This window comes from Agelaius tricolor, unplaced genomic scaffold (genome assembly GCF_023055355.1).
Source record: "Agelaius tricolor isolate 1412-34295 unplaced genomic scaffold, bAgeTri1.0.p SCAF_11, whole genome shotgun sequence".
NCBI classification, from domain to species: Eukaryota; Metazoa; Chordata; class Aves; order Passeriformes; family Icteridae; genus Agelaius; species Agelaius tricolor.
In genome coordinates this window covers 6,491,778-6,635,221 of record NW_027269271.1, presented here as the reverse complement: position 1 = coordinate 6,635,221, position 143,444 = coordinate 6,491,778, and the positions used below count along the sequence as shown (strand labels likewise).

Here is a 143,444-nt window from a genome sequence, read left to right as displayed (position 1 = left end):
ATTATTTTTAAATAATTACTAATAGTCAACTAGACCTATGTGCATAAAAATATTCGCTCTACAAATGATTGCAATGAAAGGGAAATTAATTGGTAGTTGCTGGTTATAGAAGCACCAAAAAAGCCAAGTTTTTTCTCTTCTCTAACAGGGTAAAAGTGAGTAGAAATAGGTTTGACCTGTAACAGCACCTGCTTGAGGAGCTGAGGCTATTTCAGATGTACTGTGATAAAAGCAGACAACCCAGATTTCTGGTGGGTTTGGAAAGTAAAAGTCATGAAAAGGTAACTTTCCTCCTCCCATGCTTCCAGTCCTGAAAGGAAGGTGAATATCTGGTCCTGGAGGTGCAAAAACCCGTGCTGCTTTTGTAGAGGAGGACTGGCAGTGCAATGGTCGCATTCCAGAGTTAAATTTCTTTCCATACTGTGCTTCATAAAGATGTAAATGCTCCTTTGCTTTGGCTGGTTCATATTCTCTAACTTTGCCTTCAAGCTCCCTGTTTCAAACTGAAGAGGGAACCCAAAGATCATTCATTTGTTTACTAGCTTCCTTCCCCAGCCATTGTAGTGTCAGAAATGGGGAGCTGTTGATGGTTGAAATCCATATTTGGCTGTTAATTTTTGAGCCAAACTCTTCATTAATGTGTTTAATGAGTGGTCACTTGATGTGTGGGTGTATTTGAGTGTGCTCCATGCTCAGTTTGGAGGTTAAAATCCTACTTGCCAGAGATCACAGCCAAAAAAACTCTAAAAACCCACAATAATTCAACATATCATAGAATTCAGACTAGTTTGAGATGGAAAGAATCTAAAAACTCATCCAAGTGCCACCCCTGCCATGGGCAGGGACACCTTCCACTATCCCAGGTTGCTCCAAGCCCCGTCCAGCCTGGCCTTGGGCACTGCCAGGGATCCAGGGGCAGCCACAGCTTCTCTGGGCACCCTGTGCCAGGGCCTGCCCACCCTCACAGGAACAATTCCTTCCCAATATCCCATCCAACCCTGCCTTCTGGAAATGGGAAGTAATTTCCCTTTGTCCTGTTACTAAGGTCTCCCTGGACTCCTCTTCTCCAGCCTGGACACCCCCAGTTCTCCAGCCTGGTTTCAGAGCAGAGGGGCTCCAGCCCTCAGATCACATCTTGATTTTGAAAAGTTCTCAATCTAGTTTAAATCTGAATGTTACCAGGAGGGCAGCAGCGCAAACACCACACCATAGCATAATTTCTCTTTCAAAGTTCAGCCTCAGTGAAGGTTTTTAAAGACCTTTCTTAGAAAGGGATCTTCTTATTGGAAAAGATTTGCATGAACTGTTGCAGCTCCCAACAATTAGACAGTGGTTTTCCCCTTCTCCTTGACAACACATCATCCAAGGTAGATCCATGCCCCCACCATGGTATTTACAGCAAACTTCCAGGAATTTGGGGTTACACTCGAGGATTGTGACATCAGTATCTTACACGAGGTTCTGCGGTGACAGTCATATGCACGAATTTTTCTCCTTGTGAAAAGTGCTTGCAAATTAGGGGAAAAAGGGTGGAACTTCATGTTCCCAGCAAGGGCTGTTCCTGTGCTGCCCATACAAGGGGACGAGCAGTTTGGAGATTCCCGTTCCCAGTGGGAGAGGAAGGGGATCAGCTCATCTCATCTTGGTAACTTCCACCGAGCCAGTGCCAAAGGCTTCATGTTGATTGATGCACAAAAAGCACCACTTCAGCTGCATCAGCCTTCAGGGGACAATTCTCTGAAGCATGGAAAATTTCCAGGATGCATCCAGGGTCTCAGCACAGCAGCTCCTGCTGTAGCCAGCTGGGCCATAGGGTCATTGCCTGTCCAGCTCAGCCATTCCAGAGGTGTCTAGCAGGCTTGTCCTTGGGACATGCTTTCCCTCGGTGATCTCTCAAACAGAAGGTAAAGGAGATTTTTCTGGGAAGTCTCACCCACCTAATAGCCTTTGTAACATGTCTTGGTGTTCACTTTTCCAGGAAATATGTGATAATTTCAACTTTAAGGGTCCTGTAGGAGGTTGATCAGAGGATTTGTGTCAAAAACAGCTCTCCAGGTGATTCTCCCAATGTCCCATGTTATTCTGCAGCTTTTTCGGCCAGGATCCATCTAGGATGTCCTCCTGGAGGCCTCTCTGTTTGTTAGACCTGGATGCTGTGACATGGACCATATGTAAGATTCACAGTCTTGGAATAACAGAATATCCTGAGAGGCAAAGGACCCCAAAGGATCATGGATCCAGCTCTTAGCCCCGCCCAGACACCCCAACAATCCCAGCCTGTGCATCCCTGGGAGCTTTGTCCAAACCCTCCTGGGGCTCTGGCAGCCTCGGGGCCGTGCCCATTCCCTGGGGAGCCTGGGCAGTGCCAGCACCCTCTGGGGAAGAACCTTTCCCTGAGCTCCAGCCTGACCCTGCCCTGGAACAGCTCCAGCCATTCCCTGGGTCCTGTCCCCGTCCCAGTGAGGAGTTGTAGCCCCCAGTGAGCCCCCTGTTTCCTCTCTCCAGGCTGGTTGGTGTTGGTGTCAGTGCTGTTCCCTCTGCCTCACCATGGTGCTCCCTGCCCAGCCAAGCCTGACAGCCCCCACACTCCTGACCCCTCTCCCCACACAGCAGGTTAAAGGGTGAATGAAAACAGCTGCTTTCTCTCCTCAGTGGGAGTCAGGAAAGCTTGGAACACCCCGGCAGCCCAGGAAGTGGCCCTGTGGGTGTGCAGGCACAGAGCAGTGCTTGGCGGATCAGTGATTGTGCCCTGGCAGTGTGTGCAAGGCTCAGGCATCTTGCATCAGCCCCTTGGCTGGCTAAAAAACCCTCTCCAGGAAACTCAGGGCTTCCCCTTTTTCCTGGTCACTGCTCTCATGCAGCCAGTCTGTCCAGGAACTGTTTATATTTCCCTGAATAATAAAAATACTACCTTTAACTCCTGTTTGAAGGGAGCAAGGATGATGAATGGAGCTTCTGCTCTTTTTCTAAAATCCCACTAAAATTTGCATCAGCTGAGTGGTTTGGGGAAGCTTTCCCTTGCCTGTCCCACAGTCCCAGACACAGGAAATGGGCAGATATTTGCTGTTGCTTCCCATAACCTGCTGGAGTAAGAGAATATGTTAACTCTGTGCAATGGCAAATGGTATATAACACAGTGGGAGGGCTGGGGGACTTCAAACCCTCTTAGTCATCTAGCAATTTCCTTTCAGAGGGCTGGTTGGCTCCTTTATATCCAGATTCAGAGTAGGGGATATTTAAAAGCTGGCCCTAACTTGCATTAGGAAACAGAGAAGATTTTCATAATAAAACCAGCCTATTTTATTCTTTCTATATCAAGTATTAGAAAAATTTAAGTGACACAGCCTTGGTCAAACATTAATGTATTTGTCAAGCACCAGCAAACAGGTACAAAAACTGCTCAAAAGATCCAAATCACTTGCATTTCCCTACACTGACTGAGCCAGAGGAAATGGTTTATTGCACTTTTACTGGTGTGTAGAACTTGCTGTGCAAGTTCAACACTTGATATGAATAACTTGATTGAAATGCAGATATTAGGGAAGGAGAGCCTTTAATGCCTCTAGGAACAACCTTATCCACTGACCTTACTAAGTCATATGAAGAGAGAGATTTGGAGTTTATGAAATCCTTCCATCTTATCAAAGTCTCAGAAAAGCCAAATAAGTGCAATTTCCGGGTTCAGAACAGTGAGTTCATCAACATAGAAACACTTCCAGCACTTTATAGAAAGGATCTGAGTGGAAAGGCAGAGTGAGGGGTGTGATACAAACCAGTTCAGTGAATAGCTTGTTCTCCTGAGTAACTTGAGCTTGATAACAACCCCATGTGGGCTTGATATGAGAGCTTGCGAGACGTGCTGGAGCCGGAATCAAGTTTCATTAAGTTCTTCTGGTCTGACTGTTCTGAGCCTACAACCTCACTCAAGGGAGCTTTTCCTAGGAAAGGAAAAGGATGCAAGAGTTTCTGGGCCCCCATGATACTTGTGGGTGTAATGTGGGCAGCCCTTCACAAAACGTGACTGCAGCAGGTGAGGGAGCTTAGTGAGTGCAAACACCTGCTGGAGCCAACCTGATGTCTCAGACACCCATGTCACTCTTTGTGGCAGATTTCTTCAGGCTTTTGCTTCTTTTGGTCAAAAATACCTCTGTTGTTTTCTGCTGAGATGGATCATATGAACTTTCCACACAGATATTGCTGCAGGAATCCAGTGACTGCAATTCCTTCCCTCTCATGCTGCTGTCAGGGATCTTACATACGGGTGCCAGAGTTTAGCATGGTGTGCAGAAAATGAGGATTCCTCAAGCATTGAACCAAAATATTTACTTTTCTCTCCATGGATTTAGCTATTGCAAAGCCAATGTCTGTCAGCAAATCATGAGGGCTAAAGGAGCAGAGCAACCTGGAAGTTATCATTGGATGTATTGAGACCACGTAATGTCCCTGCCATGGGACCTTTGGAAATGGTCAATATCAGCAAATCATGAGGGCTAAAGGAGCAGAGCAACCTGGAAGTTATCATTGGATGTATTGAGACCACGTAATGTCCCTGCCATGGAACCTTTGGAAATGGTCAACATGGGGCTGCTCCTTCTACTCTTAGAGACCAGAGGAATTTTTTGGATTGCAGTTTCAGCATTTTTTTTCTCCATGGGCTTTAAGGGTTTCCCAGATCCTGTTCATGTACAAAGCTAGTTATAGCAATGGAAATGTGGGTCACTGTTTGGATTGGAGCTGAAAAGCAGGATCTGACCTTTTTACAGCTATTTTTTCCCTCAGTTGCACAGAAAATGTATGCACGATTAACAGACCACTAATAACTGCGTGACCAGCACTGGGTATTGCAGCACAGGTTAACACATGCAACCAGTGACCATGTTTGGTCATGGGAGAGGGCTGTAAATCCACAAAAACCGGGGTTTCATTCGTGGAAGCTGAAAGGATGGACAGTGCGTAACTCCTTGTAAGTCACCGGTTGTGTAAGTGCGAGGAAGCTGCTGGTGTAGTCAGCCCCAGGATCCTGCTCCTGGATCATATCTCCTGCAGGGAAATGGCTTTGCACAAGTGCAGGAAGTCAGTTGTGTCAAAGATTGGTGACACACTGTGAGGGTTGAGTGATGGATGCACACGGGGCACTGTCCATGCCATGGGGTCACAGGATCTCTTGGCCTGGAGGTGACCTCAGGAGCTCCCTGTCCAACCTCCCTCAAAGCAGGTCAGCTCTGGGTCAGACCAGGTCACTCAAGGCTGGCAGCAGCTGGGTCTTGAGAGCCTCCATGGATAGAACAGGCCCTGGGAGCACATTGTACCTTCCTCCCGCCTGGAATGAGCAGTGAGGGTCACCCCTCATGTCCAAATGGCCACTGTAATGCCTGATCCTAATCAATTCCTGAGCTGATAAGCCTCAAACCCATCTGAGGTCTGGGCATCAAATGCACTGCTGTTACTCTGCTTGTCTCTTAGGCAGAGTGAATAGATTCCAACAAAACTAAAACTACACTAAAATGTTCTTTGTTTGACCAGCAATAGTAAGAAACTCCACCAAAGGTAATTCCAGCCAGGCCCTGGTGAGCTCACAGATGGTTGGGAGTTGAGGTGAGAAGAGTGCCAGGATCTGCTTTATGGACATGACTTCCCTCTCTGTGCCAGGCAGTAGGAATTATAGGAACTTTTCCTTCTTGAGACAACACTCCTTTTTCCCTCTATGTTTCTTTTCAAAACTCTGCACAGTTCGTTTTAAGGAGGCTGCACATTCATAGGCTGCATTGCATAATTCCTATTGTCCTTGCTAAAGCCTTAAAGGAAAATCACTTGAAATAAATATTTTTTCCCCTTGCCCCAGGCAGGATGTAAATGAAAACAGATTCCTTAAACCATGGATGGCCAAAGTATTTTTATTTACTTTTTTTATGGCCAGTTTAATTGTCGTCAGTGACTGGTCAAGGGATTAAATGAAATCCACCTGTTTTCAGTGCTGCTTGGGGAATTTTTATGTATGAAGAATGTTTTTATGCACGTTATAAACAAAATGGGGTTGATTTACACCAGCTACTGTAACAGGAAGCATTACAAAGTGAAATCAATTGCAACATAACACGCAATTGCTGAAGGCAACGAAATTAAAGTAAAATCCATTCTTCTCATTGCAACCTTTTACAGTGCTGTCATTGCTTAAGAAAATTGTGAAATAGCGGGAGAAGTTTCAGGTCTGTTTGAATATTTGAATGTGTTCAAATTGACTGAGGGGAAATTTAGGTTCAATACATGGAAGCAATTGTTCCCTGTGAGGGTGGTGAGGCCCTGGCACAGGGTGCCCAGAGAAGCTGTGGCTGCCCCTGGATCCCTGGAATTGTCCAAGGCCAGGCTGGATGGGGCTTGAAGCAACCTGGGATAGTGGGAGGTGTCCCTGCCATGGCAGGGGTGGAACTACATGAGTTTTTTAAGGTCCCTCTCAACCCAAACAATTCTGGGACTCCATGATACTATTTACTTTCCTCACCCTCCTTATATTTTTGCAGGGAAGAGACCCTGGGAACGACATTTGCCTTGTGTATCCCCTGGACCCTTCCCAGATCTCCATGACCTTTCAGAGGTGATGGACAGGTCTTGCAAGGACACCAGCCAACACTCTGATCACCACTAGATGCCACCCATCAGATCCCATGGACTTTAAGGGAGAAGGTTCCTTGAGAGACCCTGAGTAAATTCCCTTCCAGCACTGGTGGATCCCCTCCTCCTTGAGCCCCATCTCTAAGCTCTGGAGCCTGGAGACCTTCCTAGTGAACAGTGATGCAAAGTAGACAGAGTCCCTCATTCCCACCTGCATCAACAGTCACTAAATACTCTGCCCCACTCAGACACATTTTCCTTGTCCAGCTACACTGCCCACGTAGGTTTAGAAATTCTTCTTGCTGCCCTTGGCCCAGTCCATTGAGCTGTGTCTTTCCAGATGGCACCCCAGCATGTCTGGGCCATGTGTCCCAGTCCCTTTCTTTGCAGACTGCCTGTGCTCCTTCCTCAGTCTGGACCTCAGTGTAGACTAGGCTGCCATGAACTTCCACATGCCCAGACCAGACTCCCTGTTTTTGTAAGAACTTGCTTTCAGTTTTGAACAGAGAAAATGTCTCGAGGCAGAGATTTCCTTCTCTCTTTAGACCTAAAAGCACATTGTGATACTTGAATTTCTGCTTTCTCATTGTACTGGGGGATCTTCAGCTCCAGCTACTGCTTCAGCTTCAGCTACTGTGTCTTCAGCTTCTCACCCAGCTATTAACCCTGTCAAATAATCAAGATGGTATTTGGATGAATGTTCTCTTGTAAGTGGTGCTACTGAATCAGAAATTGCCAGGTGAGAGTATTTAGAGCTGCCATGAATGTTTATAAAAGTGAAGAAGCCTAAGAAACTTTGCTTACACATGAAAAAAAAATTAAAACTGTTTATTCTAGAAGGCCGAGTTTAACTCTGATCTCATTATATGATGTTGTTGATATTCTGCAGGCCTGGGCAGATCCCTGGACACTTTTGCTGTGACCATGGTGACATTTACATGCCAAGTTTAAGGGGAAATTAATGACATAGACTCATTTGTTTGTATACATTCTAGTCTAATGGATTAATCCATGTTTACATACCTGCTGTGTGAGCCACCTGGTAAACACCGAAACCTGAGGAGAACACAAGATATTGGTCCATGGCTTTGCTGAGTTCCTTCTCAGGAAGTAACAGGCCTGTGCTGCTGCTTGGTGCCCAACAGTTTGATTTCCATTGTAAGGAAATGAAGCCTGGCTAAGAAGGAGGCGCTCAAGCACCAAACAGATTAAAGATTAAAGAATTTTCTGTGCTTTGTTGCCTTCCCTCTCTAGAGGGAATAAATCTTTGGTTCTAGTTCCTACAGTTTTTGAGTATGTGGGCCTGGGACAGATGATTCATATGTTTTCATATACTTCTAGGCACATATTTATTAGCTCCTCAGATACAGAGAATTGAATGAGTTGATTAATTAATTAATTAAGAAGCTGTTGCTGCCCCATCTCTGGAAGTGTTCAAGGCCAGGTTGAAAAAGGCTTGGAGCAACCTAGTATCCCTGCTCAGGGCAGAGGGTGGAACCAGAAGAGTTTTAAGGAAATTCCAACTCAAACCAGTCTGGGATTCTGTGATTTGTGAGCACATGAGTGTGAATAGGAATTTAAATAGAGTCATTTTTTTTGTAACAAATCTTGTTATGAGAGAGTGTAGAGCTGCATCACTGGTATATGACCAAAGCAAGAGGATGATGAAATCCATCAGCAGCTGCTGAAATCCATCCCAGCTGCACTTATTTCATTATTCCTGATGTTGGCATTTATGAAAGCTCTTTTTAGAGAATTTCTACCCTATGAGAACTCTTGAAAGCCTATTTTTTCTTTGAATTGCAACAAACCCATGCTGAAAATGTTGGAATTCCCTGCAAATTGGAAGAGCTGTTGTTGACATGCCATGTGTGTGTAGTGGGTCTAGAATTATTTTCCCACTAGAATTATTTACTGACAACAGGACCACAGCCCCATGTAGTTTTCTTTACATGTCTTCACCCTTTCCTTTCTCCTGATTCAGGAGAGAATTCGTAGGTTCATTTGTTCTCAAGCTTTATCAACTGAAACAGTTTTTACAGAGTTCTACTGAAATGTTGATCTCATCTAGACTCTGCATTGGGCAAATTGCTCACTGTGGTCTGCACCAACACTGTGTGAGTTGTGCTGGCTGCCAGCACCACCCCATGCCTTCTCTTCATGTAGGGTGCCAAAAAAAAGAAAAGCTGCTGCCACTGCTTTTGTCCTGTCTGCAGCATGGCTGGCTAAAAGCAGCTGAGCAAAGTTCATTGTGAGCCATGCTGAGATAGCCACAACCACATGCTGCTGCCTCAGCTGCACCAATTTTGGCCAACAAGTCCAGGCCATGCGGCTGCTCCCAGCCTGAGGGCCGCCTCCAGCATCAGCCACGGGACCATTCCCAACGCTGGTCCTGGCTGCATGGTTGCTCCTGGCATTGGGATCGTCCTGGGTGGCATGGCCCAGTGGCATTGTCAGGAAAAAAAAGGGCTCTGCTGGGAAGGGGTCCCAGCTGCTCCATGAGGACAGGGCCCGCAGGCTCTGCCGGGAAGGGGTCGCAGCCCCTCCACCAGGACAGGGCCTTGCAGGCTCTCTGGGAAGGAGCCCCAGCTGCTCCACCAGGACGGGGCCTGGCAGGCTCTCTGGGAAGGAGCCCCAGCTGCTCCACCAGGACAGGGCCTGGCAGGCTCTCCAGGAAGGGGCCAGCGCCAGAGCAGAGCCTGGCCCAGCCCCACCAGGCCGCACAGGCCGTGTGGAGCCAGCCTGGCAGGCGCCCAGTTATCTGTTCAAAGGCTGGAAGCAAGAGAGAGCTTCCCAGGGTTTGTTCATTTTCCAGTGTGTTTTCACAGAGGTGTGTCCAGCTTTCTTACAGGGTTTAACCATGTGTCAATATTCAGATCCAGCCAGCTGATTGGTTCTGTTGGATCTGAGGGAGCTGTTAGCAGCCCCTCACGGAGAATCATTTCCTAACTGATGGGTTTTCTCTTTAACTGAAAACCAAACTATGTTAAACCACGACAGCGTGACAGGTTTTTTTCTTGGCCATGCAACAGGAATGAGTCAGTAGGGTGGACAACAACAGAGAAACAAAAGCAAGTGATGTGAAAGATCTTACTTCACTGGTGTGTGTGTGTGTGTGTGTGTGTGTGTGTGTGTGTGTGGTGAGGTGTACAGCTCAGGAACCAGTAATTTGTTTCAAAGGTTTTCTCTATTTCATGCCCTTGATGGAGATGACTCAGATGAGAAATTTCCTGAAATTTCCCTTGGCGGGTTATTGCACCGTTTTATGGCCTACCAGCATGAACAATACTTTTGTGAAGATACTAAGCCCTTAAAAATATGGATTTATGAAAGTTTTGTATGAGCTAATGTAGGTTCTGAAATAACATGGTGGCATAAATGGAATTTCCTTGGAATATAGTCTTGGAGCTGCTCTCATTCAAGGAGGGGCTGTTTGAACAGAAGCAGAGAAGTGTCCTTGCAGAAGGAAAGCCCTGCACAGCACTGGTGTGGTGCTGGTGTCAGTGCTCAGGTCACTGCCTTGGAAAAAGCTTTTAGGAGGCCAGAGTAGCTGAGGCTGCAGACACTTAAATTTGTTGGTCCTCTATCTATGGCAGCAATTCTTATTTTCAGTGTTTTTCTTGTGCTCCCAGCCCAGGCCCATAGCATAAAGGTGACCATAGTGACTTACATTTATTTACTGTTACTAATCAATGAATGGCCCTTCTTCCATTAATCCAGCTAGTTATTACATGTTTTGGGCTTTGCCATTACACCAAAACGTCGTGCAGCTTTACAAGTTGTGTGGAAAATGTCAGCCTTTTGTTTCAGAATTGCATCAGGTCAGCTGAATAGGCCTCAAGCTGGGTAGGAGAAGCAGTGACTATTCCAGTGCCAGTCACCTTCCAAATGCCACCTGCTCATGTCTGCGTCATGGGTGATGCTCTGGGCTGGCCCCAGAGGTGACCTGCTTTAAGCTACAGGTTGGACCAGGGACTTCCTGAGGTCCCTTCCAGATTGGGTTTTCCTAGAAGCCAGTTTCTTCCACTAGCTCTCTTCCAAAAATATAATCTATAATAAATAGATAATAGATAATCACAGAACGGCACATTTCCCACTAAATTTATTACAAATATTCTGAGTGGGAAGGGATCATCAAGTCCACAAGGATCATCAAGTCCAACTCTTCAGTGAATGGCTGCACAGATCTACTTCAAAAGCTTGGTGTTATCAGCACCATGCTCTGATCAACTGAGTTGTTCTAATCTAATCTAATCTAATCTAATCTAATCTATATATCCAAGTGTCTCAAGTCCTGGCATGACTTTGTTTATGGTACTTGTCTTCCACACAGATCTTTGTCTACCTCTGCAGGTTGGCCAGCAGCCAATATCAAGATTGGGTCTCCTCAGGTGACAACTGGAGTTTTTTGTCATATTTCTGCCAGGCATGCAAGGCAAAACTGATTAGGAAAATTAATTCTGTCGCCAAAACTTTGCCCTGAAGGATTGCTCTGTCCTGAGAGCATTTCTTCATGTAGACAGTGCTCATGAAGACAAGGAACCTGGAGAACTGCACATGTGTCCTGGTGCCTGGGAGTAAATTATCTCAGGTCTCTAATGACTTCTCCTGATGATCTTGAAAGGCATTTTTCTCCTCTATCATCAGTTTCAAAAGTTAGCCAGTCATTGGTATTTCCTTTAGGGATTTAAGCTCATGGAGAAGCAGTTATAGATTATTTCATTTCAGCCTGTGAGATGAACACACAGATGCTGCACTAATACCAGTGAAATAAGGTTTTCCATCAGGAATGAGAGAAGGAATGTTTGAACAGGCTTCAGGCTTTGGATCCAGACTTGCCTCATTGTGCTAAACTTGCTTACGCACACCTAAGCTGTCTGCTGGACAGCCCTGCTGTCTGCTTCTGGTCAAAGCAAGATTTGGGGTTGATGATTCACAGTAGGCAGAAAAATCAGTCGTGAAGGTGAAGCTTCTCTTAATTCCAGCTATTGATGTACGCAATCCATTGACTCAAAACAGCTCAGGAGCAATGGATGACATTTACATGTGTAATTACATTATACACATAATCCACTGCTCTCAGAAACCTTTCAGGTGGCATTGTTAGCAGTCCTTTATTTGGATTTAAATAGAGTTTATAACATGTCCATGCTCTCCATGATACGTAGCGTTACTGCACTCCTCATTTACAGTACTTCAGGTGGTAATGGGTAAAGGTAAAGCAGATAAATCACATTTTGCCAGGCAGCTATGATCAGCTGGGGTCACTACAGGCTTTCATTTTCTTGGGCGGAAGGAAAATCCTTGTGTGGAGTGTGAGCCGGGTCTGGGTGTGCTGCGCTAGCACCACGTCACTGTGAGCAGAGCAGGACATGGAAAACCCATCTGGCTGCATCCCTGCCTTTCCCAGGAACTCACACTTCTTCACCAACCAGCGCCAGGCGATGTCAGAACCCAGGAATTAAAAAACAAAAAAGGCAACAAAAGAAATCATTGGTGCCGTTCCAAAGTGTTGGAACAAGAGTGGTGTTACGCCACTCCTTCGGAGCTGGACAGAGAGGGATGGGGCTGCGAGAAGCTTTCCAAGCACTGTGATACAAATCCTGGCTCTTTAAGCCTTTCACAAGGTCCTCCTAACCTCACTCTCATAACATTTTGGCTGCAAACTGCAGCAATTTCACTTTATTGGGATTCTCTCAGTACTTCTGGCTTGCAATGAGGTGATTATGCTCTTCTTCTTTATTCACCCCATAAAGTGTTTCACTCTGGGTACTTTCTCCTGGCATGAGTGACAGCATGAGAGCACATAAACAGTTTCTGCCTTCATAATTTTTATCTTTTTTTGGTTATTTTATAAAATCAAATCTCTCTAAAAGCCAGGAAAGTTACAATTCCCCATTATGTAGAATCATAGAATTGCAGAATATCCTGAGTTGGAAGGGACCCAGCTTTGATGTAATTTGATGTAATGTAAAGAGGAACCATGAAATTTTCATTGTATTCTGTCACTACCAAGTGCTTCAGTCGATACTACTCCCTCTGCTTTAGTGTAAGTCATAGATGGTTTAGGCAGCCATAGGGAGCTTTACGATTTCAGACGATTTCAAAAAATTTTCCAAAAATTGCAAGGTTTTACACATCCAAGTTGGTCTGAATCATCCTCTGTAGGTGCACAGCTCTGTCCACTGACTACACTGGGGAGAAAAGACTCTTTTTTTGTCTTCTGAGTCACAGCTCAGTTGTCTTTGCAAAGCAACCGGAGAAGGATCAGACAGGAGGTGGGCCGTGGGTTTGCCTCCTTCCTCAGGGGGAAGAAATTCCTGGGATTTGTCAAAAGGAGCCGTGCTGGCCCTGACAGACAAATCTCTTTGGGAGAGCCACCAGAACCAAGGGCTGTTCTGTAAAAGGGAAAGGAAAAGAAAATAGCAAGGAAGAGCTGGAAAGCAGAGGCGGTGAAGCGAGGGCGGGAAGCTCCACGGTGGCCCTGCAGATGTGCCGGGTGAGCCGGTCCAAGGGGGCTGTCCTTGGAGGCAGATGGAGCTCCTGAGGGACAGTTGAATGTCCACATCATACCTGTCAGCCCTTTCTGCCCCCTTTCCTGATTGCCTTGCCCATCTGGCAGTGTGGATGTGGTGTGATGTCCACTGCTCACTGTTCCTGCTCAGTGACTGTTTGCCCACTCTCAAATGCCTCTGCTGTTTATCTCTTCCCAGAGCCTTCTCCTTCCTCCATTGCCCTCATTCCTTTGCTCTCAGCATCTCCTTTTTTTTTCTTCTTCCTGTGCTTTCTCTTCATCATTCCTGTTCCTCTTCTTCCTTTGCTCCATGTTTGACTCTGCCTCCTTGTGATATTTTTTTTCCTACACAAGGAAAGCCACCACACTTTAGATGCTTTGTTTCTCTGCTGAGTTGTGTCTTCCTGAAAAGGAAGCCCTTCACATGAAGATCTATGTTGCTACATTTTGTTCCTGGACCACAAGAGCTGCTGTCCATGGAGGCCTCTGGGCACCATGAGAATATGAGCAATGATAATTAATGGAGCACTGCATGCATGGAAAAGGTGGAAGAACTGATGACACAGGGTTGATGCTTGAGACCCTTAAGGAAAGGCTGCTGAGATGTTTCTCCTGCAGTTGTGGAGCAGTTCTCAACGCAATGCCCTTTCCCATATCCTTCTTCTAGAACATCCCCACCCCAGAGTTCTGAGGTTCATCCCCACACTATGGTTATGCGTCTACTCAACAAAGTGAGCTTGTGGAGCTCTTCCAAAGGCACTGAGCCAAGCAGTGAATGCTGGCCATTAAAATGTGTGTCTGAGCAGCACAGCCTTTCCAGGAAACTTCTCCAGGTCTTTGTGCCTGCAGAGAGCCCTGCTAGAGGAGAGGGGAGTGAGGAAACCCTGGAAATGACAGGAGGGAGCAGGGAGCTCTTCTGCCCTCATCCAGGAGGTGCTTACTTTGTCCAGGCTCTTGGAGCAGTAGTCAATAATTCAAATAATTCAATTTAAAACTCCACAGCAGTTGGACTGCCAGTCTTGCTGCCAGGACACCCGAGGACAGCCTGCTGACTTTAGGCACCTGCAGGACTGTGCTTATCTGTGCTTCTCCCCCACTTCCCTGTTGTTCATGAACCCCTGGGTGATGTGCTTAACTTGGTGCCCTGTAGGGGTGTCCTTTGAGAAGTGCACAGAAGGTGCCAAGGATTTCCTCACACTTGGGATGTGCTGGGGTGACCCTTCCACTGTGCTGTTCCCAGCACCTACTGCCCTGTGGTGGGAACCCCAGGGACCATGGCATCACAAAAAGGGCTGGGTTTGGTTAATATTCCCAAGGGTCTCATAACTGAGATTTTTCTGACCCCACAGGCAGCCTGCGTCTCTCTTTCCTGTCACGTCACAGACTGCCCCGTTCCCTGTGCAGGGACCACTGTGTGACCAGGCTCTGCTTGGTGACTCCAGGGTTGGGCCCATGATTGGCTGTATCCCCCCAGCATTCCAGGGCTCTGTTCTGCACCAGGCTCTGGGAAGGAGGGGAGGAAGGAGCCGTGATGCCATAGCAGAGCCTGCACCCCCTCACGTCCTGCCCTCCTGGAGTGCGTCAGATGCGCCACGTAGGGCTCGAAAGTATGAACGGGTTGGTGTCTCTATCTTCGCACGCCTTCACAGGCTGACATCAGAGTCAGAACAAACAAATAGGTAGGGTTTTCCCTACCCAATTTAAATTAATTTGGGTTGCTTCCCAGAGGCAGTTTTGCTGTGCTCTAGCATGACTTTTTGTGCTTGACAATGGTTCCACTTTGCATATAGGGGGAATTTTAAAACCTTTCTCCTTGTCCCAGTTTATTTGAGGGCAGCATTAAATATCCTAATTTTCCTTAGGCTTTCAAACCCCAAACAGCTTATACATACCATGTTAAACAACTATTTTTTCTATGATAATTGAAGAAATATGATCCAAGTGGTGCAATCATATTTTGGCCTTTTGTTTCCTTTTACAGCATTGTGGTGCTGGAATACACTGCCCAGGTGATGCTCTCCCTGCCAACTGGGCCAAAGAACTCTGCTCCAGGACTAGTGGTAAGCAGAATATCTGTCATCCTACAAAAATGTTCCTATTTTATGATGGAAGAGAAATAGAAACTTAAAGTTGTGGTATTTTTAAATGAAAGAAAGGAAGTGATGGGGAAAAAGTGACCCTGCAACGGTGATTTTATTGGGAGTTAATATACTTACCTGGAGGATTGAGGTGTCACAAAAGCTCATCCCAAGCACTGGCCCAGGAGAGGTTAAGCCTCTGCTCTCTCTGGCAGATGGAGGGGAGGGGGAAGGCCTCAGCTCTGTTTTGACCAACACATTCCTTGCTAGACCTGAGAAACACTTCCCAAGGACACTTCAGTTGAACTTGGCTTGTCTCCAAAGTATTACATTCCAACAAAAGACTCATTTGAAAACTTCCATGGGCTCAAGCTGAGAGGTTTCCTTGCTTCCCAGGACACAAAGGAGATGCAAATGAGCTCCTGTTTGCTCTGACGGGGCGGGGGGCAAAAGGGGATTCCAGCTCTGGGTGAATGCGGCTCCACACGTCCGCTCCTTACTCATCCTGAGGCCACTTGAGATGCGTAATGCCAGAGCAAAATAAACTTCACCTTAAAGATGCTTTTGTTGGAGATCATGAAAAGTCCAGGGCCCAGCTTGAGCCCACAGGAGTTTCCTCAGCACTGGCTGTGGCTCACGGCATCTGAACAGAGAACAGAGCAATTCCATCCTTGTGTCTGCACACAGTGCAGGGGGGTGGAACAAGAAGATCCAAATCATTCCATGATCCTATGACTTTGTGTTTAGGGATGGGAAGGTTAAGATTTTGGCTGGACATGCAGGGACATTTTAAGGAGGTAGTAAATATTTTTTTTACAAAAAGGAAAAAAAAACTTTGAGAGTAAAATCCCACATTGCTTTACTCAATGCTGCACTCAGGCAGGGGAACCTCAGCACTCCCCATCCATTAATTTTTCCTATTGTGTTCCCCTGTTATAATTTATGTATTTATTTATTTTAAAATTAGTTTCATTGCACCTCTTCTGATTTCTGATATCATTGTGAAGCAGGGCTTAAGCTGTTTATTGCCTGACATGCAGTTCTTTGTCTCAGTAGGTCTGTATTTCCTTCAAACTTAACTTTTATTCATTGCAAGATCTCTGTTATAGTTTATTCTTAATCAAAAATGTTCTTTTTCTTATAATATATTCTTACTTAAGTACTAAATATATGTTCTTGTTTAAATACTAAGCAAGAAGCCTAAAAGAGTTTTTATCATAGTATGCAGAGGAGTATTTTACATTATGAAGATCAAAACTTGGAAGATGTTTATTATAAGTTTTAATACTGGATTTGGAGACACGCTCCAGCTCTTACTTAGAAAAGCAATAAATGCAAAGCAGCTCTCACTTTCCCCTGGGAATGGTCCCCATATTCCTCCTTTAAGAATAAATCTGAGGATAGAACTGGAAAAGTATTGTCTGGGGAAAAAAAAAAAAAAAGAGAGAGAGGCTCCAAGTCCAAATTTTCACATTTTCAAGCTTTTAGATAGATTTTAGATTGGTGAAACTTAGCTCAATAAAATTACAAAGCAAAATTTGCAGAAAACTTGACTTGTATGGACTTATTTTACAAGTAAATGCACTTTTCTTCTTATCACCTTGGAGTCTGTGCCCTGTCAGGGTTATGAGAAGAAGGAAGAGGAAATGAGCAGGGGGTTTGTTAGGGGAATCAAAGTGTGCAGTCATTATTTTTGGTTAAACATCACCAGTGGAGTAAGAAGAGCTTGCTTTGAGGAGAATTGAGCCTGGCTGTGAACTGGAAGGTGGGGCTGGCTTTGTGCAAGTCAGGCAATGATGGATTGCTCTGTCTCAGTGTGTGCATTTATGGCCCTTTAGTAATAAAGAACCTTAATCATAACCTCCCATGTTGCCTACCCATTCAGGTGCTGTTCATGAGTAATGTAGCTTCTTTTTTAAAGGATGGATCTTCCTGTGAAAATGGGGCTAGAGGCAAATAAATAAAAATTTTATTAGTCACTCAAGATGATTTACCTGACTTCCAGTTCCCCCAGTAAATTTTGTAGTTACTGAGGATGAGCAAACAGATTTAATGTGATGGGGAATGGCACATCCTTCTCTCAATGTATTTTTTTCTCAGACAAACTATTATGAAATCATTCCTCCTTCTGTCTTCTGGTTCCTGGTCTCTAAGTGAAGAGGACAAAAAATTTTAAAAATAATTCAAATTCTATTTTGGAGTTTGGTCTTGAGGTATCTGTCTGAAATCAGAAGTGACAGAAATCTCATGGGAACCTTTTCTAGGGAGCTTCCCTGTTCATTTTTGCGCTGTCAGGAGATGCAGACAAGCTCTTGAGTTTTTCAGAAGTGCGTTCTAAATCTGATACTCAGCTGCAGAAGAGTTTTTCAGGTTGCTTCAGAGCACGAAGCACCCCAAGGTGCTGGTTTGTGTCGAATCACACTGGCACATTTTTAGTCTATAACAAATTCCACGGGGAAAAGGCTTTGCATCTCTCTTGCCATTGCATTCTCTGAAGAAGGAGGGTGGGAAATGCAAATAATGTTTACAACAGGCCAGTGTCATGCAAATCATGTGCAGTTTCACCAATGCCACCTCGAACAGCTGAAAGCACTGGAGACCTGGCTGTTGAATAAACAAATATTAAGGAAAATGGTGGTGAATGTTCACTAATTTGGAGAGAAGATTTAAAGGGATTTAAAACGAGAAATATTTGCAACAAAGGGTGAATGAGGAAGTGACTTCAAATAGGAAATCAACTTCCTAAAAAAAAAAGGAACCCTGGGGATTTTTATTCTCGATTCACATGAGAAATGGTTTTATTTTTGCTGCTGCTTTTAAAAACATGGCTTGCTATGAACCATTGCCTGCCCTATTTTTTCCTCTATTTAAAGGGATATTTTAACTGAAAATCCTTACACATTTGGCACCTCCTTCTTAAATGATCCAGAAAACCTGCCTGCGCTCTGGGGGCACTGTGGACTTCGCTGTCAGGCAGAAAATTTCCAGAGATGCTTTCAGGAGTTCCCTGGAGTTGCAGAAAGCAAACCCTCGGGCTCTGCTGAAGCAGAGTAACTTTTCAAAGTCTCATCTCTCCCTGAGTGTTCTGATATTTGTTCTGCACTTAACTTCATGGATGGTGTTCATATGCCCCTCAAATTTTCCTCAAAATGAGATAAGGATCTTTTTTCTTTCTTCACACTGAGGAAAATCACACAGAAACTTTGGATCAGTGTTTTATCCATGTCCACCTACTGAGCTGGAGATTCAATTTATAATAGAATGAAAATCATTCCTGGTACAGAATGAAGACTATGTAGAACATACAAGGTTTCTTACTCTACAATTATGTCATCTTCCCTTTGGAATGATGCTAAATCCTTTTCTTCATTTATAAATAGGTCTTCCTCTCCATGATTAGGTTGGGAAATCTTTTTTCCCCATCCAGCCTGGGTCAGTTATGGTGACAAATACTCAAACACTTGACCTAGCAAGCAGTGAGAAGATGGTTCACTGTCCCACTTCCAGAAACACATCCTGAGTTTGCCTGAAATTCTACTAGTTCATTGGACACTCAGAAACTCAGTCCATTTCTAATTTTAAAATGTTTTCTTTTTTCATGCCTTCACTGAAATTCTCCATGCTATAAAAATCCCAGCCCTGATTTAGTTGGAATGGTCTCTCCCTCCCTGCCTCTCTGGACGTAATAGCTCTGGATGTGATGGCATCACCACTTGGAATATCCCTGCCTTGTGTAAGAGCTGCTATTTCACCTCTGTGCCAGCTCAGCCAGGATTTACTATAATGAGTACCCACCACTGCTACTTAGAAACTCTGCCATTATTTGTTAGGCAGGATTAATTAATCTTGTCTAGGCAACAAGCTGGAAAGCCACAACTGCAAGGACACTGAGCTGTCTCAGCTCTCAGGGCAGGGTTTTGGAGCTGCTGGAGAACAGCTGTGTTTTGTTTCTCTGTCCTGGCTCACTGGAAACTTTCAGTGCTTAAAATCATATTAAAAAATCCTTTTGCTGGCTTTTTACTGTAAAGTCCTGGTGCTTCTTGTGGTCTTGGTTTCACCTCCCACCTCTAAGGATCATCCAGCATAAATTTGGGGATATCCCTGTTAGCTGAAGCCTGTGTGGCTTGCATGGTGTTCCCTTGATGAATGCCTGTGGAATAATTTCCTTGGGTAGATCTTCTAAAGGGGAAAGGAAGATGAGACCATTTGGGGAAAAGGCCTTCCCACCTCCACAGCTGCTCAGTGTCCTGGGCTTGCTTCCACTCTTTTAGGAATTTTGGGGCATGTGTGTGTGTGTGTGTTTCAAAGGTTTCAGGTGCTCTGAGAGGAAAGTCAACCTCAAAAGCGGCGCTTTTGGGGCAAACGAATGGGTGTTGAAGTTGCCTGTCAGCAGGGCAGGTTTGGACAGGGATGCTCGCACACACCTACATCCACCATGGAGTGAGCCTGGGCTACACCTGGTTACTGTGAGAAAATAAAATACAGAGCAGGAATGCAGCTCCCACAGTGCCTTGGAAGGATTGTGGGGTTTGTCCTGAGACAGAAGGAAGTGTGAGCTGCTACTTTGATCTTGGATGTCTTTTCCAACCTTACTGATTCTGTGATTCGATTACATAAAGATCTGAGGCACTTGCAAGCAGGATGCTCCTGGTTGTGTGACACTTTGTGTTTTGCCAGTGGCCTTCTGGTAAGTGTTAAGTAATTTAACATTAAAAATTATGTATATATATTAGGGTTGCAGTTAGTTAGAAGATGCAAAGTATTTCCAAATTTTTGTTGATGTGCCCTGCTATTGGCTATACAGAATCATAGAAAGCCAGACTGGCTGGGGTTGGACGGGACATTAAAGATCATCTCTACCCCCCTGCCACTTCCAGGTGTCCAGGTTGCTCCAAACCTCATTCAGCCTGGCCTTGGACACTTCCAGGGATGAGGCATTGATCCAGAGATCCTCAGTGGGTATGTAGTGGGTTGGTTTGAAAGCAGATGTTTTGAACATTATTTGCCTTCTTCCCCCAGGTTTAGGGTTTCCCTGCCTTGCTTTCTCTTCAATGAGGAATGCCCCCTGGATGAAAAGTAACCAGCATGAGTCAAATTCAGAGTGCTCTGTACCCTGCCCTCTCCAATGGCAAACCAGTGAGATCTCACCAGCTTTAACAGGTTCCCTCTCCCAAAGCTGCTCAGCTCCCAACTTGCCCAGGCCACCTCTGGCTTTGCTTTCCCCAGCTTTGGCTGCATGTGAATGCTGAGATTTTCAGACAAGAAAAGCACAGAATGGAAAATTGGCTTGGGTTTGATTTTGGTTGTGATCTGTATCTTGCCAATATTGATGAAAATATCTGGACTTTGTAAGTAAGCACAGAACTCCCAGATTTTATGCTAATAGGAAAAAACCCCAAGAGGATCAGAGGAAAGAATTACAAATTGAATCCAACATACTGCTCCTCAGTATGTTATTTGCAAACTGAAATCCCAGATTAAAGGAAAGGGAGCACTCAGCTCTTCCCAAGGAGGGCTTTTTCCCTATGATATTCCTTTGGGATATCGCTGCATTTCTGCCTTGTGTGGCCCTTTTCATGCATTTTAGCAAAGCGGGTAGGATGTCTCAGATCACCACCTTTTCCACATTTAGAGCATAGAGCCTGCTCTTTTCTGTCCTATATGCACATTCCTACAACATTTTGGTGTTTTCCTTCCCAGTCTTCCAAAGGGAACAGCACAGATTTGCAATTTCCAGAGCTGTTCACCTATTTCATTGGCTGTGGACAGGCAGGAAACACATGACAGATCCCTTCCCTCTCTCTAGTCAAGGCACCTGTTGACTTCTCTGGATTGATGCTGAAAACCAAAGGATTATTTTCTTACGGCCACTTGTTGCAGGAAGATCTCCTGGAATCTGGAGAAGCAGCTGCCTTGGGAGCTCAGCTCAGCTCAGCTCAGCTCAGCTCAGGTGCAGAACCCAACCTGGTCAGGTGCCTGCAGGGCTCCAACTCAGCGCATGCGAGGAATTCCAAAGCAGTGGGCAGAGAGGAAGTGATGCTGGGGAAAGCCCTTGGCAAGCAAGGGAGGGGACCTGCTTCCAAAGCATGGAGCTCTCCTCAGCCTGGATGGACTTCCTGCTGAGCCCCCCTCCTTTATCACACTTCCAAGGGTGCAACAGTTCCCTCAACCCCGGCTGGGGAGCAAGAATTTGGCAGGGCAGGGAGGGAATGTTCCTCTGGGGAACATTCTTGTCTTTTGTGTCATCAGGACATGCCCCTGCTCAGAGGGAAGGAGGAGCTCTTCCTTGATCAAACTATCTCAGCCATTGTGCTCGAATCCATTCGGGCTGGCCCTTCCCTAATTAGGGCAGCAGTCACCCAAAACACCTTCTCCATGGATGATCCTACAGCCTCCTGATCGCTGCTTGTCATCTCCCACTGAAACCACCGGCCTTGTCTTCCCTCCTCCCTTGCTCAGCTTCTCCCCAAACAGGGAAGTGGCAATTCACCTGTGGGGACAATGAGCTGACTGGTGTCAAAGGAAAAGAGCCCCACATGTGGTCTGAACCTGCCCCCATTCACCCACAGCCTGGATAGGCACTGAAGTGATGCTTTGCAAGGGTTCTCAGGATGTTTAGTTTCTGGGACTGAAGATGGTCACTGAAGTATGAGGAGTGAGTGGTGAGGGGAATTGCTGGAGGTGTTTTAGGTGCCTGGGTACAGTAGGAATGCAAAGGAACTGCACATCTATGGAGATGGAAAGGAGCCCCAAAGCAGAGGCAGAACTGTCACACTCTCAGGGCTGGAGTGTTGGGAATATTGACCTGTGGGACACTGGGATGAGCTTGGACCAGAGAGGACTTTGGGTGGCTAGAAGGAAGGTGACTCTGGGTGAAGTACTGTGGCTCTGGGGTTGGTCTCTAGGCAGAGGCTGTGAGAGGACAGGGTGCCAATACTGGGATGGGGGAATACTGGGGACAGTCTGCAGTGGGATGATGGAAGGGGACTGAGGTGCCATTTGCTCAGAGGCTGGTGCAGGTGGTGACTGACAGGCAGTACAGTGATCCTCTGGGACGTCTCCTTCTCAGCTTCCCCTCATTTCTCACCAGAGGTAAAAATGTAGGGAAGAGGCTGGGTGGCCTCAAAGGTGCTTACTGCAAGAGAGGGACACATTGTCCAAGCTCCAGCTCCAGCTTTCAGGAAGCAGAGCCCTGCTCTGGTCTAGTGGTCACTTGCACCCCAAAGCAGTTTCCCCTTCTGGAGAATGCCAAGCATGAAAGGAAACAGCTCTAAGCTGTTCTAGCCTGGGAAAAGGGAAGAGAGGAAGGGAAGTTAGTTACACCAAGGTGGTGTTGTGCAACTCCAGTATTATACTTTCCCTTTGAAGCTGCCAGGGCTGTGCTGGCATCTCGAATGTAGATAAGAGGAGCTGGCTACTCCAGGGATAGAACAGTGAAATCCCTTTTCGCGAGGCCAAAGAGAAAAAAATTACTGCATCTGGGCAATTTAAGCTACAGGCATCTTGGGTTTGACAGAACAGAGAATTCAGTGCTGCTGGTAATGCCCTGTAATTCTCCATGTAATCAATTAAAGAACTGTTCCACCCTAAATACTGCTGAAGGAAAACACAAACAAAGGAGCACATAAAGGTAATGTTTTCAATTTATTTATATAAACAATTGCATTTTAACAACATTGTTGTCCTACAAAAATAAAGTGAAAAACAATTCACAGAATTTTAAATAAATAATCTCAAACATCCACATTTAGCGGCTGCAGAGTACAGAACGCAGAGTGCACAGGAATCCTTGCTGAAGCAGCCTGTAACTTAACTCAAGAGAGATGGTCTGAGGAATTCCTCTGTGCCTACCCCAAAATAACTCAATCTGTCCAGACTTGTCTCCCTTTGACTCTGCCAAACCCTGCTCCTGGGTTAATGGCAGAAGGGTGCCCAGAGCTGGGTCTGATGGACAATTTGCATGAGGAACAAGTGTCCGAGCAGTGTTCACTTGTTAGCATGTACAGTACTGACCACCTTGGATTACCAGGGGAGAGAAGGTTTTCCCTTCTTCGTGCTTCCAACAGAGAAAGGAAAACAAATGCCCTTCTTGCTCCCACAGCATCCATACCAAGGACCACTCCAGATGAGTCACTGGTATCGATGGCTGCAGGAGAGCTCGGTTCTGCTGTTCATGGCCACAACTACAGCCCTACCCAGCACGAGGCATGGCTGGCTCTACACAAATCCATGGAAACAGAAGCCACACACAAACTACACTGCTGCCAGAGCTGGTACAAATGCACAAGCCTCTACAAGTGCTTGAGAGTTCAGATGAAATAGAAAACTCAAGTTCTTTTCCACAAGTAGTCAAGTAATTTTGGGCAGGGGCACAGAATACCCGGTTGCTGCTCTATTCCAGTCTGAAGTGACATTTTCTTTTTCCCTATAGTTCCCCAGCTGCTTTTTTGGGAGGATCATCTTCTCTATTTCCTCTCTAGAAATTAAAAAAAGATACCCTTACATGCAAAGTCTGAAGTCCTATACAAGATCCTGTGTAACCTATGTGCCCAGATGAGACTAGATATTTTACTGATGGATTAGGACAAATATGTCTAGGAGATTTTGTGCTGGCCAGTTTTAAAGAAGCTTAAGCCACTTAACTTAAAATAACTCTGTTAATAAATTATAAATAAAACATTATCCCTCCTCCCCCCCCAATAAATAGAAGTACAAATGATATGTACAGCTTGTGCACACAGGCAGAGCTACCTCCTGTGCCTGGAAGTGCTGCTGAAGCTCTTGTGTTCAGTTCTCTGTGTATTTACAGAGCTGCTCAGTTCACAGCTCCCCTGTTTTTGGGAACACAAAGCCACAGCACACCCTAACTCCAGCTATACTGTCCTCCTGTCCTTGGAGTAACAGACATTAAAACTACATTTTCAAGTAGACCAGAGAACTACAGCTATGAAAAGAATCCCAGTGCCTTGGGCCAAGTTTAAGACCTCCCCAGAGTTACATAATAAAAATATCCCTATCCAAATGCAAGCAGCCTTGTATTGCAGCCTGAGAGTCAGTAACTGCTAAGCTTAGTATCTCATTTTCACCCCCTTACACAACTAATACATCTGTCACACTTCCTTCAAAAAAAGTAGAATCCAGGAAAAGTACTATTTTCTTAAATACTGAAAACATTAAAAATATTTTTTAAAAAAACTTGTAAAAAATTTTACTTTAAATATTTAAAACATTAAAAACATATTTTTAAAAAGCTGTAAAAAATTACTTTCATCTAAATCCAGAAGTGGATTTGTACATAAGAGACAATAAGTTATGATACAAAGTGCCCTCTCTGCAGTGAGGGAGAGGTAGTATCAACAACAAATGCAATGCATTTTCTGACCTTACATAAAGAAGTGAATCTCAAGTATTTTTTTGTTAATTTTTGAGTGCTCATATGAAATCCATAATCTTTTCTGGCAGTTTTCATTAAGTCAGATTTTTTCTTGAACTTTTAGGTCAATAGCTGCTTTCAACTTGCTGAGGAAAAAAGTTGCTTTTGTAGTGTTATGTGACCTATGAAAACTGTCAGACAGAATCACCACCAGCCCCCTTCATCAAGTATTAAAACAATAGTAAAAAGAAGTTGGAACCTTCATCCACTTTGGAATACGTCATTCTGTTACAGAAGATTTTAAACAAGGGATTCACCACTGTCAAGCTGAAACACAGAAAATCCCTTTTGTAAATGGAAGCCTTACTTCAGTAAGGAATTTAAGGCAACCCCCACAACGAAGATGCTTAAGTTGGTTTTTTAAATACTAAGTCATTAAATAGAATAAATAACACAGTTAAATAAATAAATAAATAAATAGAGAGAGAGCTGGATTCCTACAGCTCGGCAGAGCGCTCTTTCAGCAGGAGCGTGGGGTTGATATCTTCCATGGCAGTTTTTGAGGTACTAACGTTAATGGTGGCCTCGGTGGGCTCGGGAGGCAGGATGTGGAAGGCGGTGAAGGGACAGCCCTTCACGTTGTTGCAGATGAGCTTCTGCAGGGAGGCCGTGTTGACGATGTCAAAGCCCACTTTGCCCCCGAAGGTGCTGGGCTTCCAGTACTCCGGGGAGCAGATGGCGTTGCCCATCAGCCCCTTCAGGGAGAACGGGGCCCCCATCTCCACCATGGTCTCCCCAAAGATGGCCCCGGGCCGGGGCTTCTCCACCAGCAGGCCTGGGTACAGCTCCATGGCATCGATGTCCCCGTACAGCTCCTCCAGCTCCGCTGCCATCTCTTTTTCTCCTGCAATGATTAAAAACTGTAAGTGGAAAACTCCCATTTTCTGTGCAGGACTGTCCTGCTCAAGCCCAGCAATGACACTGCAGGACTCTGTGGGCATTTTAAGGCAATGTCTCTCATTTGCTGGGAAGGATGAGGACTGTTACCTGTAAGCTCTTCGAAGGATTGGAACGGTTTCAGCATGAAGCGTTTCCTGTACTCATTCAAGGACTGGTACCTCATCTGCCTGCTTTGGTCAATGGAGGCCTTTGCAACTTTCTGCACTGCAGCAGGAATATTCTTCCCACCAGCAACCTGTACATTAAAGAGGAAAAGCTGTAAGATCTCCTGATATGAGTCACGAGAAAGTTGTGACTTTCCAGTGATTAGTTTTAAATAGCTTTATCCCATTCCCTTGTCCCACCCACAGAGGCTCATGCTTCTGTCGGTTCACCATCAACTTGAGGAAGGACCTACCCTGCCAGCACTTTGCTTGGAGAAAGATTTGACCATATGGGAGAGTCCATGCTCCAGCATGATGGAGTTGTTGTAGAGGAACTGCTGGAAGGTGTACTCCTGGTCGTGGATCTGGAAGGTGTCGGGCAGCAGCGGGTGCCAGTGGTACAGGGTGTTGAACTCGGCTGCAATGCGGTTCTGGTACTGGAACTTCTGGTTGAACAGCAGCTCAGGGTCAAACTTCAGCTTGAAGTGGTACCCACTCAGGTGCTGCACATAGTCCTCTATAACAATCTTGATTGTCTCTCCTGTTGGACAAAGGAACAGGAGAGAATGTTGGCACTGCTTCTTCTCAGTGGCAGGGAAAGCACAATTTCTGAACTGTTCTATAATATACTACAGTGATCAGGATAACAAACACTTTTCTGTAATCTTTCCTAGAAAGCAATTCATGTATTTTATGTGACTAAGGGTTGGAACAGTACTTCAGATACCAAGAGTTCTTGGCTGTGGGTAGTGAGGTATTTTCTACAGCCTGCTTTCCTCCTCCCAAGACACAATTCCTTGTACCCTCCACAGAACAGCACACACCAGTATTTACACTGTTCAGTTATACAATATCTCTAGGACAGAGGGAGGGGATAATGAAGAAAGTTGATGTCTGAAAACAGATCTCAGCTTCTGAACTACGTAATACAATTGTCTTCGTTTCTGGTTTTAGCTGGGGCAAGGTTTTTTCCAGCTTAGAGCACCTCAGCATTTACATAAGATGAAATATCACTGGGCATGCAATTAAGACAGGAGAACTATGCAGAGTTACATTTTACATAACCTTCTGAACTTTAGACTTAATCACAGCCTTTCTTTTAAAGCATACCTGAGCTGACCCAACCCTAGGGAAAAAAAACCAAAACCCCAGATCAGGGAGCCTGAGGTCACCCAGCCTCGCAGGCTTTCTCTGAGAAAGGAACCTCAGCTTCCTGTCTTTTCACTGCTTTCAGTTCTGCTTCCCTCAGATGAGGGAATTGACTTCCCCTGAGTTTTCTTCAGTTCCATCTTTAGCAGAGCTGGGGCAAGCTGCACCTCAACACAACCCCAGTGACAGGCCACGAAGGAGCCACTCCCACCCACCCCAATTTAGGGGATAGCTTCCCCCTCACTCCATCCACGCAGGCTGGAGCTGGAGCTGCACCTAGCATCAGGGTTCTCACCGATGAGAATGAGCCGGGCGGTCTGGAAGAGCTGCTCGTCGTCCCACTCGGGGTGCTGGTGCTTGAGCACGTCGCAGACGCGGTTGTGCTCGCGCAGCCAGATCGTGGCGTACATCATGAGCCCCGGCACCAGCCCAAACACCTCCTGCCCCACGGAGAAGCGCAGGTGCTCGGGCACGTGGGGCGGGTACAGCATCTCTGCCTGCGTGTCCCGCACCGTCGGAGGGTACATTTCTCCATCGATCATCTGTGCAAGGGGGAAACAGCAGGAGCTGTGAGCTATGATACTTTGGTAAAGCTCTGTCCACTCTCTCAGTTCTGACTCACGCTTTAAATCACCTACACCATTCACACAGCACTAATGTAGGAAGTCTATGCCATCCAGTAAGAAGGTAGGAATTCTGAGCTAAGACATACCTGGTACTTTAGCTTTCCATCCTTTCGAAGCCTCAGTTTAAGTTGTCTCTCCAGAGTCTCTCCATAAATGTGGTTCAAGTCAACCTATAAAATAAAAGCATTTGGGACATGAAGCCAACCTCCATTTTTTGCTATTTTAGGATAAGTCCCTGTTCTATGGATACCAATAGGAGTTCACCCCCTAGATGTTTACCTTTCAATTATATTACCGCTACCTTATAAGTATCATGCACCGATATTTAAGATGAAGCCAAATTATTTCCTGGCAACTGGAGCCATCTCTGCATAAGAGGAGGTTGTTACATCAGCAATATAAAAGGACTCTGTTTAAAGTGTCAGCAATTTTTTATTATGCAGACAGCTTTCTATATATACCCACACAATTTACAGCTTTGGTTTGGACGTAAGTGACACTTATAGTGAAGAACTCTTTGTCCAAAGAATGCCAGTCTTGTAGGTAAAGATCTTAAATCCAAGTATGTTTTTGAAGTTCTTTTTAAACTAAGGCTATCGGCAGTACATAAGCAATACTTAAGTGCTGGATACGTCTCTTTGGAACTGACAGAGTCCAGAGAAGTTTTGGATACTCGCTACATCTAACGTGCTTTAGGTGAAAGCAGATTTTGGGAACAGTAAGAGATCACTGGGCAGGTATTTTAAACAGAACCACTTGTGCAGAGCACGTGGTTCTGACCCGGGAAGAGACGCTGCTGAACACTGGAATTTGGCCTGAGGAGCAGCTACAGAAGGGGTAATCCCATGGATTGTGGCACAGTGTGTGCACAGGTGTCCCCTGGATGCCATTCTGGCCATTCCAGGTGCTCAGCAGCTCCCAAAGAGCACGAGCCGTGTCCCCAGCTGTGACCATACCCCATGGCCGAGCGCTCTGGTGAAGGCAGGGCCCCGCTTCTGGTCCGTCTTGAAGAACTGGTGGGTGAAGTGCTGGGCAAAGAAGGTGAACATCACATTTGTGCCTTGTGGGTCAGGAATAAACTTTCTCCTCAGCAAAAACTTCTCCACGATCAGCTTCGAATCTGGGAGCTCTTTCTTGCCTGTGGGAGAAACAGACAGTGAGATACTCAAGACAACTCTTTATGCAATACTGAAGTTTATTCCTAACAAAAAGGCTTAAGACTTTCAGTGGAATATAATGACAGCAGCATACAAACAAGGGGAATTACCTACTCTTCTATGCTCACTTTCTTGATTTTATTAGAAATTTCTAAATTCCCTGCTTTTAGCATATAACTCAATAGCAAGAACCAAAATAATATCTTTTAGGTCTTCAAACAATATATCCAAAACATGGTTATTCATAAAGTCAACTACACTGAAAAAAGGCTACAGACAAGCGGGTCTCATAGGAACTACTACTTATTTTTTCCTCTTAGAAAAGACCAAGCAATCATTACGTGTCTGGTTTATTCCTCACCTTTAACACCCATTGGTGTTGGGCAGTCAAGTCCTACTGGTGGAAGGCTTCTTGTGTAGTAGGAAAGGTTGGAATAAGCTTCCCAGCTTTTGTAATTGTAGTCACTATTGTAAGTTGGTGGGCTGTCAATCAAGTGTGATCTTGCTGAAAGACAAATAAATATTTGGTTATTTTTAACTCTACTGTTTAGGCTCAAAGAGTAAATCACAAAGCCAGATTTTTTGCATATATTTGGCAGCAGTTGTAAATTCCACAGATATCAGTTACTGATGTTAAATATGATTACAGTTACTGAATAACAGGACTGGATCCTGGCTGATCAGCTGGATCTCACTATTAACACAAGCAATGGGGTGCCAAGTTCATGTCAGCAAAATCCTGGACTCTTACAGAAAGTAGAATCAAGCTGCATGTTTCATACAAGCCTGCATCACGCAGAAGTCTTAAATTTTGGTGTTTTAATTTCGGTGCAATTTAGGCTGCTTGGTTTGTAAACAGATCAATTCATTGCAATATTCTGGAGTAAGCTTTAAGAGGACTGGAAGAGACAATTCACACTTACACGTTAGTACATATCTCATAATAGTGTCCCTTAAGAAGGGAATGTTGTTGATGATATTCCAGACTCCTTGGAAGTGTGTGAGGATGTAGTGGACAGTGTTTGGTGATGGTTTCAATGCTAGCTTCAGCCACGTGAAGAATTCCGCTGCAAACGACAATGGGAAGGTTGTTATCAATTAGCTTATGGAGGATAACCTGCAATGCTGGAATTGGACTATGAGTTTCATTTGGGAGAGGGGTGTGGGATACTCACGTGTGGTGCAGTTCTGCCCGTAGAAGCCTGTCCTGGTGCAGTCGCACTCGTAGCGATCTGGCCCGGCGGTCATGCAGACGCCTCTGTTCTGGCAGGGGTTCGAGCAGCAAGGGTTGGCTGCGGGGAACCAGAGCTGGGGTTAGCATCTCTGCAATACACTCCCACCTTCCCAGGGCTTTAGACAACCAACGAGAACGCCCTGGAGTTTAAGGCTGATCGGGAAGGCATCACAGCGACCATCCATCCACGGCAACCCCTGGGCTACCAGGGAGCAGCTTGAAAAGCGCAGGAATTCTTGTCTGCTGCCAGCAATAACCCCCCTCAGAAGGGGAGATCATCCCTCACAGGCCAGCGGGGACCTGGCACTCACACACAGCAGAGAAATGCCAAGAGAGCGAGGAGCAGGAGAAGCAGAAAGGCAAAGCGCGCGTTAATCCGGAGCGCGGCGCGGACTCACCGGCGCGGCCGGCGGCCAGCAGCGCGGCCAGCAGGGCCAGGGGCAGCAGCGGCATGGCTGGCTTTGGCTGGGCTGTGCTGGGCTGGCGGTGCTGGCTCGGCAGCTCCAAGTGTGGCGGCCCCTGCCGCACATCCCGTATTTATGGCAGCGCCGAGTGAGTCACAGCCGGAAGCATGAACGGAGCACGGAATTTCTGCTCCCGCCCCGCCCGCCCCAGTCTGGCCCCTCGCGGGGAGGTGTGCGGGGCGGCTGTGGGTACGGCGCGGGGCCGCTGGCAGCGCCCGGCTCCGCTCAATGACGGCTCGCTGTTGGTTTAATCCATTCCATTCATTCAGCAGCGGCTCGCAGGGCTGCGGCGCACACGGGCGGCAGAGCGCCCGCGCTGCGGAGCGCCCCGCGCAGCGGGAAGGAAGGAAGGAAGGAAGGAATGCTGGAGGGAATCAATACTTTATCTTTTGGTCATAGATTATTTACCCTTTGCTACTATTTTTAGTGCGTGAGGAGCGACAATGAAAACAGGAGGATGTCATGCGGTTGTGCAACCCAGCGTGGATCTGCACTTTCGCCCTCGATGGATGCCAGCATTAAACACCAAAACCCCATAGTGGCATTTGCTGATGTTTGAACTACAAATCTGTGACTTGACAGAAAGTGGATTCAGGCCGATTTAAACATAATCTTATTTTTGGCCCCAAAGCGTATTGTAGTTCGTGAGTAACTAGTGTACATCAGTGGTGGGTCTGTCTGGATGTTTTAAGACTGGTACACAAAAAGTTGCATAATCAAGAGAAGGCAGATAATATTTCTTTATACATTTGCATGCAGAAACCACAGGCTGGGTCATACACTTCAGCAGAGGATGTCTCTGTCAGCCCAGCTGAACCGGGGGCCTGTGGCACAGCCACGTCTTGCTCAGTCTTATCAAGTGTAAAAAAAGTGATATTTTTTCTTGCATAAGCCAAATCAATTAAATATGGAATGTTGATTATCCAGTGGATCAGGCTATGCCATGCATAGCACCAAGGGTCTACACACATTCTCATACATTTCATATGTCCATCTCACACTGATTTTGTTCCATCTCACAAAGCTTTCTTGGATGCTGTCACACTGTAAGACTTTACTGCAAACAGCAGGCAAATGAGACTCTGTGTTTAAATAACATGCATAGGAAAATGTTTCCAGAGTTGTTTCCAGCACCATTAAGGGGAAAATTGAATCCAGACAATTGCCCCTAAAATGATAATACAAAGGTAACTGTGCTATGATTTAGAGGACCCTGGAGATAGAAATAACTGATGATGCTTAAAGTTTTCAATTATTACAATTAATCAATATGTAAACCAAGAAACATGGCAGAACTCCAGGCTTTGGAGAGGATGTTTCCCCTTGAGAAGCAGTACTTCTGCAGCTGGAAACCAGTCAGCACCCCCCACCCTCCACTCAATGCTGCAGTCAGTGTGACGTGAGCTCTCTCAAGTCTGATTTTGGCTGGGGAAGGTCCCTTGTGTCACTGTCAGCTGCAGTAGAATTGAAGGGGTCCTTCAGCTCTTCAAAATAATGAAAAATCAGGGAGATACAATAGTGCTGCTTCTCAGAAGGCTGCCCTTCCCCACTTGTTGCTTTGGGATTATCTCAGGTAAAGAACTGGTTATACGTTGGAAAGGGAATTTTTCTCAGAAATGGAAGTTTGCTGTGGCAGGATTCACCACCAGGTGGAGATTTTATGCATCAACAAAATGCTCTTTTCGTTTTTAGCGCATAAACCATCTTTGCTAAGAATTAATGTTATTTTTCTTTCTGTTACTTGAAGTACCTTTTGGCCCAGGTCAGAGCAGCCTGTGGAACAGAGAACCTTCGTCAACCTCAGCCTTTTTGCATTTGCTGACATTTCTGCAGGAGGCAATTCCCTGAAGCTATTCCTGTTTCTATTTTAGGTTTAACTGCATAAATTCACACCTTTCCAAGGCAAGGGTTCAGGACAGAGGATGCAGTGACCTGTAAGGATTGACATGCTTCAGTAATGCCAACAAAAGAAGGAGAGATGGAGTGGCAGCAGGGAAAACATTGTCTCTTGGCACTGGTGCTGCTCCATTTTGCAGTAGGTCAGCTGAACCCAGCTGAATTAGTGCTGAATTCATCCTTGAGCCTTTTTAATCTGTTTGAAATATTTTCCCTCCCTTTGTGACTGTGGCAATCTCAGGTTTTGTAGCACAGTAGTTTCCTGGGATGTCATTTGCTCTGTGCCATTTTGCTGCTCTTTCATGGCAGAAGGAGCTCAGTCTGAAGTCTGCTGTCAGCTTGGATACATTGCTCCCAATGCAAGCACACACCAAGGCTGATTGGACATGGATACGATAACAATCCTGGATGTTCCAACAACGTTCTTGAGAACTGAAGCACCTCCAGGGGAAGTTGGTGTCTTTAAGCTCCTGTACTATGCCTTTTGCAGTATTAGAACTCTCTTAACAGAAGGGTTTGATTATGAAATTGCTTTGTGCTTTCATGGGATCACCCTGGCTAGACAGCTAAGCTCTACTTTCCTGTGTCCTCCTGCTGTGTCCTCGTGGAGCACTCTGATCACTTGGGTCCCAGTTTCATTGGCACCCTGGGTCGTGTATGAAAACAAAAGTACTCATTACCTGGTTTGGAGACAAGGGAGGTTTGCGAAAATTTCAGTAAAAAGGTGCCTTGTTTATGGGGTTTCCAGGCTACTGCAATTTTGGAATTGTTTGGAACACGATTCCAGGCAAAACTACATATGAAAATAGAGGGTGTGAGAGCTGGGAGCTGGACTGCCTTGCCCTCAGGAGAAATCCCATGGACAGTGATTGGCAAGGAATGTTTGTGCATGGGCTGGGGCTGCTGGCACACACCTGTTGCTGGGGGACCAGGAGGGTGAGCTGGGAGCTCACCTCAGGGGGACATCAGTCATTGTGTAGGGAAATGGAGCATACCTTGTTATCCAAATCAGCTTCAGTTGGGGCTGGTTTCATTCCTGGAATTATATTTTTAAAAATGTGAAAAAACCAATAAAATAGGTGGGTGGCACAAAAATCTACATCTGACTTAGGCAAGATGTGAGCAAGTTTGAGTCTCCCTTTTTATTTTCCTTTTTAAGAGCAGCTTGCCTTTGGACTTCAGCTGCTGGAAAACAACATAAATCCACAGCTTGTGTTTTATTTGCAAGCCAGTAAGAGTTTTGAGGAATGTTTTCCAATATGATAGATTTTATTTTACCATTAACATCTGCATAAAGTAAACCCTGCTCAACAAACCCTTTCCAAGCGTCTGTTTTTAATAACATCTCTGAGTTCTTGTTTTAATTCCCTGGCATTCTTGACAGACTCAGTTACTAGTCAAAGGCTGTAATGAAACAGGTGAGAAGAGTGACTTTACATCAGATTTACCTGCAGAGATGAGATGTGAAATGAGATACCTGTGCAGTCATGTGTGGTGCCCAGGTTTCTCCCAGGCCTGTTTGCTTTGCAAATTCTTTGCCAGGTACCTGTATGATATTATTACTACAGGGCATCTGTACACTGCTTGGGACATGATACACATAGTTTGAGAGAAAAAAAAACCCACAAGAATTACTCCCTTTTGCTCAGCTTAAATGCAGATCTCCACCTGATCCAAAGCAAGGCTGAGCTCTTTCCTTGGGAGGTGCCCAGACACTGAATCCCCATGATTTTAAATGAAAGGGAATGAATGAAGCCCCTGCAGAAATGGCTTTCAGAACTGTGTTTTGTTTGTTCAGATGAAGTGTATTAGATGATTCCTTTCCTCATTAGCACTCTTGGTAGTCACAACTTCAGTCCTGCTGACTAGTTCCTGACAAATAAGCCCTAAATTACTTAAACTCAGCTTGAAGCTCTCTAGGACGACCTTTTTCCAAGGAGTGTAGATGAATGGAGGATGAAGCACAGCATTTTTATCCTATATGGTAGTTTGAGGCAGAGGCTGGCTGAAAATTTCATCCTAGCTACGATCTGTCCCATTTTTAAATTTTTTTTTTAGGTCACAAGACTTTAAATTCCTTTTTATGGGGAATTTAAAGGAGAAGGCCATAAACATGAACTATTGGATAAACATAAGATTTTTGGCAGCCACACTCTGGATTAGACTTGTGTATTTTTTTAAACTTTTAAAAAAAAATTCTAATTATTTTTCAGAGACTTTATTCAGATACACTCATCTATGCGTTGTTTTTTTTTTTTTCCCTATATAAACTGTACCTATTAAAATGGAAAATATTTTTCGTCATTTCTTGACTGAAGAAAAGGATGTTTTGGCAATTGTTATTGGTAATTGTTACCAAAGTTAAGCCATGAACCTCCCTGCTCCCGTGATCCGTTTTTTATTTTTTTTGCAGAGCCCATTTTTCCCCACACAGCCTCCATGTGTTTCTGATGTGGACATTTGATCACAGGCAGATCTGAAATACGTCATGAGATTTTGTAACTGCCTTTACATAAAGAAACGTCAGCTGGCACTTTATCTGCTTTTGGTCACCAGCTGCAACTCACATTAAGGTAATTGCTTCTGCTGTTCCATTTTTAGTAAGCATTGTATATTGAAAGGCTATCTTTCTGTGGGAAACCTGCACAGAAAACCCGCCTTAGAGAGATTTCCAAATACTTCCCTCCTCAATGCAGATGCCTGGATTTTCTTTTAGCAACTTCCTGCTTAATGTTAGTGAAATCTGTCATCCAGCCTCATGCTCTTTTGTTGTGCAAATACAATCATGTGGAATTTTCCTTTGCTTCAAGCACATGGACATTAAACTGGGTAAGGGAAATGGAGATAGGTTTTGCTGAGTGGAAAATTATTTCAGTGTAATGCTTCCTTACATAAAACATGCCTTTGGGTATTGAAATTTATTTAGCTTTATTCATTAAGATTTTTTTTCTACAAGAGCATTTACCAGATCAGTTTACAACAGTGCAAAACCTGCTGTTCCACCAAGTAAGCTCTGCTCTGCAGGCTTTTGTAGGGTTGTCTGTGAATTCGAGGTTTCATGGAATCACAAAATCACAGAAAGGTTTGGGTTGGAAGGGACCTTAAAGCCCATCCAGTGTCACCCTGTGCCATGGACAGGGACACCTTCTACTGTCCCAAGCCCCATCCAGCCTGGTCTGGGACACTGCCAGGGATCCAGGGGCAGCCACAGCTTCTTTGGGTACCCTGTGCCAGAGCTTCCCCACCCTCACAGGGAACAATTCCTTCCCAGTACCCCATCTACCCCATGTTGCTGTCTGGCAGTGGGAAGCCATTCCCTGTGTCCTGTCCCTCCCTCCCTTGTCCCAGTTCCCCCTCCAGCTCTCCTGGAGCCCCTTTAGGCACTGGAAGGGGCTCCAAGGTCTCCCCAGAACAATGCCATCCAGTGCTTTGAGAAGGGGGACTCTGCAGCTCCTTGTTGTGACCCTTCCCTCGGTGCCCACAGGGAAGGTGCCACCAAGGTACCCCATGGCCCAAAGGGGACTCAGATATTGATACTGAGACACTGAGTTCCTTGAAACTGACTCTGGCTCTTCCCAGCTGGAGGCTGGAGGAGTCATCTGGTGTCAGCAAGAGAAGAATGTTCCATGACACAGCTCCCGTGGCAGCCCGTGGATGGACAGTGCCCACACAAATTATGGCTTTGACTTGCACCAGGGTGGGGAGGCTCCTGGAGCAGGCTCTGCCCACTGCAGCATACCCAAACTCCCAAGGCTCCTCTCTACTCATCTTCACTTCCAGAATTAAATCAGGACTGTTTTCCAATGGCTTGTCAATTTGCCACACTTCCAGAATACCCTTACAATTAAAAAAAAAAAAAAAAAAAAACAAACTAGGAAGAAATTAAGAAGTAAAAGGGATGAAATTTATTTTGAATGAGCTGGTTACTGGTGAGGGAAAAGGACTCAGCGACCAGATTAAAACTGTGCCCTGTGATCCTTTTCCATAACAGCCCTCCAGAAACTCAAACTATTTGTACTTATGGTGGGAATTGAAAGCACCTGAAGAAATACTGTGAGTTAAACTACTCAGGTCAGAACAAGATCAAGAAAATGTACATCTCAGGAGATACAAACCGGAGAAATTCCTGCTTTATTCAAAATTAAATTAGATTATTGGGAAGGAGACATCACATCATATTTTGTCTTGCCAAGACATATGACTCTAAGCAAAAGCAAATCATCTGGAAATTCTTCAAATACTTTTCTACTTTTTGAGACGGCCAATTATTCAATGGCATAAAAACCTGGCCAGCTCACTGGGCTTAAAATCCAGCCTCCAAGGGAAACTGTGCCCTGGGGATGCTCATCAGGAGATAAAGCCTTGCTGGCTTTGACTCCTCTCCCTAGAATATGCAGTGAGGGAAAATGTATAATGATCAAAATTACAGAAATAGAAAATAATTAGGGATCTGCAAGCCCTGCAGTGGTTGTAAGAGCTCAGAGCCCAGAGAATTTATGTCTGCAAGGAAAAACATCCCATATCTCTTTTTGGTGCTGGAGCTGTGTTAGTCATCCCTCTTCAGGAATGCCATCCATTTATTGTTGCTATTTGGATGTCTTGGGTAACCTGAAGCCAGCCAGGTGCACCATGTGCCTGCAGAAACAGCCCTTTTCAAAGAGCAGAACTGGCCATCACAGGATCCTTAAGGCTGGAAAAGACCTTGGAGTCCATCAACTCCAAGCAAAATTTGCAAGGGTATGTGTTCTCACACAAGAGTGTTTGTTCCAGGAGCTGAAGTGTCCAGGTTAGGGACTAACTCATGGCTAGAAGAATTACTGGTTTTACAAGTAAAGCGTGTGAATTTATGGTTATTATTATTATCCTTCACACAACTCATCCTGTATCAGGAATTTTGATGGTGCTTCTTTGTGGAGCAGTTGTAAATTTGGTTTAATATTGACATGTCTCTCTTCCACTATTTTTCTGTTTATCCAGAGGCAGTCCTGACTATACTTTGGCATTTATTTCTCATCCTGACCTCCGGTGTAGAAGAGATAAGTCATAGAAGCCCAAGAGCAAACAATCAGCTTGTCTGGTTCTGTGGTTTCTCTGGAAACTCTGGAAACTCTGTGCTGGTTGCCTCTCTGTTCATTAAGTAAATGAGGGCTTTGCAGCGTTCTGGCCGTGCGTGTTATTTTGGGGTTTCGTTTCAGATGGCATTCTTCTGGGGATTGTTGTGGAGAGAGTTGCCAGCAACCTAGGGCCAGTGGGCTGGAGGCCAGGTTTGGGTGGAAATAGCAGGGTTTATATCACCAGCACAGAGCTCTGTCTGGGCAGCTAATTTTGGGCTGGTGCTTCTTTGAGGCATCGGCCGTTCCTGCGTGTGTCTGGTTCCAGCCATCACAAAGGCTGTCACAGCCTTGGGCAGGCCAGCAGTGGTGCCCAGGCCAGCAGCCGGTGGCAGGGCTGGTGGGAATCACAATTCTCTGCTGTTCCAGGGAGCTTTTCTGTGCCTGCAGCTCCGTGAGGGGTCCAGCTCTTCCTGGGGAAAGAACACCTGCCTCTGTGCAATGCCTCTGTTTCCTCTTGATCCGATTTCCGTGGGAAGGGCCTGAGCTGCCATGCAAACCACTCCCTGTGGCTCCTCTCACCACAAACACACTCCTCCACCCTCTCTCCTGGACTCCATGAACTGGGATCATCTGGGGTCGGACCTGTGTGGGGTGGCTGGGAATAGAAGTGTGGATGAGTCAAGAGAGACCTTGTGAACTTCCACCGGCTGAACTCCTGTGAAAGGCTGGAGTTCCTGCCCAGATCAATCAAATATGGATTGCTCCACACACTTCACAATAATTCTGAAGTGTTGCAACTTAGTTCATGGGGATTTTAAATGTTTATAGACTTTCCAGAGGGTAGGAAAGAGGGGAAATATTTACATGTAGATAATTTCTGTTATATTTGAGCAATAGAAATGCTGGGCCCCTTGCCCAAGGCTCCTTGCTCCCTGCTCTGCAGCACTAATGAATGTAAATGACTAAAGGCAGGCCTGTGAGCAATGCTGAGTGGAGAAAAAGCCCCCAACAAATGCAAAGCACAGCAGGAATCACCAGATAACCACCTTACATCCTTTTCTGTGTGCTGCACCCACTGGGTGTGCAATATTGTCATATCAGGTGATTTGTTAGCTGCTCCAAAACAAGTCTCTGCAGCCCCTTGGAGATTTACATTGCAACGATTTGGATGCTCTATTTATCCTTGGGCTGGAATATTTTAGTGATTGCCAATTACCTAGAAGTCCTCCACAGCACAAGGCACTGCAAGATCAGTGTGAAATAAAGAACTTATGCACAGCATCAGAATCTGGACAGTTAAAATGTTCATGATGGGGAGGAGTGAGACAAGCCTGTCTGCAGAACTCCTCAGATCTAAAGGTTTCATACACTGCTGGATAACACTTACCTAACTGACTTGGAACCACTTCCTATGCAAAAAACCATATACGGACTTCAGGCTTGCAGCCATCAGAAATTGTGTTGATTGAGATAATGTGTTTCATTCCTTACCCTAAGGCTTTTGGATTTCATAGAGCTGAACATTTCAAAACATCTCCTTCCCAGGTGTTCTGGTTCCAACTTAATTAGGAGGGTGATTTTAATTTTACTCTTTCTCAGCTGTTCCGTTTTGCTCTGATGCGTAACCAAAATATTAATAAAATCTTCACCTCCTCTACGTTAAAAATTGGCTTTTCCACCTGATATAGCTCTGTCCTTATCTTAAGGTGAATCTTTTTCTCTCACTGAGAATTTCACATTTGATATAGCCATTTCAAACCTTCTTTTTAAATTATCAGTATGTGGAATCAGTCCTGATTTTGGGAGAGAGTGCTCATCCCTGAGCTCTAATGCCTGTTGTGCTTGGGATTGGGCATTCATGAACAGGAGCACTGCTAGAGTGCATGTCTTTAAATACAGTCACCCCAGGCATATCCATATCCATTTTCAGGTGTGGAGTAGTATATTTGAAGCTTGTAGCAAACAATGTATTCCATGTTTGCAGAATTTTTGTTTAGAATACAAATAAATAAATGTTTATTCCTGAGGATATGCAAAGTGCTTTGTTTTGACAAGAGCTGAAATTATTTTAGTCCAGCCTGGTAAAGGGACTCACCCCTCTGCCCTTTCCATGCACCTGGGGTGGCTTAGAAGTGTGGCTAGAGAGGTTTTAGAATCACAGAATCCTTCAGGTTGGAAAAGACCTCCAGGATCATCCAGTCCAACCTGTGACTGATCACCAGAGCACTCAGCCCAATGGGCCTTTGTCAGCCAGACCAGAGCCCTGTGTGCCACATCCAGTCATTCCTTGAACACCTCCAGGGATGGGGACTGGGCAGCCCCTTCCAGTGTCTGCCCACCCACAATTTTGAGTTATGAAACCTGATGGGTGCTGTGGCTTGGGGGAGATGCATATAAAAACCTCTGGGAAAAAAAAAACCCACAAGGAAAAAAAACTTTATTTTGCTACCCTCAAAGCTGAAAGGTAATAATTAACATTAAGGTAACCAATGCTAACAGAAAAAAATAGTTTGTTTAGTTACTGAATAAAGTGTCATTAGGCAAATGAGATGACAAATTTGAATTGACGTGGATCCTAAAATAATCCATACAAATTTTGCAGGAGTGATAGCCACTGCTGTCGTTCTCTGAGGTCACACCTCCTCCTTTTATCCACATGACGTAACGTGGGCTGGGAGCTGTGTGAGCCTTGTTTGCCTTCCCATTACAGGAGCTGTTCTGCTCCCTGAGTTTGTCATAAACCCCTGAAACCTCCTGAAAAGTTTATGGGGGATTATGAGGAGCTGCAAGCTCTGGAGCACCAGGCTATCCCTGTGTCACTGGGACTGTGTGTTCAACTCAGAGACTGGATTTAAGGAATGATGGGCATGTCTAGGTGATCATTTTTGGCATCATGTTGTTCTTTGGTTTCACCAGGGAATAAAGGTGAAAATGTAGCAAGACCAAAAATAATCATTTGTCTTTAGTTTCTCACTCCCATTGTCTTCCCACTTTGTTATCAAAAAGGAAAAATGTTGGTTTTGAAAATATTTGCCAACTGAAAATGCCCAGCAAGTTGCTCTCAGCTGGGTGTGGACATCCATATGATTCAGTCCATTTTCAGAACCCCATAATCCCAGAATGTTTTAGGTTGGGAAGGACCTTAAAGCCCATCCACTTCCACCCCCTGCCCCTTCTGCTATCCCAGGCTGCTCCAAGCCCCATTCAGCCTGGCCTTGGACACTTCCACAGATGGGGAGTCCAAAACCTTTTCCTGATGATGGTGAGAGTGTGCAAGCCATGGATAGTGATGTAAATTACATGCCCTGTCTGTCTCCTCTCCCTGACTCTTACCTCAGCAGTCTCCTGGACAGGTTTCCAGTATTGATGTTTTATGAACTTTACTAGATAAATATGTGTAAAGCATAATAAAATTCATTTAAACAGAAAATTGTAAATAAGAAAAAAAGAAATAATATCAAACAGATCAACATTTTGAGGAGAGAACACAAAATTTATCCACACATCTGGTGAAATATTGACTCTTTTTGGGTTGTCTCTTTAAAACTTTAAAAATGGTAAAGGTGAAGCCAAAATAATGTTGGGCTTACAAAGGATTTTGATTTAATCCTGTCTGGTGAATATCTATATTGCAAGTGGCATAGCCTTGTGCCCATCCTTTAATGCACAGAATTATGATGAGGAAAAGTGGACTCTGATGTAGTCACCTCTAAAGAGCCATGCTGATGAGGGGTCTGCAAGTGAATAATTTTTTACCTGTGGAAATATCGTACTCAAAGCCAGCCTATTTCCAGCTGAAGTGTTAGGATCCTGATCCCATTCATTGATCCGTAACCACCCACCAAATGTTTTAGAATCCTGATCCCATTTATTGATCCCTAACCATCCACCAGATGTTTTAGGATCCTGATCCCATTTATTGATCCCTAACCATCCACCCAGCAGGTTTTAGCTGTATCTTGTACCTCTTTTGGCAAAAACCACCACACAGTGGCATTTGTGTCCTAGGATTCTTTCTGTCACTACTCAGAAGATCAAATTTCCCAGTTTCCAGCAAGCAGAGACACAGGATTGGCTGAGCAGACTCACAGCTGTGAGTTGTCAAGATAGATCAGCAGATAAATCATCTGAGAAGAGCAGACAATTGGAGCTGATAATTTAGTCTTTTTTTTCATAGAGAGAAAACTTGGGCAGGTCCTGTGAAAATACCCAAGAATTACAGCTTTTGATTAACATTAGCAAGGTGAAATTAAATCTGGAATCAACAACTATGCAGGGACATCTTTGCTGCACAGAGGAGCATCTGGCTCTGGAGCCTTGGCACAGGGTGCCCAGAGAAGCTGTGGCTGCCCCTGGATCCCTGGCAGTGTCCCAGGCAGGTTGGATACTGGGGCTTGGAGCAGCCTGGGCTCGTGGAAGGTGTCCCTGCCCATGGCAGGGGTGGAACTGGAAAGGCTTTAAGGCCCTTTCCAACCAAACCGTTCTAGGATTCTGTGAATTTGTTAAACCTGAGCATGTCCAGTTTATATAGAGGAAACCACAGTAAGTTAATATTTCTCCTTTGGTTTCTTTTGCCTTTCTTGGTTGGCAGTAATGGATATTACCCCAGTGTGATGCAGGTTGTGTTTGCCTTGCTTTTTGTGCCTGTTTGTGGCTCATAACATTCTGGACGGATACATTTATATAGATACAGAGTGTGTGGAGGTATGCTTGCATGTGTGACACATCCAACCACATAAACCTTTATTCAAAGAGTTTTCTGAGAGCCCACTGTGAACAATTTATTTGGTGTGTTTGAAGCTCTAGACTTAATTCCAATCAGCCTAAGAAATCCATAGCATGTGCATTTAGAGATAAATGTAGATAAAATTTTAGATAAAATGTAGATAAAATCTTACCTAACCACTATAGGAACTTGCAGTCAACTTGATTTAGATGTAGATTATTTCAAGCCCCTAACCCAAGTGGATGGCATGGCTGCAGAGGCTTTGTGTGGTGCTGATGGGTTCAGAATTTCACCATGCTCTGTGCACCCTGTCTGCGCCAGGGGCCTGTTGCACTCAAAGAAGGTAAAATTAATGATGGCAGATGGAATTCCTGGTCTTCCTTCTCACCCTTTGCTCCTGCGTTCCCATCCAATCACTTGAGGCTGTGGATGGGGAAAAGACAGGGATATTTCTCTAATATGGGAAGGGAGTTGTGAACTATTTGTGTGCCAGGCACAATCCTAGGGATTGCATAACTGCAGGAAAAACACGGAGCTGTTCTGGCACTGTCAGAGTTGGCATGGAGGAGGAGCAGAGTCCTTTGCTAGAACAAACAGTTCCCAAGTCAGCCTCAGTGCAAGGATCTCCTCCTTGGGATCCTTTCAGTTTTGTGGAGATTTTTTTAACTGTGCTGAGTTGAAACTGGAAATAATTTCCATCAGGGAAGGAGCAGTTTTTTCTACCTAATCTTTCCTTGCTAATGGCCCTCTGTGTCTGCTGGACTACTTGGGATTTTCTGAGCACTATTAAGCTGGATTTATGACCTGATCTCAGTTAGAACTGCAAGCACTGGGACCTTCAAGAATGTTAGAATTACTGCTCAGTTCTTAGAAACAATAAAGCATCTGGATGTTTTACACTGAAGGATAAAAATGTCAAAAAGAAAAGGTCTGGATCCAAGATACGTTTTTAGGACTTCCAAAGTGAATCAAACTTTCAAAACTTCAGGTGTTTTGTTCAAGTTTGGGATAAAAATGACTCTTTATATCCAGAAATAGCAATGTGCCCCTTCAAAATTCCAATATCTGTTCCTAGGAGAGCTTTACAAAACTAATGGCTGAAGGGATGGCAGCTTAGTAACAGACTTTGAGTGAGGCATTGTCAAAAGAGGAAAAAATGAAATTCTGCCATCTCAAGTGCAAAACTCTTTGAAATTTCTAGCAGGCTGATAATGGGTTGATTAGCAGTAAATCAAAGATGTTCAATAATTATGGTTTCCTTACAGAAGTAACTTCCCAGTTATTAGAAAGTTAACCCAGTATGATATTGAGGCTGGTCCCGTCCCGTACCAGAGTGGGATGTAATGGCTTTTAGTGCAATTCCACCTAGATCCTGTCATTCCCTTCTGAGTATAGAAGAGCTGGAAGAAGTTCAGACCCAGAAATAAACCAGGTAAGTGCCTGGAAGGCTGGAGTTTTGAGAGGGTAATAAAGTAGGTAAATATACAGCACAACTTGGCTCCATGACAGTTCACCTTCTATGGACACACTGGCTGGGGAAAGAAGAGTTTCAGGTGTCTGTAAAAATAGCAGATGAAGTAATGGAGGAAACATTCATCTGGACACAGGGGACAGAATCCTTAGAAATCCTTAGATCTTGCAGATCATCCCATTCTCTCTCTGAGAAGTGATAGAAACATCAGAGGGTGCTGAGTAGCTCATGAGGAATGGGGAGGGGGTAGTAAGAAGCAAAGCAGCCACAAACTGCTTTGTGAGAGGCAGGGGAGGAGGGCATCTGGTTGGGCTTCTCTCCTCAGGAGTTTCTCCCTGAGGGAGGGGCAGAGATCCTGGGAGAATTGGGCAGGGACAAGATGGGGCTGGGCCAGCTGCTGGCTCTGTCTCTCTCTGTTTTGGAGGAGCACGGTCGGAGCTGCTGCTCGGGGAAGGGAATTCGCTGCTGCCGCCGGGGCCCAGCCCAGAGCTGCTGCTTCTGCCCTGGGGGGAGCCTCTGCTTGTGAGAGCAGGCCCTGAGCTGGGCCCTCATTCACACCCTCCTCACTGAACACTGAAACAAGGGAGCTATCCCCATGTGCCCCGGGCTGGGCTGCCCCAGGGTTTGTGCAGCAAAGCCTCTCCTCCATCCCTTCCCTCTGGGCCCGGCAGCCATCAGCCCCCAGGAGCAGCAGCGCCCGAGGCTCTGGCTGGGGTAAGGCAGAGCTGCTGCTGTTTGTCTGCCTTGGTGTGCACACTAGGAAAGGGCTGCTAGTCCTGCCCTCATACCTTGGCCTGAAAACCCCTTCATTTCAAAATTATAGTAATTCATAGGGTTACATTTTTCCATGCCAAGGGAGGCTCCTCCCTTCTGTAGCAGACACCTGTCTTTCAAACCAAGACACCTGTCTTTCAAACCCAAAGGGACAACAAAAATCAGAGGCCTTGAGAACCACACTGGAGAGAGGTGGAGTATGGGTGGAAAAGGCTTCTGGCAGAAGGACTTTTTTGGTGACCTTTACCTCTCAGTACTGTTATAATAAATCCTTAGGAAACACATAGGAAATTGGATGTTTGTAGCAAGTAATGGCCTGGAAGAACAGCCTGCAGCCTTAGGCAAAGCTGAAAACCAAAGACGTAGCAAATTAATCATTAATCACAGTAATGGTTTGTTTCCAACACTTTATTGTAAGAAATGTAGGTTTTTATTGTCAGGTACTCATACTTTAGGATTTTCTCCTGGTTAGGCTTAGGATGGTTTTTACGTAGAGAACACAGGAAGGATTTGGAATTGGAAAAATGAATGTGTCAATGAGAATTATTTCCCCTGATGGAAATGATCCCATAGAATTCAGAACAAATAGTGAAAGTGGCCATTTGTGACCCATTTCAGACCAGCCATTAAGCATACAATTAAAATTAGGCATATGTTAATATTTCTTTGACGTCAGTGGGACTTCAACAGGGCTTAAGTGATGTCCTGACTAGAGAAGCTTCCATCACCTCATTGCTTTGCTGATTTAAATCTGGGCTAAAACAGATGTCCTTAAAGCCTCCATGCATTTTTATGTGATGTTCAATCCCACTAGCAAATGTGTTCACAATAAAGTAAAAATGTAGTGCCAAGTTGTATTCAGAACCAGAGCTGGCTGCAGGATTGATGGCAAGGTTTATACAGCTTTGTCACCATTTGTCTCCACAGCAAGCTTTGTTTGAGGGTGTACAGGGAGAGGTCTCATTAGAGAAAAGGCAGCAGGGAATATTTTTACATTCCTTGAATAAGATGCCATCCTCCCATGTGGAAAGGGGAGAGGTAACCAGTGAGGAAACAAGGGTTTGTTCTGATAAGCAAAGAGCTGGAATTATCTCTGTGTGATTGGCATCACATGAGAGAGGATGCTGATGTCAGCTGTGCTGGACCTGCTCTCAGGGCTGTGTGCTGAGCTCTGGGTATTGACAACAATTGGTGAATGCTGGTTGTGGTTCATGCTACTTCTCTGTTTAAAAAAAAAAGGCAAGGAGAGCAAAAGGAGAAAGGTTGGGGTCTGCAGGCCCAGGAGTGGAGGGTGCAGCTGCAGGTGAGGGCCCTGTTCTGCAGTCAGCACTGTTTCACCAGGGCAGCTGGGCTGAATTCCCCCAAAGAAAAGGTGGAACAGAGAAAAGAAAAATTCTGCAAATGTCTCAAGCACAAGAACTGCTTTGTTCTCCTTATTTTCTGCATCTTGGCTATTTCTAACAATTTGCATACCTGAGTACCTTGTTGCCATGATGACTCTTCACCTGGCAATTATCAATATTATCTGTGACTTGTTTTCCTCATGTGTTTTATTCACTTGCCTGCTCCTGTGGGATTGTGTCCTTCTGCCATTTGCAGGCTGGTTTGTCACACTGAAACATTCCCATGTCACATACCCAAAGATTGAAGCATAAACTTTATTTTTGTCAGTATTTTTTTCTTCAGATGTTTTACTTGGCACCTCCACAGGAGTAAGCCCTGTTGGACTCACTGTAAGTGCAGAGTTATGTCCCTTCACATAATTTATTTTGGGAATATCCAGGAATTTAAAGAAGTGTAATCATTGAGGACAAAGCTCAATGTGCCCATTTAGTCATTAATAAAAAAGGATTATGCTCTGTCAAATAATAACATCCTCTACTAATTCCTGTATAAAGTTTGTTTTCTTTGGCAAATTGCTGTATGTTCTTTTCCAGTAGATAGTGATACTTGTAAGGGGTGAGTAGATAAGGCATGAATCATTGGCTCAGAAAATATCCCGAGTGGGCCCACAGGGATCATGGAGTCTGACCCCTGTCCCTGCCAAGGCACCCCAACAGTCCCACCCTGTGCATCCCTGGGAGCTTTGTCCAAACCCTCCTGGAGCTCTGGCAGCCTTGGGGCTGTGCCCATGCCCTGGGGAGCCTGGGCAGTGCCAGCACCCTCTGGGGAAGAACCTTTCCCTGAGATCCAGCCTGACCCTCCTGTTCTGGTGTTCTGCACTCTGATCTTTGGTGCTCTCCCAAGGCAGTGGGTAAGTGAGACAGAGATGGAGTTAAATGCAGGATTGTGGAGAGAGGCCCTCCCAGAAGAGCCACTGCTTGTGGGGAAGGTGCCCCCTTTTTCACAGAATCATAGGGACCTTCTCAATTTTCCTACGTAACAAAAAATGCCTTATCCTGGGAAGGTCCAGTTCATTACTGTGAGAACAAGTAAAAGTCCCAAAGCACAGCTCATGTTTAGGAATCATCTACCACAGAGATTTGAATTCCTTAGGAATTTAATTGCCATATACCCCCCCCCCCCCCCCCCCCCCCCCCAGACCCCTCTGTCCCAGCATAGAGCATTAGCCCATGGAGCTACAGGGATCACAGGGCTGGAAGCCTTTCCTTGCTCATACTGCCTTGAGCTGCTGCACCAGGGATGCCAGGCTGGGGCCAGCAGATCCTGAAGCTTAAGAGATTGAGGTAAGATATATTAAAATTATCCAGAGTATTTCTGTAACTCAACATTGTGCAAAAAGTCTAATTGGGATAGTCTAGGTGCTGAGACACAAAATGCACTTTTTTTCCTTGCTGTATTGGAATGCCCAGGTATATTGGTAGAGTTGTAAAAAAATCCTTCTGCATGCACCCTGTATTTATCCACTGTTCTGTGTTATCTCTGTGTGATAGTGACTTTGAATATTTCCAGGTTTTACTTCTGTTTTTTAACTTCTACTTGCAAAATGATCTGTCAGTTTGTTATTGTGGGGAGAGTGATGGCTTGCTGCCAGGCACGGTGGTGTGGGTGATGTTTGCCTCATCCTGATGCTTTCCAGCTATTTCTGGGAGCAGATGTCTTCAATCACAAGGATCCTCCTCTCCAGAAATAAATAATGGAAATATTTATCACTGAGTAAAGTGACTGCCAAAGATCAATCTGCATGGTTGCTGACAAGGAACAGCAACTCACAATTCAGTGAGAAATCTTTAGGTTTGCTCTTACTCCAGAGTGTCCCTGACCATTTATAAGATACAGAACAGATTTCATAGTTTCTCAGGGAGAGATGTGCAAGTCTGTACAGTACCTGAGAAACAGCTGGCTCCTGATTTCCTTGGTTTTATTTGTATATTAAGGCAAACATGTTTAATTTCCACCTGATCTATTCCTCAGTGTCAAACAAAAAACCAAGTTAGAAAAAACTACAATTTCCTCATTCTGCAGATGTAAAAAATTGTTCACTTTTCTGTGAATTCTGCAAATTTGGACTCAATTCTTCCTGAAACAGCAGGCTGAGAGATTGTTCCATATAAGACTAAATTTTTATTAAATTTTTATTAAATTTTTATTACATTTTTATTAATTTTAATTAATTTTTTATTATATTTTTGTTAATTTTTTATTAAAATTTTATTAAATTTTTAATGATTTTTAATGAGTTTTAATGATTTTTGATTACTATGCTTGGTACCAGACTGAATCAGTACATTGAGGTTCTGCTGCTCTAGAAGTATTTTGAAAATTCAAATTCAGCCTCAGCACACAAAAGTAGCTTTTTTTTTCCTGTGATAGAAAAGGAACTCCTACTGGTTAAAAAATTCTCCTATTTGAGTTTAACTTGTTTTACAGAGTGTTTCTTTGTGGTTAGAAAATGTTTTTATGTGCTTTGCCTTTGTCATAACTATAGAACAGATTTAGGGCATTAGGGAATAAAGTTTCCTGATAGTGAAAAACTTTGATGGTATCTAGGGACTTTCCTGAATGTTAGGACATATTTTAAATAAACCCAGCCCTCTGCCTGGTGTAGTGTCTCAAATCAGCCTTTGATGTGGGGTTTTCATGTCTAACTTAGTTTATGGGTGTGAGACAGAGTAACAGTCGGGAGAATGAGGACAAAATATCCCAAAGAGATGAAGGCAGTGTTGGTGAACAGAAGATGCAAAACTCAGCAAACACATTTCTCCAGAGCTTCTCCTTGGTCTGTCACACCTGGAGTTTTGCACTGCTCCTGGATTTCCATGATAATTTCTGATGTGGGGCCGGGTCTCTTGTGGTCACAGCAGAGCTCAGGTTGATTTTAGTACACGGAGAAGCCAAAGAGTAATGGGTGCATGGAAAGAAAAGGAAGGCATTAGAACAGAAATGGCCTCATTTGTGAGAGGAAATGTCCAAGTTACCCTTTAAATGGAGTGTTGTCTTTGAAGAGCCTGAATGGACCATAAAACCAGCGACCCGTGGTGTTAATAACAGAGTGTGAAGTGAATGTTAATGGTGCCATTACTCTCAAAAGGGCAAACAAGGTTGTCTAAACACCTTCAGCTATTTAATGAAAATACATCTCTTCAAAAGTATATCTCCAGTATAGTCTCTTGGTTTCTCTCAGTTTTCTTGTGATACTTGGGGGAGTTCTTTGCACTTCTTAGGAGTGGGGTTGACTTAATTTCTTTTGATTTATGTATTGACCGCAAGGACTTCATTAGTTACTGATTTTTAGTTTGAATTTCAAACTGAATTCTATTTCTTGTAGCTTTTTGTTTGCACTGACTTTTTCTCTAGTAATGGTTACAGGACAGAGCTGAGACTTCTGGACCTGTGAGTCCTCACTTCTTCCAAGGGAACAATAAATTATATCTATAAATATGTGATAACCACATGATTTTTTTCAAGGGGAAACTGCTGGGCACAGTTGTCAACAAGGCACTGGGCAAGAAAGCAGGTGGGAAATGACAGTGAGGACAACAGATCTTCAGAATAATGAGCTTCTTGGCATTCATGTTCTTAACATGTTTGGGGTTTATTGTCTATTGCCTCTTTGGTGACTGATTTTTGTTTAGATGGAGGCAACTTTATTTACATCCATAATCTAAGTGGTGCTCCTGGATATAATTTAATAAAATATTTGGTCCTGTACTCATCTCATTTAAAATGTCCTGATAGAAATAGGATCAGTCTCAGCATAAAATTATTCTAATTTGTTGAAAAGCCACAAGTCAAAATCTCATGAAAAGCTGGTGTCCTGTCAAGGAAAGCTGGGAATATCAAGCCCTGGGCAACCTGGTCTTACCCCAGAGCTGCCTCTGCTTTGAGCTGGAGGTTGGATAGGAGCCTCCTGAGGTCCCTTCCAGCCACTTCTCCTGTGATCCCATCATTTTATGAGGACAGACACTATAGATCCAATAGCAGGCAATTACAGGGACTGACTTTTCCCTTAATATGAAGGTTTCACCTGACATATGCTGCACTTCAAGCACTCAGGGGATATTTCAGGATCACAGGATTGTGACTGAAACCTGCTGTTATTTTAGCTCTTTATGTTTGTTTCCATAAGTGCCATGGGTGGCTTGGCCACAGCCCCAGAAAACCACCTTGTAGGTGGAAGCAGGGAGAAAAAGAAGGAGAGGAATATCAAGGAATCAGGCACCTGACTGAGAGTCCCCTTCAGAAGTCCCTTCTGGTGCAAAGTTTTCTCATTTACAGTGGAAAGTCCTCCAGAATTATGACTTTTTTTTTTATCTCATAGGGGAAATATTTCCATGTGGGAGTGGGGAAGTAAGGGCAAAGGCAAATTGGCTTGGAGAAAAAGCCATTTTTCTGCAGTCCTGTTATATCTGATAAATGGTCTTAAGGAGTAAAGTGGTAAAAAGGAAATGCATTTACTCTGCTAGACGTCAATGACAGGAAGCACCAGCTTGAAAATCCTGCTTTAGGCAGAACCCCAGCTAAACCAGGATATGTCAGGATATGCAATGGATAAGCAAATTGCTAATTTTCACTGGACAAATCTTAATAGCAAATTTACAGTCTCCCCCTCACCTCATGGTGCTATAGATAATGCTTTTCACCGCAGGAGGAGAGGTATTTTATCTTGACAAGAGCAAATGTCAGCCTTCCGTGGAACACCTCATATTTGTGAGCCTGATCAAAGAATGACATTTCTCTGATACATGGTGAAAGATACATGGTCTGGAAGAAAGCAGTGAGTTTGTGTGAAGCATCTGACAAAATACCTCTTTTTGTTTACTTAATTGCGTGTTTGTCCTGCTAGCCCCACTCTCCCTTTTCCATGGTCTGCCTGAAGCTATGCCGTTGAGGACGCACTAAAGGGCCCCTGTAATTTGGCATGGCTTCCTTTAAAGTTCTGCTTCAGGGGAGATCTCCTTGGTGCCTCTCAAAGCCCTTTTCCGCACCCTGTCATTGCCTCACCACAGTCCAGGACTGTTCCCACTGCTGCAGGAAGGGAGGGAAGCCAAGGAGGCAGCGCAGGGTCTGGGGGCTCTGGCAGCTCTGGACACACACAGGGACACTGCAGCAGGCAGTGGGCTGAAATAGCTTGAAATTAGAACAACAAACTTCACATAAAAGACAAGGCAAAGAGGTTTCTTAACCCGTTCCAAGGTTAGTTGGTGAGGCACCCCGCAGCACGGTGTGTGGGGGAGAATGAGGGATGGGGGAAGGCAGCTGCTAAACGTCCTTTGTCACAGGGGAAAAAAATAAATCATGAAACCCTACCCATAATTTTCTTGAAGAAACAGGATTAAGATTAAAAATAATTATATGAAGTAACGTGAACAGTCACAAGTAGAAAAAAAAGGTTTTTATTCCTCCTTGTGTCAACAAGAAGGGAAGAGGAATTTTTGACTTTTAGTTACTCAGCTCTTTATCAGGAGTCTGAGCTGTTTCCTTGAGCAGGGAGAAATCGGAGTTTTGATAATCAGAACTGACCCTGGGAGTTCTAATGGAAATACTGGAGTTCCCCTGCTTGCTGGGGGTGGTGTTTATTCACCAGCATTTGCTATCTGTCAAACCACAAAATCTATAACCAGAGCTGTTCCCTGGGAATCGCGCTTTGGAGAGATTTCAAATGCCGAGAAGGAGAGTCAGAGATAAAGCCTGGGTTTGCAGATGCCCCCTCCTTGGCAGAGTTCAGGGGCAGCTGATCAGGCCTGCGAGCAGCACGTGGCTCCACACAAGCCTGTGGCTGGAGCAGGGCTGTGCCAGGGAGAAGGGGGAGCAGGGGGACCCCAGGAATGGGGCTCACACCTGCCCTGGGCACTCATGGTCACTTCAGAGCGCTGGGAACTCCTCTTGTGCTCAGCAGGGCATCTCTTGGGCACTTGAAATAAGTGCATTTGGAGGATTTAGAGCACAGATGAAGGGGTCAGACCCCCAGCCTTGCTGTCAAAGGGAAAAGGGTAACTAAGTCAATGAGAACAATCTTATTCATGTTTTTGTCATCTCTACATGTCTCCAGACCAACGTTCAGCTTGTCTGACACATTTCAGAGTCCTTTCCTACCCAGAGACGAGGTGAGGTGGTCTGCAGACAGCGGATGACGTGGAAGACAAAAGGACCCAAATAACGGCACCACTGTAGATTTGCTGCATTTTTCTGGTCAATGTTCCCTCAAATGGCACATTGAGGATGTGGAGGAGGAGGCTGCCACATCAAACAGGCGCTTTCTGAGCTGGCAGTCCTAGGCTGGCTTTCTAAACATACACTTGCCCTTCTTTGTGACAGCATTTACAGAGGGCAGCTCTTCCCTACCCTGCTTCCCTACCCTCACCAATGAGACAGACCGCCAGATCATCAGTGGTGGCCAGGGCAGCTCAGCCCCTCAGTGCATCACAGCAGGGGACCAGTAAGATAATGGAGAAAATGAGAATTCTGGCTTGCTTTGTGCCAAGGAGTGGCTTGCTGCCCTCTAATTGTGGCTGCAGCTTTGCCAGACACTCAGCTTTGTTAATAAAATGTGAATGCCACCTACGTGCCCCTCACCGGTATCCTTTGGTTTGCTGCGCTTTGAGGAGGTCTTGCCTGAGTCATTTCAGCCTTTTCTTCTCCCCTTTATCTCTGCTTTTTTAAGACCACATTTTTCAAAGAAGTGAGTTCCAATTTAGGCACAGAGTTTGTGCAAAGCCCCAGTGTAAAAATGGGTCTTTGGAAAGAGCTTGACGTCAACATTGAAGTGAAACTGTCTCATCTTTTGTTATGTGTGGAGAAGAACTGGCATCTTTGAGAGCTGTCATGTTAAGAGTGCAGGTTATGGGTGAGCAGCAGCTGAGGTTTGAGCATGTCAGACTCTCCCACTGACTCACGGTGTGCTCCAAAAGCCCAAGTAGGAAGTACTTTTTTGGGTGCTAATCAAAGGATCAAAGACTCTGGAACAGTTTGGGTTGGAAGGGACCCAAAAGCGCATCAAGTCCCATGGATTGCCATGGGCAGGGGCACCTTCCACTAGCCCAGGCTGCTCCAAGCCCTGTCCAGCCTGGCCTTGGGCACTGCCAGGGATCCAGGGGCAGCCACAGCTGCTCTGGGCACCCTGTGCCAGGGCCTCCCCACCCTCACAGGGAACAATTCTTTCTTAATCTAAACCTGCTCTCCTTCAGCTTATGACCACTCCCTGTTCAGCAGGAAACAATGCAGCAAATAATACAATGCAATTTAGAAAGAAATTTACCAATTTCAGTATATTTCAAAACACTTCAATTTCAAATCTATTAAAGCAAAACAGAAAAAATGTGAGCGAATAAATGGAAGGGATTTCTAAGGTAATCACCACAAAGAGCGAAAGTGATAGAATTAATAATGACTTAAAATTCCACTTTTTAGATGGAAGTGTAATGTGGACCAAAGGGGACTGAGTGGTCAAGCAACGCCTTGGTGGAGCTGGCCGAGGTTCACAGGGCACAGTCACCGCTGTTTCAACACCCATCCTTTCAAAACCAAGAGTCTGTAAGTGAAAGTGTTGCACGTGCAAACGTTCACGAGGTACTTGAAGAGCACGGACGTGTTGTGTGGTCACATCTGCTGAATCAAACACCTTGAGAGAGGCACATTCCCACAGTAACATCCGCCGCCGCCGCGACAGCAAGGCCATTTTAACGCAAGGGATATTTTAATGCACATCCCATTTATTTGATTACCATTTTCTGCAACATCAGTCGCTCCTCCGGCTCCGGCCAAGCGCTCCCCACGGCAGCGCCCGGGGCTCCTCCGTCCGCTCGGCCCGGTCACCGCAGCGCCCGGAGTGACGGAGCCGCCGCAGCCCCGCCGCTGTCCCCTCTCGCGGCCGCTGTCCCCGCTCCCCCCTTGTCCCCGCACACCCCCTGTCCCCGCACACCCCCTGTCCCCCTCTTAGCTCTGTCCCCACGGCCCGGCCGCCGCCTGGATCCTCCTTAAGAGGCGGTGGCGGCGCGGGCCCCTCCCCGCCCGGAGCGCGGAGTCGCCCGCGGCGGGAGCGGGAGCGGAGCGGGACGCGCCCGGCGGAGCCCGGCAGCCGTAAGCGCGGGGTGGGAGCGGGGCTCACCGCGGCTGCAGGGGTCGCAGGGCGGGCAGGAGCGGTGCCGGGAACGGGGTCGGAGCGGAGCCGCCCCCGCGGCGGGACGGGACGGGGCTGGCGGAGCCCCCGCGGGGAGCAGTCCCTGCGCGGACAGCCCCGGCCGCGCCCGGCCCGCTCCGCTCTGCTCCGCGGAGGGGGCTCCGAGAGGCACGGGGGAGGCAGCGCGGGGGAGCGGGGTGGGAGCGGGACCGCGGGGTCTCTGCACGGGTCCGCAGCTCTGTCCCCGGCCGGGGCGGGGGTGCGTGCCCGGCCCCTGTCCCCGCCGCTGGCACGGGCACGGGCAGGCAGTGAAGCACTCGGCCGTGCGAGCTGTGGGGAAGTGCGGCAGGGTGGCTGCAGAGGGAACATTTCGCAAAATGCCTGCGAGAGCAGCTTTTCTCTTGGGTCTGATGTGGGAGAAATGCCTGTAAGAGTTGCTGCTCACGGCCTCGTGCCGGTTTCTGTTCACTTACATTGGTGTGGTCACGGACCAAGTCACGGAATGGTTTGGGTTGGAAAAGACCCAAAAGCCCATCCAGTGCCACCCAGTGCCCTGCGTAGAGACACCTTGCACTATCCCAGGCTGCTCCAACCCGGTTCCATGGGGTTCCCTGTGCCTTTTTGGGACTCCCGTACTCACAGGTGCGGGGTGATTTGTCCTGCCCAGCCCTGCTGCACCTGTGCAGCGCTGCTGCCCCAGCGGTGGGACCCGTTCTGTGCTCCCCCAGCAGCTCCGGGCTTTGCATGGGCTCTGTCCCCTTCCCTGGGGAGCTGGAGCTGCTGGGGCTGGCTGACCCCTCCCCAGAGCTTGACCTTGTGCCTTCATTTTGGGGAAAATCCCTTCGGCAGCCCGAACTGCTGAGTGTGGAATTTCCCATGTGGATGACGGGATGCAGACTCCGAGTTCCAGCTCCAGCCCCAAGGGAGGAGCAGTGGTGTGGGTAGGACCTGTAACTGCAGTGGATGTTCCTGGCAGAACTGTTCCTGGCAGAACAGATGCTGTTCTGCACCTCACTAGGGCGAGATGCACGTGAACCTGTTGATGCAGGGGATCAGCTGCTTTGTGGTTACCAAGAGTTGTTCAGCCTGCTGAGGATTCCAGACAGGAAGCATGAATCTAAAACTGATGTGCTTATTTTATTTTCTTCTCATTAGTGAGAGGTTTTTAATATATGGTGTAGAGATAAATGCTCTTCTAGCACTGTTGTCTCTCCAAATTTTCACGTTGGCCCTTGTCCACATTTCTGCACTCTTGTGTTCCCCTATGGCAGGGATCCATAACAAAAGAGAAATGCAAATATTGATTTATGCTTGAATCACATAAATTAATCTCTCCTGCATGGCCAGTCTGCACTGGAAAAACACCAGTTTGACTCTTGGCACCAAGTGCTGTTTAGGACTTGTTTTTCTTAAAAAAATTAGAAAAAAAGCCAAAAAAAAAGGAAAAAAAGTTCTCCAATGCTGGTGCATCACTAGGGTTGCATATTTAACTTGAATATGTTCCACTGAACATTGTTATCATGATTATAATTTTCACAGCACTTTGAATAGGTTACTTCTGCCAGTTGGCCTAAACCAGCTAGAATGGGAAGTATTTCTGGTTTTTCCCTAGTTTTTCCCTTCAGTTCGTGAATTTTCATCCTACAAAGGGGAAAAATCACGAGCATGGGGTAAGCATTGAGTATTTCCCTCAAAAGTATTCCTGCAAAGCCATTGAGCAAACTTCACTGACTTTGAATAACCTCAATTCTTCTGACAATGCCAAGGGCTGAACCCAGTGCAATCCAGAAATGACCTTCTGGGTGCACATTGCTGCAGGAGTAATGGGAATGGCTCTGTTGGGGTGTTTGAATTGATGTGCAATATCCAGGGATGTGGCAACCTTGGTGACTTCCATGTAGGTTGGAACAGAACAGCCTTGGCAGTAGAACTGGAGATTTGGGAACTGTGAATTCAAATCACATGAAGTTAATTGAATGGCTTGGGATAGAAAATACCAGGGAGAGCAACAAGTAGCCTCCAGAGAAGGAGGTGTCTCCCTTATACCCAGAAGTTCAAGTATATTAAAACTGACTACAAAATATGAAAAAATACTTTGTTGTCCATGGAAAATTTCTACCTCAAGAGGTAAAAGCTCAGAGTATGGTATGGCCTGTGGTGAATGTGGAGTTGAGAGAATACACTCCCATTTATTTTTTACCTGACACATAACACTGCTGTGGAGCAGTCTCCTTATCCTTCAGGGCACATATCCTCTGCATCTGAGGAAGGGGAGTGGCCTCGAGGGAGCAAAACTGAATTCTTAACTAATTGTTTAGTTCACACTGATGGGCAGGTAGGTGTCAAAAATATTGGTGCCTTACAGTCTGGACATGATTTAAACTATAAAAGCAGGTCCTTCCCTACAGCTCTGGTTCAGCTAAGGATTCAGCTTCCAGTTAAAGCCTGGGGGCCACTCATGGGACACACTTTTAAACTGAGTTTGCCTCTGGTCTGGTTTTATTTCATTTGTCTCTTTCCAAACAGAAGCTCCACATAATTTGTGGAAGAATTTGTCTTTGATTTGATGGGCAGGGGCAGCAGGATCTTGCTGTGAGGTGATGAACTCTTGTCTGGGTTTGCTGTGGCACTGATATAACTGTGTCTTTTTCTCAGTAGTCTGAAAAACAAATCCCAGAACCTGCCTTGGTAATGGAAATGACCTCATCACTGCCCTAGGTTATAATAACGTGATGTAGTAACAGAATACTTTCAAAAGAATTCTTCCTTTTTAAAAAATAAGAAAAAAAGCAGCCCCTCATCACCTTGGTATTCAGACTTTCCTGAGGATTTTCATTTACTGTTTACCTCAGAGAGATGACCCAAATTTCCTGACTGTACCAGTTTCCAGTAGCCTGTGTGTCAACGTCTGGAGCAGAGTTACTCAGCTCATGAGGCAGGGATGGGAGGTGGGCTCTAGGACAGGGGAAAGTGGTCCCCAAAGCAGGACCAAACTAAGCACCAAAAGCTTCCATTTTTTTTTAATAGATTATGGGGAAAACAAAAGGATCTGGTGAACATTTAAACTTTGATTTTTTAAAGTGAAAAATATTGTGGTGATACTGCAAGTGAGAATTCATGGACTTTTTTTAGAAATATCAATTAGTCTTCCAGTTTGAACACATTGTGGAGGTGTCCAAGGCCAGGTTGGATGGGCTTGGAGCAGCCTGGGCTGGTGCAAGGTGTCCCTGGTCACAGCAGGGGTGGAACTGGATGGGCTTTGAGGTCCCTTCCAACCCAAATCACTCTGGGATTCTGTGGTACTACATAGAATGACACAGTTTCTGTAAAAAATAAGCCAACAGTGTTGATGAGGGGAAAATACCACCCATGAATTGACAGATGTACAGATTTGACTCATTTTCTCATGGGTTCATTTTGGGCTGCCAGCTGTGGTGCTTCCTCACCTGTGCTGGTCCTGTCTCAGCTGGCAGCAGTGCCAGGGGACACAGACACTGCAGCTTTTCTCCCAGGTGTTTTCCTTTCCCAGAGAGTGGGCTGTGGGGATGACACTTCCATCTCAGCCTATGCTTCTGCTGCATACTGGTAATTCCAGGACTCTCAGCACATGTAGGGGAGGATGTTTTTGGGATCTGGACTGACAAACAGCCAGAGTGGGAGTCAGCGTGGGAGTGTCCCAGACTCTCTAAGTGATCCCTGGAGGAAAAGCAGGTGCTTCCATGATAAAATCCATGTGATTCCAAACAGATATCCCTCAGAGCACAGAGTGATGCTCTGGGAGTTCCCTTTGCTCTGTGCAAGGGGGGGCACAGTCTCTGGGGCTGGTGTTGGAGCTGGCTGAGAGGTGCCTGTGGTGTCTCTGAGTGCTGGCCTGCTGTCCAGGCTGCTCAGCTCTGCTGGCAAGCCCTCTTCAATTGTGATGTTTAATCTCCTTCCAGATGAGTGGTAGCACTGGTGGCTTGGAGAGAAAGATACAGAGATGCTTTTTCTCCTGATAACAGCATTACTTCAGCTTAGAATGCTGAAAGTATTTAAAAATACAGCTAAGCCTCCAAACAAAAATTGTTATCTTTCCAGCTTCCCTAAATATGCAACTTTAGGAAGGAGACACAAAACAAATGGTCAAAAGCTTCCACATACACAAGTTCTGAACTATTTGAGATGTATCAGTTGCATCTGTGTTTTTTTGTGGTTATCTGATAGTAAAGCTGTTGAACTGACTCATTTTTGATATTCATCTGGTATTTTCCTTAGAATGATTTCAGCATAAATCAGTAAGGCTCTAATTTCTTTTCCTATTAGTATTATCAGTGCTCATATCCTTTGCCAAGCTGGGTAGGAATGTGCACTTCTATAATAAATGATCCATTTCTATTTACTGGGATTATAAAGGTCCTTATTTATGCACACACTGAGATCTTATAATAAGATCTGTACAAATGTGTATTTCTTCCAGTAAGGGGCAGTCCCAGCCTCCAGTAAGGGGCAGTCCCAGCCCCCAAGGGATTGCATTTTATTAAACATGCATGAAGGACAGGACTGATAAGTGGAATGTTGGGATAGGTGGAGTAAGAATTGGATGCACATGTCCAGGCTGTCTCATCCCATCTGCTCCATGGCCTTGGCCAGACCATGAAATAGAAAGATTTAGCCTTACATGTTCTTTGTGACGTTACTTCTGATTTGGTGGTGCTTCCCTGCCCCTCTACCATGTTTGTTTCTCAAGGGTAGAGATTATAAATAGGATTTAATAACTAAAACTGTGTTTCTCATGCATTTAACTTACTGCACTGTCAAGTGGATGTTAAAAACAAATTCCTTCAAGCAGAAGTTTCATTCTGTGCCATCTTAGGGGAAAGCAAACAGCACCCGTGGGTGATTGCACTGATCAGGGAGCAGCTCTGGCTGTGGCATGCACCAGCACTTTGCATGCTCCATCCCAAAAACTGTGCCTTTGGACCTCACATGCAAAACTGGAGCTCTATGCAAAGCCAGCAGCTGCTGCCTGGTCTGGCAGTACTGGGAGGAGCAACATAAAACTGCATTTTGGGGAGAAGGTGGTTGTGGAATGTGAGTAAATGGAAATGTTATGGTTGATCCTGTTGTGTTCTGGATTTTCAAAACTAGCCTATAATGGAGAATTTTGAAAGACTTTTGAGGCACATCTGTTCTTTAATTTAATCAATCTGGGTGTGTGTTGAAGTGAACATTGCAATAGTGGCCATCTCTTGTCCTAGACAATTTCTATAAAATACAGAACTAACTATTCACGTGGTGCTGTTCTGTTTGAATCCTTTTCCTCCTAAATCCAAGCAGAATGGATAACGAGTTTCCAACCACAGCACTGAGTGTAACACCCCTTTATCTGCTGATAAAGGCAGGACTCTGTAATTTTCACAAACCTGGTGGTTTTGGACTGTTGTATTGTGAAGAAAAAGTAGTTTTCCCTGTGTAACCAAAGCCCTACAGCTGTGACTTAAGGACAGTGCTGGTGAAAAACTTAACAAAAATGGGAGCAGAGCTTGTACAGCATCCGAGAGGAGGGTGCTGGGAAGCAGGTCCTGGCTTTCCCTAAATCCAGAGTGTTGTTATGGGTGTGTGTTTGTTTCAGTGATGATACTCTCAGAGTCCCTGCTTTTCCCAGGCACTGTGAGGTTCCCTTAGGGAGCTGCTGTGAAGCCTGTCCTGATGGTAACGAGAACCAGCTCTTTGCTAATGGCAAAGCCTGCCAACATCTTGGATTTCTCTGGCATTTTCCACTTGGAATAGCACATGTCCACACAGGCTTTCTTCGTGAGTGATTGCATTCAGCTGGGACATGCTTCCGAGTGTTATTTTGCTTTTTATACTTAAATTCCTTTTTCCAAGAATCCCAAATTCATTGGCTCAGTGCTATTCAATGAGCTCTTCAACTCCCCTGTGGCCTGGAGAACACACGTAAAATTTTTATAAGGGTGTTTTTGAAGTAGAGAAAATTATATTGGATATTAGGAAGAAATCCTTCCCTGTGAGGGTGGGCAGGCCCTGGCACAGGGTGCCCAGAGCAGCTGTGGCTGCCCCTGGATCCTTGGAAGTGTCCAAGGCCAGGCTGGATGGAACTTGGAGCAACCTGGGACAGTGGAAGGTGTCCCTGCCCATGGCACAGGGTGGCACTGGATGGGCTTTAAGGTCACTTCAAACCTTCTGTGGTTCTGTGAAATTAAATAGCTTCTTCCAAGGCATTAAGTCAAATCTGAATGAAAATCCCTATCTGAAAGGAATGGTGTGGGCAGGGCAAGGTCTTTCTCCCCGAGCTGAGGGGCCTTTCCTGGCCACTTAGTGTCTGTTTTCATTTAAGTGCTGGTTTTGGGGTTAATTTCACCCCCAAAGAGTTTTATTTAAACTGATGTAGTTCTCTTCTGACAACTTTGTGCTTTGACAAATGGACATTTTATTTAGAGAAAGTTTCTTGAAAAGTGGTTAAACACCTGCCCTCTGAACTCTCTGCCCTGTAACGTGTCAGTCATTTCCCTTTCACCACAGAGCCAACACATCCATGGGTGTTTCATATGCTGAGAGAGAGTTTGAGTTGGCAAGGGAGGGAGTAAGCCCTCGGTGTCTTAAGAAATAGTTAAATTAGAAGCTTAGGTAGTTTGGTAAGAGAGTAGTCATAGTTCATTTAAGTTTCCTAAACTAATCCCCTGTGCCTCAGAGAGGAGCATGAAAGTCCCCCTTGTGTCCCAGATTTTGCAAAGCTCTTTTAACAAGGGGATATGTAAATTTGGGGTTTCTTCCTCCTTTGATTGCTGTCCTTTTACTTTTGAAGTCATTGTGGCTCCTTAGTGATTGAGAGTTATTGTATCACACTCCTGAAATCCACGTTTAAGTTGCTGTGTTTTTATGGGTTTTGTTACTTCTGTGGGTTTTTTCTGTTTTGTGTAACCACTGATGAAATTAACCTCCTGGTACTGCTGGAATCACATTACAGTAAAGAGAATTTTTTTGTGTGTGTGTATTATAGAGAAAATTTTCCAAGAATTGTATAAAGGTATTCTTTTCAGTCTTGATCCATCTCCAAAGCCTTAGTTGGGAATTTGTTTGTAGTGGCTTCAGTCCTTCATCCTCTCAGGGCTTGGCTGTGTGTGTGTGTGGATAAGAGTTAGATAGTTATCTAAAAATGAAGTGGCACCTGACTCAAAGCTTTCCTTCTAAATCAGCAGGGGTGGCACTGTACTCGTGCCACAGCTCGGTGTTCTCCCTGTTGGCACTCTGAATCCATCTGGAATGGTGGGGCAGGAAACTGAAGCCCTTGGAACAAAGCAGGAGCTGGGTCTGGTTGGCAGGGCAGGGCTGGCAGAGCTGCCCAGGGACCAGAGAACTTGGGGAAGTTGTGAGCCCACGGCACAGGAAGAGGAAGGAGCTGGGCAGGGGCAGGAGGTGCCGCTCCCAGTGTGGTCTCCGGGCAGGAAGGTGCCACTGCTTGCCCTCTCCAGCAGGACAGGAGGGTGGAGGAGAGCCCAGCCAAGCCTGGTGCAGAAAATCAAACCCCTGGGCAAACACTTTGCCAAGGTGAGGTTGCCTTCAAACACAAGCTTGCAGCTCAGGAGCTGCTTGCTCCTGAGAGTTGGGGCTGCCCCATCCCTGGAGATACCCAAGACCAGCATGGATGGAGCTTTGAGCAACCAGGAGTAGTGAGTGGCATCCCTGTGGGTGGAATGAGATGGTCTTTAAGGCCCATTCCAACCCAGACCAGTCTGGGATTCTGTCTAACAGCTCAGATCCAGGGCTGAAGGTCTGCTTGGCCAGAGGCTTGGCTGTGTGGAGCCAGGTGGAGCTTGCTCCAGATCTGGCTTTGCTCAGCAGCCAAGGGTTGGATACAAGACAAAGATCACTATTATGGAAGTACTTAATTTCTCCTCTCAAAAATGTAATATATGTGTTGGGCATGTCTATGTTTGTCTTTGTGTCTGTGTGTAAAACATATATTTGTGTTACTTACTCAGACTCCAGCTTGTCAATAGCCATGAAATATTTCCATATAAATTTTACTCTCAGCATTTAAAGAGGTTGAAAAATGTCAGCGTCAGAAGTTTGTTCATCACTACTTTTACTAGAAAGTCCAGACAGATTTCCTTGAGTCACTCCAATTTTGTCATGCTTTAAGTGCTGTGACCATAGAGACCAAAGGAAGTGCTGCACAATTGTCCCTTTGGCTGCAGATGGTGACCAGAGCTCGTGTTTGGAGTGAGGAGCCCAAAACCAGAAAGTTGAGTCACGTTGTGCAGACATGACGAGTGGGAGATGACAAAACAAACCTTGTGAGTGCAGCCCTTCCTCCAGCCTGGCAGTGCCAGCAGCCTGGCTGGGGCTACAGTCTGTGCCAAAATGCCAGGAAATCCCCAAAACTGATACCAACTGAACTGAAAAAGAATGAAAAAGATATTGAAAGGAAATATTGACCTTACGGTCAGCTAAATTTGTTTTACATGCTCTACTGGCCAGAAGCTAGCTTTTAAATTTTACCAGCTTGTTCCATTTTTAGCTGTTTTTTGGGGGTTTTGTGTGAAACCACTGCATAACTGCAGTGAAGGACTGTCAGCTGCCTCAGTTGAAGCCTGAGTGCATCAGGCACCATTGCATATTGGATTCTCCCACAAAACCCCATAAATACTTAAATAAAAGCTTATTCTAATGTTTTCCCTTTCTGTTTTTAAACCATTCCTGCTTTACAGCAGGGAAGCAAAAGAAGGGGAATGAAGGCGTGGATATGCAAGAACCAAACCCTCATGATTTTAATAGAATCTTTAAAAGGCATTGGCTCAGAAATATTTAGAAGTTGGCTGAGCTCGGTGTTGTCCCCAAGGAACAGGGATGGGTTTGGAATGAGATTTTTGGAGGCTGATTCTAGAGCTTTAAATCATGCAGCAGCAGTTCTTGCCATGGTATCAGTGAGGCTTCTGGAAGGGGGATCCTGAGGTTTTGGCAGGCAGCAGCTCTTGACCACAGTGCATCAGAGCAAGTGGAAAGTTTTGCCAATGCTCCAGGTAAGAAAGAAAGGCAGGGAGGTTTTTTCCCTTCCTTTCCCCCCTTCACATGAGGAATATCGTCAACAAAAAGCTTTAAAGGAATATCGTCAAAAAAAAAAAGCTCTGCCCAGTCAGGTGTTGCAGTTGAGATGTCTATCTTTAGTTTTAAGAGTTCTTGCATAAGTGTTTGCATTCCTGGCAAGACTTTGGAAGCTGCCACTGAGTTTTTCCATTTCAGAGAGCCTGGTTCTGGGTGCTTGGGGCACCCAATATCTTGAAATTCAAAAGTGAGCCTTAAGCTGGGCTTCCAAAAGTGAAAATACCCTTAAAAAATAACTGTCAAACATTCCTGGAAGTGTCCAAGGTCGGGCTGGACAGGGCTTGGAATAACCTGGGATAGTGGGAGGTGTCCCTGCCTGTGGCAATGGGTGGCACTGGATGGACTTTAAGGTTCCTTCCAACCCACATCATTCCAGGTTGATATGATGGAAAGTTTATTTGTGGAAAAACTAGGTCCCAAATTCCTACTTTATAGAAATGTTGGGCATTTTCCCACCTGCTTTTCCTAATTGCACTGTGCTCATAGTAAATTACCTTGCAGGGGTGGGTTTGAGTAGTGCATTCTGATTGGTTTAGGTCTATGTCCTAATAATTGTTTTTCATGGAATTTCTGTCAGATTTTTCATGTTCCTCTTTGTTTCTTGGCTTTCTTGCTGGAAAACAAGTGAGCTGCTTCCCACATAAGCCTGACCCACGCAGTGGGGATTACTGGTCAGCTGCCTGAGGTTTTTTGACCAGTTTTGAGACTCTGCCTTGTGGCTTTGATTTCTGTAGCAAAGGATAGTGGTTGTTGCCATTTTTAAAGAGTATTCTTGGTATCTCTCAGCTGAGTTTGTTGTTCTTTCTCAAGGCTGGTTTTTTATTTCCAGTGCAATTTCAGTTGAAGTAAAATACGATGTTGAAGAAGAGTTATTTAAAGGTATTAACTCAAGGAGCTCTTTCATTCCTTGAATAAATGAACTCCTTACTTGGAATTTACTCAGTTCACTTGGACATCCTTCTGTGAGTTTGCCATACAGCGAGTTCACCTATGAGGACATGGGTTTTTCTCATAACCTCAAGGCTCTTGCAGCGAGTGGTTCTTGTTAAGTCCCCTTTGCGCAAGCAGGATAATTGTAATATAAACCATGGTGCCCTGAATCAGTTGCCTCTTCCTCAGACTTGTAGATGCTGTCTATGGGGAAACTACAGCACTTGGCTTGGCTTTCAGTCCAGGGAACTTCCACGGCCAACGTGACACAGGTGTGGGGATTCAGGCAGAGATGCTTCCAGCCTCTTGACTATTCCTGTTGGGGAGGCCATTCCTTGCAGGTTATAAGACAAGGAGGATGTTTTGAATCCAGCCTAATTCAAGTTTATTAAAGGACCATGTCTGATGCCCTTGACTCACCAAGCCTTGCATCGTGTATCATGGAGCGTATCTGTGGCCTGGTAATTTTGCAATTTCTGTTTTCCTCACTTTTGGCCTCTAAAGTAGCCTTCAGCACTAGAAAAGAAGAAACTTTACACTGGTGGTCATTGTTGGGACTTTTCCAGAGTTTCAGCCCTGCTAGAGTGTTTACAGCCCTCCCTCCACTGTTGCTGTGTCACCTATACTTTCAGTAATTGCTTACAGGCCGACAAGTCATCTTTAAAAAAAGATTCACTATCTTTTCATCTATTACGTCCCCTACAGCAGGAAGTCAGATCTTAAAATCTCCTGTCTAGCTCTGCTGTGTCAACTTCCTTGACAAGCTTCACCTCACAGTGTCCTCCAAAAATGTGGCACAAAGGTTGAACTTTTTGCCCTTCTGCTCAGAATCCTTCCTCCCACCCATACTTCCTTAGCATGGGGAAAGCAGTCACAGAACTACAGAATCACTGGGGTTGGGAAAGGCCTGTGACTGATCCCCACCTTGTCACCAGCCCAGAGGACTTCCTTGGACACCTCCAGGGATGGGGACTCCACTATGGGGAGTCCATTCCAATGTCTCACAACCTTTTCCATGAAGAAGTTCCTCCTGACGTCCAACCTCACAGCCTGAGGCCGTTCCCTCTCCTCCTGTCCCTGTTCCTGGGAGCAGAGCCCGACCCCCCCGGCTGTCCCCTCCTGTCAGGAGCTGTGCAGAGCCACAAGGGCCCCCTGAGCCTCCTTTGCTCCAGGCTGAGCCCCTTTCCCAGCTCCCTCAGCCCCTCCTGGTGCTCCAGACCCTTCCCCAGCCCCGTTCCCTTCCCTGGACACGCTCCAGCCCCTCAAGGTCTCTCTGGCCATGAGGGCCAGAACTGGACACAGCACTCGAGGTCCCTCAGCAGTGCCAGCACAGGGCACAGCCACTGCCCTGGGCCTGTGCCCACACCAGGGCTGGCACAGCCCAGGGGCCATTGGCCCTTGGTCCATCTGGGCACACCTGGGCTCATTTTAATTTCTGTCCCCAACACCCCCAGGGCCTCTTCCAGCTTCCCAGCCACTCTTCTCCTCAGCTGGAGCTGCAGGGGGTTGGGGTGACCCAAGGCCAGGACCCAGCACTTGTCCTTGTTGACCCTCATCCCTTTGGCCTTGGCCCATTGGTCTACTTGGCACGTCAGGAGAGCATCTACTTTTCCATTTGTGGTGGAAGTGGAGTGATGGGAGCTCTACATGGAGCAGAGGTAATCCTTCCTCCTTGTGTGGGAAGCCCTAAATTAAGAAATAATATTACAGTGATTTTCCAGGATGCTAGACAAAGTCATGTAGAAACAGAGTATTTGTTATTTCTGTTATACAATCACAGGATCAATCTAACCAAATAAAATGCTGTAATCTGATTTGATAGAAATGGAGGGTGACATTCATACAAAAAGTCTGAGTCATTACTTAGCTTATTCCCCTTACTCTTCTCCTGATAGATTGAAAGTTAATGACTTTGCTGGTGAGTCACACTTATTATATTTAAAGTTGTTCCTGTCTTTGAGTTTTTAAGAAGAGTTGGACAGCTTGATATAAACAACCTCCCTCTAATGATTTTTCTTACACTTGTGAAGACGTATTCTGGCAATGATATTTATATTATGCTGTGTTTACTCATTTTCAGGGCTTTTCCACTTGGTGAGACTAACTCCAGAGTAAGCTTGTGCTCAGCATGGGAAAAATCTCATTATTCTTATCTTTTGACATATCCTGTACAAATGAATTATCTGTAGGAATGTACTGAGAATGAAAATGTTCCAGTAATAATCTCTGTGTATGTGTGTGTGTGTAGCTTCTTTTTGTAACTGTGTTAAAGTTGGTCTTCCAAGAGAATAATCCCTTCTCCATTTCAGTCTGTCACCTCAAGTGAGTATGAGCTGAGATCACAGAAGACTATTGACTCAAGGAGTGATCCAGCTATCCACTGATAGCTTGGTACTGATGTTGTCTGAAAATGTGCCTAGCAATGAAACACCCTTGTCCTGGCAGAGGTAGAGTGCACTTTTGGGTGAAAGTGAGATTTAGGCACTTAGGGAAAGGCTGCCTGTCCATGACAAGGCTGGGATTTATGGCACTGGGAGAAAGGGAAAGGCTGCCTCTCCATGACAGGGCCAGGCTAAACTGTGGCCTGCTTGCTGTGTAATTTGTAAACTTGGACATTGACCAATGAAACAGTGAGAATCAGAGGGTCATGGAATGATTTGGGTTAGAGGGGACCTTAATGCCCATCCAGTGCCACCCCCTGCCATGGGCAGGGATACTTTCCCAGGTACCTCCACGCCCTGTCCAGCCTGGCCTTGGACACTTCGAGGGATCCAGGGGCAGCCACAGTTTTGTGGGCACCCTGTGCCAGGGCCTGCCCACCCTTAGAGGGAAGAATATCTTCTGTATGTCGAATCTAAATTTCCCCTCAGTCCTTTTGAAGCCATTCTCCCTTGTTGTGTCACAATTCCTGATGCAGAGGTCCCCTCTGGCTTCCTTGTAGGCCCCTTCACATCCTGAAAGGCTACTGGAAGGTCTCCATACAACCCTCTGTTCTCCAGTTAACTTAATCTCTTCTTTGATTACCTATAATATACAGTTAAGCAGTTAATGTTGGTGGTGCTGCCTTGAGGTGCTCTTCCTTTAGGAAGGAATGCTGTCAGCCCCAGGAACAGCGCAGTCACAGTGTGTGTGACACCTGGTGTGACACCACCAGGTATTGGGAAAACAAAACAACCTGTGTTGGTAATGTCACAGTGTCCTTGAAGATGTGTTCAGAGGCACTGCTTCCCCTGCATCTGCCAAGGGTGGGGCTCACCAACTCCAGCTCAAGTGCAGGACTTTGTGTGTGCTTGTGATACAGCCCTGAATTTGTTACGGTCAGCTTGGGGAGGAGGAGGCTGAGGGCAGAGCTCACCGGGGGCTGCAGCTCCTCCGATCTCTGCTCCCTGTGAATAGGGACAGGACCCTGGGAAGGGCTGGAGCTGGGCCAGAGGAAGGTTTTCCTGGATATCAGGAAAGGCTCTTCCCCCAGAGGGTGCTGGGCACTGCCCAGACTCCCCAGGGAATGGGCACAGCCCCTCCAGAGCTCCAGGAGAGTTTGGATAATGCTCCCAGGGATTGCTGAGATGTCTGTGCAGGGCCAGGAATCAGACTTGATGATCCTTGGGGGTTCCTTCCCACTCAGGACATTCTGTGATTCCGTGAAGTTTTTCCCCATTAGGCTGTGTGGGATGGACAGCATGTAGGGGAAAGTGTTAAGCAAGATAATTTTGGGATTACAGCTCTATTTGCTGCAGATGTTTGCAGTAAACATTCTTCAAGACTTTCTTCATGGCTCTTGATGAGGATCAGGATTTCCTGGTTGTTCTGTATTTGGCTCCTCTGCCACACTGAGATTTCTAGATCTAGAAATCTCTTAATTTGCTTAACCCAAACTCCATGGGTAATACAGTGCGAGCTTCCAGAGGGTGTGGTGTAATTACCTGATCTGAATTAAATCAACTGTAAGGGATTAAGTATTCAAGTCACTTAAAGATCTGCTTTCTCTTGACATGGGCTCTGGGAAGAGCATGGATAGCTGTCCCTCTGCCAGCCCTGGGCACCTGAAATGGCACTGATGCCTGTGCTCGGGTACCTGCCTGCGTTTGTCACATCCTGAGGGACTGTGATTAACACAGCCAGCCAGGAGCTGCCATTTGGAGTACCATGGCGTGGGCAGGGCTGGATGTGCAGCGCTGCTGCTCGGAGCCCTGTGGGACCCCGCAATCCCAGGCTTTGTGTACGAGGTCTCCTTGCTGCCTAGCCCTGCTGAGAGCCCTGCCCGTGGCCCTGCGCGGGTGTTGGGATGCAGTTGTTGATGACGTGGTTGTGTTTTTGTCCATCTGCAGGATCCTTGCCTCATCCATGGAGGGCAGATGGCGCCTGGGGACTCTGCTGGCCCTGTAGCCAGAGAAGCTGTTTTGTTGTCTGCAGCGTCACCAACGCGCTTCCTGCAGATGTCGAAACAAATGAGGCGGGGGGTTGTAGGGGGAGAGAGCATGATCTCATGTCTGAACCAGTTGAGGGATCATCTGGGGAACTGGAACTCTGCCTTTAGGATGCAGCACGTTAACTCGAACCAGGCTTTTTGTCCTGGGTCTAACCTGTTCTCTTATTTCCTCAGGCAGAGCAGTATCCTTGGCTTGGTTTTGTGTATCCTCTTAAAGTGAGTGTGGTAGTTGGCTGTGCACTTAGGGGAAATGAGTATTTTCTGGTTTTACAAATTTCCTCTCCGTTATGGTGATTGGGTAGCTCCTGCTGTTCCCTTTCCTGGATTGCCTTCCAAGATGTCAGCAGTTCCTCCAGAAATGATATAGCTGGGCATGTTTACCATGATTCTCCAATGCTGAAGTCTTTCTTATTCCCACTTCCTCAGATAAAAATGAATAAATAAACCCAGGGTGATTCCTAGCCTCAAACTATCGTTAGGGCTGAGAGGAAAGGGTGGTCAGGCATGACCAGAGAAGTGATGGAATTGCTGTCTCTGGAAGCATTCAGAAAATGTGTGAGATACGGTGTTTTGGGACATGATTTAGTGATGGACCTGGCAGTGCTGGATTAATGGTTGGACTTGATGATCTTGGAGGGTTTATCCAGCCTTAATGATTCAGTGATTGAAGAAAGGACATTGTAATGTTCTAGTGATCATAACAAAATTAAATTTTTATTGTTATGTCTTCATGTAGTTGCTCAAGAGCAAAGGTTTGGGAGTGATATATACAATTGCTTAGGGCTTATCCTGCTGTTTCAGAATTGAGCATTAGGAATCATTGCCTTGAGACCAAACCCCAAATGGTACTTCACTTCTTTTCACTTTGAAATTTCTGCTGATTGTTCAGGTCTGACGATGGTCCAGCTGGATGTGAGAACTGATCCTGTCCAGCAGTTCCCTGGGTTTTTTAAAGATGCAGACAAGAGTAACCTCGGGTACTTGGATGGTTAAAAACAGTTCTGACTTTGAAGGCCTCTGGTGGCCCCTGATCTTCACTGAGTGCTCAGAAAGCAGTGGCCTGTGGAGAGCCTGTGGGAGAGCCATGAAGTCCTGATTTGCAGTTTGCCCCTCTAAGCCTCTGGAACATCTGCAGTCAGTGGAAGGTGGCCAGGAGGTTACATACAGCTCCAGCTGGAGTTCCCTTCCTGGATTTACAGAGGGCAGTATTGCTGCTCCTGCAGAGCTCACAGTCATAACTAGCACTGAAATGTGTGGAAGCATAAATACTACAATATAGTTACAGAATAGATATAATTCCTCTCTTCTTTTATTTATCTGCAGAGCTGCTAGAAACCCTGGCATGACTGGAATTTAACGTACTGGATTCCTGCTCTTACCCTGAAGTAGAGGAAATAAGCACAAGAAATTTCTCCAGCTCAGGCAGGTAAATACCTATATCTGCACAGCTTATGGGGAATTAAGTTCTTGGTAAACAAATTAATTGTGGAAATCTTCCTAAAGAGTAGGAACTGCTTTGCTCTGTAAACTATAGTTCAGAAGGAACAGATTAATTTTAATTATATCTTCTTCTTTTATTTATTAGTTAAAGGACCTTTCATACTGAACTCTGCTCTGAGAAAAGAGGAAGCCTCTCCTGTGTGGGATTGAAATAGATACTTAGCAGTTGCCTTGGATAAACTAAGGCAAAAATGTCTGTCATAGATCCTTATCAACACATTGTGGTAAGTAGCACTGAATCTTATATATTTACATATATATATATATATATACACACACACACACACCATCTTCTCTGATCTATAAACTGTCTTGTATAATGACTTACCTGCTGGAAGTTACTCTAAATAAGCACATAACATTACAGTTGTTACTATTTCCTTGAAGAAATGGTGTGTCTAGTTTTCTTCTTTACAGTGCAGGTTTCTTTTTGGGGGGGGAGGAGGAGGAGGTTGTACTCTTTCCCTTTTCATTAGTATGAGTGGAGAGATAAGTTGACATTTTGGGATATTTGGATCTTAAACTGCTGTATGTCACTAATGTTGGTTCAAAGAGAATCCTCACAATATATTGTGCAAACTCTAAGTGAGATGATCTGTGCCACTCAGCAGCACACTGTGCCCCTGCTCCCTTCCTCCTGCTTTATTCCATTTGTCCTGCTGCATCCTTGTCCCTGCTGTCACACCCTTGGGATGGCAGTGAGCCAATGGATCCTGCTGAATGAGCAAAAACCCTGTTCAATACAAAAATAGACAAAAATTTCTTAGGGAGAAATCCCTGCACAGGGTGCTCAGAGAAGCTGTGGCTGCCCCTGGATCCCTGGAAGTGTCCCAAGCCTGGTGGACAGGGCTTGGAACAACCTGGGTTAGTGGAAGGTGTCTCTGCCCTTCCCCTGGATGGGCTTTAGGGTCCCTCCCAAGCTAAACCACTCTGGGATTCCATGGAAGGGTTAGAAATTCCATTCTGTGCTGTTGCAGCTGGCCCAAGGTGAGCTCAGCCCGTGGATGTGTAGAAGTAGGAGCAAGGGAAGGAGGAAGGAAATGGGAGCAGAACTGCCCTCAGTGGCTCAGCAGCCTCTGAACACAGCTGTGCTGGAAGTGAGTTTCCAAAGCAAACACTGGGATGGCAATTCCTGCTCAAGCCAAAATCCAGAGCCACACCGGGGGTGTTCCTATCAGGGGCTTCTCGTAACAGCACGGAGCTGATAGCACCAGTGAGGTGTCCCCAGAGATAGCTGCCACACACTTGTCACAGTGTTTTACTTTTACATGGCTAAAAATACTCCCTGTGCTTCCTACAAGTGATCTCTTATCAGCCCTGTGGTTTGTGCCCCATGCACTCACATCCTCCACAGCAGTGTGCAGCCAGCAGATGTCAAACTGGCTTTTACTCCCTGCCCAGTCCTGGGAGCTGCTGGGAGGGAGGACAAACCTCAGGGTGATGTCTGTGTTAAAACAAAACTGGCTTAATTCCTCCCAGCATCAGTGCCCTCTCCTGGATGGATTGCTTGGAATGATCTGTATCTTTATGGGAGAGGTTTCTGAGGCACTCGGTTATGTATTTTAATAAATCACTTACATAAAAGGACTTTTTGATACCAGTAATCAAAAAAAAAAAAATGGAGCTGTCCTACATATGTAACATAATAAATAAAAATGTGTGTAGTAAATGTAGTTACAGCTCCCTGGGAATGCTGAACTGTTGCTAATTCCAGAATCAACAGTGTTTGTGCAAGAGCTGATCCTTTAATTGCTTGGAAAGTGAATTGAAATCTTTGAAGTTTTTTAATTCTGAATAATAAAACTAAATCCCGTGGAAAGTTTTATTGCAATTTTGATCAGTCATGGGCAGCAGGCTCACATTAATGCAAAAATACTGGATTTAAATGATATTTGGCATTAAATTACTCAAAACGATTCTGCATTTTCCAGAAGTCCTTGTGCTGGCTGTTGTGTGTTTTCTGAGCTTTTTTTTTTCTCTCATTTTATGAAAGACTCTGAGGTATAAATTAAGATGTTCAGAAAGCTGCTGCAGGTGCAGACAGAACTGACTATTCCAAAAATGCAAAGAATTAAAGTGTGTAATACCTCTTCATTTACTTTGATATGGGGGATAAATATTGTAACAATGGAAAAAAGCACTTCAAGATAAAATTTCTGTGGGCACAAAAGTTTGTCTTAACTATAATACCCTGTGAAAGAAGAGCATGGACTCCATGAAAATCAATTACTTATGTAAACAAGCAAATATTTTCATTTGTCCAGCTCCATTGTTAGCTCAAGTGTCCTTAACATGAAGGAAGTAAACCCATTTAATACCTGTGCAGTCTGCCTGACTGCCTGGCTCACAGAATGCCCATGTCCTGGTGGAGCTGTGCTCTGTGACTCAGCATTCTGGAATATGACAAATGTGATTTTGAGCCCATGCAAATCCCTGGCTGGCCGGGCACGGCCGGAAGGGCGGCAGGCGAAACCCGCCCGTGTGCCGGGAGATCCCGCGGCTCTGTCCCTGCCCTGGTGGGAAAGGGGTGGCGTTGGTGTGCAGGGACAGCTACATGAGACTGAAGCAGATAATTAGGGAAATTTTACTGAGGGCAAGGAAAGCACTCAAAGGTGAGAGAGAAACAAAGGAGACAGGAAGAGCTGAGGGGTGAAAACAGGAGATGCTGAACTGTGGCTGTGCAGTCATGGAAAACGTTGTGGATTGAGTAGTGAACACTGTCCATCTGAGTTTCCATAACTCAGAAAACCCATATTCAGACAGGGCATGGTGAAAACTTTTTGGTTTTTCTCTTTTCCCCTCTACATTGATGGAGAAAGAGGAAGTGAAATGAAACACGTGTAAAGCAGGTCACTTTGGATGGCGTATTTTAGTTTTTTAAATCCATAGAATCCCAGAATGGGTTGAATTGGATGGGACCTTAAAGCCCATCCCACCTCACTGCCATGGGCAGGGACACCTTGCACTGGAGTTAATGGTGAGCTTTTGAAATTTGTAACCTGTCCTAGATTTTTAAAGGAATGTGGATGTTGCTCCTCTCAGTGTTGCAATGTTTAAGTGATTTATTTACCATTATCTGTTTTTCAGAAGTACTTGATGTATTTGTACAGATTTTTATCAAGACTTAAGGTGAACATAAGTCACTTGAGAAAATGCAGCTTAGTCATCTAAACTAGCAAGGGCTGGATTTGTAAAGGCATTCAGAGTCAATACATTTCTCATTGTGTTTTCAGGGGCCTTCATCGGAGCTCCTTCTGAAAAACTAAAAAAAAAGATTTTTCATTCTGAAATATGGACATTTAGGCCTTTTGATCTTCTTAGAAACTGGACCCTAAGCGGAAAATTGCCCTAATTTCTGCTAACATTTAATTTGCATGAAAAACATTTATTTTGGTGTAAGAAGAGATCTAGACTTATGAGCTTCCTGTGTGTATCTGTGCATTTATTATTTTTTTTACTAAGAGGGAGATTGTTTATTTCAGTAGTGGCAAATTTCTTCCAAGTGTGTGACCATGGCCAAATATTAATAACTGTGTATAACTGTAATCCTCAGTGTGTTGTTTTGGGTGAGGCATGGGGAAAGAAGATACTGCTTTTCTGTTTTGCCAGCCCTCTGTGTTTTCACATGCCTTTCAGAGGATCCCAGTCTTAAACCAGACTTAATTTCCTTGGCAGTACAACAGCTGGAATGATGGATGTTGCTGCTTAAGTCAGTAAAAAGCAATTTTTGTGGAGGCATTAGTAAAACTGTTATGAACTTGTAATAGAAACAGTGGTGATATCTGTGCTGCTGTGAAGAGAGCAAACTGGGAAATGGTGGCTTGGCTTGGCTTTGCTTTGATGGTAGGCATAAGAATTTAGGCATATGGGAGATGCAAGCAAATTACTTTACAGAGTGCTTGTTGTCAGAGAGTACCATGTAGTATCCCCCTTTTCCAGCCAGAGCTGTGGGACATCAGAATTGCACATGAACTTCACCTATCAGCTGAGAACTAAACCCAGCAGACCCATGTCCCATCCTTGTCACTTAATTTTAACTCCTCTTCACTGTTAAATGCTCAGTGATCTCTGATTTGTGGTCTCCAGTGAGGACAAGCTCTTTCTTGACAGCTGAGAAAAAGGAGGAGGGTGGTGTGTTTGTACTTTGGGCTGTTTCTTTTAATTACAAGGTTGATTATGACAAAGGAAATGCTTCAGACTGTATGAAGAAACTGAGGCCAGTTGTGAAACCAACTTCATCAATCTGACATACTTGGGAGATAATATAATGGGAGATAATAAAGCAGCTTTGGACAATTTCAAACAGCAAACTGGAAATAGGGGGCAGCGGGAGCCCATGGATTCTGGGGAGTCACAGCTTGTGGAAGTGCTTGAGGCAGGGTAAATGACAGAGCTGGGGTGACTTCACACAGTTGTGTTCCCAGCCCTTCCCAGATACTCACAAAAATCCCCATTTAACCCTCTGTGGAGGAAAACTCTGGACTTCTTTTTGCCCTGTGACAGAGGCAGAAATTTGTTCAGGGAGAAGTCTCATCCTCCTTCCTGTTCATCCATCTTGGAAGCTGCAGTGGAGAAGGTGGTGGATGTCACTCAGTCACTGGGATGTCTTCATGTCAGCCCATGGAAGGCTGTGAAATAGATGTTGCTCCTTAGGAACTCTGGGTTCCCCCAGCTGAACCTTCTCTGCTGCATCTGATGCTTCCAAGGTGAGCAGCATCCCACTGGGAGTGTTGGGAAGAGTCTGAATTCCCCTTTTCCCATGGGTGCTGAACCACTTGCAGTGCCATGACAGTTTCAGTGCACCACAGCTGGCTTTGCCACAGTTTCCTCCTTGCCTGCTCATTTGGTCTTGGATCCAGATAACCCCTGTGGCTGCCAGGGGAAAATCCCAGAGCCAGGCAGACAGTCCTGGCCGGATCCTGCAGCAGCTGGCACGGCGTTGGGGTGATTCCAGCCAGATAGAGCTGATAAACTCAGTGTCAGGCATGGCTGCAGTGGTGTCATCTATGGCCACCTGTATGACAGTGTGGGTGTTTTCCAACCCTGTATGGCTGTGGGTGTTTTCTCCTGGAGCCTTTGCCACAGGGATGGGGCTGTGCCTTGGCACACCTCAGGCTGCTGCAGGAGTTGTGTTGCTGTCACAGGAGGTGCTTTTTATTGACTCCTGACTCAAATGCCACTTAAGCACTCACAAGTCACTTTGCTGCCTTTAGAAGATTAGTTTTGGCTTCCCTTTTTTTTTTTTTTTTTGAGAAAATGCCATGTAACCTATAAGATGTTAACTTTTTTCTTTATTCGTCGTTTGGCTCAGGTCTCTGGGTGTGAGCTATAGACACAAAATAAGGAGGTTTGGCTGAAACAGCCATTTCTGGAAAAAAAAAATAGGAAGTATCCAGATGAAAGCACCAGGCAGAGCCTGGATAAGCATGTCCTATAGCAAGGGTATTGTCTGTGATTTTAAATTTATTTCAGTGAATTTCCTGATGGTGGCCTTCTCCCTGGTTGTTTTGGTCCCAGTGATTGAGTTTATTTTAATGTACTTCAGAAGGTCAGTGGGTGGTTAGGAAAAAGTAGAAGATACACAATTTTTGTGAGACCTGATCCTGCCTTTACTACCTCACATTTCTTTCCAATCTCTGTGTCCCTGTAAAGGCAGTATTGGCTGCCCTGCAGTCTGCACTGGTTATTCTCAGTGGGTTGGTCAAACTCAGGGCTATGTAGATAAAGCAACCCTATAGCCAAGTTAGGGACCTCTTTTATTAAGGCTTTTGCTTTTTGTTTCTTAATTTCGCATATTTTCCTACTTCCCTGGTTTGCTGAGGACACACCTGCTCCTAGGCAGGCAGCCCCTGCTGTGTGTTTGGGCTTTGCAGGAAACAAGAACCTCCAGAAAGTGCAGGAAAGGTGCTGGTGGCTGTTTTAACAGCTTGCTTTGCACCTTCCTTACATTGTCTTGAGGCTGCTTTCACACTGAATATTGATGTGTACTAGAAAGTACAGCACTCTTACCCCTTGTGTGTGCACTGTGCATTTATCTGCTCCAGAATACAGACTTTGAAGTAATTCCTCTCATTCTTTTTAGCAGGAGAAAGCAATTACCAAGACAAGCTGTAAAATAGCCCATTTTTATTTTTCCCTTGCCGTTCTCAGTGGTTGCTGCCTGACTAAATGCCTCGGAGCAGGTTCTGTGGTGAGAGGGAGTGTTGTTGGTTGAGATTAGTAGGTGTGGCTGCAGGAAAATCCAGCAGCCCCAGTGCAGGTACCTCTTGGTAAAGCTCCAGGGTGCAGTTCAGCTTTAGGATGCTCTATCCAGTATGAGTTTCCCTTTTGTTTTGACTGGGTGATTTCTCTCTCTCTGTTTTTGGACAAAATGAAAGCTTATTTTGAGAGATGGTGTGTTTCTTGGTTCTGGATCTTAATCACCTCTCACTCTCTGACTTTCAGGTGGAGCACCAGTACTCACACATATTCACTGTGACAGTAAGGAAAGCCACAAATGTCACCAAAGGAGCCATTGGTGACATGCGTGAGTATCTCTCTTTCTGTTTTGCTTTTCTTCTGTGAGCCTGGGCAGGGAGGGGGAGCTGGTGACTCCTTGTGCATTAAATGGTTGTCAGTGGGCTGGTTGGTGGAGTTCTGTCTGTCTGTCTGTCTGTCTAAAGCCAGGGCTGTGTCCCCGTGTCAGTGCTCACTCTCACTCAGTGAGCAGCTGTGCCTCCTTCTTCCCATTGATCCAGGAGGCCTGAGTGAGCTGTAAACGATTTGCCTACAAGCCAGCAACACCTACAATTAGCTTTTTGGCTCGGTCAGAAGTGCTGTGTGAGTGCAGTGAAACTGGAAATTGCTGCCACCTCACAGGGCTGTGGTTTGGTGGGGGATAAAAAGAGCCTCAGCTCTGCTGAGTCAGTGCAGAAAGCAGAAAAAATGTAAGTCCATTAAAAAAAAAAACCCACCCAAATGGGCCAGCAGATCTTGTGGTGGGGAGATGGATGACAAGAGCACCTCTTCCTCTTTCTGGGAGGCTGCTGAGCCTCTGGACTTCACAGCTGAACAGGAAACCACTAGGAAGAACAACTCTGCTCTTCTCTTAAGGAGGGAAGAGGGAGAGAATATTGGCTGAATCTGCAAAAAGAATATTCCTCCTTCCTTATGTCTGTCTGCTTTGCTGCCAGGCCACCTCTCCCCTTTCCCAGTGCTTGCAGGTTGGGGCAGGGAGGATGAGCATGACCTCTGTCTCCTGCTCTCCCATCAAGCTGATTGAACATCCAAGTGTTTCCCAACTCCTGGAAACTACTTTTGGGTCAAAGTACAGCAGCTGCTCTGACCCACCCATCCTGCTCTTTGCTTCAGGGGGTTTTCATAATTGAAATCTGCTGTTGATGCTAAAATTGCAGGAGGGTTACTTGAGAGGGGGGTGTTCAACAGCCACAAGTACAAGGGAAGAGAGGGGAGCCCTGGCAAAGGGGAAGAGAGGAATTGGGAATCTGTCATCCCCTGTGAGGTGAGGGGAAGGAGCACACAGGGAAGATGCAGTGGTGTGTGGATACAGATATATATAATTTCATACATATGGTGGTGTTGAGATAAGAAGACCTCAGGAAAGGAGCTGGAAGAGTGGAACAAGGGAACAAGGAGCCCATGAGTTTGTGTGTGTAAGAGGATGAGTTAAATGGAAAGACACAGGTTTTACACAGGTCTTGGATGCAGGTGTCTGTCATGAGGCAGTGTGGGCAACATGGGCAGGGAAAAAAAGCCATGGCAACTTTGTGCACTAGATCAAATATGGTCCTATAGTATCAATTTCAAATATTATTCTTCAATATAATTGTATTTTTTTCTAGAAAAAAAAATCCTCTTATCTTAGCAAGTCATCAAAATCATGAAGCTGTTCAGGAAGAACATTTTATTTTGATAAAGCTTGCCACAGTGGTGCTGTAGGGCCACTGAAACCTGCTTGGCTTCTTGTCTGAGACAACTGCCAGGGCTCAGTAGCCTGAGGCACCCCCAGGCTGAGGCATCTCTGGGTGAGCTTCAAGGACCCAGGGCTGGTCCTTGGGGTCCTGGCAGATCCCCCAAAATTAGAAACAACAGATTGTTGCTTCTTTTTTTTTTATTTTGGGAAAATTAAAAATATTTTTATTCCCTGTCATGGGAGCCTGGCAGCTATTTGATGAAATGAATGATTGTGTTAATTACTGTGGGGAGGTGCTTGAAGCTGTGAGTGGGGAAGGGCCTTCACAGTTGATTGTGCCAACATACACACATATATATATTTTTATATTTATTTATTTATTTGTTTATTTGCTTGTTTGTTTTATTTGATTTGCCAAAAATTAAACTTGTTGAGGGAATTGCTGAACTTTTCCATCAGGTTTTTTGTCTCAAGGACAGGAAGGTGGCTGTGACAGACCATGTGTGAGCCCCCTTTGGGGTGGGTGCCTGAATTTCACTTCCCTCATGGACACTCCCAAGCTGTTGACCCTTCTGAGGAGTTCCCCTTAATTTTTTCAGGTTATGAACCAGAGGTGCTCTGGGAACAATTTTACATTGTGGTGTGATGGAGGCCTGGGGCAACATGAGGGATTTTGTTTGTTTTGCTGTTCTTTTTCCATATCAGCATTTCCAAGACATTCTGGAACAGCTCTGAGAGATCTGAACCAATCTAAGTTTATGAAATATGCTGAAGTGCTTTTGTGATATTTTTCATCTGGAGGCCCTGAACTCTACCTGTGCTTAAGGATTTCTAGCTGCCAGGTCTGGTGTGTGTGGAGTCCCCCACAATGGGTGGCATGGAGGCACTGACTCCTCTGGCATGGCCATCCACACCTCTGTCTCCTCAAGCCCAGGCTGGGCAGATAACCAGTATTTCTAGAAAGTTTTCCAAGATTGCTTGAGCTCTTCATGAATGGGCAGTGCAAATGGTTGTGTCATCCTCAGGCCATTTTGTCATTCCATGAATCCATGTGTGGGAGTGATAGATGAGATTTCCTGTAAGAAAAGGAAAGGAGTTCCTGTAAGAACTCCTCACCCAGCATGGTGGGAAGGGGGCAAAAGAGGTTTGAGGGCAGAGCCCTTATTTCCCAGCAGTTCATTCAAGTCCCTTCTTATTTCAGGTGTCTGCCCATTTACTGTTGCCTCTGTAGAAGTCCTTCCTTTATTGGTGTCACTTGCTTCAGTTTTAGTGTCCCCTGGGAGTGGGTGACTCCCACACCCTGGACACCTCCTGTCAGCGTGCAGGTGATGCGGCTGTAGCTGTACAAAGGTTTAAATCCTGCTTTGGAGGCTGCTGCTCTGGGAGGTGTGCTCAGCTCCTGAGCAGGCTGGGAGGTTTATGAGCTGAGTAAGTGCAGCAGGTGGGTGCTGGGTGACCTTGGCTGGCTGCTGTCACTCCCTCTGTCAACAGCACAAGGGAGAGAACATGACAGAAGGGTCACGTGAGGACAGGGACAGCTCTCACCTCTCACCACACAGGCAAACAGGCTCACTTGGAGAAAATGACTGTAATTTATTGCCAGTTAATTGTAGCAGGACAGTCAGGAATAAAGGAAAACCCACCTCCTGCACACCTTTCCTTCTTTCCTGCTGCATCCCTCTACCAGCTGTCATTGGGATTGGGGTCAGCCAACAGACCCTGCTGAATTCAGAAACACAGGTCAATGAAAAAGAAGACAAAAAAAAATACATTAGGAAGGAATTGCTCTCTGTGAGGGTGGGCACGCCCTGGCACAGGGTGCCCAGAGCAGCTGTGGCTGCCCCTGGATCCCTGGAAGTGCCCAAGGCCAGGCTGGATGGGGCTTGGAGCAACCTGGGACAGGGGAAGGTGTCTCTGCCCATGGCAGGGAGAGCTTTACAGCACCTTTCAACCCAAACCATTCTAGGATTCTATGCCCCTGCTGCCCCAAACCTGCTACATAAAGCTATTACAAGGTGAAAAATCAGAAAATCTGCATGGCTTTGGTGAGGATTTCATTATCTGAATTGCTTAGCTTGCTGCTGATTGCAGACCTTGTAAAATCACTTCTCTGACTGGACCTCTTGAAAAAGACTTTGCCTCTGTCCCAGTGAGTTCTTATGTAGTAGATGTGTAGTTTTGAGTCCACTCAGATGCCACCCAAACTCTAGACCCTTTTCTCACTTCCATGACAGTACAATAACTGGTAGGGAAAATCCCAGAGTCCAGAGCTGCAGCATTGTGGAAGAGAAATGCTTGCAAACTGGGTCTCCTTTCCATAGCATCTCTCTCCTTCTGGACTTTCAAGGATCTTGGTGGAAAACTGTGTCATAGGAAGCATTGTAAAATTTGTCTTCTATCTTTAAATGTGTATTTAAGTGTAATGGCTTTCACAACAAACGGTGATATCTACAGAGGGAACCAGTTGTGTGACTCTGCTCTTAACGATCACTCATCTTGCTTAATCCTGTTTGGGATTTGCAGCTTTTCCTTGCTTCATCTTCTTTTGATGCTGTAGTAATGAGCAGTGTCATTCCAGTGTGGGGGTACCAGTCCTTGGTTTTTCTGGGTCTGGATTGAAGGCACTTGAGACAGTAATTCGTGTTCAGACTCAGGTGTTTATTATTTCTTATCAGTAAAAGAGTCTCACTACTGTGAGTTGGGCACAAAATGGCCAACTATCTCTTGTTACAAGGTCTTTTAAGACTAAACTATCCAATTAAGAACTGACACCTGGATTATTTTCCCTTTTAACCCAATAACTGATCCCAAAGAGCTGCAATGGGGACTTTTCTGCCCAATTAAAAAATGCCACCCAAACCCATGGAGAAGAAGGAAGAAGAATCATGAAGAAGAAACCCAGGGTGACACCCTGTGCCCTCCATCTTGCTTCCATCCACAATATACTAAAAATCCCCAAAACCTGAATTTCTCACCAAGTGATACACTTGCACTACTCTCTATAATCTATTTCACACTTTTGTGGATTCTAGTTTATTTTGAAGTCTAGGATACTTTCTCCATGAGTGAGTGTCAAAGTCAATGCTCCCTTGGGGGTCAGGGTACCTCAGAGCAGACAGAGAAATATTCCCAGTGCCCTGGATTTCCACATTCCAGGTATTTTTAGGAAAAAATTTCCTTCTTAAAAATGTTTAAAGTTTGCTAGCTTGCAGCACTGACACTCAGCTTCTCTCCCAGTTGCTGCCCACCAGTTGGAATCAAGGATTCATCTCCACTGCAGTTTAGCTGCTCAGATAAACAAGTGCTGGGAGCAGTGCAGTCACCAGAGCTCAGCTCTGGTTGCAAAACTTTCCCAGACAGAGCTGGGAAGCAGCTCCTGGATGGCTCTGGGCATGGTCAGCCCACGTCACTGCAGCCAGCTGTGGACATCTCCCCAAGGTCAGGAGATGCCCTTCCTCATGGCTTCCTGCATCTCCAAAGGAAACTGGGATGGGAACACACCTTCACCTGTCTGGTCTTGGGATCTGGGAATGAGGAAGGGATGTCCAGCATGCCCTGTTTGTCCCTCACACCCCTGTCCCCTGGGGCTGTTCCCCATGAGCCAGAGCTCCTGGGGTTGAAGCTGGCTTGGTTGAACCCAAGTCATGGCAGTCCAGGCAGGTGTGAGCAGGGTTTTAAACCTGGCCTAGCTGAAAGGAAGGAACTGGAGATTTGCCTGCTTGTATTATGGTTTGTGTTACAGCAGCTCATCCAGGACTCATCCAGCTGTTCTCTGGACTGCAGCTGGCCAGTGCTGCACCCTGAATTAGCTACAGTGCACTTACCTGGTGCAGTGCCATCAGATAAGGCTCTTCCTGCAAGGCCCTGGAGCAGCTCCTGGTTTTTGCAAGGGGAAAACAAGCTAAACTGCTCCCCTTTTCCAGCCTAACAGCCTGGGAAAAGTAGGTCAGAGTTGGCCAATCCTCCACATCCTACAAGCTGCATGTGCAAGTCTTGATGTGGCTGAAATATGGATCCACAAAAGATGGATTAAAAACAAATCTTAAATGAACAGTGCTGCTAACAACTGCTCAAGATGTCTACTGCAGATCTCAGTCGAACACAACCAGATGCTAGATTTCAGTTTCCTTGGCACACCCACATCCTTTCCCTTTTGTGTGGATATCCAGTGCTGGGAGGTGGAAGTAATGTTAGAAATGGGCTCTTGGGTTCCACAGTGAAACTGATCCAGATAATGTTGCTCTTCCCAGCTTCAGAAATATAATTTTGATGAGAAATTTTGTCTGTGAGTGCTTGTCACGGAGCTACTGAGGGAGCACCTGTTTCTGTGAGACGTTGGTGAAAACTCACTCCCATCCTAGAGGAAGCTCTCCCATGACTCTGTTACGTTGTGATGGTGACATGGAGCAGTGCTGGCTCAGGCCTGGGATCCATCTTGTGTGGCTGGAGAGCCCCCTGTCCCTGCTGCAGGCCCTGCCAGGCTGTGACCAGCCCCAGAGCTTGGCTGGGAGCTGCTCCTATCCTGTAGGCACACAGTGTGTGGTGGTTGGGAGTGGGGCTGGCCCAGCCTCATCCCCAGTGGGTGCAGCTGTGAGCAGCAGGTGAGCAGCACTGACAGCAATGAGCCATGGAGTGCCCAGGGGCACTGAGCAACCACCAAAGGGAGCAGAGGGCACACAGGGGCAGGGTATCAACAGGAGGGGATAAAAGGCTGGGCTACAGAACAAGAAGAGTGGATGCTTGCAGCCTTCTGAAGAGGTAAGGTGTTACTCTGGATATCATGGCCATCTCAGCTGTGACATTGTCCCATGTGCTGTCCTGCTCCAGGCAGAACTTCCTGGTGGGGCTTCCCTCCAGGACCAGTGGACATCACTGTTCCTCCAGTTTGGGCCTCTCCATTTAGCAGGAAGCTCCCATTTGTCCCCTGTGATAATTTGACTTTTTCTTGCTTTTGATTCTTTTCCCTCCCATCCCCTGTCCCAGAGTGCTTTGAAGTTGTGTTAGGGTTGGGCTAATGCCTGATCCAAGGGAGAATTGGGAAGAACATCAGTCATAGTGAGGTGTAAAGGAAGAATATGAACAGGGTAAGAGTGTGATGCTTCCCACTGATCTCTTCTCTCCTTGGCTGCCTTCAGTGAGACTCCCTGAACTGGCTCTGCCTTTGGGGTCATCAGCTGTCTCTGAGTTTCTCTTGCAGAAAATTCACTGGTTTTCCTTTAATCCACATAGGTCTTCTCATCCACAGCTCTTTGGGTAAGGAGTTCTGCAGGCTGCTGCCTGAAGGAGACTTTTAATTCATTTTGAAAATGTTATTTTAAAAGCATGAGCTGAAAAATCTGAACTGTATCAGTTTGGGGCCTGTGTAGATAACCTAGAGAAGGCAGTGTTTCTTTTCCTCTTGGCCCTTCTACAAATGTGTTTTGACCAAAAGCTGAGTTGTTTGGGGATTTTTTGCCCTTCCAAGGCTGGATCAGTGGAAGCAGTGGTGTCCTGCACCAGTGAACTGGGTGATAGTGCAGTGCCTGTGCTGGGAGCTGGTTCTTCCCTCCACTGAAGTAATGCCAGAGATGAAAAGCACTGTCATAAAAGGCACAAATAATTCTTAATGAAGGTGTTACCTAATCCCAGGATTTCTCATAGCATAGCTGCTGCTTCAGAGCTGCCTTACTTCCCTTGGAGTCACCTTCCGCTCACGGAATCTGGCACTGCATCAGCCCTTGGCAAAATCCCCCAAGCCACCAGCCCTGGCATTCCCTCTGGTGCCTTAAACACAAGCAGCAGGGAGTACTCCTGGGGTTTTTAGGTTGCTGTGGCCTTCTGGCAGGTCTCCTGGCATCTGCATTATTGCTAGCCTATGGATTTGTTTGGAGCATTTCAGTATCTGTTCCATGGCTGGAGGGACAGTTATTGATTAGTACAGTTTTTAAGAATTCCCTTTTTAAAAACTGAAAAAATCCCATGAAGCTGGGAAAACCCATGATTTTAAAATTCATTACTTTTTCTCCTGACCATGGCAGAGACACCAGCTCATCTTTCTGTGCCACTGTGAGGCCTCATAAAATTCACAATTTGAATAGAAATTCTGTAGATACTTAGCTTCCTTCCCCTTTGAGGAGAGAGAGGTCATCCAGCAATTCCCATTATTAGCTTGACCTCAGCCAGGCTGCTCAGCTGCATGTGCTAAACAAGTTGTAGTGTGGTGCAGCAATCCCAAAAAATGGTGGGAAATACACAGTGATGGTAATTTGGGACCTAGTAAGTTTTTATCAATGGGATTGTACTTAATGATAGATAAATTAAAGGTTATTACCACTTTTTATTTTGAGATAGACACATATCTATCTCAGTATTATATTTGAACAGGCTTTCTAGAGTTTCTTTATGGTAATTGTGCTGTTGAAGTTATTGAAATTGGAATGACTGAAATATAAATCATATATCTGAAATAATAATCATATTACTATAGAGGCCTGATGACAGCCATCTCATCAATCTTAATAACACAAGATCAAATGGTTTGCAGTCATTGCAGAAAATTTTACAGGTTTCCCTAATAGCCAGATTGCTTAAAGCATTACTCATTTTTCACTGTGAAAACGTTTGACCCTAATTATTGTCCACTGTGTGTTTCACTTGGTGATTCACAATGCAATTTAAAGGGAGAATCCTATAGCCATGACTTAAATAAAGGAGATAAATCAGCTGAGGAAAAGTCAGTGAATCCTTACTTTCTACCTCTCAGCCATTCCCGAGGCAGCAGTTTAAAGCCAGCAGCAGGGATGCTGACTCTCCTCTTGGTTTTGGATGTGTGTCTTCAGCCCCTGGAGCTTTGAGTGGGGGGCTGTAAATCTGGATTATCACCAACATTTTGTTAATTAGCCAAGACTTCATCTGCCTCCAAGATGCTAATTGAAGGGACCCTCATTGGCATCAGTGCTGAAAGCCTTAATTGTGTCTTTTAGAGTGCAGGTGGGGTTTGAGATACTCGCGCTTAATTGTTGGTTCAGCCTGCCTTGTTTCTGAGAAATGGTGATGGAGCAGCAGGCTTGCATAAGGAGCAGCCTTAGGGCTGAGCTGCACAGAAACTCTGCTTTCCTCAGAAATGTCCTGGGAACAAGTGCAATTCCCCCACGTGGCTGCTGCTGAGGCAGCTGCTGCAACAAAGGACCTGTTCCCCAGCAGTGCTGCCCCTACACCGAATCCTTAAGGCTGGAAAAGACCTTTAGGTCACCAGGTCTAGATAGAGATAATTCTCAGACATAGGTAATTCTCTTGTCATGACTGAATGGCAGCTTTTGACCCATACACCATAATGATTCTTCCTTTTAAAAACAAGATATAGATGGCAGCCTTCCAGTGCCTCAAGGGGCTCCAGGAGAGATGGAGAGGGACTTGGGACAAGGGATGGGGAGGGAGAGGACACAGGGAATGGCTTCCACTGCCAGAGGGCAGGGTTAGATGGCATACTGGGGAGAAATCCTTCTCTGTGAGGGTGGCACACGGTGCCCAGAGGAGCTGTGGCTGCCCCTGGATCCCTGGAAGTGCCTAGACCAGGTTGGATGGGGCTTGGAGCAGCCTGGGCTGGTGGAAGGGGTGGCACTGGATGGGCTTTAGGGTCCCTCCTAACCCAAACCATTTGGGGGTTCTGTGATAACAGTGCTGATCAAGCTATTTTTAATTATGTTTTCAGCTTAGTTTTTTTAATGTTACCTGGCAAATCAATTAGCAGAAGCCCAGGCAGGAATGCTGAGAGTGCACACTGGCTGTTTAATGTATATTTGATAACCTCAGTGTTTTGAAATACATTAAGTGAACACTTCTGTGTTATTTGCCAGGTTGCTAGTAGTTTTTGGTCCCCATCCAAGGATCCAAGGAGTGAGATTTTGATTAATATAATATATCTTAAAGAAGTATTTAGTATTATTTATAGCAGTATCTTAATCAGAGTAAGCAGTCTTCCCATGTATTTTCATCTAAAGAAGGAAGTTAAAAAAGAATAGATTTTCATTTTCTTAACTGAAATAGCTCCAAATAAACTTTCAAACATGAAAGGGCAGGAGATTAAATCTTTGCCTTGGGTTAAAAAGCTAATAAAGAGATGGAGTGAGGTGACTTGGCAGTACTGAACTACCAAGGCTGATTTTTCCAAGTTCAGTTGATCCATGCCTTGGGTTTCGTTTCTGTTTCAACACTTCCTGGGGTTTGCCTGATAGAAAGGTAGTGATGGATCTGCATGTCAGAGGTCTGGGGTTTCCACGTGCTTTGGGGTTTTAAATATGGATAGGAAACCATTTGCTGTTTGTGTTGATAAGAAAAATTGGATTTTTGTAAGCGTTGGGACTGAGCACAGCATGATCTGAATGGAGAGGGAGGCACTGATCTTTTGCCCAGAGCTCTGCTCAGCCATCAGGATTTTATCTAAAATCCAGGTTTTTGTAGGCAGCTTCAGTCTCCTGGCAGGGCAAGCCTGGGTGTTTATTGCCAAAGTCATGCTGGATAGCAAGACTTAGCAAGACCTTGTCACTTCATGGATTTTTAGTTTCAGACAGCCTTGTTTCTCTTGATTCTTTTCTTTGTGGCAGAGCTTTGTGTAGTAGTTGGAAGGAATGGAAAAGTTGGCAAGTTGGAACATCTGCCCGTGAGGAAAGACTTGGGGCTTGATCCCCCAGTTCCCCTGCCCAAAATGAGGAGACAAGATCAGGCATAATGCCTCAGCAGCTAATAAAGGTTGCTATTTAAAGCCTTTCCACACTGATCCTCAGCTTTAAATAGCTGCTTCTTTATTACTCAAGGGGCACTGAGACCACCTCAATGTAGCAATTAGCTGAGCCCCACAGGTATGGAGCACAGTGGAAAACTCCTTGAAAAGTTGGATTAGGATAACACTGAATAGGATTTGCCTGGGGACACATTCAGAACCTCCTGAGTAGTTTCCAAAAGCCTTTTTTTTTGTTGTTTGGTCAGGGTTTTTCCCCCAAAAGACATTTGATTTGATTTGAAATTACCCAACTTCTTTGTTTTCCTCTTTTCCTTCTTCTCCTAGCAGGAGGGAGAAGTGACTCTGGTCCTCAGGAATCTCATGGATAAGGTGTTACTGAACTCCCAGAGTTTCTAAAATTTGCCTTTATTGAAAAAAAGTAGCTTTAGACTGAAAATGTGTACAAGGAGAAATCTTTGGACTTGCTTCTCCTCGTGATAAGATTTAATCTGGGCACTGCCCAGGCTCCCCAGGGCATGGGCACAGCCCCAAGGCTGCCAGAGCTCCAGGAGCATTTGGACAATGCTCCCAGGGATGCACAGGGTGGGATTGTTGGGGTGTCTGGGCAGGGCCTGGAGTTGCACTGATGATCCTTGTGGGTCCCTTCCAGCTCAGGATATTCTGTGATTCCGTGTTTCAGTGTTGGAAAGATGTGGGTGTTTTACCACAGCAGAGCAGGAAGCTTTTCCTGATCCACCATAACCACAGAAATAACTTCCCCTGCTCTCCTGGGAAGCATCTGAGCCCTGGCCACATTTGACACAAAAAAATCCCCTCATTGTATGGAAAACCCCTGCTTTAACTTGTTAGAAAGTTCATTTTTATGGCTGCGTTCTGTGCTCTGGGGAATGGCTATTTTTAGACACATCCGATGGGATTTGCCAATGTTTTCTTTTCTCCCCCAGTAATTCCTATCAGCTGCAGTTGCCATATCTCTGTTTCCAGTCAGGGTTCTGCTGTGTAAATGAGGTGTCCTCATCCTGTGGTGACTCCCCAGGGCTGTGGTGGTGGCAGTGTGTCAGAACTGAGTGCTCCTTATGCTGTGTGCAGCATTGCAGTGCTGGGACAGATTTCCTCCATCACTCCCAAACCAGCAAAGGTGAAAGAGGATCCAAAACCCACAGCAAACTGCTTGTTTTCATTATTTTGTGACACGAGCCAAAGCCATTAAAGGCTAGAAAGAGAGGAAGAAGTAAAAGCTTTTAAAAACACCACTCTCTGGCAGATGTTTGCATATTCCCAATGAACTTGACTCAGTCCCTGTGCCCTTCTGTTTGCTCCTCTCCTTTGGCTTTGCCCCTCTCCTCCTAAAACCCTAATGTTTCTTTTGGGGAGATTGTTGGTATTGTTTGTGACCGTGTTCACAGGGGTCCGAGGATGAGGGAAGAGATGAGGATCTGACTCCATGTTTCAGAAGGCTTGATTTATTATTTTATGATATATATTATATTAAAACTATACTAAAAGAATAGAAGAAAGGATTTCATCAGAAGGCTGGCTAAGAATAGAAAAAGGAAGAATGATAACAAAGGCTTGTGTCTTGGACAGAGAGTCTGAGCCAGCTGGGCTGTGATTGGCCATTAATTAGAAACAACTCTATGAGACCAATCACAGATGCACCTGTTGGATTCTACAGCAGCAGATAACCATTGTTTTTACATTTTATTCTTGAGACCTCTCAGCTTCTCAGGAGAAAAAATCCTAAGGAAAGGATTTTTCAGAAAATATCATAGCTACAATTGTTCTATCATTTTTGTCATTGCATTTATGTAGCTTAAAGAGTTGCATATCTTTCTGTCCTTTCCCATGAGTGGTACACAGAATTGTATCATTTTTTCCAGCCCAAGCTGGAGTTTTCCCTTGCCTGACCTGTGTTGTGCTCCACAGTTGACACTCCCGATCCCTACGTGGAGCTGTTCATCCCCACTGCCCCCGACTGCAGGAAGAGAACCAAGCACTTCAACAATGACATCAACCCTGTGTGGGATGAGACCTTTGAGTTCATTCTGGACCCCAATCTGGAGAATGTCCTGGAGGTAAATCCCATGGCTGGGCTGGGCAGGTGAAGGGTAAAACAACAGTGGCTTACACATGTGTGGCATTTGATGTCTCAAGATCACCCCTTTGTTTAAAATGTTAAACCTGGGTTTAGCTGTGGTGCTAAGCAAGCAGTGTTGGATAAATTGAGTTATTCAAGGAGTAGCCTGAAGAGTCATTACAAGATATGCCTGTGAGTCATCCCTTGGACAGCTTCTGAGGGATAGTAGCTTCTTGTTCCTCACATTAGCTGCAGAGTACTCCCTGCTTCCTACCCTGATTCAGCCCTTACAGATAGGGAATAGGTGGGGCTTAAGTCAAGTCTCTGCCCATGGAGACAAAGCCAAAGGCTGGTTCTGCTGTGTCCTCCTTGCCTGGAGCCCACCCAGGGCTCTTCTGCACACTCCAGCCTTGTTGGCCAAGCCACTGTTCAGTCTCGTGTGTTAAACTTCTCCAGGCTGCACACAAGAGCTGAATGTTAGGTGTGTTTTCTGAGTGGGCATGGCAAGGATTTAAGGGTAGCTCTGGTCCTTTGTGAGCTCTGTTCTTTGTGGAGGATGGCCCTGCCACCTGCTCTCTTCTGACCCAGGCTTATGGAGTTCAGTCTAAATTGGCCAGCTGGGACAGAGGCTGCAGCCTGTGAAGGTTTTCCTTGAGCCTGTGACCATCAGATCTTGGGTCTGAAAGGGAATTGTGCTTCCTTCAAGTTCCCTGTGTTCCTGGGTGTTGTAGAACCACGGGTTACTGCACCTGGGGAAGGCTCAACAGTTTGAGCATTTCACCCATGGTCTGGATCATGAAGTGCATCCTGCACTAGAGACAAAAGACATTAGGGAATTCACAATGATTTATTTCCTGGGCATCAGTTCCTGCCTGTTCCTCTGTGCCATTGCTGGGTCTCCTGGAGCAGAGCCTGGGCCCTGCTCTGAGCTCCCTTTCTCTTAGGCAGCTTCCCTAGGAGTGTTTGAATTTGTTGAGGACGAAATTTGGTTCAAGGGTTTTGAAAGGGATAAAATTACTACAGTCACAAACACAGCAAGATGGATTATAGGTAGAAATGTGTCTTTACAATAACTAAAGGCTGTTGCTGGTTCTGAGATAGGCAATTATCAGGGAATTTTATTACACTACAAAGAGTAGATTATAACATTTAATAATGGTTAATTGTGGACCTGGTGGAGTAGGAAAGAGCCTTTGGATTCTACAATGGAGTGCAGTGTCAGAAATATGTAAAGTCACCTCCCCACCCAAATACTCTGTGAATTCTGAAGCTCAGACTCCACAATCCTTGTGACTCCTTGGAATGTTTCAATCTGCATCTTTAACTCTATCCCAAGGGTAGTTTGCCCTCTGAAGTGTAAGCAGCTCTTCAAAATCCCACTGAGAAGTTTTTGCTTTTGGTTTTAAGAGACAGCACTCAGAGATTGCAGGAATGGGCATAAAGTTCTGCAAGGAAACAGAGAAATATAAATAGCATTAAAATAATGAGCTCTGTCCTAAAATAAAGAGAATTCATCATTTCAAAGGGTTGCTTGTGGCACAGGATGAAGAAAATTCTTTATAGCTGAGAAGAGGCCGATCCCAGATGTAGCAACTAATTATCCAAGTGATTGTATCTTGATTCCTTTTGTTTTCTACAAAAGATACAGTCCAAGCCACAAACATGTGATATTTTAGAAGATATAATGCCACAAAGTGGAAAAAGAACCTGTAAATCAAATTAGTCTGGAGATCTCATTTAATAAAAACCATGTAAATGAGAATTTGAAATTCTTTCTATGTATCTTGAGGACTTGGAAAGCAGCCACTGGGGAAAAAAGTCTGCTAAACATAGATCCACATAGATTAGAACAAAAGCATGGAATGGTGTTCTGCCATATCCACATCCTTCTTTGGATATTATCACATTTTTGAAAGGTCTCTGCTCCAGCATGGAGGGTATGAGAAGAGACTTGAAGGTCTGGCTGGATACAGAGAGCAGCTTTGTGTAAATTGGAATGCTGCACACTTTGCCAGATCACTGCTGTTACAATCTTGGTCTGTAGAGTCAGGGCTGGGGTATGTGGATTCCATCTTCTCTGAAAAGTTTCTGGATGTTTTTTATAATTAGAACTATACGAGTTTCTCCATAGGGAAATTTTACTGACTGGAAATTTGAAGGTACTGTGCTTTGCTTCTACTATGTGTAAAATTTGAAGGTATTGGAAAGATGGTGAGATTTGCTGCCAGAAAGGTGCTGAGATTAAAATCCTGTTGTGAGTAATCCTGGTGTACTCCTGCAGTTCAGTTCCTTGAAGTGCCACCTCCACTTATCCTGTTTTAAAAGAAATGTCAGCTGGCACTGGGCATTGACTGGGTTGGGTCAGGCCCATTCTTCTTCCATATAATTTTTTTAATAGGCTTGATGGAATTAAAAAGGGATTTCTTGCAGTGGAATTGAATATCCAGATATCTCTTCCAGGTTACTCTCATGGATGCCAACTATGTTATGGATGAGACTCTTGGCACATCCACGTTTCCCATCTCTTCTCTGAAACTGGGGGAGAAGAAGGAGGTCCAGCTAACTTTCAATAATGTAAGTTGGACATTCATGACTTTGCCCTGGTCAGAAGTTTTCTGAGCATTCACTGTTGCCCATGGATAAACACAGAGCCTAAAGACACTTTTAAGCCTTAATTATCTATCTTCTTACAGCCCTGCTGAGAGGAGAATTAAGCAAAGCAGTGCCACTGAATGTTTTGGTGTCTCTACTGGCAGAATCCTCTTTGAAAGTCTAGTTTGGGACTTCCTCTACCTGAAGCAGTTTCTTGTACACTCAGTGCAGTTTAGTTTCATGGCCTCAGTTTTTGTGGTTACTCAGAGTTTGCTGGTCAGTGCATTGCCCCTCCTGCTGCTGCCTGTGGCTTCCAGAAAGCTGCAGGGATTCTTTTATCATTACATGTTTCACTTTCTGGAAGTGACTTGTTGTAACACAGACCTGGTTAACATGCAGTGATGCAGGTGATGCAGTAATTGGATTATTCCCTGTAAACATGTCTGCAAATCAGATGGAGTCTCTTGAACAGGGCTTGTCTGCCTGCACTGTAACTCCTGGAAACTGTTGTTAAATCTGGGTGGAATTGAGCTTGTTCTGCACATGTTGATATCTGTAAATACCATCTGCATTTCTGGTTTGGGCTATGGTTTATTGTATGATCAGAGATCTTGATTTGTCACCACTCTGCTGTTTTCCATGTGATACAACTTTAAAAGCGTAGTTAACAGCAAATAACTGGTTAAAGGCCTATTTATTGGAAACCAGAGAGCTTCATATGTTAAGTTTAGCATTTCATTGGCATAGCCTTAGGGCAGTTGGAATTTTGATACATTCCATTATTTTTCCTTTTTGAAATAACAGCATTTTTGAAGTTTCTTCATATTTATTTCACTAAGTGTTTCAGTAACTCTAGGGCTTCCAGAGCATGGGCTGGGAGCAGGTCCTGGTTCTGCCAGGCATGAGGTGGGGCAGTGAGAAAGAACTGATGAATGCATTTTGCAAACACAGTTCACAGAACTCATTCCATGAATACAAGGCCTTGCCTTGCTTGAACTTCCCATCAGTGTTCAGCAAAGCTTGGTAGGGAGTCATAGGGCAAAAAAACCCAGTGCATAAAAGGCAAATACACTCTGAAATCTATAAGCAAATACTTAAGGGGAGATAATGTCAGGTTGAGCCTGATGTAGACAATGTATACCTAGAATTCCTGAAACTGAAAATGAAATAATACTCCTGAAATGTCTATGGCAGTCTGTGTAAGGTATAGAAAATGCCATGATATCTCCCTGTTGGAATGCTTCCCTCCAAGGGTTTCTTTCATGTGCATACATTTTTATAAGCATTGGATCACTGCATGGTTTCAGGAGTGCTTTCTAAATTAGTAATGCCAGGTGGGGAATAGTGTAATTGCTTCCCTGCCTTTGAAGTGCTTCCTCAGTGACTCTTCACTCTGTTTCTTCATGTCCTCCCTTTGTTTTTTCTCTGCCTGTTCTTTCTTTCTCCCCCCCCACCTTGCTCATACTCTGCCTCATTTGCAATTCCCATTTCAGGAATTGGGACTCAGAGGCAGCTGTGCATCCCAGATCCTTCTCTGCAGTCTGAGGGTCAGGCAGACCTTCAGTCTGGGCTGTTGTGGCTCCATCCCTGGTGCTCACATGCCCCAAGTGAGGAGGAGAATCTGGTTTTACACAGAGGACAATCTGAGTCTGTCACTCCTGCAGGGCTGCAGCAGCCAAGGCCATTGCACAGAGAGAGGGTGAAAATACCTCTCCATTCTGTCTGAGTTCCACAGCCAGTACTCCTGGATTGTGCCTGACAGGGAATTGGTGCTTTAATCATAATTTTTTAACGTCTTGCCTGCAGGCAGCCCTTCCAGTGCTCTGTGAAAGGCAGAGGAGGCCAACCCATAGCTCATGGCCAGTGTGGCTGGCAAGTGAAGTCATTGTGCAGTGACATTTATTGCATTTTCCAGCAAGCTGGAAGCAATCACCCTTCCTGACTGCTAATTAAGGCATGTTTAGCTGTGGAGAGACACTTGGTGCTCCTGTGGAACACAGAGCAGTGATTCCCTCACACAGGTGGCACTTGGGTGTGATCCCCTGGCTCTCCTGCCAGCCAAGAGGGGGTGAAGAGCATCAGATCCCCTCAGGACAGAGATGAGCTGCATGTCAGAAAGGGATTAGCAGTGCAAGAAAGGCAAGACAGTGGGATCTGATGAAAGCCAGCACTTACCAACATTTTCCACTGTATTCAATTCTAGTGGTGTATTTTGGAATCACACTTTAAAAAAAAAAGCCCATAAAGAAGAATCTCATTCATAGGTGCCAAAAATACCCTCCTTTTAAAAAAATGAAGAGAAAAGAAAGAAAGAAAAATTCTTAATGAAGTAGTTGATATTCCAGGTGTGTTTGTGGGTTTTCCCTCTTTAAGTGCTGTAACCATATTGAAATATTTCTTGTTTAGGTCACAGAAATGACTTTGGAATTGTCTCTCGAAGTATGGTGAGTATCTCATATCTTTTTTTAAAAAAGGGGTGAAAATATACCAGCAGCAAAAGATTTTTTTTTTATTTTAAACTGTTCATTAAAATTTTCATGGAATCACAGAATATCCCGAATTGGAAGGGACCCACAAGGATCATCAAAGTCCAACTCCTGGCCCTGCACAGGACACCCCATGAGTCCCACTCTGTTGGGATTTTCTTAAAAACATGTGAGGTGGAGTGCAAAAATTCCCTGTTGTAGCATAGAAATAGCAGGTACTGTAAAAGTGAGGAGATTTTACAACTTTGGTTTATTTTCATGTTGTAATTCTGTTATTGACTAAACGCTCTTACTGGGACTAAGAGCTGTAACCCTTCCAAATGTTTGCAGGAATGAGGCCATCCCATGTAGATCTCCCAGCCTGGTTTTTGTGAAGGCCCTTCATTCTTTTATTCAAAAAAGGGCTTTGTTTCTGAAAAACCCACAGACCTCACTCAGGTGCAGCTTCATCCTCACTGTTTTACTTTCTCTGGCAATTTCGCCCGTCACACGAACTTTCAGCTGCTGTTACAGAGCTGCTCCTAAAATGTATTTAAATGTAAATACTGCACAGTGAAGGTTTAGGTGAAGATTTAGGGCCAGGAATTCTCCATGTAAAAGCTAAGCATATGCCTACCTTTATTTGTCCCATTTTTTCCCCTTCTCTAGCAGTCTTTCCCCCTCATTCTTCACCTATCCTGGTGAAAGACCATAAATCATATTGAGGCATAAGCACAACAATACATTTCAAGTCTAAAAATGATTATCTCAGAGCAAGGAATTTAAGGAGTAATTTTTTGTCTGTAGCTATAAGTAGGAGTGCTGAGCACTGTAAGAGTCAAGTTATTTCCTGATTACTCCGGATGACAAACATCCCCCAGGGATAATTTCTGCTCATCATGTTGTACTAAGAAAATGCATTTGTGGGTGGTCCTTGAGACCACCCTGAACCAGCCAGGCTTTGTACTTTGCAAGTATTTCATATGTCTGACTTTAAATAAACACAAGATGCTTGGCTGTGTCTTCTTAGGCTTTGAAGTGTAAAGGATCTTATCAAGTTCTGCTGCTATTCCCTGATAGCCATGCAGATTGTCGGTATCTTCATGGAACATTGCTTCTAGGGACTCTTTTTAACCCTTTTCTTAATCCTATCATTTTATTTCATAATAGGTTATTTTAAAAATAGGAGAATTACCATCTGAGCCTAAAAGGATCAATTTCACCAATCTGGGGAATTATTATCTGAGCCTAAAAGGATCCATTCCACCAGTCTGGGAAATTATTATCTGAGCCTAAAAGGATCCATTCCACCAGTCTGGGGAATTATTATCTGAGCCTAAAAGGATCCATTCCACCAATCTGGGGAATTATTATCTGAGCCTAAAAGGATCCATTCCACCAATCTGGGGAATTATTATCTGAGCCTAAATGGATCCATTCCACCACCGTATGCTTTTCAGTGGGTACCAGGGTAGATTTGTCCACTCCTCCTCTTTGCTGTCCATGGGAGGTGGCAGCTGAAGTTGTACCTTAAGTACTGCACTGAGATCCTTACATGAGATCCTCGTGTACATTTTTTATCCCACAATGTAGAGGGAAAATACTGAGGAAAGGGCTTAGTTTTTCCTGTGGTGTGCCAGTATGATCTGTGCTGTAGGTTTATAATTGTATATGAGTGCAGAACTTGCTTGCTGTATTTATTTGCTTTTAATGAGTTCTATATAAAATGCATGTCTTAAAGACACCTTGTTCTTTGCGTCCATCCCTCTAGAGCAGATGGATGGCGTCACATGAAAAATACAATTTTATTTCGTCTTCTGTAAGTGTGTGAGGATTTTCTGCTGGTTTCCCAGGGAGGTGTTAGTGATGCTGTTTGGGATTGAGCCCCTTGTGACAGGCTGTCCCTTTCCCAACCAGCTCCTCCACGGACCTGCGGTTCAGCATGGCGCTGTGCGATGAGGAGAAGAGGTTCCGGCAGCAGCGCAGGGACAACATCATGCACAGCATCAAATCATTCCTGGGGGAGAACAGCCACAACCTGACCTCTTCCCGTGATGTAAGTGTGCAGAGCTCCCAGCAGGGTTAGCATCCGCTTTGGAGTCCTTCATTTGCCTGTCAGAGGAAAGAATGAGGCGTGCGAGGTGGAAAGGTTTGATGGAGAAAGATTATAGATGATAAAAATCCTTTTCTTCTGTGAACATAAAATATTTAGCCTGGAGAGTAATTTTCCTTGGCTCTAAATTTAGAAATTAAAGTTTATGACTGGGGGAAACTATAAAAGGAGAGATTTAGATTAGATATTAGGAAGAAATCCTTCCCTGTGAGGGTGGGCAGGCCCTGGCACAGGGTGCCCAGAGAAGCTGTGGCTGCCCCTGGATCTCTGGAAGACTCCCAGGCCAGGTTGGACAGAGCTTGGAGCAGCCTGGGCTAGTAGAAGGTGTCCCTGTGGTGGCAATGGATGAGCTTTAAGGTCCCTTCCAACGAAATAATTCTGGTGTTCTGTGATTCATTTGCCCCTTAAACTGCTCTGATTTTTCCCCGTTTGTTAAGGTGTTGGCTCTGAGGGGAGATTGCCATCTGAAAAGTGCCTCAGGGTGCATGAAATACCTGCTGAATCCTGCAGTGGCTCTGGGCACTCACCCAGGACAGAATATGCCCCTGCATGCCCAGTACCCATCCCATGCTCTGTGACCTTCATCTCTGAAAGACTAGACAGGAAATGAGCTGGTTTAAATTTAGAGTCAGCTTGGAAATTAGTTTATTTCTTTCCTTCCTTCTTTGACTGGATTAGGGTTATGAAGTTTTATTTCTTTGAAACATGAAGAACTGGAGCTTTCCTTGATTTGGTGGTGCTTTGGACCATGCCAAGAGGAAGGGAAGCCAGCAGATCTCAGTGGGCTGATCGTGGCTTGGGACATCTCACAGAATCAGGGAATGGTTTGGGTGGGAAGGACTGAAAGGATCATCCAGTGCTACCCCCTGCCATGGGCAGGGACACCTTCCATTAGCCCAGGGTGCTCCAAGCCCCATCCAGCCTGGCCTTGGACACTGCCAGGGATCCAGGGGCAGCCACAGCTGCTCTGGGCACCCTGTGCCAGGGCCTGCCCACCACAGTGAGGAAGGGCCCAGATCCTCCTGAGCTCTTCAGAGGTTTCATAAAACAATGCATTATTTAAAGTTAATTAAGAATCCACTTTGTACAGATCTGCTTATTTTGTTGTAGCTTTCCCATTCTTTTCCTTCCTTGCCCATTCCCTCTCCTGTGCTGCTTCCAGAATTGTGACAGGAACACTTTGGGCCTATGGGGGTGTCAAGCAATGAACAGAATCCATGAATTAATCTGGGTTGATCCCTTCATTGCCATTGATTCCTTTTGTGCATTTTTAATACAAGGAGAATTTGACAGTCTTTTGGAGCACTGAAGAATATCTTTTACATTTCCCTGAAGTTTTTTTTGAGCAGCTGGTAAATGTTTTATTGTTGTGTACTTTTGAACTCTGTCTTGCTTCACGAAACTTTCTGAGGAACATGAAAGAATTTAACAAGAATTGTACATACTTTAATTGGACTGGGAAGAAAAAGTGTGTATTGAGAAGGGACATTTTCAAAGTTTCTTAATTTTCAGTTCAGTTATTTTAATCTTAAAGCATGCAGATCCTATCAGAGTAGGAATCTGTCAGTGTGACATTGGTGTGACCTAGAGCAGAATAAGATCTTCCACAGAAAGGATGTGGTTATTCTGCCAAGCTCCAGTTGGAAGTGGAGTAATACTCAGTGCCTCAGGTCTCAGTTCCATGCAGCTGGTATCTGTGCATGAATTATTACAAAGGACAGCTAAGATTTCTTATTCTTTGTGTCATCATCTTCCCTTGGTATCCCTCACTGACTGCAATACTGAAATTTTATCAGTTAAATTGCATCTTCCCAGACAGTAACTGTAGGTATCCTCCCATTTTTCATATGCCAAATGTGTGTTTCTAAGCTTACAGAATTTTTATCTGTTTCTACAATGAAAAACCCTTTTTGTTCAAATTAAACTGCAGTTTTACTTTTATTGCTACAGTTGGAAGGTAGCAGGAGGATTTATGGGATGTCTGAAGTCTTAACATGAAGTTGGGAGACATTGAGTAGTTTTAGCTGTTTGCGGGTCTTGTTTTATCTTGGACAAGTCACACACTCAAAATTCCCCCAAGTTGCTTCATCTATGAGTGGCTTGTGCTTTGCAGGGATGCTGAGAGACTTTAATACCTCTGAATTCATTATACATGTCTGCATGGGGAAGTGAGTAGTTCCAAATTTCCTAACTTAATCCTGAGGCACGTTCTGGAAACACAGAGGTAGAGATTTCTCGTACTTCTCTTATTGCTCAATTTATTTTTTTAATTTTTGCTGCTTCAAGCAATTTTCTAAAAATACCATAATCTTCCAAAGAAAGCATATAGTTCTCTATGACTGGATTTGCAGAACGATTTTTTAATAATCATTTGTGTGCCCTATGGCATTCTTTTTCCACCACAGGTATTCAGATTTTGTGCACTGTGTTTGCAGGGCATTTGGATAGAGACATCTACACTACTCATTCCCAAAACAAGATTTAGTATGGTTTAGCTTTTTCTTGCTTGATTACTGGAAGATAGGATTAAGAACCTTTTGGTTTGAGTGAACTCTGTGCTGGTGTTTCTGTACAAAGGATTTGGGGCTCAGTAGAGGAGTGTGCAGCCCTTGGTATCCTCTTTTTCTCTGTTCTTCATCAGGATGTGGTTTCTTGATTCTTGCCTTTGGGTGCTCTGCCTGCAGCTAATTCCCCCCTCTCTGCTTTTGCCCTATTTATCCCATAGATCAACTTGCTGGATGAGTGTATTTCATTTCAGTTTTTACTGTTTTGTGCCCTTAAACATGTCAGACACTGAATTGGAGTTAAAAAGCTGATGTAACAAACCTGACAGGAGGGGACAATTGGGGGTTGGCTCTGCTCCCAGGGAACAGGGACAGGAGGAGAGGGAATGGCCTCGAGCTGTGCCAGGAGAGGATCAGGTTGGGTATTAGGGGAAGTTTCTTCATGGAAAGGGCTGTAAAGCATTGGAAGGGGCTGCCCAGGGCAGTGGTGGGATCATCATTCCTGTAAGTGGTAAAAAAATGGGTGGATGTGGCACTTGGGGACAAGGTTTAGTGGTGAACACGGTGATGGTGCTGGACTGATGGTTGGACTTGCTGATCTTGGAGGTCTTCTCCAACCTGAAGGATTTTGTGATTCCATAATCCACCTTCCCCTTGCTGTAGCCACCCTTCCCAGTGCAGGAACCTGGGATGCCCAGAGTGCCTGTGGAGCAGGAAGCATTTGCAGTCAGGATGTTGGTGACTCTCCTGGGCATTCCCAGCCCATCTCCATAGTGGGTTCCTCTGCCTCCTGAGGGACTCTCCCATTTTCCCAGTGCCAGTGCACTGGAGGGTGGAGCAGTGGTGCTCTGGGAGTGTTCTCACATGCCTTCTCCAGGCCTGCACCTGCAGGTGACATCTCCATCCTGTTGGGATGTGTCTGCTCAGGCTGAGTGGGCAGTGCTCCTGAGGAGCTTTCAAAGCCTCCCCAGGTGATTAAAGGAATGATTGCTGACATGGCTCTTCCTTCAAAGCAGCTGCTCCATTATTGGGGTGTTGGCTTAACAAAACATATCCCAAATCCTTCCCTGGGCTGTGTCATTTTTGGGATAGATCCCTATCTCTGGAGCTGCACCATGAATACCTGTGGTTTCTATTACTAAAGCTGAACACTTATGAAGGAGGTAGCAGAATCATCTCACTGCATCAAGAATAAGCAGTTTTGGGGAGTGGAAGCCTCAAGAAACATCTTGAGTGCCTTGGTCGTTGTTCATGGGCATTTCCTTGGGACAGTCAGTCCTGAGGGAGTTTCATGGCTTGGAGCATGGAGTCTGTAGAAAGAACAGGATTCTGTCATCACATGGATCCCTTTCCTGTCACTAATCCTGTCTATTGACACCTGGAATTGCCTTTCAGGGAGATTTTTGACAGATTAGCAGTTTGATCAGATAGGGGCTTTCTGCACAGCTGTGTGATTCTTTTTATACTCAGTAACAATCAAGAGGTGGTTCCTTTGTCACCCCTGAACAGTGGAGAATCCTCCTGTCTTTTGGAAACTGGGAACCAGATGAGCCCTTTACTTAGGCCCAAACATATGATGGTGGGAGTAAATGAATTTTTATTTTATTTTGTCTTCTTTTTAGATACCTGGGGAAGCTGTGCAGTTGAGGGGAATAGCCTGGATATCAGGGCTGGGCAGTAAGAAGGAGAAAAGTGTGAAATGACCCCCTATGGACACAATTTTAACCTGCTGCCATAATAAACATGGTTCTGCTCACTCCTCTCTGGGTGGCTGAGTAATTGTCCAGATCCCCATGAATTCCCATTAGCTCTCTGGTAGTTTTTGCAAAGTGGTGGTAAAACTGAGATTGTCTTCATGCTTTGTAGTAATAGTGGATGTTTTTGTTATAAAACTTGTTTTTAAACTCCCAGTCAAAATATTATTTGTCTCTGTTATGTTTCTCATTAGTGAATGTTACTGCCTTTGGCTCTGTCACAATGATACAAATTGGATTAAAGCTGGTGTTTAGATTCCTTTAAAATTCCCAGTGGTTTTGTAACGGAATAGTTCATTTAATAACTGAATTTATTATCTCCTCTATTTTGCATCACGGATAAGAGGGACAGATTTATTTTATGTTACAAGTGGTGACCCGTAGCATAAAACAAATAAGTTCTAATTCTTCCTGGGGTGTCCAGGGTCTGGGCTGGGTGCTGCCAGGGCACATCCCTTGTCCCTGATGTGGTGCTGGTGTTGTCTCCTCCCTGCAGGTGCCGGTGATCGCCGTGCTGGGCTCGGGAGGGGGGTTCCGGGCCATGGTGGGCTTTGCTGGAGTCATGAAAGCACTTTATGAGTCAGGAGTCCTGGACTGTGCCACCTACATTGCTGGGCTCTCTGGATCCACCTGGTAAGGCCTTCCTCTTGCTTATCCTCAGCTTCCCTGCATCAGGGTCTGAAGGAATTGTCACCAGAGCTGCCTTATTTCTATAGTTATAATTCACAGCACGTTTTATACATCCAGGTCTGCTGGGGGAGGGGGGGCTGTTTTGGATGCCCCAAAGGGCAAGGACAGCTCAGGCTCCAGGTGCTTTTCCAGGAGCTTTGAGAGCAGGAATGGATAGATGGAAAGAAGTGCCACACATATGCACCCATATTTCTATATCAACACCTAATGTGTGTTGTTTTATTTTCCTGATGAAAAGTGAAAAACAAAAACAAAAAAAATCCCTTGTGATTTGAAGCTGATGACTCAATCAACCCAAAATGTGTTGTGTGCTTCAGGAGGGCTTTTAGAGCTCCTCAAAATCACTGAAAGATCTTCTGCTCCATTTTACAGCCACTGTGAAATCCTGGTGGATTGACTGGGGATGTCTGGGGCCTGGCTGCCGCCCTGCAGGGCATCCCTCTGTGCATTACCCCCTGTCTCTGTGGGTCAGGGTTAAAATTAAAATTAAACAGTCCCACTGGCACAATACATCCAGTTTTAAAATAGTTCATTTAACCTTGAGGAGCAGGCACAGGCATTGATGGAGATGATCTTCAGTTCCTGATGAGTAGCTGTGAAGAACACAAATTATTTCTGGAGATTCCCAGGGAAAGGGCAAGGAGTAATTGGCTGAACTCTTGGGGGAATTGTTGCAGTGAGAGTGGCCAAGCAGGGGGATGTGCTGAGCCATCCTCATTGAGGCTGGGGACAGTGTCATCCTCAGTCTGACTCAGTGCTCATGAGAAAGCTGAACTTGACTGAGCACCAGGAGGCTGGAGCAGAGACCTGAGGGTCCTTTCAGACTCTGGGATGAGATTATACAATTGTCTCAATTCTTGGAGAGAAAAAGAACTTGTAGTAGTATGAACAAGCAGGGAATCTGCCTGGGATGAGTTTTATCACCTGGTTTAGCTCTAAGGAAGCACATGAATTTTAATTCCACACTCTAACCCCAGAGTTGACTCTTGATTGAGATAATGATCAGTTCTATTCCTTATATGGGTTTTTTTGTCAATTATTTTTCATTGTTTGAAGCTTGCTTCCCCTCTCCCAGACTAGAAGGAAGCTTTCAGAATGCCGGGAGGTTTTGAAATGCCAGAAGTGTCTGTGAACTAGAGTAAACTTCTCCTTTAGATTGCACTATAAAAGGTGGGAGCCCATGTTTTCTGTCTCTGATGGTAGGGGCAGATTTATCACAGTCCATTGAGAGAGATGGATGGACCTCTGTCACAGCTGTGAAAAGCAGAAGGTGGATGAAGAGCAGTGGAATGTGGTGTTAAAACATTACCTGTGTTTCTAGGGAAGGGTTTGCAGTCCCTGCTCAGGACAGACGTCACTTTGCTGGCTATGAGGTCCTTTTTGGGGCAAACCCAGGGGTGAATGCGTAGGTGATCTAATGTAAACCTATAAAATCTGAGTTAAAATAGTGAGATTATCATTTATATTAGATTATCTGAACTGCTTCAGTCAGAAACAGATTGGAGACAGTTGTGTTTGCACAAATTTGTCTTTGCTCTCTGATGTCATCCTTCAGTCTTTCCTTGCTTGATGAATAAATAAATTGACACTTTGGCACTCCCTTCCTTTCCTTTCTTTTCCATGCATTTCTTTTGGGAATAATTCTCTTTTCTTTTTTTTTCCTGAAGGGTGGAGAATTCCTTTCCTGGTGGGTCAGGCAGGTTTTAACTTGTCCCCTCAGCTGCATGCCTAACCTTGGAGCAATGCTTTTCTGCCATCTTGCTTCAACCTTGTGCTGCCTTCTCCAGCTTCATTCCCCTTTGCCTGCACCCAGGAGCTCACATGGAGTCCTGGCAGCCCACGTGGGACAGGGCTGGCTGTGCTGTCACACAGAGGCTGGGCATGACCTCAGGGCCAGGCTGACCCTGTGTGTGTCTCAGAGCTGTGCCTGGAGTAAGGCTTGTGTACCTGGGCCAGGTCACTGGGTAAATAATAGTAAATGAGCCTCTCACAGATTAGAAGGGCCTGTCTTGGTGTGACCTAACCCAACCAAGTGGAAGCCAGGGCTGCCTGCACGTGTGTCTGAGCTTTGTTTGCAGTAAAGCTAAGTTTATTTCTTAGTGACAAACTCATGGTTTACCTCATCCTCACAGTCAGCCAGCTCTCTGTGCAGGTTGTAGTTACTGTGCTTCAGTTTATTATGGAAGCATCATATCCTGGGAAGTGGGGCCATATCCAGCCCTGAACCCCTGCCCTGGGCTGAGCCCCAGCCTGGGCAGCAGGGGAGGGATTGGGATGGTGCCCCTGAGCTCAGCTGAGACCCCACCTGCAGAGCTGCCCCAGCACAGGCAGGAGCTGGAGCTGCTGCAGAGAGCCCAGGGCAGGCACCAGCATGGGCAGAGGGATGGAGCAGCTCTGCTGGGAGGAAAGGCTGGCACAGCTGGGATTGTGCAGCCTGGAGCAGCTTTGGGGTGAGCTCACCGGGGCCTTGCAGTGCCTGAAGGAGCTGACAGGAATCATGGAGAGAGACAATTTCCAAGGGATGGAGTGACAGGACAAGGGGAAATGGCTTCTCACTGGGATGGGATATTGGGAAGGAATTGTTCCTGTGAGGGTGGGCAGGCCCTGGCACAGGGTGCCCAGAGCAGCTGTGGCTGCCCCTGGATCCCTGGCAGTGTCCAAGGCCAGACTGGATGGGGCTTGGAGCAACCTGGGCTAGTGGGAGGTGTCCCTGTCCATGGCAGGGGTGGCACTGGATGGGCTTTAAGGTGCCTTCCCACCCAAACCATTCTGGTATTCTGTGATACACTGAGATATTTCAGGAATTTTTCAGTAGTGGTCATGAACTGGAGGGCAGAGAGGTGCCTCTTACAGGAAGAGAGCTGCGTGTGTGCTTGTAGCACCTCCAGTCTGCCACACAGCTATGCTAACAGGAGGAGCTCTTTCCAGCCTATGTTCCATCTGCTATCCCTTAAAGAGAAAAATGAGGACTCTTTAATCATTTGCTTCATACACATTATGGAAAATGCACGTTGAGTGCTTGATCCTGTGCTTATATTTAGAACAAATTGCTCAGCTTTCTCTGCTTTGAGAAAAAGGAAATTACAATTTCCTGTATAAATGGAGAGTTAATTAACCTGATTTAATCAGTACCTGTATCAACTCATGTATGAGCTTCGTGTAGCTTCCAGGCAGCAGGTTGGATGCTCACAGAGCCTGTTGGCCTTTGCAGGTATATGTCAACTCTGTATTCCCACCCTGACTTCCCAGCCAAGGGCCCAAAGGAGATCAATGAGGAGCTGATGAACTCGGTGAGCCACAACCCCCTGCTGCTGCTCACCCCTCAGAAGGTCAAGCGCTACATCGAGGCTCTGTGGAACAAGAAGAGCTCAGGGCAGCCTGTCACCTTCACTGACATCTTTGGCATGCTCATAGGGGAAACACTGATCCATGATGTGAGTGCTCATTCAAGCTGTCAAGCTCTTATATCATTCCCATTGTTACTATTTTTTTGTTAGCTTAGTTGCATTTAATAAAGGGTGCACATTTTGCTATAAGAAACAGCATTTGCTTTAAAAAGTACTGTTTGAAGCTGTAAAAGCTGTCAAAGTCTTATATCATTCCCATTGTTACTATTTCTTTCAAATTACCTTAGTGACATTTAATAAAGGGTGCCCATTTTGCTGTAAGCTTGATGGTGTTTGCAAGGGTCCCATGATGAGGGAAGAGATGAGAATGTTGACTCCATGTTTCAGAAGGCTGATTTATTATTTTATGATATATATTATATTAAAACTATACTAAAAGAATAACAGAAAAGATTTCATCAGAAGGCTGGCTAAGAATAGAAAAAGAATGATAAATGCTTGTGACTGACCAAGACAGTCCAAGCCAGCTGGACTGTGATTGGCCATTAATTAGAAACAACCACATGAGCCCAATCCCAGATGCACCTGTTGCATTCCACAGCAGCAGATAACCATTGGTTACATTTTGTTCCTGAGGCCTCTCAGCTTCTCAGGAGAAAAAATCCTAAGGAAAAGATTTTTCATAAAACATGTCTGTGACAATAAGAAACAGCATTTGCTTAAAAAAGTACTAATTTCAACATGAAAGATCCCCTTGGTTTCTTTGAAAATAAGACAACAGGAGAGCTTAATACTGTTGTATTCTGTAATTGAAAATTCCGAATTGGCTGAATCAAGCACAAAGACTTCCAGTTTAAATGAGTCAGTGAGCAGCAGCTGGATTTGGTCTTGTGGCAAGATTGAAATGTGTCAATAGATTTGCACATATGTTTTATACACTTCTATCCCTAGATAATGAGTTTTAAACCATTTAAAACACTGAGAAAGAGGCAACACAGCATTTAGTGGAAGATGTATACAATTCTGCTGCTGAAGGCCTGTTAATGATTGTGTGAGGTTGGTTAGAAGTCCCTGTGTACCAAGGGATAAAAAAATGCACAGATGTTTAATTTAAATCAGAACCTGACACATCAATGAAAAAGCTTTTCTTATCAAATTTCATCGACAGGAGGAGACTCCCAGATCTTTATATAAAATAAAAATACGTGATATTTATCTTTATATATATGTGTGTGTATGTGTATATATATATATGTAGATATATATGTGTGTATATATATATGTATATATATCATCAGGCCTTTCCAGGGTGTGTTTGGGAACAATGTCTTTCTTTCCCTGCAGAGGATGGACACCACCCTGAGCAATATGAAAGAGAAGGTCAATAATGCCCAGTGTGCTCTGCCACTCTTCACCTGTCTGCACGTCAAGCCAGATGTCTCAGAGCTGATGTTTGCAGGTGTGTTCCCAGTCTGTGTTGAGTCACTTGTGGCAAGGAGGGAGGTGTGTGGCTGGTTAAAAAACCCTTTTTCTTTTTAATGCATCTGAGACTAATTGCATCTGACTTCTGGGAATCTGACAGAGTGATAAGAAGTTACTCAGGGATAGGTGATGACATATTCAGGCAGGAGTGCCAAGCCAAAGAGAAACCTGGTGACTTCAGCAGGGGAAAGATGTTTAAATTAGGGTATCAAACAGGAAAAGGAAAATGTCCTCAGTCACCTTCTCTTTCAGAGATGGGTGACATCAGCAGTTAGACTTGATGATCTTAGAAGTCTTTACCAAATCTAATGATTCTGTGATTAAAATTGGACAATAAAATTAGATATAAAGCCTTTTTTTCACTTCTTGCCCAGTGTGAAGTGCTGTTTCTAACACAAAAAAAACCCTTTTACTCTTATTTATTCCATAGGTTTTAATCCCCTCTGGTAACTTCAGTTGAGAGTGGGTCCTGTTGTGGAAGACGTGCACTAAGATATGGATGTGTGCATCTATAGTTATATACAAGACTGGAAAGGGAAGTGCCAGGTGGTTTGCCTCAGGCTTAAATGTCATTGTATTTCCTAAAATAGTTGGAGAAGTGGCTGTCAAAGCTTTGGTTGGAATTGAAAATGAGGAATTGTAAATTAGGCTAAATATGTCATGGGAAAATGTGTCTAACTTTGCTACTTAGGAAATAGATACCTTTCTGTTTGAAAATAGGAGTATTTTGGGGTTTAGATGACCTTCTGTTTTTCAATATATTTTTACTGGATTACTGTTTTAAAACCAAAATTATCTTTTGTTAATAATGTCTTTCAGTACGCAAGATCAGAAGCTTTACTTTGCTCTATAAAGATATTCCCTGTGCCAGTGGATCTTGGGTTTGCCTTTTGAGGCTGACATCTCTGTCATTACAGAGGGTGGAGGGTAGATCTTGATTGCTTCTTATTTTAAGCTCCATTCCTCCTTTTAGCTTTTCCTGATGTGAGAGCTCTAGTAAATTTTGAACAGAAATATTTACACTTCCTAATTTACATTGATTCTAAGGAGAAATTTTGTTTCCCTGAGCAGGCTTTGTGATTTGAGAAATCTTCAGTGCAAATGCAAGCTGGAGGTGTCCAACCACATATTAATTCTAATTCTCAGCTCAGCTTTGCTGTCACTCTGGTTCTGCATACAAATCTGCCAGTTCATGTTTATACAGCTAAAAGGAAATATGAAACTCCTGGACTGGGACTTCAATGGAATTACCTTCTGTTCCAGTGAATGTGAAGATTTGTGGGTGACTTATTTGGAAAATAGGATGTTGTATTTGACTTAGCTCAGATAAGCATTACCCTTACCTGAAAATAAACTCCCAGCAGTCATGATTAAATCTTTCCTTTTTGGGACAAGTGTTCACCTTCTGCTCCACACGTCAGCAGGAGTATCTTGAGGGTGGATGATTTGTGGGGATATTTCCAAGCTGTCTCTTTCACCTTTCTCTTTCAGAATTACTTCTGGTTTATTTCCAGTCAAATCAACCCCTGCTAAAAATAGGGAAGGTGAAATAGATGAATGGTTGAAATGCTAAAAAGAGAAGATAATGTTTTGTTATTTGCTCCCTTTTTGAACTGAATTCTCTGATGGAAGCAACTCCACTGGTGAAAAAAAAAGTGTTTCCAAGTCAGCTAAGATCCATTTTCAAAGGCCTACATCAATAGAATCCACATTGCTTCTGATAATTTCTGCTAAGATCAGAAAATGCATGTGAGCATTTTATTCCATATTTTTCTTGAGCTCTCTGTTCAAAAAAATGGACTTTTAAGGAGATTTTTGGCAATGTTTGAATTGATAAGTTTATTCAAAGCTGCCTGTAGCCTTGCCTTTTGGGACTGGCTTTCCCATGAAACTTTAGGTTTGGGTAGAATCCAAATGCCTCTGCTAGAATATTTCACAACCCTTGGGATATTCAGTAATTGGTTTTGTGCCACCTCTGTCACTGCTCTCCATGTTTTGGTGGAATTGCAGTAAAGGAAAAGCAGCTTGGAGTTGAGGCCCAATGTGGCAGGGAACTGTGCTGAAGCAGGGGATGAAAACCAGGTGTCACTGTGTGTTCCCTCATTTGTAATCCCTTCTTTTATACCTCTGGTTTCCAAACTCATTCTTTTCACCAAAGTTTATTGTGATAAGAGAAATGAGGATTCTTTCCCTGCTGAGACGTCACTGACCTTGATTTGACATTCCTAATGGTTATTTGGCTTCCCATGTCACTAAAATTTCTTTGCTTGGTTCATTTCTGCATCATTTTCCTCCATCCTGAGATTTCTGACTGAGCAGTTTTGTTTCTAACTTTGCAGACTGGGTGGAATTCAGTCCATATGAAATTGGAATGGCCAAGTATGGCACTTTCATGTCTCCTGATCTGTTTGGAAGCAAGTTTTTTATGGGGACAGTGGTGAAGAAATATGCTGAAAATCCCTTGCATTTCCTCATGGGTGAGTATGTGACAGAAAGAGACTTTAAAAGAAAAGCAATTTCAGTAGTTTATGGACTTTTAAATGCAGTCACACAAAGTGTGAGACAGAAAGTGGAGCTCTCAGTTTGTTGGAAGGCATTCATTTGAAAGATTTCACAGATCAGGATTGGCATTGTTGATGTGTTTCTAATTTCCATGGGGGTTTGTTTCTGATTTGGACATCTGAGCTTATGACTTGGCCTGCTCCAGACTCAGAGGTGTGTTCAGAGAGCAACCAACTGCTTCAATAGTGCTTCAAAAGATCCATGGAGTTTATTTTCCTTCTGCCCATCACCATTCATTGTTTATTTTTTCTCTTTCAGGTGTCTGGGGCAGTGCATTTTCAATATTATTTAACAGAGTCCTTGGTGTCTCCAATTCTCAGAATAAAGGGCCCACCATGGAAGAAGAATTAGGTACTATTAGTAAATAATTCCACTATGCAGAACAATTACTAGCAAGATTCTCCCTCTGTGGAAGGATGGCACTGCTTGTAGTCATTTAAGAATGTGGAATTAATCACCTTTAATTGCTGGCACTGCTGGATGCTGCTGAGGGGGGAAAGAGCACTGGGAATGTTCTTGCCTTCCTTTCATTTTTGTTTCTGGTCACTCAGAGCTGCTGAAAGTCACATGGACTATCCAGCTCTTTTCTGGTAGTTAATAGAATCCTCTCTTCATGTTGTTATGTGATTTTGGAGAGCAGAAGCTGACAAGTATTTAATAGTTACTTGTGTAGTCTCTCAACACTGGGCTATTAAAATGCAATTTCAGGTTTAGCAAAATGCACCTGAATTTTCTCACCTCTGGGTTGTTAAATTTCTCCATTCTAACCACAGCCTGTTGGTTTTCTGGTCCTTTACTTGCAAATTGAGTGGTTTTGGTTTCACTCCTGGTACAGAAATGACAAGGTGATTGTAAAGAAAGAGTTGTGGCTTGGTTTGGATAGACTTTATTGAGTTTTATCTGAGAATGTAGTTAACGATAAAAGGCTTTTCACACAGCATTACAGGGGAAGATCTGACCAATAAATAAATTGTCCTAGACAGCCAGAGCTTTCTGAAGAGCAAGAAGAGCAAATGTAGATTGAGATACTTTAAATAATAACCTCTGTCTGCCTCCAAATGGATGGAATTCAGCTGTTTGCTAATCTCTTCTTGATGGATGAGACTGAGACCTCCAGGTTCCTATTTCTGATACAACTCCTGAGTGTTAACACCTCCTCATGGAGGATCCCTGTCAGTAAATGGGATCATGGAAAAGTTTGCTTTTGAAAGATAGTGAGACACAGAATGTTATCTGTCATCTGTGACTCATTTCACATATCATTTAAAAGTACTCTTTGAAGTGAGATCAGGTGTGAAAATATTTATGTAACTTGAACCACAGTCTGGACCAGAGCTGGAGATATCCCAGTGCCACCTTGGCACCACAGTAACATTTTCCTAGTTCAGTAGGAGCTACTGAGAAGACAGAAGCTAAACATCTACATTTTAATGAAGGTGAATAAAGTGTGTCAGGTATGCAGAGGGGAGTGGGAGGTACTGCTTTAGGGTTGAATCTTCTTTTCCAGCCCAAAAATTGCAGGCTGAATCCAATAGCTGCTGATCACATTCTGATGTCCACAGCAGACCCAGTCTCTTCAGCTATATTTTCTATTACAAAGACTGAGAATTTTATGACTCAGATTGTTTTGAAATTCTTAACTGTTCTGCCAGTTAAACCCCAGCAGTTCAAAGGAATTTATATTTCTTTCAACAGAAAATATTAGGCTAAAGCACCTTGTGAGCAATGACAGCTCAGACAGCGAAGATGAGTCACAGCATCCAAAAGGTAAGGAAGTGCTCAGATTTCATTTCATTGGTTCCTTTTTCCATCAGCTTTTGTGTGGCTCAGCAAAATAGAGAACAGGAGACCCCAGGAGGTTCTGGGCTTCACTTCACATCCCCTGCTCAAACTGATCTCACCTGTCTGGAATTCCACGTACATCCCAAAAAATGTGGTTTGCTGGGCCAGAGCTCTCCAGAAGTCTGTTTCCAGCAAGCTGCTGAGCTCAGAGGCACCTTGGAATTGCTACCAGCCCCCTAAACCAACACTATCCATTGTTTTCAAGGGTTTAGTGATCAAATATTTACCTGGGAATGGTTTAATGTGTGTTTCCATCATTCACAAGTGTCTTCTAGCACCTTTACAAATGACATCTGATACAGGAAATTCCTCATGCATGGCACAGTGTTTGTAACAGTGCCCAAATCCAGGTGCCCAGAAGAGGCACAGCCACAAAAGGAATGTTGGGCAGTGGTAAGAAAAGATTCTGTTGACAATTACCTCTAAAGAACCTAAAGCACCTGGAGATTTCTGATGTCTTAGTCAGCTTTCTGTATTTGAATATATTTTTGGGGTGATTTTCACCTGCAGAAATCGAGTTTTATTTTTAGCAAGTGGAGCAAAGATGAGAATGCAGCTGTTTGTGATTTCAGGCTCTACAGAAGACAAGACAATCCTGCATTGTGAGACAGGGAATTGTGTCATTAGCTCAGCTCAGTGATTGCTTCTTCAGCTCCCCCTATGTGTAAAACTGTAGGTGGTACCAGGTTTTGTGTTTATTTGTGGGTTTCCTGTTTAAACACTGTAGGCAGCACCAAACACATTTCTCTCCTAGTTTGTAGCCATAGTGAACAACCAACAAATCTGGGATTGTAAACACTTGGAAATCCTTCTCACTTCCATAGAATGTTATTGGACAGATGTTGGACTTCTCTGATGCTTGTTTTCTCTCTACTTATGTAAAACTCAGCTCCTTTAAAGCCTGGCTTAAAGAGGCAAGTTTAAAAGCTGAATTTAATGTATCAAGCTTGAGTCTGAATTATTTTCTTATCCAAAACACCCGCAAAAACTCAAGTATTGACAGGTAAATGAGTGGAGGGTGGTGCCAGTCCAGGTACTTTTTACTGCTAGCTCCAACTACAGACATCTAAGTCTGCATCTTTCATTGTATTCTTTAGTTTATTAAAACCAGATATTAATTGTAGTTTAATGATAATTTCAGGTATTTTAGAATTCCCATGCTATAGCATTATCCTTTATGCAGACTAACTCTGCTTTCCTGAGCAAAGCTGGATTTCTAACAGGAAGGAAAGATGGAGAAGGCTGTCAGTGCACATCCAGATAAATTTATGTCTACATCAAGTATGTATCTTATCAGCTCAGGTCTATCCCTGAGCTTACAGAGAAAGCCCTGCTCAGGTCATCTAATTTTCCCAATCTATTTTCCTGATGGACACATCCACACTATTGGGGTGTAGATGAAAGGTTTCACTGGGTTGTGAAGTTGAAAGGATGAATTCTCTGCACTTCTCTGAAATCATTGTTTCAAATCATTGATTGCTCCATCATCTCGTTGAAAGAATTCTTGTATTTTCGTACATCCTTTACTGTATATCCCCTGCAATGGTGAGGTTATACCTGCTGTGTTTAAATACCACTGCTGGGTGTTTCCATTTTTGTGTGCAGGCACAGAGGGCGCCGAGGCCAAGCAGGAGAGCCAGGGGAGGCTGCAGGAGAGCAGCCAGGAGAGCTGGGTGCAGCGCATGCTGATGGCCCTGGTGGGGGACAGCGCCCTGTTCAACACGCGCGAGGGCCGCGCCGGCAAGGTGCACAACTTCATGCTGGGGCTGAACCTCAACAGCTGCTACCCCCTGTCCCCTCTGGCAGAGCTGCTCACCCAGGAGTCCCTGGAGGAGGAGGAGCCGGCAGCAGTGGCAGGTCAGTTCCCAGCACGCTGGTGCTGTGTGTGGTTATTCGTGAGGGCAGAGGCGGCGCGTTCCCAGCGCGGTAACGTCACACCGGGAGGGCTGCAACAGCTCTGCGGGCATTGTCCAGCATCGGAGCTTGTGAGGGGGCTGGGAGGCTCAAAGGGCACCACATGGTGACTTCTGTCTGCTCCCTGCCCTGTCCCTTGGCACAGCCACTGGGAGGACAGTGGCTCTTGGTTGGCAGAAGGGACCAGACTGCTTTTGTGCATGGTGCCCTTTGTTACATCCACTTACATTCGCTTTCTCACTGTCTTGGCCTTCTCCAAAGGGTATCCAGATTGTTCCTTGGCTCTTATTGCTGCTAAGCCTGCTGGTGGAAAGGAAACCTTGCCTTGTTCTCCTGCAGGGCTTCCCTGTTGGAAAACCTTTGTAGCTCATCTGCTGTCTTTGTGTTTTGAAAAACCCCTGGAGGCAACACACTTCTTCATTTGTAGGATCACAGAATCAGTGAATTTTGGAAGGGACCCACAGGGATCATGGAGTCTGACCCCTGCCCCTGCCCAGACACCCCAACAATCCCACCCTGTGCATCCCTGGGAGCTTTGTCCAAACACTCCTGGGGCTCTGGCAGCCTTGGGGCCGTGCCCATGCCCTGGGGAGCCTGGGCAGTGTCAGCACCCTCTGGGGAAGAACCTTTCCCTGAGATCCAGCCTGACCCTGCCCTGACACAGCTGATAGATTCTTACTTTGCTGACACCATGTTCTTCCCAGTGTGAACTCACCTGACAAACCATTCCCATTCCAGGGTCCCTGATGTGCAGGTGCATCCATATTTCATGTTGGCTTAAACAAGAATGCTGATAGAGGATAAGAATTTCAGAAAAATATGAATTTGCAAAAGAAGTTCAAAGTTTTCCCTCACCCTGTGAGGGATATGGTGTGTGGAACAGTGGCTGTGAAGAATAATTGTGTTTGGTTAGGATTTTGGAGCCTTTGCCTTAGTGTTTACTGCAATCTGCTCAGTGAAAGGCAAATTTCTCAGTGTTCTTCTGGCACTGGAAGTGTCCAAGCCCAGGCTGGACAGGGCTTGGAGCAACCTGGGATAGTGGAAGGTGTCCCTGCCCATGGTAGGGGGTTGCCCTGAGTGATCTTCAAAGTCCTTTCCAACCCATGATTCTGTGATCCATCAAGCAAAGAACCACTACACCTCTTTGAAGGGGGTGTTCCCTCCAGGCTGTTCCTCCCAGCACAGCCCTACCAACTATCCCTGGTAACAGCACCATTCTCCTCAGCCCTCATTTCCTATGCAGAAGAAGGAGATTGTCCCAACTGCTCGTTAAGCAACAGTAAATACCTGATGTCATTTAAATGCTTAAGTAGCAGCCGTGCTCTAATGTGTATTTGTTAATGTAACAAATCCCTTGCAGGGCTTGAAGAGTAATTTCCATCTGGACTCCACTTTCTAAATATTTGTCATCTCAGTAGTGTTTACAACTGGGTAGTCTTAATATTTATAGTACTTGGAAAAGAGGCAGGAAAGTGGGTAGGAAATTTATGGTTGGAAAAAATGACAGTTGATGAGAATTTTGCATAACTAAGACACGTGGATAGTCTTCAGAATCAACTGTCAGTTTCCTGGGATTTGATTTAGATGGAAATAAAATGCTGGTTTGACAGAACTCTGCACCTCTGACACAATTACTTTGGAGTGCCTGAAACTTCTGTGGGTTAAAATGGCAAAAGTTTGACATGACTGCATTTTTTTGCTGTTAGCCAAAGCCCACATTCATAAACTTGTAGTTACAACTCAGATCTGACAGCTGTGAGTAGTTGCAATATTGTAGTCAAGAATAGTTAAACCCCCTTGAAATGTCAGTAGTTAATATAAAATGTAATCATTCAGTAGTGTGATGAGTGTATCCACATTTTAATGCTGTGAATTTTCCTAATATATGGAAGAGCTGAGGAGCCCAGAGGCTCAGATAGAAAGGAGACTGTGGTGTAAAATTTAAATCCTTAGATTACTGTGGCACTGGCTGCATTTAAGCTGTGCATATTTATTCCTAGCACTGGCAGTTTACCTGTCAGCTTGAGTGCAGAGGGAAGTCTGTATTGCTTTAAGATTTACTCTCCTTTATTGCCTACACTCCAAAGGAGAAATAAGTGAATCAAAAAGGATATCAATAATACTTTCCATCTCCAGCTGTCCCAAACCCTCTGCAGAGGATGAACTGTGGCTGACCTAGGGCAGTCTTACAGTCATTACTGGGGATTGAATTTAGGGTCTGCAGTGCCTGCAGCAGAGATCCCAGCTGCTTGGTCTGGAAGTAAAACCTTTGGCTTTGCTTTGCCACAGATTCTATTTGTGGAGATAATGCTAAACATTTTCTTATTTCATCAGGAGTGATTTCATTGTGAACTCTGAGTTGTTGTGTTTCTTTTCTTGATGTTACAACACACCAGAACAATTTGAGAAAATGCCAAGTGCATAACAATGGGGAAAAATAGCCCCTAATCCCTGCTTCCTTATTGCAGTATTTATGGAAACAGTTGTAGTGGATGGACGTCAGTAGCAAGTGCCCTTCTGATCTGCCCTCCTCCCACGGGAGCTGCCATCTGTGGCAAATTTGGTCTCTAGGATGTGCCCTCTTTATTTCCTAACAAATATCTGTCTGTGAATCCCATTGCTGGGAAGCTGACAGGACTGAGCTGGCTAAACATGGAGCTGGGCTGCTAAACACAGACCCACAGAGTTGTTAAGGCTGGAAAAAACCTTCAAGATCATCAAGTCCAACCATCAACCCAGCACTGCCCCTAAACCCTGTCCCCAAGTGCCACATCCTCCCATTTTCTCCCAGTCTGCTGTTTGATGGACTGGAAGGTGCTGGTAATAGGAATGCATCTTTCCTAAAAGGCTAAAAATTCATGTCCCATGCTCTGGCATTCTGGGATTCTATGAAGGCTGTGACTACTAAAACCCATTTATATGGCTATTATAAATTTATTGATGGCATGAAGACATTTTCTCCTTTCAAATATAGTAAGATTATTTTGATAAATTTGATTTTAGGGTCATGAGGGCTGTAATAGGATCCAGCTCACTCTTCAGTCTTGGGAGGAGGTTTGTGTGGCAGTAATAACACTCCCATCACAAACACTGTTAGAGCTGATGCTGTTCTTGATTAAAGGATCTTTCAAATTCAATTTTTGTAACATAAGAAAAGATGAAACTTGAACGAAAATATTTTTCAATTCCTTAGAAGTTCTAGTGAGAACAAGGGTTAAATTCTGTTTGACCTGTTGTCTTTAAACAAGAAGAGGAAAACCAAATTGGTCTATGTGTGCTAAAGGGAACTGTAGTCAGTGTGGGTTTTTTACTGTTTTTTTAAGTTGTGATGAATTTGATAAATACTGATACATTTTCTTTCATTTATGCTAATTCATGATTATGAAATATATCTGGTTCTAAAATAGGTTTATAAACACACTTAGCCCTTTAGCAATAGGCAATTATTTAAAAGTGTTCTCTCCTTTAAAAATCAAGGCAAATAGTGGGAAAATGGTGCCTTATTATTTAGAAAAGGGTTCTCTTATAAACAGCAACAGAAATAAAAAATGAAATAATCTGTTTTAAGATTTGTTTGGTCCTCACAACATACTGCTCCTGAAATGATAGGGACAAGGGTTAGAATTATTTTGGATGGATTTTCTTTGCTTCAAAAAGACCTTTATTTTTTTTTTCCAGATTACTATCATTGTCAATAAGTAGATGCCAGGAAATTCAATTATAAAGAAATAATTATATTTTTCTATCCAGCATTCCTTACATTACACTGCCCTCTACAGATATGAGCATTAGATTTTTTGTTAAAAAGAAAAACCATGCACTGGAAATATTGGTAAGGTCTGGAACAACAAAAGACTGTCAGGGGAAAAGTTTTTAAGTACAGCAGGGATAGTTTAGTAGTATCCAGAGACTTTCATTTTCTAGTGTCCAGAGACCTGGCCAAGTGTGAAGACAGCCAGGGAAAATGGATTGGCTTTTCCTGAGCTGTACCTGAGGGAATGTTGGGGTTAGAGGGAAACATCATCATCAGAGAAAAGAGTGGTGGATACCACACTGGGACAGCACCAGCAGCAAGTGGCTGACAGGGAATTCTGTCCAGTGCCTGAATTATGGATATGGGTCACTATTTCTCTTTGTTCCTGCTGGAGTGGTGAGAGTGAGGTCATCAGGTCTGGTGCAGCTTGGAAAACTGCATGAACTTTTTCCTTCGTGTATGGATTGTTTGGGATGATGGAGTGAAGGTGGGAGGGCTGGGATCAAACCTGGGCATTTGTCCCCTTTGGTTCACCTCCTCTGGGTCTGCCTCGTGAACTTGGCCTCCTGAGGGCTCTTCCAGTTCTAGCTTTTCACCTCATTCTTCAGTTTTTAAGAGTTTTAGTTACACTTGAATTCATGGTGTGTTTGCCTGGGATACACTGTGCAGTTCAAATTCCATGCTGTCCCCAGAACCTGGGGAGAACTCATCAGAACCTCAGTTCTTAACTCGGGTGTCCCTGCTTGGTTTGTTTTTCCCATGTTCCACGCAGATCCCGATGAGTTTGAGAGGATCTATGAGCCCCTGGATGTGAAGAGCAAGAAGATCCACATTGTGGACAGTGGGCTCACCTTTAACCTGCCCTACCCACTCATCCTGAGGCCCCAGAGAGGTGTGGATCTCATCATCTCCTTTGATTTCTCAGCCAGGCCAAGTGATTCCAGCCCTCCTTTCAAAGTAAGTGACACAGGCCCTTCCTTTCCTGTGTTCAGGGGTTTAAGGTGACTCAGGTCTATTCCACATGGTCCCAGAAAGGCCTTGGTGCTGTTGTATCTGCAGCTTTGGAATATGTTATTCCACGTCAAGGCAGAATCTTGCCCTGTGCCCAGTTCCTGTTTACATGCCTTCCATGAGGCAACTGGCACAAAGAGGGATCATGAACTCCCTTGGAAGTGGGAGCTTGGTTGTTTTTATGGGAGTTTTGCTTTGGCACTGATTGCAGAGTTTTATTTTCTGTCAGAATTAAACAATTAAGTCATTTTCCCTGCCGTACTCTCCCTCCACCCAGCTGCTCTCCTCTGTGTGCTGTGATGTAAATGGATGGTTTCGTGTCAGCATCTTGCAGAAATGCCTCATCTCAGGATTGCTAAATAAATAACCTTTTGGAATCAGGGCTAACTGTTCATTTACATCTCACCAGGATAATCCTGGTTTAAAATCCATCTTGAATCCATCCATCTTTAAATCCATCCAGACCAGAGGAAAACAGCAACAGAACAAGGAGTGAATGCCATGGCTGTTTTCTGCAGCAGGTGTGGAAAGCACAGCTGTCACTCTGTACCACCTGCACATCCACACAGCTCCAGCTGATCCCAAAGCCTTTACATGGATCATTTTTGGGAACTGCTACAGAAAAAGCAGCACTTCAGAGACTGCTGTGAGGTTCTCACTTTGTGCTGTGGTTTAGTGGGCCTGGTGGGATTTGGTTGATCTGTGTGATCTTGGAGGTCTTTTCCAACTGTAATGATTCTACCATCCTCAAAAAGGAGGCATTATTTGTTTCAAACCCAAATGGATTTTTAAAATAATTTTTAAGGGAACTCACTTTTACGGGAACTCAAACATTCCTGTTTGAAAAACAGCTGGCATTCCTTGTTGCTTTACAGATAAATTTTAGTTAAAACAAACAGAGAATTCTTTTCCTTCAGCTGCTATGGAGTGACAAAACTCCCAAAACAACATCAGAAAGCAACAGCAGTAGCAAAATGAGCTTCAGATCAGTGCTGCTAACTGCAAAGTAAAATTACAGGAGAATAAAAAAGAAAAATTCCTGTAATCTCAACATCTCCTGGGGCTACTGGGGAGAATAGAGCTCAGAGAAGACTTCTTAGTGCTTGAGTTCTTTTGTTTTTCCTTAAATGACTGAATCCCAGAGTCTGTTTTTTCCTTTACATTCTTATGCAAATAGAATATTATCTCCTTTTTTTGTCAAGAGTGTTTGCCCCAGCAGCTAAATTTTGCTGACACAGCACTGCCATTGCCTCTGAAACATCTTTTCCCTCCCTTTTTTAACATTCCACAGGTGGAGTCTGTGCAAAAGGCTGTATATGGTCACCCCTGCTGCCCTTAGCATTCTGTCTTTGTCAGCTGCAATTTTCTGGGTTGTTTTGGGGAACATGGAGAGATCAATGAGCACTCAAGTGGCATCCTGAAGGTTTTTCTCCAAAATGTTTTTTTCAAAATGCTGAAAATCCCTTAACATGATAAAAAATGGTGGGAGAACTAGATGGTGCCTCAGGTTTTCCAGAACCTCTCTTGAAGGGAATTGTTTCTGGAGCACAAGTGGGTGTGTGCTGAGGCAGTCACAGGTGTATTCCTGAGGCACAGGAACAGGAACCAGTTCTGTCCCATTGGTGCATTGCAAAGAGCAAATGCCACTTCAGAAGTGGGCCTGTATCTATGGTAGCACTCTAATATTTTATTCCTTGGTTTACCATTTTACACCCACTATCTCTTAATCTCTTCCGTATCCAAAACAGCCGTCCAAAGAAGGGTCCTATTTCATTGAAAACCAAGATTAAAGATGTTTGACCTTCCCTCTCCTCCCTCTCACACACCCTCATTACATGCTTTTGAGTCATTATTTACAAATTAGCTTGTTTACTGGGTTGTCATGAGGAAAAAGAAGCCTGTTTTCCAGAGCTCTTCACACGGTGTGCTTTGAGAGGCCCCCGAGCGTGGGGGTTAATTCTGAGTGCAACAATGTGTGGCAATGTGTACAACAAGTGTTTAGGAGCTCTCAGTGGTTGCCACAGCACTGGTACTGCTTTGCAAAGTAAAATTATGGATGGCTGTTCCACACTGTCAGCTTTGTAAATTCACCCCCAGGTTTCTGGGGCAGACCACGTTCCTTCCTGTGACTCATGTGGCAGGTGGCAGAGCCTGGGCAGGGTGAGTGAGGTGCTCACTTGGTCTAGCTGAGATGGACTTGATTAATCCTGAGAGCCACAGGGTGGTTTGGGCTGGAAGGGACATGAACCTCATCCCACCCCACACCTTCCACTAGCCCAGGTTGCTCCAAGCCCCATCCATCCTGGCCTTGAAGGCTCCCAGGGATCCAGGTGCAGCCACAGCTTCTCTGGGCACTCTGTGCCAGGGCCTCCTCACCCTCACAGGGAACAATTCCTTCCCAATATCCCATCTAAACCTACTCTCTGCCAATGGGAAGCCATTCCCCCTTGTCCTGTCACTCCATCCCTTGGAAATTGTCTCTCTCCATGGTTCCTGTCAGCTCCTTCAGGCACTGGAAGGTGATAGTGAGGTCTCTCCAAAGCTTCTCCTCTCCAGGCTGTGCCATCCCAGCTTTCCTCCCAGCAGAGCTGCTCCATCCCTCTGACCATCCTGGTGCCTCCCCTGGACTCCCTCCATGTCATTCCTGTGTTGGAGATTTAATAATTTATGGATTACATTAACCACCCCATGCAATCCGTGTCTCTGCAAACCTCCTGACTTTGCAGTGGAAGCTTTTGTGCCACCTGAGTCTTTCTCCTCTTTCCAGGAAATCCTGCTGGCTGAAAAATGGGCCAAAATGAACAAGCTTCCTTTCCCCAAGATAGACCCCAACGTGTTTGACAGGGAGGGCATGAAGGAGTGCTATGTTTTCAAACCCAAGGACACCTCCTCGGAGAAGGACTGTCCAACCATCATCCACTTCGTGCTGGCCAACATTGACTTCCGGAAGTACAAAGCTCCAGGTGAGCTCACAATTCCTGATGCTGAATCCACCTGTTCCTCTGGGATCACTTGGTGGTTATGTGCTAGGAATGTTTTGCCTCTGAAACAACTCAGAGCAGCTTTGTCTGCAGTCCTTAGGGAATTAATTCAAAGGAGCCGTTAAAAATAAGGTAATAAATCCTCAGCCCTAACATTTGGATGGAATTTTTGTATTTGTCCTGTGCAGGTGTTCCCAGAGAAACACAAGAAGAGAAAGATTTTGCAGACTTTGATATTTTTGATGATCCAGACACACCTTTCTCTACCTTCAACTTCCAGTATCCCAACGAGGCTTTCAAGAGGCTCCATGACCTCATGGAGTTCAACACCCTCAATAATATGGATGTGAGTATGGGGGGTTAAAGGGGCTGGATTGTTACAGGGGGAAGTGGGTGATGTGAGGAAAGCCCTAAATCTGCCCTACAGAAGGTACAGGGCTTTGCCTCAGTGTTTGCCTGATTTTCTCATTTGGTTCTTGTCCTGGTTTTGCCATTTTACCACCCCAAGCCATTCAGTATAACTGAGCAAAGGGCACTGTTAAAGATGTAAACATGATGTGCAGCACTTTATACTCAGGGGTTTTTTGTCTAATTGGACAAAAAGGACACTGGAAGTTTCCTGTGAAGGAAATTTCTTTAACAGCTAACACATTAATAGTGATTTGTAATTGATAGTTGGTGAAACATGGCAGCATGATCCCAACATCTGTGGAGTGACAAGTGTAATGATCATCCCAGATAAAGATACAGGGGTTTTAATCAATATAGTGAAGAAAACTTGTTACATCAACACAAAGGATTTAAAAGTGAAGATTTAATCTTTCTCAACATAATAAATCCATATTTCAAGGATGTAGAAAGTAATTTTCTCAATGTTTGGATTTTCCTTTCTGAGTTTCACTGGGGCTTTTTTAAATACTGTGTGTTTTTGTGTGACTTCTTTGGTGTTAGTGGTGTCCCTCATATTTTTATTAACCACATTAAAATCAGTATTTTATACACTCAATAAATACTATTTGTGCTAAAACTCGTTATCCCTCTGCTCAGTGATGGAGGGGAGCTCAAAGTGGGAGCAGCAGCTGTTAACGGGAGAAGGGGCTGTTTCTGTCCATTTGCAAGTGTTCAAAGTGAGCTTTGCTGCTGGCTGCAGGTGATCAAGGAGGCGATGGTGGAGAGCATCGAGTACAGGAAGCAGAACCCCTCGCGCTGCTCCGTGTCCCTCAGCAGCGTGGAGGCCAGGAGGTTCTTCAACAAGAGCAACCTCAACAACAACAACCACACGTAGAGGCTGTGCCCGGCCCGGCCCTGCCCAGAAACTGCTCCTGCCTTTGGAACTGCGGGCAGAAGGACTTGAGTGGAGCATCCCGGCTCCTCACAGGGCTGTGCGACACTCCCGAGAACGTCTTCTTGTGAATGCATTTTGTACTGCTTTTTTTGAGAGCTAAAAACATTTCAGTAAGTGGAGATCCTCGTTTCTAAAAGTGTGGATCATTGGGTTCAGTGTCTTTTTGTTTTCTTACAGAATTGTAAACACTGGTTTCTTTTGGGGGGGTAATTGGTTTTTAATTGATGTAAACTGGGCATAGCTTGAAGGGTAAGATGGAATTAGAAAAAAAAAAATTGAAATCCACTTTACTGCTTTATGAGAATGTCTGTACCACTCAGCAAAAAACAAAACCTCTGATATTTTCTTTTTCTTATTTAATCCTCAAAATTACATTGCTTGAACTCTTGTGCTACTGGCAGCCATATGTTAAATTATTGTCAGTTTGTGTATTTCTGACCTGAATGTTTCTTCATAAATTGACAGTGATTTTGCATTTGAGCATGATTAAAACAACACATTTCTGCAAAGGGACAGTGGCAGTGTTTACTGGGGATTGGTAGAACATGCCCAGGTAAGAATGTGAAGCCTTAAGGGCTATTTTAAAAATATATTCTTAGTACTTCGATTAATGAAAGACTGGTCACGGACAGATTCATTTAGTACCATCTCAACCAGTATTGCTGTAACTGTGCAAATGCACAGAAAAATGCAGCTGCACCTCTGAAAACTTTAATTGCTAAAGTCAGTAAATCTCTGGGAAGGGAAATAATTACAATGCATTTCTTTAACAGCCACTGTACCAAAGAATTGTGGAATGGTTGGGGTGGAAGGCACCTTAAAGTAGATCTCATTCCACCCCCTGCCATGGGTAGGGACACCTCCCACTAGCCTAGGTTGGGCCAAGTCTACATGCAAAGTTCTGTGGTTAAATAACATTTCCTGTATTGATCAATAGGTTTTATTTCTATTTGAGTTAGTGCATGTTTAAATCAACAGAGAAAATAGAAGTAACTTATCTTAGTGCTGCATAATTTAAACATTTTCCATAAATTCTGGAATACAGAAAGGAACTGGTACCATTATATTATTGTAATATTGTCTTTTAAATGTTGTCTTTCCTGTTGGTAATGTAATATTTGTATTTTATATTTTATAATATGTACCTACTCTGTTTCATGGAAGAGTTTTATCATGCTTTATACAGTTTATATTATCACAGTGTTACTAGATGATAAAAAATAAAACTATATTTGTCACCTGCTGTTTTCAGACAGTTTTATTTTGATAATTTGTGGGGTATTTTCAGTTTTTTGTGAAGATATGTGGAGCAGCTCAATGGTGAGGGGCAGCTCGCAAGACTGACAGCGCACGGGATGAGTCTTTGCTGCCTTTAATCTTGGATTCCTTATAAAGCAGGGAAGTTCCTTAGATATTATTAAAAATAATGTGGAAGGAGAATAATAAAGTAGGAAAAACCTCTCTTTTGACACACAATGTGACACCAACCACATAGAGTTTTCCTGTACCTAGAAATGTATTCCCAGCCTGTGATCCCGAGGAGGCATAAAAAGGTGGATTTAGAAAATGAATTATTTCAGGCTTCAAACATTACTGTAGGGGCAGCACATGGGAGATCCTTTATGTCTGAAGGACATGGGAGTGCCACCCTGCACTGGTGAAGGGGGTGAAGCCTTGGGGGTGAGCTCAGTTCCTGGAAAACAGCTCTGATATGGTCTGGAAACCAGCTCTGGTGGGCTCCTGGAGAATGGCTCTGATGGGCCCTGGAAAACATCTCTGGTGGGCCCTGGAGACCTGCTCTGGTGGGCTCTGGGACATCATCACTGAGGGTAGCCTTGAGTGTCTCTTCCTTGGGCCCTTGGGACAGGCTGTAGTGCCAGGATGGGCACTGGAAATCTCTGCCTGCCTTTTTCTTTACCAGCAGAAGGGAATGCTCAGAATAAATCCCACTGACCTGGGGAGCACTGGAGCTCTGAGCAGTGGCCTGGGCCTGTTTGTGTTGGTGAGAAGAAGATCCATTTTGGCAGGGAATGGGGCTGCAGCCAATGCCCTTTCCTGTTCCCCTGGGCATGTTTTGTCTGTGGGATGATGCCTGAGCACTGAGTGATCACCTGCAGAGCTGTTCTTACAGAGCACACAGAGCTGATTTTCCAGGAGATCTGCTCGTGCTCAGGAGTGGATGTGGGATCAAACAGCAGATTGTGCAACCCCTTGTGTTGACATAACAGGTTTTTGCTCTGGTGCTCACTGGAAGCAAAGCTGAGCAGACATTTCCTGGAGCTGTAAATTCACCCCTCGCTGGCTGCTGGCTCCTGGGGCTGACAGGTTTGTGTGGGGATGTGACTCAGCCAGGAGGTTACACAGGGCCCTTCTCACGAGGAGGGGTGGGAGGCAGGGGCAGGAGGATTCCCAGGAATTCCCCATGGCAACACAAACACAGCACTGCTGAGCACGCGAGGCGAGGAGCAGGCCCTGGGGCACGGCCAGGACACGGCAACTCCTTAACCTTTCTTTAGAGAAACCAAACCCCACAGGAACAGCAGTTCTTCCATAGCTGTGTAACCCATGAGGGCCTCACAAACCTGAAATCAGAGAACCAAGGCCAACCCAACTCCTGGTTTTGTCAGGAGGTGTTTGGGAACAGAACTCCCTGAGCAGGCAGCCGTGAGCTTGGAGAGACCCATGTGGTAGGATGGATCTCAGGGGTGCCAGAAACACAGCCAGGTCTGAGAAAGGGGACAAATGGGGCACTGAAAAGGGAACCCCAGCTGTGATGGGGTCACTGGTGCTGGGCTGGGTCTCTTGTCTGCAGATTTTACAGCACCTGGGGCTTCCCTGGCATTCCATCTTCACCTGGAGCCAGCAGCCCATTCGTGAGGCCATCCTGAGACCTGTCAGAAAAACCTTGGGGAATTTAACATCAAACCACCTTTATACTTAAGTATTTTGTCTTTAATCAGTACAATGCTCTTCCAGTGCATCCTCCTCAAAGGCTGTGGCCAAACTGGCCACAGAAACCTGGGAACCTTGAGGTGGTTTTGGCCTTTGTGTCTTTCTCAAATTCTCACCCAGGTATATGGTTTTAGGCAAGTCAAAACTGAGCAGGGGAAAATAGGCAGCTCTGGGTTTATTTGAGTGTGAAACTGTAACTTCTGCCATTGAAGAATAAACCAGACTGGTAAAGCTACACCTCCCATCCCTGGCAGTGTCCAAGGCCAGGTTGGACCGGGCTTGGAGCAACCTGGGATAGTGGAAAGTGTCCCTGCCCATGGCAGGGGTGCCACTGGATGGGCTCTAAGGCTTCTCCCAACCCAAACCATTCCATGATTTTATGATTCTAAAGTTATATCATTTGTTTAGTACCGTTTTGTATTTTAGCTGCATTTCTGCTCCTCACCCAACTTTTTGGATGGATTGGAGGGATGGATGCTGGGCCAGCACTGACAGCAGGGGACATGGGACTTGTGCCAGGCAGGCTGTAAGTTCTGGGATAAGGAGGAGAACGTAGGAGACACCCTCCACATCCCGCTGGTGCTCAACACCTTCCAGACGTTTTCTCACAGCTCGTTTAGGGCGTGTGCCGCAAAACACAAACCGGAATTAACGCCATGGCTTTAAAAGAGAGTGGGGGAAATGTTTCACCAGCGTGTTTGGGAAGTAGAGACTGATGCTTTGCAGCTGTGGACTCAAAGCAAATCCTTCTGGCCCGGTTTCACCAAACCCCAGGGATTTGCCTGAGGGCATTTTTGTGTGACGGGTCAGCCCTTGCTCCTGGCACTGATGAATCCCATGATGCTGCCAGCTTGGAGGGCTGGGGTTGGGAAGGTCCCTCTGCTCCTCCTTTGGAACTGCTCTGTCCCTTTATAACCCTGCGAGGAAGCTGTTTTGAACTGATGCCTTTTTGACCTTGCAGAAGCCCAGAAGTTAGTAATGCTGTTTAACTCTCATTTGCTGTTCCTCCCTCAGCTTCAAACCTCTTTTAACACCTTGTTTAAAAACATGTTTTAAACCCATTTTTAGGTAAAGAAATTTATTCCAAGGTGACACAGAGCAGGTTTCAACACCCCACCAGACAACAAGCCTTTTCCTGGTGTTGCCTCTGTGTCTTTTCTGTCTCTTCTTTCAAGAGCTGCCAGAAAACAAATTAGAGAATAATTTGACATCTGAAATCCACTGTATCTTTATTGCTCACTTCCTTTTCTTTTATTTTGGAATCTTGGGATCATGGAATCATTAAGGTTGGGAAATACCTAACAGATCATCAAGTCCAACCATCAGTCCAGCACCACCACCAGGTTCAGCATTAAACCTGGTCCCCAAGTGCCACATCCACATGGTTTTTGAACACCTCCAGGGATGGTGACTCCACCATGCTCCATGACATGGCTGTGAGCTGGGACAGCTGGAAGATCCAGCAGCAAGCAATGTTTCAGTGTAAATTGTTTGAAATACAGGAAACTCAGTCTTCTAGATGAAGAACACAGGTATTTATACAGTTAAATATATGTATTTAAAATTTATGTTTAACTTATGAACTATCATTGCTCAAGACCAAACCCACCCCACTTTTCTTCTCAGCCCTGTGCATGTTTCCAGCTAAAGGAAGTTTTTAAAGTCCCAAAGATCATTGTCCTGCTGTTTGGTCCCTGTTTGAGGAAAGGGCAGCAGGGTTGGGGTTGGTCTTTGTGTTTGTAAATGATTTAGTACCAGAGGCAAGGAGGGTGAGTTATGCAAGCAGCAAAATGTGATGAGAGTGACCTAAATTTAATAAAATGGCTGAAAACGGTGAAGGTGTGAAAAGTAGGTGAACACTGAGGGACACTGAGTTGCCTACTGTGGGCTTTACACACTCCCAGAGTCAGAAAGCCTCTCTCTGTCCTGAAGACTGCAGCCTCAGGTGTTTTGAACAGCACACACTTTAATGTAGATGTTTTTCTTCCAGGCAGTGATAACTGCCCACAATATCAGCCAAATTCCTATCAATCTGAGAGAAAACTGGAAGGCACAGAGTTTAGTCTAACACTGAGTTTTAGACCATTCTTCTGCTGTGAGTTCTCCCTCTGCCCAACCAAGGCAGTTCTGACCTCTTGTAACCTGGGACATGAGTGGTCTTTAATCAGTGTCTTATTGTTTTCCCTTTTATTTCATGTTTTGTTTTAGAACTTGTGTTTGGTGCACTGATTTAAAAGGATTTAGCAGGAGAGATCTGGGCTGGGCCAATGGCATGGCTGATACACAGAGTAGAAAACAGGTCAGCAAATGTTACAGAATCACAGATGGGATTGGGTTGGAAGGGACCTTAAATTTCAACCAGTTCCACAGTCAGAGACACCTTCCACTAGCCCAGGTTGCTCCAAGCCCCATCCAGCCTGGCCTTGGACACTTCCAGGGATCCAGGAGCAGCCACAGCTTCTCTGGGCACCCTGTGCCAGGGCCTGCCCACCCTCACAGGGAACAATTCCTGCCCAATGTCTAATCCAGTGTTGGTGGAGCTGACTGAAATGAAATAAACCCACCAGAGCCTGTTTGATCCCTTAAACAGATGTTAACAGGAAGGAGCAAGGTCCAAACCCAGCAGCCCCTCCTGTGTGTGTGGCTGGAAGGGAGAGGCCAGAGCTCCTCCTGTGGAGCTCAGTTTGGGGAAGTTTGAACGTTCCACTTCAATGTAAAATTCCAACATTTGTGTTCTGCAGTGTGACCAAAGCCAACTCTCCTGCTCTGTTGTGTAATGCAATAAATGTCAGCTTGACAAATTCTACTTCATTGAAATAGTTTTTTATAATTGCCCGTGGTGTTGTAAGATGCACTTTACAAATATTTGTTGGCTTAAAGGATGCCACTGAATCACTGTTCTCTGGTGGAAATCCTTGCAGTGGAAAACAGCCCTTGTTCATGTTTTCCCAGTTCCCTGTGTGGTGGGACACTGAGGAAAGCTCTGACAAAACAGAGAACTTGGTGTTATGAATCCACAGGTAATAGCCAAGCAACGGTATTTCACCATCTAAATAAACACAGGGTGCTTAGGAAAAATAGAAATTATGTGAAGATTCAGCCTTTGCTTCCCAGCAGGAGCAGGACACAGAGCTGGAGTGGCTCCCAGATGGGGTCCTTGGTGTCCCCATGTCCCCAGCCCCCGGCTGTGGCTGAAGGTCTTGGCAGAGCGATGTGACCCGGAGAGGAAGGGCAGTCCCGGCTGCCAGGGGCTGCTCCCTGCAAAACCTGGGCAGTTCCAGCCTCCCTCAGCCCACAGAGGTGAGAAAGCCCTTTGCCAGGCCAGCACCCAGTGATAAATGCTGTGATGTACAAGGCCAGTAAATGGGGATTTAATGATTCTTGACATTCCTCCCGGATGCACAAACAGCTTTTTGTAGGACATTAACACCAGGTGCCCCTGAGCAACCTGGCTGTCCCTCAGGCAACCTCTGCAACCCAATGAGTGCCTCAGGGACATCACAGTCAGTTCTTCAAGCTGCACAAAAAGGTCATTAACCTTGGAACAGAAATCGTTTCAGCGGAAAACTGGACAGGTTTCATTCGTCCCTTACAGGAAGGCTCAGCTGCCCATTTGTCATCAGATTTTCCTCAGCAATCTTACCCCAAAACTTGCTTTTCTCTTTCTCTAATTCTCAGTGGTAATGCAGGAAAAATAATTGGAAGTCTCCTCTTTTCTTTTTGCCCCAGAATTCTGTACATGGATGCAAGACATTCATGACTGAGCAGTGGAGCAGCTTTATGTTTTTGGGATTCTCTAGGTAAGTGTAAGGAAAACATGGAGAAGGCACTCTAAGTGCCTCTGTGCACTGATCCCCCGAGTTTAACCCAGCCCCCCCCACCTGTGAGTGCTGTTCAAGGCTCTAAGTTTAATTAGTTAATGCACAGTTAATTGCCAAGTGTTTTACACATTGATCCATCCACTTCGTAGGGGCTATGTAGAGCTGTTAAAACCTTTGCCAGCCCACAGCTCAGGTTATGAACAAAGACAACCGTGTGTAAAAACAAAAAGAAAATAAACCTCTGTATCTAAAAGTAGGAAAATCGAGATTTCTGATGATTTTGGGGTGCTGACAAACCAAGGGAGAGCTGCTGGCCCTTTCTCTTATCCAGCAGGAATTGTAGGAGACAGTGAGTTCCCAGGAGAGACCTTGGCACTCTAGCTGGGAATTGCAGTGTGGGATCCTCACGTGTCTCTCACATTTTGTCCTGTGCCTTATTGGTTTTCTTGCCTTTAGGTATTTTCAGCTATAAATACCTAACAGATAAGTAGCTCATAAATTGTTATGTATCACTCTGAGAAGGCAAGAAAGAAAATGAGACTCTTTACTTGGGTTTAATTTTAAATTGTAAGACTTTTAGATGCAGATAAACACATAGATTTATTTATAGCATTTGTTCTTTAGAAACGACACATCCAACATAACATTCATGATGTGGCAGATTTAACAGCAAATTTTGGAAGAAGCCCTGGCTTTTTGTGAGCTTTGGGTTGTGTCTTGGGTAATGTTTTCTGGGTGTGCTCTACTGCAGTACTTCAACTGCTGTGGTTGACATTCCATACATTCATCCATAAAAATCCCAAAATGGTTTGGGTGGGAGGGACATTTAGGCTCAATCTTGTTCCAACCCTCTGCCATGGGCAGGGACACCTTCCAGTGGACAAGATCTGTTGGTTCACTGTTTTAGGAGGAAGACTCAGATGTAGTGTAGAGCATTTACCTGTGCTGATAGCACGATGGGAGGTTTGATCTCAACCCTTTTTTTTTTTTTTTTTTTTTACCAAGAGCAAAAATTCCTGCCACTATTTCCTAAACTCCCATCTTTATGGATGTGAAGGTCCTGAGGGTCACCCATCCCACCACAGAGTGGCCTCTGGCACATTTTGCATTTTGTAAGCAGCAAGGGGAAATCTCAGGTTAAACATTTTCTGTGTCACAGTTCCATAGTGAGGCAGGGCTGAGGGAAGATCACTGGCACAGGGTGCCCAGAGAAGCTGTGGCTGCCCCTGGCAGTGTCCAAGGTCAGGCTGGACAGGGCTTGCAGCAACCTGGGATGGTGGAGGTCGTCCCTGCCCATGGCAGGGTGGGAATGGGGTGAGTTCTAGGATTCCTTCCAACCCAAACCAGTTCTATGAAGAACAGGAGGAATGGAGGCACCAAGAAAAGAGAAGAAATTTCAGCATCTCTTCCCCACGTTGCCGTGGACATCCCTAACAGCCTGACTTCCCTCCAAACACCCCTGGAAGTCATCCAGCCTTTTCCTGTGGCTTTCTGTGGCTGGCAGCACTCCCAAGCTCCCTGACCCTTCAGCCAAGCAGGAGCACTAATGAGCCATCAGGTTTTTCCCAGGCGTGCACAGCATTGTTTTCAGTCTCCAGCCCTGAACTAAACAAACCCCTCATTCCTCCTCAGTTAATATTTACCTGCACAAATGAGGCTGGATTATTTCACAGGTTAGTTTGTAATTGTTACCTGCTTTATTTTGTCTTCCTGACAACGAGTCACAGAATCCTGAGGCTGGAAGACACTCAAATACTGTATCAAATTGGGGCTCAGATTCATCAGGATTCTGATTAAGGGCAGTTGTGCAGGATCTGTAGTTTTTATCCAGAGCAACCTGTCTCCAAATAGTGGTTAAATTTGTTTTGGACTTCAGCAAATAAATCCACAATGAGATTTGTTTTTAGGAACTCAAGGAACTTTACAGCAGTGTAAAAACTGCTAGAAATATCTCTTTGGAAATCAAGGAAACTTTCAGAACTGTGTAAAAACTACAAGAATATCTCCAAAAGTAATGAATTTGTAGCAGCGAGAAATGTTAAAAATTAATTTAACACTTCCTTGGTTTAGAATTAATACAGGATATGTTTCTTTGATGTGAGAAGAAAAAAAAAAGATCCTGGAGAACGTTTTGTTGCTACTCTGAAATGGACATAAATGTAAATTTTCAATGACAGTTTCTTCCAGCACTAAGCCAACCCTGGTAAGTGGCACTCTAAAAATGGGGTGGTTTCAGTGGGCACAAAATCGATGGAGTGGCACAGAAGTCCAACATTTTTTCTGTGTTTTCCCCCTTGTAAGTTCAGTTAGATCCTGTGTTTGCAGCAAAGCTCCTACTTTGTTCCTTGTTCCCTAAAAAAAAAAAATGTTTACTTGAAGTTCTGTCCAAGTTACCCTCCTAAAAGTGTTCAGCTGTCCCCTGTATGTTGTCTCTAAATCAGAATGACAATAATTATTAGGCAGATGCAGAAGCACAGGGGGGAAAATATGTAATTCCAGGCATTGTACAGAAACTTCTAGTTCTAGCAGTTGAAGTGTTTAAATTCAAATGTCATTTTTCAGGGAGTACTTTGAAGAAATTCTATGTTGCTCTGCTTGGTACTGACGAGAAATGGTAAAAACAAATAGAGAGTATGCAAGAGACAGAAGAGGCTCCACTGGGCTCAGTGCAGAGCAGAACTTCAGAGTTTTCTCAAACGTACCATAAAATATTGGTAGTGCCCTCCACGATTTTTAATTTTTTATTTTTTTTTTTTTTGAGGAGAGAGCTGTAAGGAATTATGGAATCTCAGAGTGCTTTGGATGGGAAGGGACCTCAAAGCTCCTCCCATTCCATCCCCCTGCCATGGACAGGGACACTTCTACTGGACCAGGTTGCTCGAGGTACAAATCCAGACTATTTTACTAAAGTGGTTAGAAGGTTGCTTAACCTTGGCTTCTTTCCCTTGGGTTTAGAGGATGTCTTCCTTGCTGCTAATTATTATGTCCTTCTTTAGAAAGGCTTGAATACATCAGCCATAAAAAACTCAGCCCATAAGTTACAGCACTCAGCCAGTGACTGGGTACTCTGAAGTACTGGCTTATCAATTTCTCAAAATGTAAATATTTTCCCTCTTTTGGGTATTTTTTGGGTATTTTTTAATAGTGATTTTTTTTAAAAATGCTTAAAATGTCTTGCCTCAGTGAAATCTCTTTGCAGTGAATTTAAGTGACAAACTTTAACCCCCTTCTATTTTTTTTCTCTTTCAATGTGTTGCTGATGAACTTGTGTTTGTAACATGAAAGATACCATAGACTTGTACTTTGAGGTTTTTTCCTAATTCAATTAAATTCTAAAATAAAAGGTTTGTTTTTCTTCATTCAGTAGTTTGTGCTCAAAACGTGGATATTGAATATTCACTTCTCACTTTAAACACAAGAAAATTTTAGTTTAAGGAAACTGGAAAACACAACAGGGATTTTTACTATGGAATTTTGCATTTTTCTTTTTTTACTCTGTTACAGTGTTCCTGTAAGGGTGTATAAAACTGAAGCTGAGGCCAGGAGAAGGAGTCAAGGGTCTGTCTGGAATAAATTGATAGCAAAGATGAGGAGAAAGAACAAATTGCTGATTTGGTGTGTGCACAGCTGCAGCAACCTGAGCTTGGTCCTTGGAGCATGAGGAGCCCTGGAACCCGGGAATGGGAGCTGGAAAGGGCTGATCCTCATTTTTTACTGTTTCTTTATCTGTCCTGATGTGTGCTTTCCCCCATCCTCCTCACCCTGATGCTGCCTGGCACAAACCAGTCCCATTCCCAGCATCTCCTGGTTTCTGGGCGCCACCTCTTGGTGCTGGGACAGCTCCTCCCTCGGGTGCTGGACAGGGACTGAGGGACTCTGTGCCTGGAAAAAGGGAAAGCCACGCATGCCAGGGGCAGCAGGTCATCTGAGCAGCAGCAAATGAAAGTTTAGCACCACCACCCGAGGAAATGGGAAATCTCATTTCCAAGGAAACCAATTCCCTTGTGAATGACACAGTTGTGAGCTGAAACAGATTTTTATGTTTTGGGCCAGATGAGGTTTGTCCAGTTGGGTTTTGTTGCTGTTTTACTCCTTATTATTGTTTTGGTGGGTGTTTTTAGTTCCCATGAGTAGCCCATGCCAGATCTCCCAGAGAAACCCCCTATATCCCATAGGGAGACAGTGGTGTGAAGGGGAAGCATCACAGGATGAGGTTCAGCATCCTGTTCATTAACTCACAGGTGCATTCCTCCACTGCCTTTCCATCCATCCCTCCATCATCCATCCATCCATCCATCCATCCATCCATCCATCCATCCATCCATCCATCCATCCCCATCCATCCATCCCCATCCATCCATTTATCCAAGCTCTTGCACAACTGATAAAGTTTCACTAAGTGATTAAGACATTGCACTGCAGCACCCTGAGAGGTGCTAGTGAATAAATACCCACCTTGCAGCTTGCCTGGAGCCCTGAGGAGGAACAGGGAGGAAAGGGAAGGAGTTAAGTGCTGCTGCTTTTTTTCCAGCAGGGATCTGTGCCACAACACCCTGGGATGATTTATGGTCTGTCTCTGGTCCCAAGTTTATGCTGCTACCCAGGATTAACTGATTTTAGTGTTCAAGGGGGATAAAATGATAAAACTAAAAGGCAGTCTGTAAATTCCAGCAACAAGGGCTGCCTCTTGCAATAGATGGGGCCTGGACATTTTTATGTTCCTCTTTATTTGCAGTTTGGCTCTACCTGGGGGAGCCAACATTAATTGCCAGGAGGTGGAGAGGGAAGAGTGCTACAACCTGAGTCTGTGGGATGGCTTGGAAAAGTACAAGGATATTCCTTCATTTCAGCCCATCTTACACAGGTATTAAGGAATTGTTAACAAGAAGCAATAAAAAGTTTTATAGGAATGGAGGGGTGTAGGGGGATAGAATATAAGTAAATAGAGGTAGTATAGAAAGTAATCTCACCCACTAAAGAGTTGCAGCTGGGTTAATTATTAAACATTAGGAGCAGGCCTGATTTTAACAGGTCATAGCTGTAGCCAATAAGAAGAGTGTTATAAAAAAGTGGATTGGTTGGTTGAGGGGAACTGGAGCCAGTTGGCTGCTGCAAGAAGAAGGAAGAGTCAATGCTTGGAGGAGCTGCCCATGCGAAGCATCAAGGAGGTACAAAACTCTAGCAATGTGGAACCTTTGCAATATAATGATAATAGAACTCTTGTAATATAATAACAACAGAGGGGGGGCCATGAGTGTTTAAAGAGCAGGTTGGAAAGTGCAGGTAGTGAAGGCAAAGCAGAAAGTAACAAGATCAAGCTGCACTAGGGAAAATCTGGTGTAAATGTTCCCCCTCCAACACAAGGAAGAAGTTTTTTACTCTGAGGGTGGTGTAGCCCTGGCACAGGTTGCTCAGAGAAGCTTCTTGTGGCTTGCTTTTTTTCCCACTTTTAGGAGACAATTTTGCACCTGGAGTCAAAGGGATCATTAGGAAGGAAAGGAACTGGAAATGGGTACAAGTCTGAGTGGTCAATTGTTTGCTCTCATTGTTGGATTAAATAGGAGCAATCCCAGCGGGGCAGGAGCAAAACACTGGAGATCAATGTACCAGAGTTTATTTTAATTTTTAAAATTTTTAATTTTTTTTTTCCTCTTAAGTGAAAATGTGGTGATCTGTGTCACCTCCATTTCCTCCCCAGACAACCACAGGATTTTGACTCAATGCTCTTACAACAGATCCTTTCCAGCCTTAGTGATTCTATGATTACAAGTGCATCATGATGACTACCAGCTCTATAAAATTTTCTTTTATTACTTTCTGCTGTCCCAGCCATAATTCAAGGGCCCAGCTTTGTTCCATGAATCTGCAATTGTTGTGAATGGGTTATGCTTGGAGTTGAATACTGAGATGGGAGTTGCAGACTCATTTCCAGCACCAGAAAGGAGCTCACAGGGATCATTACTCACCTTGTTTACCCTACAGGCCACCCTTAGGATGTGTGTCATTGCCCATTTTCCATATGGCATCCCAGGGACTGGTGTTCTCCTTGGCTGGCTGGCCCAGGCAAAGCTGGGAGGCTCAGGGACATCAATCAGGCCACCCAGATACTCATAAGGCTTCTCACACTGCACTGTATTTCTGAGTATTTGAGTTTATCCTCCTCTGGCTCCTGTGTGCCAAGCAGTAAAACTGGAATTATTCCATCAAATCTCCTTGGTTTTTTCTTTGCCTAGAATATGGCCAGGTTTTCCTGTGTCTGGAGCAAAAGACAAGGGAAAGAAAGGAAAATAGGTAGAAAATGAGTTTGCTAAAAGCAAAATAAGTGGTTCCTATTTTCTCTCCTGTTTAGTGGGAGCCTGGAAACAAGCTGGAGTGCAATCTCTAATTATAACAGTTTTATCTGGAGATAAATGAATTGATGAAAAATATTTCATTTGAAATAGAAATGTCAGGTGAATTTGACAACTATGGGATATGTAAGTGTCCAAGGCCAGGTTGGACAGGGCTTGGAGCCACCTGGGGCCGTGGAAGGTGTCCCTGCCCATGGCAGGGGTGGCACTGGATGAGCTCTGAGGTCTCTTCCAACCCAAACCATTCTGGGATTCTGTGAGATGTCTGTCAAGCAAATGGAGTCAAAGCACAGACTGAGGAAATAATTTTGGTAATGTGGGAGTTTGGGAAGTGTGGGTGCATGTTTGAGGCTGAAAAGAGACTGAAATATTCTACTCTTTTATTGCTATGAGGGGTCAGGAAATCTGCAAATGGCTCAAAGGACAATTGCAGTGACTGGGGCTTTGATCAGAGCTGGATTTTGAAGGGGGTACCCCAAGAGGCCAATATATGTTTGTACATCCAAAACACTCTGAAAATGCAATGAATTCCCCTTTGTAATCTCACCCTCAGCTTTGACCCCAGGTTACTGTTTAATACAAACAGAAAATGAGAGAAGATGGATTAGCACTGAAAGAGACCAAATAGCCCACGAGAGCAGTAAGGAACAAAAGGAATAAATCTGTGTTTTGTGGCTAGCAGTGGCTCTTAACACCTTGTTCACATTTTTGTTTCTTTGAGGGGAGGCAGTCAGGGAGATGGAAATGATGCTGATGTGTCACTTGGGGTCCAGCAGACCTTCCCTGAATGCTGGGACAGAGAGGCTGTCTGATAAATTCTCACTGCACATTTATGGTGCTGAATTGGTCTTGCAGCTGAAGAGAATTCAGCCTCTCCTGGAGATCATATTAGTCTCTAAAGATAGAGGAGTAAAATGTGGCACTGCTGTCCCTCAGGGCTGCAAGCATTTCAGTGGAGAGCCCTGGAAATGAAGTCAGAGGGCCCTGAAATGAAGTGCTGGGGACTTTGGCTTTGGAGGCTGCATTATCCCCAGTGGCATGAGCTGCCCCAGGTGATGACAGAAAGCTTTCCTGCTTTCCCAGGGGATGGGCTGCTGCAGGAATAGATTTACTCATGATTTGCTTGCTTAGCACACAAAATTTCTATTTTTCTGTGGGAACCAGGAGCATGTGCAGACTCTTTCTCTTTTTCTCCTCTTTAACCTCTGAGCATCACCAAAGGGGTACTGGGGACAGACAGAGACTCCATCATCAGAAGGCATGAAAAACATTTTATTGTTAGAAATCCACCATTCTTATAGAAACAATGGTGGACCTAAGACCTGATTGGCCTTTAGGAATCTTCTCTCACCTATTGGTCAAGAAGGGACAACTCCTCCTTGTAAATATCTTTGACAAACAGAGATTACCTGCCAGGTGCAGAGATTGAGATAATTATGGTTTTAATTCTTTCTCACAGCTTCCCAGGAAAATCCTGGGAGAGCTGTGTCTCTCTCTGTTCAGGGGATATGTGATCACCACATCTGTGCTGTTATTGCTCCCTCTTTTGGGGCTCCTCAGGAGTTCCCCAGGCCCACCACGTTTGTACATCACACCCAGGTGACAGCTCTCTGTCCCACAGTGGCCCTGTCATTGCTGGTTGCTCTTTATGAATGCCACTTCAAGCTCATTCCCTGCAGGAAAACTTTAGTGGGAAATTTAATGAGGTTTTCTTTATTTTTTGTACTCTGGGAATCATTTTTTTTTCAGCATTTACTTATTCACAGCGACTCCAATGTATTTTCAGGGATGGCAGGAGCAGAGTAGAGGCAAGGAAAAGGCACCCAACGTGTTTTGAGGTGGTGGGAGAACCAAACCATGGTGGTTTGACCTCTCCAAAAATGAGAAACTATCAAGAAGCAACAAATCCCACCATCAATTTGACCCCTGGCAAAATTGGCTCCCAATTCCTGATCTATTTAAGAGTGAGGCTGAGACACCACAGGTGGGATCCAGTTTTCAGGAGAAGCTGCTGGAAGCTGTTAATCTTACTTACAAAAATACTTGTGGAGGAGATACCAGCCCTCCTGGGCTAGATATTCCTTTGTCACAGCTGGAAACTTCCCAGCAGGAGCTGGAGCAAGCCCTGAAGTGGGCAATAAGAAACATTTGGGAAGAAGAATAAATGAGCCCGAATCTGACAGCCCTGCAGAATGTGCCCCAGAGAGTGTCAGCTGAGTTATTCAGCTTTAGTTCTTTAGCTCTTCAAACAATATTTCAAATGACCATTAATTCCTGTTGGTTGGGAGTTTCACAGAGTGATTGGGAGTGAGGAGAAAGGTTTTTTGTAAGAATTTCTGAAGTAAAGTCAAGAGCTGCTGGTACTTTTGTCTGATTTGCACATGAATCCATGAGAATTATTCTGCCTCCTAATCCCTGCTCTGCTGGAGTGGATCGTTCAGCAGCACCTTGGAGAGGGGATCTTTGTGGAATAACCTGTGCACTTCTTAGCACTCAGAAACAGGAGAATGTAGCAGAGAGCCCCAAAATGCTGCCATGGGAGCTACAGAGGGCGTGGGGCTTGTAAACACTCCCTGATACACCTCATACTGATTTCCCTCTAATGTGTAAGCCTCCCTTTTAATTTTTACTTCTTATAGAATTTAGGAATTTTCTTCCTCGTTGTTTCTTTCATCTCTCAATGTCTAATTTCATTTCTCAGCAAGCCTCAAGTTTATTTGTAAAAGCAACTTTCTTTTTCCATTCATCAATCAATCAGTGGAATCCTCCCCATTGTTTCTTTTATCTCCCGGTGCTAGTTTTATCTCCCAGCAGACCCACAGCTTGTTTGTAAAGACAAATTCACTATTCCTCTCAGGAGGGACCTTAAAACTCCCTTTGCTCCATCCCTGCCATTGTGGGGACACCTTCTACCTTCCACTGGTCTTCCATAGACCAGTGGAAGGTAGAAGGTGTCCCCACAATCTTTCTGCAGCCTCTCCCCACCTGCTGTGGGGTTTGTGGGATATTTCTATGTGTGTGTGTGTGTTATTAGTTTACCTCTTTCATCAGCAGAAACGCCGTAATATCCCATTTATATTTGGGATTTGACCGGGGCTGTTGAAGCAGCTCTGAGAGCAATGGGGAGGGGTGAGGGCACGGCCTCACCCGTATTTTCTCCAGGATTCTGTTCCCATTCCCGAGGAGGAGCTTTCCCTGCCCTGTAAGTTCTCCCCACATCCTCTAGATGCTACTCGTGCTCTGCAGGAGCCGCAATTCCCCAGCAGAGCCCCGAGCCGAGGTGTGGAGCTCCCTCTGTGCCAAACCCAGCATCGGCACCTCCCTCCCCTCCCCTCATTCGCTTTCTCCATTGTTCCTGTCACGGCGAGAATTTACAAAATTGTCACTTAACAGGAGAAAGTGACAATTTCCCTCGAAATCTTCTGGTTGCAGGGACCTCTGCTGCCCTTTTCCTCAGCACATTAAATGCATCCAGTGCAAGGCAGCGCTTTGGAGAGCAAACCAGCAAATAGCGAGGCTGCTCATTGTAACTCTTCCCCGAGTCTGAGTTCGGTCCTGTGAGGGATTTCTGATGAGCTTTGCACTCTCTGTTATTAGTGCAGGGACTAAAGGAATGTGTTGTGAAGTTTGCCATTAATTTTAATTTTGGGTTCGTGTGTTTTCACCTGTTGTTGTTGTGTTACGTTAGCACTTAGGAAAATGTCTTTTTAATGAGAATTTGGGTCTCTTTTTGTTGTGCTTTTTCCTGACCACTCCCTGGGGGAAGAACCTTTTTCTGATATCCTCTGGCACAGCTCCAGCCGTTCCCATGCTCAGATTAATTGTGAAACTGAGTTTTATCTCACAGCCTTGACTTCTACTCTTTTTCCTTCCACTTCACTGGGAGACCCCCAGCAAAACATCCCAGTGCAGACAGTCAGGGGGAGGTTTTCAGTCTGCTATCACACTGAGGGGTTTATGGAAGGTAAAACCACCCATATATCCTGCTGAATGGCCCCAAAATGGCCTCAGGCTGCCTGCAGGTTCAGCAAGGTGACATTGCATGGGTTAACCATAAATCACAAATCAGTGGCAGACTAGAACTGAGGCATGAGGGAGCACCAACAGCTTCTGGGACCTGACAGAGAGATCCTGGCCTTCAGAGGGTTGGGATGTTTAAATCCCAGAGAGAAACCCCGAGAGGGTTAGGATGTTTAAATCCCAGGCTGCATTCCTATGCCAGGGCTTTGCTGGGCAAGCCTCTCCTTGCCTCCCCAGTCTGATTTTAACTTCACTTTCTTTCCCATGCCTGCAGGGACCAGGGAGAAAGGCTCAGCTGAGTGTGGCATGAGTGTTAATTAATAATAGACCACTTATGCTGTGGAAGAGCAGCTTGTGTGCAGTTTTGGGTGTTCTTTTCAAAGGTCAGAAAAGACACATGCAGCAAACCCTCCATCCGTCCTCTCAGAGGGGATGATGTTTCAAAGTGACTTGGGACAAAAGCCACAAAATTCTCCCTCAGTTGTGGTGGCTGTGAGGGTTTTAGGACAAGGGAAGAGAATAATTTGATTTTGTATTTTTTAGAAGGTTGATTTATTATTTTATGATATTTTATTAAAAGAAATTATGTACTAAAATTTTACTAAACTATAGAGAAAGGATACAGACAGAAGGTTAGAAAAGAATGAATAATAAAAAACCTTTGACTGACCAGAGTCCTGACACATTTGGACTGGGATTTGTCATTAAGTCAACACAATTCACATGGAACCAATCAAAGATGCATCTGTTGGTAAACAACCTCCAGACCACATTCTAAAGTAATCAGATAATTATTGTTTACATTTCTTTTCTGAGGCTTCTCAGAAGAAAAATTCTGGGCAAAAAGATTTTTCAGAAAATATCATAATAACACTCAGTAGCCACAGCTACATAGGTGTGGTGTAAAACCTCTGGTCACATGTGAATGTTTTCAGAGGAAAAATGCAACTTTTTCCAAGCAAATCCCTGTGGCTTCAGCTCTGAGTTATTCCAGCTCCTTCTGCATGAAGCATTTTAAAGTGTTTATATACAATCTAGTTAATATGAAGCCCTTCATAAATTTTAACTGTCTGTGGCAACAGCTCAATAAATTTTCTTGGCCCAGCCAACTGTGTCTCTTGTGGAAAGTATTTAATGTCTGTAAGGAGCCCCAGGCAGGTGGGGTTTGGCAGATTCATGGTTGGCTGTGGAAAAGCCAAGGGAGCAGCCTGGGCGTGCTTGTCCTGCCCCAGCCCAGGTTGTGCTGGGGCTGCCTGGGGATGGCAGAGTAGGATCATGATGAACTGGGGTTAAAATGTGGGATGTCTTTCCTAGGAAAGCCATCCAGGGCTCATGGACATTAAGGCTTGGACCTTTCTGGCCTAGTAAAAGGTGTCCCTGCCCATGGTTGAACTGGATGGGCTTTAAGGTCCCTCCCAACACAAAGCACTCTGGCACTCTGTGGTGACCCATGTTACAGCTGTCTCTTCTCCCTGGAAGGTTTGAACTGATGCCTCCAAGAACAGCAGATTCCCCAGCAGGTTGGTTCTTTCTTGCTGCCTGGAAGCTCAGCTTCCTTTGGGTAAGCTCAGTATGGATAGTAGCTGATGATCCCCACCCCAGTGGTGTCAAAGGTTACATTTCATAAATTCTGTTCAAAAGCACAGAGAAACTCTCATGCCAAACAATTCTGCTGGGTCACCAGCCCCAGATAATGAATATTTGCTGGGTGAGGGAGGTGCTGAGCCTGACCCCACTGCACAGAGCTCTTCCCTGTAGGTTTAGCTCCTCCCAAGACCTTCCCTTCCTCTCTCACAACTCGGCAAAATGGGAATCTGCACAAATTTCTCACATCTTGTGTTTGCACAACACTTGGTTGTGTGCCCTGTCCCAGCTTAAAATGTGCAGTGTTGAAAAGCTTTCATTTTCCTCACCTTGTAAGATACCAATTTCTATTTTTCTACCTGGCTGAGAATCCAGTGCTTTTCTGAATGCTCCTGGGGAAAAAAAAAAAAACTATGCAAAAGTGCTGGATCTCATCCCATCCCCAGTCATTTACTTCCTTCAGCAGATCATGAAAGAAAGAAGACAGAGCAGTTTAGAGGTGGTTTTTATATCAGAAACAATTCCTTTTTCTGCTCCTAAGTGCTGATTGCACTGTGCACGTGGTCCCTGCACACCCTGGGACCAGCACCTGCAGCTGCTGGACTGCCCCAGACACCCCAATTGTCTCCAGAGGAATAAAATGAACAATTTTGGAGAGTGCCTTGGGGATGCAGGCTGTCAGCCTTTTTCAGATTGTTGTGCTTTTGCTTTCACTGAGGCTTTTCCTGGCTGTTCCAAATGATCCCAGAAGGGATTTTACACAGGGTGTGTAAATACACTCTGATGGGTGAGGGCTTTGATAGTTTGGAGGTGTTTGCTTTCATGTAGGTGTTTTGCAGATTTAATTTCCATTTGGTTAGGTTTGGTTTGTGTCAGGAACTGGAGCTGGATGGGGATTTCATTGCTACAGATGGTGCCTTGACAGAAATCTTTGGTCTAGTACAATTGGAACAGAAATTTCAAATTATGCCCACAGGCTCAGAAGAAGAGAATCCAGATCAGTAATGCAGCAGGTGTTGGCCATTTGTAATTCCTGCTTCCCCATTTGGGCTACATCAAGCAGCCCTTCAGTTCTGGGACTTGTGCAGCTTTGGCTCTGATGTATTGATGTCAGCAATACCTTTTATTTTCCCTGAAACACAATGTCTGTACATGTGATTCAACCAGGGTTCAAGCTGAGTGCCAGCCAAGGCTTTGTTAATTTTTTTTTTTTTTTGCCCATCCTTTGGGAACAGCTCGATTTGCACCTGAAATGAGCATGCTGAGCTTTCCTGGTGCCTCTGCCTAGGATAATCCTGACTTAAAAGCCCTGACTGGAAACTTCAGCAGCCCTTGGCTCTGGTATTTAGGACTATTTTGATGGTCTTGGTCAGCTTGATTTTTCCTCCTTGAGAATTAAAGGGGAAGTTTGAGGGTAATGATTTGTCTTGTGCTTTTCTAGTGTTGTACCATGGAAAAATTTCCAAAGCAAAGGAAGTATCAATCTTGATGCCTTGCTGGACTTTATTTTTAGATGGTGCTTTCTACACTATAGTTTTCTTTCTTTTGGTATGGAAGAATGGAATTTCTTAAAGCAAGGTTCACCCCATGACAGAAAATATTTACTCAAAGTTGACCATAATGGGATAATAATGGAAAGTTTCTGAGCATTGTGGGATTTTTAAAGTCATTCTATGCCAACAATTCCTCCTAACCTGATGTATAATATGACATGTTTCATTTAAAAATAAAAAGTGTATGAGGAAATATTCTTACCATTTAGTTTAACTTAAAAAAAGGGTAGAACATACCTGTTTAAAAAAGGGGGAAAGGGGGTTTAAAACTATTTAGGTATAAACATTCTGGGATCATTTGGATGGGTCACTTGGTTTATTTGATGACTGTTCTTGTATCTTGGAACCTTCCTATGGGTTTGTTGGCTAAAATGGAGTAGTCCAGTGCCACATTGCTCATATTGGTGCTTTTGATGCAGAACTCCAGGATTCAGGACAAAGTCCTGGCCTGCTCATGTGTGATGTGTGTGCTTTGGCTTTATGGCCAGGCTTCAGCCTTTTCCCAAAGCTTCACTGGAGGAGGCTGTTTGTGTGTCACAGTTGTCTGAGAGGTTTCCATCTGAACTGTTTCATTAGCTGAAATTAGTTCAATTTAATTGTTTCTGGCTTGTGCTGCCTGGCTGCAGCTGGGAGGTCCTTCCTTGCCAGACCCCAACATGTTCCTCTTTGAGGGATAATCCCCAAGGCTTTACCTGGAACATGCTCATGAATTCTGGTGGTTCTCTGTCTTGCCAAGCTGCCTGTCCCCCCATGAGTCACCTCTGCATGGATGCAGTCCTGTGAGACACAGGGAATTTCTTCCCTCTGCTTTCCAGTCATCACTTGCCATACGCACAGAATGTTTTCTTTGGACAGTAACTGTGGCTTGGAAACTGGGATTTTATTGCAGATATCACAGAATCCCTGCCTGCTTTGGGACCTCCAAGATTATCTTGTTCCACCCCTGCCATGGGCAGGTGAGAGGTCCCTCTCAGTAGGGAACCTTCCCCTGTCCCAGGTTGCTCCAAGCCCCATCCAGCCTGGCCTGGAACTGTCTAAACCACCCTGAAAACCAGAGCACGGGAGGGGGAGAGATGAGTTCTGAGCTCTGAGTGGAGCAGCACCCACAGGGGAGCTCAGTACAAAGAAGGATCAATCCTAGGAATGTAAACTTTGAAATAAAAGCAAAATATTGCTTTAGGTCTCACAGGAAAGTGAACCAAAAATGCCCTGAAAGCAGCAAAGGAGAGGGTGAGGTTGACACCAGCTCCTGTTGGTGTAGATACAGAATTCACAGTGTCATTCCTCCTCGTTTCTTATTATTCTTGTTATTTATTATTCAGAGGGGATTATGCAAATAGATTATAGCACAGATCCAGCTGAACTGCTGGAAAAGAACACCCTCAAACCTTGGAAGGAAGGAGTTTTCCTCACCACTTGCCCCATCTCCTGGTATCTGCTCTTGGCAAATTGTTTTGCACAAAGGTGAACAGGAGGCAGTGTCTGATATTGGAAAGTGGAACAGAGCTCCTTTTCCCATGCTGTGTTATCAAAACTCCTTGTTCACCAGGTGGATACTTATCCTTAAATATATAAATATATTGATATACAGCTGAAAGTTTAATTGAAAGCCTCAGTGGATTTCTTGGTCCCTCTCCTGGTTGATGTGAAAAAATCCTTCCAGGGATGGCATGGACTGGCCAAAGGACTTGTCTGAGAATAACAAAGCTGCAGACAAAAGTCTCCTTCTGTCTGTTGAGGTTTAACCTCTCCTCCCACGGTGAGGAGGAGGATGGGGAAGAAAGCAGCAGTTCCCTAATTGGAACAAAATAAAATATAATAATAATTGTAGTGAGAGGGAGAGAGACAGAGGAAAACAGCAGGAAAGGTGAGTGATGCCCAATATCTGAGTCCCCCAGCAGTGATTGCTCCCCCAGTTTATGCCCTGGGCATTCCATGGGATGGAATATCCCCCTGGCCAGCTGTGGGTCAGCTGTCTGGGCTGTGATCCTGCCTTCCTCCTCAAGGAGAACTGCACAGTCCATCCCAGTTTTGGGAAGAAGAATAAATAATGCATTGGCAGATACACAACACAGGTACCTGTATGTAATTTTAATGAGTGTGGAGCTGGAGTTTAAGTGCTGTTGTTCCAGCACACCTTTGCACATCCTGTGAAACAGGTGAGGGATTGTGCAGGGTGGGCCACTAAAGGAGTGCAGTTATGTGATCTTGGAGGTCTTTTCCAGCTTTGATTCTGGGCTTCTGTCTTGCAAATCAGAGTGAAATTGCTTTCTACAGTTTGGAAGAGTTATGTGTATGAATTCCTAACTGTGTCAGTTAACCCAAAGCATTGAGCTGGCCTTTATTTGCATAACCAACAAGCATTTTTTATGGAGTGACCAAGACTTT

The 143,444-nt window shown here is 44.9% G+C and overlaps 2 protein-coding genes across 2 annotated transcripts; one reads left to right on the top strand and one right to left on the bottom strand.

Moving 5' to 3' along the window:
• Nucleotides 1-22,826: 22,826 nt before the first annotated feature.
• On the bottom strand, nucleotides 22,827-30,373 carry PTGS2 (prostaglandin-endoperoxide synthase 2). Its single transcript, XM_071435940.1, is given in 11 exon segments — nucleotides 22,827-25,478; nucleotides 25,622-25,769; nucleotides 25,932-26,218; nucleotides 27,122-27,368; nucleotides 27,539-27,622; nucleotides 28,409-28,590; nucleotides 28,971-29,114; nucleotides 29,533-29,676; nucleotides 29,785-29,901; nucleotides 30,242-30,353; nucleotides 30,356-30,373. Coding segments are annotated over 11 exon segments (1,890 nt in total). The 3' UTR covers nucleotides 22,827-25,071.
• Nucleotides 30,374-53,572: 23,199 nt separating this feature from the next.
• PLA2G4A (phospholipase A2 group IVA) lies at nucleotides 53,573-122,014 on the top strand. The gene is made up of 19 exons (XM_071435939.1): nucleotides 53,573-53,708; nucleotides 69,536-69,638; nucleotides 69,798-69,936; nucleotides 76,157-76,238; nucleotides 88,270-88,418; nucleotides 90,881-90,994; nucleotides 93,419-93,456; nucleotides 95,395-95,533; nucleotides 100,345-100,481; nucleotides 103,750-103,972; nucleotides 105,230-105,344; nucleotides 107,707-107,844; nucleotides 108,188-108,280; nucleotides 109,625-109,696; nucleotides 111,377-111,628; nucleotides 116,212-116,396; nucleotides 119,218-119,413; nucleotides 119,620-119,777; nucleotides 120,582-122,014. The coding sequence occupies exons 3-19, from the start codon at nucleotides 69,904-69,906 to the stop codon at nucleotides 120,714-120,716; spliced, it is 2,259 nt and encodes a 752-aa protein (XP_071292040.1). The 5' UTR covers nucleotides 53,573-53,708; nucleotides 69,536-69,638; nucleotides 69,798-69,903; the 3' UTR covers nucleotides 120,717-122,014.
• Nucleotides 122,015-143,444: the final 21,430 nt, after the last annotated feature.

Excerpts from the sequence above, each read along its gene's own strand:
- PLA2G4A (XM_071435939.1), top strand. The coding sequence starts at position 69,904 with ATGTCTGTCATAGATCCTTATCAACACATTGTG. Across the intron at positions 116,397-119,217 it reads ATTCCAGCCCTCCTTTCAAA|GAAATCCTGCTGGCTGAAAA; the intron begins GTAAGTGACACA and ends TCCTCTTTCCAG. Across the intron at positions 119,778-120,581 it reads ACACCCTCAATAATATGGAT|GTGATCAAGGAGGCGATGGT; the intron begins GTGAGTATGGGG and ends TGCTGGCTGCAG.